Below are 144,179 nucleotides of genomic sequence, written 5' to 3'. Positions count from 1 at the left end.
TTAGCTGGAACTCCAGCCAACACCATGATAACTAGGACTCTCACTAGAGGTTGCAAAAGGAAACAATGGAGTTATCCTTTTTACCAGAGGAATTTTAAGCCACCATAAAAGTTCCAAGCACCCAACAATGCATTAATTTATGTGAGATTGAAATAAAGTTTTATGTTACATAAGCCACCTCAGATGAGGTATCTGTTGGTTGCATATGAAGACAGTTCTCACCTGCTGTAACTTTTTCAATCCATTTACTTCCAATCTGTTTCTGTTTTGCTTCCCTGTATCTGTTATGAGTATGTAGATGAAATCTATTTTTTTCATCCAATCTGTCAATCTTTTAACTCTTCTAATCCCTTTTAACTGGACAATCAGACTATACTGGTTGTGCTTACTAACTTATTGGAATTTACCTCTAACAATTTATTTATTGCTTTCTATCTGATTTTTATCATGATACTCTTTTAAAGTTTTCCTTTCTTTTTGCATCTTTGTTATTATAATCTACTTTTTCTCTCATTAAAATTTTAATTTCTCTACTAATTTTGAACATTTAATATGGTATAATATTTTGTTTATTTTGTCGATTACTCTAAACTTTTTACTTGTACATTAACTTAAACATCTAAATTTAAGCAATATTTTTATGATTCTTCTAGAAAATGTATGCTTTTTAAGACTGTAAATACTATTAACCTCCTTACAAAGCAAATGTTAATCTTATCACAGATCAAATTTTGTTCTTTATTTTTAAAACACTGTATTAGGCATTATTGTCATTACTGTATAATTTCAATGTATAAGTAATTTTACTTACAGGTTTAAAATTTTGCTTGTTCACCATTCATTCTTTTCAAATATAGCTTTATTGAGATATAATTTGCACACCATGTACTTCATCCATTTAAATGGATGGCACGATTCAATAGTGTTTAATATATTCATAGTTGTGTAGTCGTTCCTGAAATTTAATTTTAGGATATATTAATTCCTCCCCCTGCAATGAATTCAGGACCTATTAGAAGTCACATCACATTTTCCCCCATGAACTTTCCTGTTCTTAACATTACACACAAGTGGAATCATATAATATGTCATCTTTTATGATTAGTTTCTTTCATTAATCTTAATGTTCAGTGTTTCTCTCCCTTACATTACCAATTTTTTCCTCCTTTTAATCATTTCCCATCAGTATGCAAATATACTATAGTGTCTCCTACCTACAAAGTAAAGCTATATTGAGACTACGTCCTCAGACTCTCATGCCATATTTTTCTGCTCCTCTTCAAAGCAAAATTTCTCAACTAAATGTTCTCTTTTTGCTCACTTCTCATTCTCTTACTGCCCCACCATTTCTTGCCTCCCCTACTGCACTGAAAACATTCTTGTCAATGGCATTAATAAATTCCATTTTTCTAGATACACATGTGAAACTTCAGCCTCCATGATCCTTATTGTTATCAATCATGCCTTCATTTCTGAAATAACTTGTTTTTTGCTTAGTTCCTGGAATTATTCTGGTTTATCTCCATACTTTAGGGCATTATTTTATGGAATAAAATAGCATTTCTATAAGCAACAATGGCCCTTCAGATCAAAATCCCACATGATTGGCGCCCAGCACAAAACTTAAGTCTTAAGTTACTTGACTTGGCCATGTCAGGATTCTGTATCACAAAGCATTATTTTACTTCTCTAACTTCCACCTCTTGCCTTTTTCTCAATATTATTCATGTAACACATCAGACAGTAGGGTTTTAGGAGGCTAATAAATAATATGCCTTCCCAGTCTGAGTTCTGAAGCAATTTGAGTGAATATAAAAGATTAAGGGGATGAGACTCTCTGAGTGTATTTAGTGTCTCTACCAGTAAGTTTACAATACGGCTGAGACAAATTGAGAGCACATAATTTCTGTAGATAGGCAAGCTCACAGGGAAAGCTAACAGAAAGGATAAAACCATCCATGCCCTATCCCTGAATTGTTAATCATGCAATTGGCTTCATTCCATCATATTCTACTCAGGAAAGAGTCAGTACAGTGATAGGGAAAAGACACGCTCATTATGCTGATGGGTGGTCCCTACCTGTTGGTAAGCATCTTAAGTGAAAAATCTCCTACTCTTCGCATATGAGCAGATCTTGGACTTGAACTTTAACATGAAATAAAACTTCAGTGAATTTATAAGTAGCTTTAAAAAAATACCTTCTACCTGGTATTAATTGGAAATAAGCTATCTACCTTTTTTCCCAAGAAAACTAGAATATAAACCATAAAGCAGCATTTTAAACGTTTCTAGTAGTTTAGCAGCAGTCATTATTAAAGTCAAACAACCCCCTGCCTTTTTCTTAAACAGAAGTTCCTGAGCACTGTATAATACTTGCATAATGACATACAATCATGTGCACATCAGTCATTGCATGCTGTTATAATATGCTATCAGGATGGACTTGAGAACTATACACCCTGTCACTAACTGATCCCAAATTATTTTGCCTTTAACTTTCCACAGCACCATCAAGCTTTCCAGTATTATGTATTACTATCATTTCTAAATTCACATTTGATATGCTTCACAACAACAACAACAAAGCCCAAAAAACACAACCAGTCACAGCTTACTTTTAGTGCCAAAGTGATAGGTACTCTGGTCAAGATGACTTTAGTTTGAACATGTAATAATAACAAATGGGTAGTGAATTTGAAGACATAAGGGTTGGGAATCAAGTTCATGACATCCTTTATGGAATCTTTTTTTTTTAAATTTTTTTTTAAATTTATTTATGATAGTCACAGAGAGAGAAAGAGAGAGAGGCAGAGACATAGGCAGAGGGAGAAGCAGGCTCCATGCACCGGAAGCCCGATGTGGGATTCGATCCCGGGTCTCCAGGATCGCGCCCTGGGCCAAAGGCAGGTGCCAAACCGCTGCGCCACCCAGGGATCCCCCTTTATGGAATCTTTTAAGAAACCTCTCCCCTTACCTCCACTCTTTTGTCCTTCTTGTTCTTTTTTTTTGCTTTTCCACGTTTTTAGGCTATTTATTTAATAGTAGCCACATCTATTTAGAATTTACTGGGTAGTAAGTGCTATTCTGGGAAGTGGGTGTAGCTTGTCTTACATAATTCACACAACTGATGCAGTAGCTACAATATTATATACATTTCACTAATGAGGATACTAAGCTTAGCAAATAAACTTGGCTTGCCCAGGGTCACGTTGCAAATAACCTGCAGAGGCTGGGCTTGTATTCCTCTCTCCTACCCCTCCCTTACACCATCTCTCTACATCTAAGGTGCTTGAAGGTAAGTGCAAGGCTGCTCTGAGGGGAGAAGTCAAGAATGCAGCAAAAGATATTCTCAATAATCCAAGAGCATTCTCTTTGATGCAATACACTATGGCATAAAATGATGAAATGGACCCAGCCTTTGAGTTAATGAATTTATGAATATTCCTTACTCATGTCTGGTTGGTTGCTTGCTATTCCCATAGCTCAGTGACAGAACTTTGGAAATGTCTTGGTCTAATTAACACAATGAGATTTAAATGTTCATTAGTTAGGACAAATGTAGAAACTTCAATTTTTCCAAAGATGTTGCTCACCACATTGATAATTTAGTCCTGATAGTTCAGAAGCCAATATTGCTAATGACTAGACACTATGCTCAAGCATAGGCCCAAATATGGATAGGTTAACATGTGTCAACGAAATAAAAACACATATTTTTAGTGCAAATAGGTGCTAAGCACTCTCAGTTGCTCTACAGGGAATACCATATTTAATCCTCTTCACGGTTTATTGAGGCAGGTAATATTACTAACCACATTTCATAGATAAATATAGTATGCTCTAGGGAGGTTATGCAATTTGTCCACTCTAGTAAGATGGCACTTGATGATGCTTGTATTCAAATTGAGGATGCTGGATTCCCAGTCTTGTACATAATCACTGTATAAGACTACTTCTCAATATGCATGTGTGTATTCACATGTGCATATAAACAGTCTGCCAAAATAATAAGCACTTAGATTCAAACAATGTGCTTTTTGAGTTAAAAAAGATCAATCATTCAAATTGTGTAACCTGTCTACATTTGATAACTTCTTTTCTTTCATTTTTTTCATTTGATAACTTCTATGCCTTTGTTTTGCTCTCTGTGAATGAGCATAATCTTTATAATGCACAAAATTGTTTTAAGTGCCTTGTATGATTAAGAAGTCTAAAAGGTATAAATTAGAGTTTTGCAACCTCAATGCTACTGACATTAGGAACTGGAAAATTAGGGATCATAGAGGAAAGGAGAGAAAATGAGTGGGAAAAATCAGAGAGGGTGACAAAACATAAGAGACTCCTAACTCTGGGAAATGAACAAGGAGTAGTAGAAGGGGAAGTGGGCCGGGGGATGGGGTGAATGGATGACGGGCACTGAGAGGGGTACTTGATGGGATGAGCACTGGGTGTTATACTATACGTTGGCAAATCAAACTCCAATAAAAGAATATACGAGAAAAAAGAAAAAAAAAAGGAACTGGAAAATTATTTGTTGAGAGAATGGTCTGTGCATAGTAGGATGTTTCCAACATCCCTGGTTTATACTCACTGGATGCCAGGAGCACCTCCTCAGTTGTGACAATCAATAATGTTCTCAGGAATTGTCAAAATGACCCCTGGGGAGAAAAGTCATCCCAGGTTGAGAAATGGCTTAAGTATTAGAGATGTTCATCTTGAAATTCTCGATATATTTAGTTTCTGCTTATCTAGTGTTTATTTCTTTTTCTTTTTTTCTTTCTTAAAAAAAAAACATTAATGTCTTCCTCCTTTAGAACTATACTTTGAAAAATAAAAAAATAAAATAAAACTATACTATGGTCTTTCATGTCTCAGGAAAAGATTAGGAGAAATCTACCAAGACAAATAATTCTATAGAATATAAAAAGGAAAAATGACATAAGGTGAGTCATTAACAGGAAGGGAGAGAAGAGATGGTGCGGAAAGAGGGGAAGGCATGGGATAGAGGAGAGAAGAAAGGAGTGGAAAAAGTTAAGAAACCATAGGACAGAAGATGTCTGGCTCTTTATTTAAGAGGTTGGAACTATTAGAATCAAACAGAAAATTTTTAGAAAATTCCAGTGCAGAAAGGCTTACTTTGCCTTCCAGAATATAGCTTGGAAAATAAAAAGCCCCTTACAGATCCCCTGACTTCCTGATGGTTCCAGCAACATGCTAATTCTCAGGGAAGTACATCAGAAATGGTTGAGAAAGTGTTTGGTCGGGATCCCTGGGTGGTGCAGCGGTTTAGCGCCTGCCTTTGGCCCAGGGCACGATCCTGGAGACCCGGGATCGAATCCCACGCCGGGCTCCCGGTGCATGGAGCTTGCTTCTCCCTCTGCCTATGTCTCTGCATCTCTCTCTCTCTCTGTGACTATCATAAAAAATTTTAAAAAGAAAGAAAGTGTTTGGTATATAGTCTGCAATTTCCCGATAGCCATGCTTAGGGTCCAGATGTTCCAGCTTGTTCCTATGGGGGATATAGAATTTCTGGGAGAATTCATGGATCACAAAAATTATATAGGGAGGTTGCAGAGATGATTTTGGAGACTGGAGGTTATATTGGGGATAAGAGCCTTTAGTAGCAGACACCAAAACCACAGGAAAGACTTGGCCTGACTAGCCACTCCACACTGAAAATCAGGGACCCAGTGGACCAGTGCTTAGACTAGCAGTCTAAGGAGGATCTCCAGTGCCCCTTGCATCTCCACAAGAATGACTCCTGGAGATAAGACACATTACCCTAATGTAGAGGTTGAACTTTGAAATGCCTGGAAATTTCCTCAAAAAATATAAAATTTATCCCAAAAATATCATTTTGGGTCAGAAGATTCTGAATTGCCTATATTCTTCTGGTAGCTGAAAAAGGGCCTCAAGAGATCCCCTAAATTGGGATCAATAATCTAAAATAAACCAAAGATGCTTTTTAATTTTATTTCCCCACCTATAAATCAGACTATGTGAATATCTACTTTTAAAAAAAGCCTCCATGGGACCATTTGGCAGTTAGAATAAAGAGTTGGAAAGTAGAACTCTGATGCAAATTTCAATTTCCAGCAAATGCTGTTCATGACAAGTACAGGATGTGTGGGCTTTGGAACGAATGTACTGCTGCACAAAGGAAGCCGCTAAAAATGTAACCTTAGATTCTTAACATATTTTAGATAATATGATCTAAACTGTTTTACTATCTCACTACATCAATGTTCAGGAGTAGGAACCAGACGAAGCTTGACCATTCCAGGAGCATTGTTCATACACTGTGTATGTACCACTAAGTGATGGGCATGCAGCAGTGAGCAAGAAATACTGTTCCTCCCAGAAGCTCCCAATCCTAGATGCTGACTCTAGCAAAGTACAAACACATTATTACCTAGAAACCCACCAAGGTCATTATAAATGAGGAAATGCCAAGAAAGGAAAGTATTAGGCCCTATAGTCCTAAGGCTCGGACGCCCTGAGAGTATATCATTTAGGCTGAGACCTAGTGTATGCAAAATAGTGAGTCAAACAAAGGAAGTAGAAGGTGAAAGGTGGGGAAAGATAATTCAAAATCCCTGAGATGGCCCTTTGAATCAGAATTTTTGTATCCTTTGCATAAATACCTAGTAGTGCAATTGCTGGATCATAGGGTGATCCTATTTTTAACTTTTTGGAGAGCATCTATATTATTTTCCTGAGTGGCTGCACCAGCTTGCATTCCCACCAACAATATAGGAGGGTTCCCCTGTTTCTACATCCTTATTAACACCTGTTGTTTCCTGTGTTGTTAATTTTAGCCATTGTATACTGATCTGAAGGGACACATGCACCCTAACATTTATTAGCTGCATTATCAACAATAGCCAAATTATAGAAAGAGCCCAAATGTCCAACAACTGATGAGAAGATAAAGAAGTTGTGGCATTATATTATATATATATATATATATATATATATATATATATATATATACTATATATATAATGGAATGTTACTCAGCCATAAAAAGGAATGAAATCTTCCCATTTGCAACAACATGGATGGAGCTAAGAAGCATTATGCCAAGTGAAATAAGTCAGAGAAAGATAAATACCACATTATTTTACTCATGTAGAATTTAAGAAACAAAACAGATGAGCATAGAGAGAAAAAGAGAGAGAGAGAGAGAGAGAGGCAAATTAGCAAACAGATTGTTAACCATAGAGAACAAACTGAAGGTTGCTGGAGGGGAGATGGGTGGGAGCTGGGCTAGATGGGTTATGGGTATTAAGGAGGGCACTTGACGGGATGAGCACTGTGTGTTATATGTTGGCAAATTGAATTTACATTAAACATGTAAAAAAAAGGTTCAAAAATAAATAAAAAGTGCCCACACAGGGATGGAAACAATCAACAAAACTAAAAGGCAACCTACACAAAGGGAGAAGATGTTTTCAAAAGGCATATCTGAGGAAGGGTTAATATCCAAAATATATAAAGAACTTTTACAACTCAACATCCAAGAAATGAATAATCCTATTTAAAAATGGGCAGAAGACACAAATAGACATTTTTCCAAAGAAGACCTACAGATGGCCAACAGATCCATGAAAATATGCTTGGCATCACTGTCATCAGGGACTCAAATCAAAATGACAATGAGATACCACCTCACACCTGTCAGAATGGCTAAAATTAATAACACAGTAAACAACAGACATTGGCAAGGATGTGGAGAAAAGGAAACCCTTTTGCACTGTTGGTGGGAATGCAAACTCGTGCAGCCACTCAGGAAAACAGTGTGGTGTTTCTCAAGAAATTAAAAACAGAACTACCCTGCAATCCAGCAATTGCACTACTAGGTACTTACCCAAAGAATACAAAATTACTAATTCTAAGTAATACATGCACCCTAATGTTTATAGCCACGTTATCTGCAATAGCCAAAAGATGGAAACAGCCCAAGTGTCCATCAGCTGATGAATGGATAAAGAAGATGTAGTCTACATACACAATGGAATATTACTCAGCCATAAAAAGAATGAACTCTGTCATTTTCAATGATGTGGATGGAGTTAGAGTATTATGCTAAGCAAAATAAGTCCATCAGAGGAAAATAAACATCATATGATTTCACTCATATGTGTATTTAAGAAACTAAAGAAGCAAGCAAAGGGGGAAAAAGAGTGAGAGAGAAGGAAACCAAAAAACAGACTCTTAACTGTGAAAACACATTGCTGGTCACCAGAGGGTATGTGGTTGTGGGAGGTGGGTTAAATGGATGATGAGGATCAAGGAGGGTACTTGTGATGAGCACTGTGTTATATGGAAGTGTTGAATCATTATATAGTACACCTGAAACTAAGATTATACTGCATGTTAACTAACTGGAATTTAAATGAAAACTTAAAAACAATAAAGTAAGTTTAAGAAGTGAAATCCACCTGGGAATTGGTTGGGTGGCAGTGGCAGAGCTGAACTGGCAGTCAGTGGTGGTATGGGTGGGCTTGGGGAGGCACATCTGGCATGACACCAGTAATAAATAAAAATAGCAGAGAGAACAGTAGTCCTCCAGATGGGAAGTCCCAGAAAAAGAGGACAGAGCACATCCACACCCCATCATCTATAGAATCAAAGGCTTGTAAATTACTTCTGTTTCCTTCTGGGCTAAAAATTCTGACTTTAAATGTGATAAATCCAAGGGGGCCTGGGTGGCTCAGTTGGTTAAGCATCTGCCTTTGGCTCAGGTCATGGTCCCAGGGTCTTGGGATCAAACCCCATATTGGGCTCCCTGCTTATCAGGAAGTCTGCTTCTCCCTCTGCCCCTCCACCTGCTTGTTCTCCCTCTCTGTATCTCTCAAATAAATAGATTTTAAAAATCTTTTTAAAAAGTAATGAACCCAGGGGCACCTGGTGATTCAGTCAGTTAAGCATCTGCCTTGGGCTTAGGTCATGATCCCAGAGTTCTGGGCTGGAGACACACACCTGGCTTCCTGCTCAGTGGGGAGTCTATTTCTCCCTCTGCCCCTCCCCACCCTGCTCATGTCTTCTCTCTCCTTCTTTCTCCCTCTCTCTCTCTCAAATAAATAAAATCTTTGAAAAAAAATGTGATGAACCCATAATTGTGAAGTGCTAATGGATATTGAGAAACTGTGTATACACAGACAAGCAGAAGTTGTAGTTGGGGTGTTTGAGGTCAAAGGAAAAATCCTTACGCAGAAGTCAATAAAACAGAGGTTAAACTAAGAGTGGCACGTACAGATAAGTCTAAGATCTGACATAGAGGTAAGTTCATATCTCAAGTTTTTTGCACATTTTAAAATTTCTGATTGTACTTCCATCATACTTATTAGGAACAATACTTTCAGGGCAGTATTCCTCAAAGGATGATTTCCAGAACAGAGACATACAAAGCATCTAGGGATGTTTTGAATACTCATATCCCAAGGCACTATGCCAGAATTCTGATTCTTTAGGTCTGATTGTGCTTTTAACATGAAATTTGAGCAATTTGCCCAATGTTGAGGTATTTCCAAGACCACTTTTTGATATATAGCCCTTTAAGTAGACTGATCTAAAAATTCCAAACCATAGAAGAACACACATGTCCATCAACTGATGAATATGGATAAAGATGTGATATATACCATAATAGAATATTACTCAGCCATCAAAAAGAATGAAATCTTGCCATTTGCAATGACATAGATGGAGCTTGAGTGTGTTATGCTAAGAGAAGGAAGTCAGTCAGAGAAAGACAAATACCATATGATTTCACCCACATGTACAATTTAAGAAACAAAACAGAGAAACATAGGAGAAGGGGAAAGAAAGAGCAAGGGAAGCAAACCATAAGAGACTCTTAAAAACAGAGTAAACTGAGGATTGATACAGGGAGGTGGGTGGGTGCGGGCTGAATGGGTAATGGTTATTAAGGAGGGTACTTGTAGTAAGCACTAGGTGTCCTACGTAAGTGATAAATCTAAATTCTGCACCTAAGACCAATTTTACCATATGTATTAACTAATTAGAATGCAAATAAAAACTTGAATTAGGGACACCTGGTTGGTTAAGTGATCAGCTGTGTGTTTCATTCAGCTCAAGTCATGATCTCAGGGTCCTGAGATCAAGCCCCATCAGGTTCCGTGCTCAGCATGGAGTTTGCCCCTCCTGCTTGTGTTCTCTCTTTCTCTCTCTCAAATAAATAAATAAATTTTTAAAAATACTTGAAATTTAAAAAAATCTCAGACCTTACCCTTTAAACTCTTTAAGGACTCTTTTCTTTATATCTTTGGATATACATTTTATATCATTAATAGAGGGTGGCTCAAAATCAAGTATTTACCTTAGGGTCTTGCTCCTAAATCCCAGCTATCTTGACATTATTCTTGTGCATTTTAGCTAAATCACATTCCTTACAATCTAATTATAAGCAAGCACTGATAACTATAATGAGAGTCTCTACCCATTTATCCATATCCATCACTGTCTGGTTAGGAGAGTGTTACTAACTCCCAGCGGAATCATCTATCAACGTGTTTCTTTACTTTTCTTTCAGATAATCTGTAAGGCTGAATTATTTTCATCTAGGAGCAAATAATGAATCTACAGGACAAATGAGATCAAAAGAAGTTCTGCACCTGTACTTCTTTCCACAAATCTAATCTCAGTAGAAATAGACATAGTAATTAATAAATTTAGAATTAATTCAAAATAAATCTCAATATTAAATAAGCCATCTACTTCCTTGAAAGAAATCAGCTTGGTCTTAGAGTTAAAAACCCTCTGAGAAGAAAGGAATCTGCAATTTGCCGGTCCTATTCATATTCTCCCTCATTATTGTCTTCTACTCTCCCTTTTTGTTTCTTCCCTTATTGTCACTGTAGTTCACGTAGCATGTCATCATAAATGCCTCATTCATCCCTCATAGCAACATTACATCATTTGCAAGCAAACATTGTGGTTGAAGAAACCAAACCTCATAGGAGGCAAGTGTCTTTGCCAAGTTAATGCAGCTAGGGAAAGGCAGAAAAGATACTTAAAGCAAAGTCATTTGTTTCCAAATCCATTGTTCATATATCTTGTAAGCAGAATTTTAATCTTTTGGAAAATTTTACAATAAAAGTGAAATATCCAGTGACATGGTATAAAATCCAACTTCTTTGCTGGAAGAAGGAGTAGTGATGATTCTTGATGTCCAGGGAGAGGGTGAGGGTACTAGATTATACCCTTTCATAGCCCTGAATAATGTCAGATGATGTCAGATGATAGATGCTTCAGACTGAGTGGATTTGAAGATCACCCAAGGTTGGCACGATAAACAATGACCAACGTAAAGATGTAACCCAAATCACTGCCGCTGACAACTCCATAATTTTTCCCATGGCCTCCCAGCAAGACATCCTAAGTCAGTCATTACTCACTGTTCAGCTGTGTCAGAGGTGAATATGATTGTGCTTATGACCTCTGAAATCATCCAAGACTACTCAACTAGGGCATGTGTCTTCCATGAATGTTGATATAAATTCTAAACTCTTCTTATTATCAAGGAGAGATGCAAGTATCTCTGAGTTATCTGGAATACTTAAAAATAAAACAAAACTCAAAAATAATTCCCAAAAATGCCAGACATATGACTTATATAGCTCCTACTTACTGAATGTTCAACACCTATTAACAAATGCATGCAAAATACGTCCTTTATTTTTTAAAATATACTTTGTAGTCATTGATGCTGCCTCAGTTTTTATATAAAGCAATTAGAGATCAGAAAGTCTGATATACTCTCAAGTTTGAATAGCTGGTAATTGATAGTATTTGAGCCCAAGTCTGACTACAAAACTCATGTCTTTACCACCTTGCCATAATGCCTCTCAAAACAAGATAATTAAATCAGTCGGAACAAGGCCCATGACCTTGGGCAGAGAAGGGGTCAGTAAAATATACACTAGAAAGAAAAGATGGTTTATACTTACCTGTGACCCAGACCAAAGCACCAACACAAGGGCCATGATAAACTCTCCATCCAGAGAAAATATCCTTGGATTCTAGTACAGGGGTAAGGTTTGCACATTCTTTACTTGAAGAATGAGAATCAGATTCAAATTACCCAGGAAAGGCCAAGGAAGAATTAGAAAACAAGGTAAAGTTTCCCCATCAGTAAGTTTTGGGACCAGACCTGCAAATAGTCCTTAAGAAGAGAACTGGGAAAGGAAATCTTTGCCCTAGGTATGGGTGAGGCTGTCCACACAAGAGGAAGGTAGCCAAAGAATCTGTGTTAGTGGGCTTCTACGCATTCCCTCAAACTAGAGCCAGCCTGGAAAAATTGACCCTGGGAAGACAGCAAACACTTCTAACATCATGACAACGTGCAGGAAAAGAGCTTTTGCCACAACAACACATTGGCTGAGGGCTCAAAGCTGAAACCAAGCAGTGCCAAGCTTATGGATGACAGGCCTTTGGTTCATAAAATGAGCTAAGGTGAGTATGTTGGCAGTAGAGGGCACAGACAGGGAAGAAAAGACAAGCACCAATAACTAAAAATCAGGCAGGTGTTTTGATTTGGGTTTGACCAGAAACAGATCCTGAGATGAGAATCTGAGTATAGGGCATATATGTGTGTGATGTGAGTATGGAGGGATTCTAGGAAATACTGACCACAACTGGAAAAGTGAGATAGGGAATGGAAGCAGATCACTATCAGGTACATTATCAAGCAAGTTGCCTCTGTGACAATGGAAGCCTAACTGCACTGAAGAAATGTGGGATATGGTGTAGAATGTGCTTCCTATTTACCCCAATTAAGAAGGAAGCAAGCTGGGGTGTCTATATAGTAAGTCTCTGTGTGATAATGGTTGGGAACAGATCTTTATTATTTTTTAATTTTTTTGGGGGGGGAACAGATCTTTAAACATGAACTCTGCACATGCGGTTTGCCACTGCTTTCATGGCCAGATAAAATCCCCACAAGTATCCGGAATACATGGCCCTATGTTTTTACAGGTCAGTGCTTAAGGGAGGTAGGCAAGACATCATGAGCGTTTGCTACAGTGGATGCCTTTGATTCATTTCCATTATTCTGCTTATTCAGCAGAGTGGTATGGAGAAAATCTGTGGGCTTTGGAGTAAAAGAGACCTAACTTTGAATCCCAGTTTGGCCGTAACAACTTTGCAGCCAAACTTCTTCCAAAGAAGAATTAGTCTACATGATCCCCTAACTCAGTAATACCAGGGTCAACCTATATTCTCTATCATATGCACAGTTGATGCTATAAGGTCAGTATCCAATTACAGGCCAAGTCTATAGTAAGAGACAGGAACTGAAGACTATTGAGAGAAAAATGCCCCATTCTTCCCAACAAACTCCATGCTGCCTACTTTCCACGAAGATTTATTTCTTATTTAAAAAGCTAGAAAGATAACATGTACCGTATCAGGTTGCAGTGGAAATGAAGATTATGTATTTGTACACTGTACAAGGCTAGGCACATAGTATACATTCAAACGATGTTAGCTAGTATTGATTCATTTTGTTAATAATTCTTTAAATAATAATAAATATTTTGGGGATATGCCATGTTCCAGGAACCATGTTTGTGGAAACATGTAAGTTGAGGTTATGATCTTCCTCTCCAGGAACTTACTGTTCAAAATGTAGAGTTAAGGTAAACATACAATTTGGTGATATAGGAAGTGCTAAATTATTTGGCAGGAAGAAAGAACACATCCAGTTGAACAAACTATAGGAGGTACCCAAATGAGGAAATTTTAGGATGTTTTAGAAATTAAAATAGATTTCTTTATAAGCTCCAAGAGAACAGGGACCTAAGCATTCTTGTTAATTGCTATATCCCTGGTAGTTGGAACAGGACCAGACCTATAGTTCAATACTCAGTAAATATTTATCAGCTAAATGACTGTGAAGAGGATGGAAAGTGTTTTCTGGACAGAAGGAGGGACAGGAGCAAGAAGAGGAGGCAGATGAGAATAAGATGCAGAAGCAGATATTGAGGAGTGATCCAGGTGAGTGCAGCTTGGAATTTGTGCAGGTGAGATGTGAGGAGTAACCCTGGGGAGATAATAGGAGCAAGACTGGCAGAAAGCACTGAATGTGAGTCTGAGGTGCTTGGGTTTTATTTTGCAGACAAAGTGAAGCCATTGAAGGCTGCAAATAACCTGATAAAGATGGTGATTCAGGAAGCTGAATCTGGTGGTACAATGAAGAAGGAATTATATTAAGAAGGCACAAGGCAAGGAGTAGGTTATAGGTGATTCCAATTGTCCAGGCCCTGGTATGTCTGAGTAATTGCTGTTCATGTGGTTAGCTCCAAATTACCATAAGTACTGACTCCTGCAAGTTCATTCATTCTGACATCAAGGACAGAGAGGTAGGGATATTTATCTCTGGCTATAACCCCCACATGGGACAACCTGTGAATAAAGCAATCTGTTCACCCATATGGACCCCACAAATTTTATAAATATGAGTAAATTCACTCTCTACTTGGGTTTCATAAAATTAAATTTTGCAGAGATTCATCATGAAAATTATACTAATTGCAATTCCCCATTGTCAGGAGTGCTTATCAATTAAGTAGAAACACACATATACACGTACACACACACCCCCCAATGGCAATGGCAATGGCAATACAATTCTGTCTCCAAATTATCTAACCATTCTATATTCTGTATGGCACCTTTAAGCAGTAAAGCTACAATTAGCCTAACACTCAATAGCATAAACATGGTTAACTCTATAGGTCAGCCTCTGATCACTGGCTAGTTTTTAGTTAAAGAGAATAGATACGTACTATTTGAGATGGAAATCTCTCTCTCTCTCTCTCTCTTTCTCTCTCTCTCTCTGAGTAACTTTATTCCTGTCAAGCTGTCAAATATATCACAAATATATTTCTTTATAATCATTCTTTCAGTCATTTACCAAGTACGTGTTAAATGCCAGATCCTATAGTTGTGACAAATGTGATAAAATGATCAAGGTTATGAGGAAATAAATATGAATAAAACAAAATTTTTGTCTTTGAGGAATTCAGAGTCTATTGTGGCATGTTATCAAATGCTATGGAATGTGGGAAGGCTAAACCATAGCTGACTCTAGAATATCAGTATGAATTAAATGTCTGCTATGTATAAGATCTTGAGTGACTTACCATTATTTGTAAATAATTGGAAGATAAAGGTTAGTAATATTTCAAAATTTAGACATATTGATGAGTTTGCAAACTAAGGCAGTACTAATAGATATATTACTTTTACTTGCCACTCAACAGTGTTTTGAGTACTTAGTATATTCTAGGCACTAAGGTAGGTAATATGGATTTAATGGTAGTCAAAGCATGGTAGGCACCTTAAGTAGCTCATTACCTAAAGAAATATATCTTTCTGGCTAAACTGTACTGCACAAACAATTTCAAAATAGACTAAGGTTTATTTCTCAGTCATACTATATACACATTATAGTGCAGCCTCAAGTCTGCTTCCTATAGTTCTTCATATAGGGCAAAGCTGACAAGAAGGTGTCTATCACAGCTGCTCTTAAGGCAGGCAGCAGACAGATATTCCCAAAAGGGACACATATCACTTCTGTTCACATTTTATTGGCCAATGTGCATCTTGTAGTCACCATGACACCAAAAGAATGGGGAAAGAGAATTATCCCACAAGAAGAGTCATCATGGAGAAAGAAAGAAAGTCATCATGTAGGATATTTTGAAGTCAAAGTGTCTACCACAGAGAGGCCACTAGGACCATAAACCCTCCCAGAAATAATCTACCTGGTTCTCAAAGTATAATCAGTGTGGACATGCTTAATAGTTGGCAAAATCCTCACACTGGTTGTTTGGCCAAGACCTATTCCATAATAGGAAAGATCAAGTACAAACTCATGAAATTACCTCTACCCTCTAATGTCAAGAACAAAATAAAAAAGGGATCATTCACAAGTCAATGAGATTAGAAAAGTTTATTCTTGACTTTATAATTTTAGGTTGCATCTTTCTGGAGGTCCTGGTTCCCAGAGCAAGAAGAATTACACTAAGGATCATAATATTCTGCTGAACTTAAAATTTATGAACACGAGTCAAATCTTCTCTCAACACATCAGTTTCCACACCTTTGAATTAGTGACTATATCTTCTACTACTATCATCACTACCAACATCATCACTGTCATCACGACTATTACCACCACCACCATCTCCACCACCACCATCACCCCTACTCCTGTCACCACCAGCACCACCACCAGCACCACCAGCACCATCACTGCCACCTCCCCCATCATCACCATCAACATCAACCACCACCACCACCTCCACCACTACCACCACCATCACCCCTGCCATCAACAGCACCACATCACCACCATTGCCACCAACACTACCACTACAATCACTCCCACTCCTGCCACCACCATCACCACCGCCATTATCACCAACACCATCACCACCATCACAAACAGCACCATCACTATCACCTCTGCCATCATCATCGCCACCACCACAGTCAACAACAGCACCAACATGAGCATTACCACCAATATGTCACCATGATCACAACCGTCACTACAACCATCACAATCATCATCTCCACCACCACCACAATCACACCTATTATCACCCATATCACCACCCCTGGAAATGTCACCTTTTTCTAAAGACTTTTGGGTGTCTTATATGTATTCTTACTTCATTTAATGTAGGATAATCATATGAGGTAGGTACTATGGTTAGCCCCATTTTATAGCTAAGGTAAATGGGGATTAGTAATTTTTTTAATTGCTCAAGTTTGTATAGCCAATTACAAATAGAATTCTGAATTTATATCATGGGCAGCCCAGGTGGCTCAGCGGTTTAGTGCCACCTTCAGCCCAGGGTGTGATCCTGGAGACCCATGTCAGGCTCCCTGCATGGAGCCTACTTCTCCCTTTGCCTGTGCCTCTGCCTCTCTATCTCTCTTTCTCTGTGTCTCTCATGAATAAATAAAAAAATAAGATCTTAAAAAAAATAAATCCGAGAATTCTGATGTCAAAGCTAAAGAATCTAATCAGCATATAAATTGCCTCTAAATGATATTGGGCTTGTTAGAAAATGACTAACCTCTCTTTCTCCAGGATAGCAAAAATAAGACAATAATAACAACAAAGAGTGTTCTGCTTGTTTCACTACTATTGGGAAGTAGTGAAAAAAATCACAGGGTTTGGAACCAGAAGATTTTTTTTTTCTATTCTAGTTTCACTGCCAAATGACTGTGTGACCTTACAGAAATCTGTTAACCTCTCTGAGGTGTAGCTGTAAAATTGAGACAATAATACTAGATTGTCTTAACTGGTACTGGTGAGAAAGATCAAAAGGTACATGTGACATCATGGTGTGAACTCTAATTCCTGTAGAGGTGCAAATTACTATTATTTCTGCTTGATTTTTCTCTCTCTGCAAGGCTAGCCTTCCCTTACATCACAAAGACTTAGATTATGGTCTCTAGTCTATGGCTGGAGAGATATTTAGAATATTTACTACAAAGGATTATCATAAATATTTGAGGTTACCTGCCTTTTAATAATAGAACAATTACCATTTTTCATCCTGATGACTAGAAAAGAAGGCTGTGCTTGATTGGACAAGGACCCATGAGGGAGCAGGGCACCAGGGAACTTAGCAAATGTTTCTGATTCAATGAGAGGACAGGTGATGAGAGAGAAGTGAAAGCCTCTATTCATTTTAAAGAATTGTTTGTAAAGGGCGGTTTTCTGCCTCCTGGACTTCCAGCTCTTCAATTATTCAGGCCACAAATTGGCACTCCCTTTATCCCATCCAGAAAGAAAACAAAAGGGAAGATCTTGGAACACCACGGGACTACTTCTCATTGGGAGTTGAATGGGATAAGACTAACTAAGGTCCTACACCTTAGTTAGAGAGACCTCAGAAGATATCTTGCCTCGTGGGCATTCACAAAAGACTTCCAGCTGGAGAGGATCCTTTGGATATGTGTGACATTGGCTTTTCTGAATATGTGCTGTGCTGTCCACGCCCTCCAAGCAAATGTTTCCTTATTTGTAGAACTTCACTGAGGACGAACCACTGCTCTGGGCTTTGGAGAAAAATACTCACAAATTCCAAGAAGCTTGTCTTACCTCCTTTCTTGACATGAGAGCTGCTCATTCTCAAAAATACACAACCTTAAAAAAATAGAAACGACTCCTTTCTCTGGATACAACCTCATGTTTATTATTTTAAATGCAGTGAGGCATGGGATACTTCGAGATAGGAAGCAGTCAAAAAGTGTTCGCAATTTCTTTATTCAACACTCTGTGGAGCAATGCTCACTCTTTTCCTGCATTCAGCTGCTGCCTCTGGCAAAGAGGAAATTGTTCCAAATGTGGGAGTGGCACTAGGTCCTGGCCCGCCCTAACCTACTTGTACAAATTGGTGAACATTGAAGAGTTTGCCTGTTAGGCTCAGTCAAACTCCACAGGTTCAAATAAGCCACTGCTTACAAAAGGGAACATGTTCCCATCTCTTTTCTTTCCCCATATGGAGCAGAAATGAGGTGTCACGGAAACCTCTATTCATAAGCCTTTTACCTTTTTGAACACTAAGAGATAGATTTCTCTATATACTCTAATTGAAACAGGCAAATCTAATTTCTGGCACAGAGAGGATATTCATAGGCATGTTGCAAACTTTGCCTGTTATCTTCCCTTATTGCAAAGTGTATGATTTATCTTCTGGGCAATGGCACTCATATCTTAATATGAGTTATGTAAGAAAAATAGCCCACAGTCACAGAATATAAATTGTCTCTGTTTTCCCCAAACATAAAGAGAAAAAAAGTAACACGCCTTGCAAGAGTAGGTCCAACCTTATGTTCAAAGGGAAATTTAACTCAATTTCCTGTAATATTCCTCAAAAAAATACCAGTTCCTAGGGGCATTTGGTGGTGGTTAAATCTGGTGCTCCATCACCTCTGTCCAAAGGATCCTCCTCTTTAGGAAGAAGAGCTGTTTTTAAAATTTTGCCTGGTTGTTTTAACTAACCACTTATTTCAGCTGCCTGAATCTATACCTTTGGAGAAAGTTACAATCTTGTGTTACTCTTGGGTTTATTTTCAAGGTACAGCTATGAGTTTTAAAAAAAGGGACAGAATTTTGGGCTTTTAGGAACAACATGTATTAGGATTTAGTTAAAGTTAGAGTACGCTATTCTCAAGGCCCTGGATTGATAAAAGTCACTATGCACAGAGAACAATGCTTCTGTTCCCAAGAGTGGTGGTCATACGCGTGAATAAAACATTGCCTGCTTTTTTTTTTTTCTTGTTGTTTGTGGCTCCCTCTTCTGTTATCATGAGCTAAATCATCCCACAAGCATCTCAAAAACCTGCAAGAAAGTTTTGGTTGATCCTCATTTTTAAACACTTTCCTTACAAGAAGGGTTTTCCATAATACTTTCTTCTGTTTCCAAAAGCCTCCTTTTAATATATGACTGTTATAGTTACTGTTTTTGCAAATATATAATCTCTCTCCTTAGACTGTAAGCTTCCTGGGTGTGGGAATGATGTCATACACAGTTTAATGCTCCCTAGAGGGTCTAGAATGTTGCTTGACACTGAGTAGGTCCCTTAAAATAATTACTGAATAAATATTTTGAGAATGTGACACCAGATGATGAGACTAATGAGGCAAAGAAAGTGCCTGTAGGCGCCTTGTGGGCAGGGGGTCAACATCTCCCCCAGGTGTAGGGAGAAAGGTCTTGGGAATCAGACTTGGTTGTGAAGGAGAAAACATCCATGCTGCTGCATTCACTACACTATCTCTCATGTCCTGCCATTGGCTTGAATTTCTAACAGGCTGGAGAGAACATCTTTTTGGGTAACCCTGGGTCCCTGACACAGCATAATCCTGGCTTCCCCAGTGTGAGAAGAGGGTTGTCTTCTTAAGACATTAGTAGTACAAAGAGGCATTTTCTCCCACCAAGAATACACATGGTGGGAGAAATGCTATTTCCGAAGGCAAAACTGAGTGATATTAGAAGAATATTGGGTGCTGGAACACTAAAAATGAGAAATGTTTATTAAACCTCAGTTTGCTTCATAAATGGCGTATAGAAGGTACTCAGTGTGTATGTTTGTGAAGTGATAAATATATCACCAGGATTTCTTTGGAGTTATTTAAGCCCAGAGCTTGACTAAGCACGTTACTCCCAGTTTTGTGGGTGTATTTATGTGCCCATAAATAAGGTGTCACCCAGCCTCCCTAGACCCTGAGAGCAAATGATGTTATACTGCAGTTAAACACAGTTTTAGCCGGGTCAAATTCACACTATTCAGAGGGAAGCACAGCACATCTCACAGTATCCTCATGATTCTTTCTTCTCTCTTCCTTTCATTCTCCAGAGAGCCCGGAGCATGTGAGCCCCGTCCCTACTGATTCCCAACAGCACCGAGGTGGCTGTTCCTAGCTGAGGGCATGTCGCATCTTAGGTTTGCTGCTGCGACTCCAGTGGTTTTACTGTGTAGATTCTCTTCTGAGCCAAGTTGCTGAACCAAAAACCTGCACTCTCATTTATCCTTTTATTTTGAGCTCAGACCGCCCCTGTGCTTCCCAGTTGATAACCTAGTCCACTGGTGCTTTTACTCCTCCAGTGTCAAGACCAGTAAATAAAAGCAAATCAACTGCAAGAGGGAGGGGACAGCTCTGTCGTCAAAGGAAACTCTCAATAGTTGTAGGTCAGGTTTGGTTGCTCCCTAAGACTACCCTAAGTCTAAGCGTGCCTTTAATTGACCCTCTTTATCCTGGAATATTGTAGAGAGATATTTGATCCTCCCTTATATGAAAAGATATGCGCTCATGGCCAAAAAAAAAAAAAAATCATTCTATCCATAGCCCTGAATGATGAGGCAATATCTCAAGGTCTCCCATCTCATAAAGACTTGATTATGCTTCTTAACACTTCAGCCCACCCCCGTGCTCCATAAGCTGTTTTATTTCTAAATCGTTTTCCCATGTTATTTATCACCATGTAGGAAATAATTTACCTAATTATTATGTATATTATCTATTTTCCGTCTTCCTTTGCTAGAATATAAGTTACACAAAGGGAGGACTTTTTTTTTTTTTTTTTTTTTTAGACTAAGAAAGGCAATACTTTCTTTCATTCTTTGGGATATGTGTTTTATTTTTTCCCCCATTTTTTTCATTTTTTTAGGTTTTTAATTTTAATTCCAGTGTAGTTAGCTACTGGAATTAAAATTATTAGTTAGTAACTAATACAGTGTTGTATTTAGTCTCAGGTGTATAATCCAATGATTCAACAGTTCTGTACATGACTCAGTGCTCATCATGATAAATATATTCTTAATCCCCTTCACCTATTTCACCCGTCCCCTCTGGTGACCATCGGTTTGTTCTCTGTAATTAAGAGTCTGTTTCTCTTCTTTTTTCCCCCTTTGTTCATTTGTTCTGTTTCTTAAACTCCATGTATAGGTGAAATCATATGGTATTTGTCTTTCTCTGACTGACATATTTCACTTAGCATAATGTCCTCTAGCTCCATCCATGTTGTTGCGAATTTCATCCTTTTTTATGTTTGAATGATAGTCCAGTGTGTGTGTGCGTGTGTGTGTATCACATCTTCTTTATCCATTCATCTATTGATGAACATTCTGCTGCTCTCATAATTTGCTATCATAAATAATGCTGAAATAAACACACAGATGCATGTATCTTTCCACATTAGTGCTTTTGTATTTTTGGGGTAAATATTTGGTAGCGTAATTACTGGATTGTAGGGTACTTCTATTTTTACATTTTTGAGGAACCTCCAGTTTGTCACAGTGGCTGCGCAAGTTTGCATCCCTGCCAATAGTACATGAGGGTTTCTTTCTCTCCACATCTCCACCAACACTTGTGCTTTTTATTTTAGTCATTCTGACAGGTGTGAGAGGATATCTCGTGGTTTTGATTTGCATTTCCCTGATGATGAGTAATGTTGAGCATCTTTTCATAGGTCTATTGGCTATCTGGATGTCTTTCTAGGAGAAATGTCTGTTCATGTCTAATGCCTATTTTTAACTGGATTTTTTTGTGGTTTTGGTGTTGAGTTATATAAGTTCTTTACATATTTTGGACACTAACTCTTTATCAGATACATCATTTACAAATATCTTCTTCCATTTTGTAGGTTGCCTTTTAGTTTTGTTGACAGTTTCCTTTGATGTGCAGAAGCTTTTTATTTTGCTGTAGTCCTAATAGTTTATTTTTGCTTTTATTTCCCTTGCCTCAGGAGATATATCTAGAAAAATGTTGCTACAGACAATGTCAGACAAATTATTACTTATACTCTCTTCTCGGATTTTTATAGCTTTAGGTGTCACATTTAGATCTTTAATCCAGCTTGAGTTTATTTTTGTGTATGGTGTAAGAAAATGGTCCAGTTTCATTCTTTTGCATGTAACTGTCCAGTTTTCTCAACGCCATTTGATAAAAAGACTATCTTTTTCCTATTGCATGTTCTTGCCTCTTTTGTTGAAGATTAATTGACCATACAATCATGACTTTGTTTCTGGGCTTCCTAACCTGCTCGATTGATCTATGTGTCTATTTTTATGCCAGTGCCATACCGTTTTCATTACTACATCTTTGTAGTATAACTTGAAATCTGGAGTTATGATGCCTTCAGCTTTATTTTTCTTTTTCAAGATTATTTCAGGGATCCCTGGGTGGCGCAGCGGTTTGGCGCCTGCCTTTGGCCCAGGGCGCGATCCTGGAGACCCGGGATCGAATCCCACGTCGGGCTCCGGGTGCATGGAGCCTGCTTCTCCCTCTGCCTGTGTCTCTGCCTCTCTCTCTCTCTGTGACTATCATAAATAAATAAAAATTTTTAAAAAAGGGATTATTTCGGCAGGAAAGACTTTTATTTGTTTTATTTTTTTACATATTCCAAGCATATTTTGCAATACTAAATTTTTAATATGCATCTGTTAGGTGAATAAATAAGTGAATGACTTTGATTTACATAGTCTTCTTGATGTCTCCTCAGGGACAATCAACTTCTCCTGTGAAGACAGTATCAGTGTCAACTCTGGACTGGGCCGCAGTTTTCCTCTCCAAACCTCAGGTGCCAAACAGAAATCTGAATGGTTCAGTGATCCTTGGAGTAAATTCCTTCTCAGTGTGCCCCATTCACCCTGAGCCTGTTGGGAAGATCTCTGTATGTCCAAATCACCATTGTGGAAGTGGGTTGAGTTTTTTGCCACTGTCTGTACCACTCCCACAAGGACATTCCACTGTTGTTACATAAAACAATATATTAAAGCAGGCATTTGGAAGGAGAAGAGGGGCTGAAATGCATCTAAAGCTGAATTGTGTTTCCTTTAATAAGGAAAAACATCCATAATGAAAACCTTGGAATATCTGTTTCAAAGAATGAATTCATAGATGTCTGTGGGGAAAAAAAAATCTTATCTCCTCCCTAACCTCCTCCCTTGGCCCATAACTCAGCAATTTTCACCCTTATAGACCTATTACAAAGAACGTCAATGTCTGTCTGATAGGATGGGTCATTTAGGATTTGAAAAGAATACATGACAATTTGGGCCAAATGTAAGAAAAAAGAGTGTTACAGAATGATCCAGGCATCACATGGAGCTGTTGTGTAATGTGTTTATGATCACACAATGAGAGAGGAGGAAACAGATGATCAGTGGTGACAGAACTGGCCCGTGAAAAGGAAGAAAATCCAGGAAGGTGTGGTATCTCAGAAACCAAGTGGAAAAAATGTTTCGTATAGAAAGGACACTTACGAAGTCAAATGCAGCTGAGACATCTGACAGCCTCAGGACTAGAGCCAGAGAACTGGTGGGACAGAAATCTTTAGAGTTCTTTAGAGTACAATCACAGAAATTAGGCCATAAGTGCCTCATTGGTATGAGTAAGGAAAGAACAGTAGGAATAAAGTAACTGGATATTTAAAATATTGTTAGCAGTTTTGTTGTAAAAGGAAGCTGAAAATGAGTAGGACTCCAGCAAGATTTATTTTAAAATTTCTTTAAAGTTAGGGGCACCTGGGTGGCTTAGTCAGTTAAGCATCTGTCTTCATCTCAGGTCATGATCTTGGGATCCCTGCTCATTGAAGAGTCTGCTTATCCCTCTCTCTCTGCCCCTCTCCCTTGGCTCATGTGCTGACACAGTCTCTCTCTCTCTCTCTCTCTCTCTCTCTCTCTGTCTTGAATAAATAAATAAAATCCTTAAAAAAATTTCTTTAAAGACAAAAAAATAAAATAAAAAAGCAGAAAAAAGACAAAAGATATCACAGTATATTTGTATCCAGGAATAATTGATCCAGAAGAAAAAAAAAAAGAATTTGCTGTTTTGAAAGAAAAAGGGATAATCACAAATGCAGTGTCTGAGTGGGAAAAGCAGACAATATAGGGACATATCATCCTTGCAGTAGGAAGGAAGGCAGAGTATGCAGATACAAGGTATAGGTTTGGTGGAAGAAAGATGAAATAGTTCTTTTTAGATGGATCTGACTTTCTCATTGAAGTAAAAGTTCATGCTGAAAAAAAAAATTCATACCAAAAGTAAAGGCGGGTGAGCTTGTTGGCAGCTCGAAAATAAAGGAAGATGAGAAATAACTATTTGGTGATGTATATTCAGTAGAAAAATTTAAAGGTCACTTGAATAAGTCCCCAAACTTAGACAAACATCCACATCACCTGGAGAGTGCTCCACAAACATTCTTGGGCCCAACTTGTACTTAAAGAATTATGTTTATAATTATAGGACATAGGTCCGGAAAACATTCACTTTAAGAAAAGGTTATTCTCAAATAATTGTGATGATTCATTTGATTTGGAGACTGATGTTATCATAACATTGTAGCCCTACCTACAGAATATCTAGAGAGGTACCTTTACAATGAAAAGAAACAAATCCCCCATTTACAAAATACAGGAAATGACCATCCCATATTTTGAACTCTGCAAGACTTGTATTTGGATATTTTTCATGACACTCAACCCTGATTCACAGTATTTTCAGTTATATATCTATTTTTCTCAGTATTAGATACCAGTTTCACTTGAGTAATTTTATCTTATTTATTTATTTTTAAAGATTTTATTTATCTATTCATGAAAGACACAGAGAGAAGCAGAGACAGAAGCAGGCTCCATTCAGGGAGCCTGACATGAGACTGGATCCCCGGGACTCCAGGATCATGCCCTGGGCCGAAGGCAGGCGCTAAACCACTGAGCCACACAGGCATTCCCTCACTTGAGTAATTTTAATGTTAACACAGCGACTGGACATAGAAAGCACTTGATATAAGGAGTTATTTTCAGTAATTATGCTTGAGAACATAAAGACAGATGGGCTCAGAGAGTTTAGGTACCTTATTCACCATCAGGTAACTGGTGTAGAACGATGACTAGAATCCAAAATCCCTGATTCAAACTCTCTGGGTGAATCCCAAGGGGTCCTAAGTATGGAAGATGTAGCTCATACAGTTCTAGGATTACTGAAATCATGTACACAACCAAAACATTCAGAGAAATCTCCTTTCCATTCAATGCAACTAAGATTTAATGAGTTCCCAGTATTATGGACCTATTCCGTGAATAGGCATTTCATACTGGCTCTCAAGGCACTGACTCATACTTTAAAAATAAATCTTCATTACTTACCTCTTTCTCAGAATGTCTTCTCATCAAATTTTCCTGATCAGCTCCTGCTCATCAGTTAGCATGCCAGGCATGGTAATGTGATGATTTAGACTGCTATGTTCTCATTAGTACCAACAAGAGATAGGTAAATAAAGATCTTTCATTGACCTGTGAATCTGACTTAAAAAGTGACCTTGAACACTGTCCTCCCAGATCTTCAGCCTCTCTTAATGTGAAGATTCACATTTTCTGGCTGCTGACCCTTCAACTACAACTTGCTTTTAACCTGTTTTGTGATCATGAGCATTTACATAGATGCATCATTTCCAAATGAGCAGGAAGGAGTAGTCTGTTATCCAGTCATTTGATGCCCTTTACTTAGGAAATTTTGAAATGTGTTTTTCAGTAATTTCGATAGGGCTAATTAAATGCCCTCATATTCATTAGCTATACAGTGAGAACAGTAAAAGGAGCACTGGGTTTGCATTAAGGAAGCCTTTGTTCAAATGCTGGCTCCCACATCTGCTTGTTTTATGATCTTAATCATATTATTTCATAGCTCTACAGTTTGAGTTCCTCACCTGGAAATGAGCATATTGAGAAAACTCAAGCAGACAATTGAGAAGAAGGTCCCTAAGAATGGCTAGTACAAAGTAGTCATTAATAAATACAGGAGATGAACTTGAACCTCAGGTTTATCTCTCTATGCCTCCATTCTGTTTTACTTATATGTACATGTTTTAGGGCAATGCTCTATCAACATCATCACTTATCTTAATATATCTGATGGAAATAAAATACGTATAACAAATGACTTTCAAAAAATGTGTTTTAAATATAAGCTCTGAGTTGACCTGAAGACAAATGCCTACATTAAAGTATCAGTGCTACCCCTTGCCTTGGATGACATTTCTAGATGGAGCTCTAAGGCTCAGGTTCCCACATCTATAAATGGGTATAGCTATGCTCATTCTGCAAGGTTACTAAGGATGAACTACAATAAAATATGAGCTGGTTCTCAGAAATAATGCTATTTTCAAAGTTTTTTTTTTTTTTTAATCAATCTCATAGGTCATTCACATGCAAGGCAGAAATTTTGGAACCTCATGGTTATCAAAATGGTTGAATATTAAGCATGATAGCAGTAGCCACTATTACGTAGATGTAGCATGAGACAGTATATGAGGGAACCACTGATTCCTTGCTTAAGGCAGGGATTGACTTTTGTTATATTAGTAGGTTTTAAAATATTGCTGTTTATAGTGCGTCAGTATAATGACATGCTATTTAGCAACATACTTCATCATATACTTTTGTTTGTTTTATTAAAAATTTGACAATGTTTTTTCTTTTGGAAACTGAACAAAGTAAGTTTAAGTTGTATGTTCCTTCTATTGGCCCTTATTCATTTCTCAAAGCTTTGCTTTTCATTCTGACCACAGTCCCACAGAGGGGTCAGTACTTCTATGATCCTTTCTATGATAGAAGGAAAATCAAGAAGCCAACAAAGGACAAAAGAAATGTTTTGCAAATATTTCTCCCATGTACCCAGTCAACAATGCTGTGTATTACAATTTTCTTTTCTTAAAGATCCTCAGAACTTATTCATCTTATAGCTGAAAGTTTCTACCTCTTTACCAACTTTTCCATATTTTTCCAACTCCTCAACTTCTGATAAACTCTTTCTGTTTTCTGTTTCTATGATTTGGCTTTTTATTTAAATTCCACATGTAAATGATACCAAGCAGGATTTGTTTGTCTCCGACTGTCTTACTTCACTTAGCATAATGTTCAAACATTCCACCAATATTGTTGCAAACAGCAGGATTTCCTTCCTTTCTCACGGCTGAATATTATTCCATTGACTATATACACCACTTCTTTTTTTTATCCACTCATCCATTGATGGACACTTAGGTTGTTTCCGTGTCTTGGCTATTGCAAATCACTGAGTATCACTATTTAAAGTTCACGAAGACCCCTAATCTTACTTGCTATTCCAGCATTAGGGGTAGGAGTACTTGATCCAAATTAAGGATAACCTTCTGAAAAACAAAGATCTAGCAAGCCACAGCAGCAATTCTGATTGACTCCAAACTGTTGAAATCGAAACTTCATCTCTGTGCTACAGTCGGCTGCCCTCATGCCTCACAGGCTATAGTCAACCCACACAGCCATCACTATAAAAGCCCAGTACTTGGTTGAATCAATCCCATCTTCAAGAATCAAAATACAGGCTGGTGTTGGAAAAGACTTAGACTCTCACAGCAAATTACAGTGTTTAACTCAATCCTAAAGTAGCCCAAGAGGCTGAACGTTTGCTAAGTGAGAAACAAATCTACCATTCTTCTAATTGTTTCACCTCTGTGAGTCTACTCATAGCAATCAGCATTACCTTGAATTACCAGGACAGGACAAATACAAAAGAGGGCTTGACATTTTAGCAATCCTATAGGTGTAAGGGAATAGGTTATCAAAATTAAGTGCACATTTTATGATATTATGTACAAAATAAAACGTGGCTCCAAATAATACAAAATTGCTTCGTCATTGTTATCTTTTTTAATTATAACAGTGCCAGTACCACAGGTTCATTCTCTTTTATAAGAGGACATTATACTCTTGTTGCCTAAAAGCAGACCCTAGCCCACCATACGTACTCACAGGTAATAATGAATGAGAACATACAAACAGCAATTCTTCCTCTTGCATTTTTCCTCCCATATACAGAGAAGAATCTGTGCCCTACCAATTCTCAGGAAGACTTACTATCTTGTGCAGCTTGTTAAATTAATAGAAGGAGACCATTTCTTTAAGGAGAGGTTTCTTTAAGCCAAACATTACTACTCATGTGTTAGCATTTTTAGGAAAGGTATATGGAAAATTTAAAGACCAAGACAACTCTTTCAATATCCCTAGAAAAGAATATTACCTCTTCTAACCCTTAGGTGGCCCCTCTGTGTAGTCCAGAGTAAAGAGTGGCCACCTGGCATGAGTAAAAAGGGGGAAGGATGGTTTCCAGAAGTCATTGCATTGATATATAAAGTGTCACCTCTATAGGTTCAGTATTTGGGTGAAGTGCTGACTTTCACTGCATGGTATCATATTATTTAGAATGAGCATGAGCTCTTAGGAGCCCATTAGATCTGGACATGGACTTACATTCTGCACTGGTGAGTTAGAGGAGCCTAAGTGTTCTCCTCTGTAAACTGAAAGTGCGGCCTCTGTCTACCTCACATAGTTGCCATGTAGATTTAATGAACTCACTTATATTCTTGTTTTGTCAACCCAGCACTATCCCTTCTCTTCTGAGAAATGCTCTTTTGTCCAGCTTGTGATTGATCTGGATGCTCCCACATTTTTTCAAAAATCCTTGGCCATAATTAATTGAATCATGGTGGGGTCCTGACTGGGATATTTTGAACTGGAACTGAGAATGCAAACTAAGTTCTAGTCCATCGTGCTCTGTATACAAAACTATAAAATGGCAGTATGATGATGTCAGCAACCAAGCTTGTAGTCATTTGAAATCTGAGCCTCATTCATTCAAAAGCATTATTGGAAACACACAAATAAACCCCCCCAAAACCAAAACCAAAACCAAAACCAAAACCAAAACCAAAACCAAAAACATTATTGAAAGAGTTGACCATTGTCCTTGTTTCTACTTGCTGACCTCACACTCTTCTTTCAACTAACGTCAGTAAGGCCTTTGTCTCCACCTCTGCATTGTCTGTTCTTACCAAGGATGCATTGTCTTCCATCTTGCCAAATCAAATGGTTATCATTTTGTTTTTTAATCAGGTGACATTATAGCCACATTAGATATAATAATTTCTCCCTTTTCCTCAAAACATTTTTTGTGTAGTTACTTCCAGGACATCATCCTCTCCTATTTACAGACCATATTCCTGGTCACGTTTTCTCAGTCTCTCCTCTGGCTCTTTCTCAATTCCAGCACTGCTTGCAAGAGCGTCAGCATTGGATCTGGATGGCTCTAACCCCATTTCTGATCTCTCTCTTTCTGCATCACTCCTCAGATAATCTCACCAGCCCTGGGCTTTAAACATTACTCACATGCTGATGGTTCACTAATCCAGAGCCCCCAGCTTTGATCCCTTACTATAAGTCCAGACACAAATATCCAAATATCCACATGTCATCTCTATGTGGATGTCTAATGGACAACTCAAAGACCTGAATATCATGCATAATCCTCCCTCCCCACAAAAATCCATTCCCTAGTCTTCTTGTCTCAGTAAATAATACTAAATTGTTCATGCCAAAAAAATGGAGGTGTCGACTTTGATCCCGTTTTACAAGCCCCTCTTCTCCTCTTCTGTGACCATTTCCTAAGTCCCTTCTAGATATGTCCCATATAAGACCCATGGTCACAACTTCCAACTTCCACTTCCTATCTCTGAGGGCAAAACTCAACAAAAGGAATCCTTTCTGGGGACTTGAGCTGAAATCAGAAACTATTTCTCTAATACCGGATTTTAAAGATGCAATCAGAGCCACACTGGTCTTGTTAGGAGGTGTCTCTTCATGTGGCCTCTGGTCACATGTAGGTCCAAAGTAGTTACAAATGATGCCTCTGAACTAGCCTTCCAGAAAGAGTAATTGCTATCTTTGGGGCTCTAGACTGTGTGCTCTTTGAGACTGTCCTCATAATTAGATGTTCTCCAGTGTGAAAAGAAGAAGAGAAGCTAAGGCTAAGGAGAAGGCTAAGCTAAGGAGATGCTAAGAGGAGAGCTAAGGATCTCATATACTAAACAAACTTTTACTATTATCTCTTTTTATAAGTGTGGATCAAGGGCTAGGTTACAAGCAAGAATAAAAGAAGTACCTGTCTTTCACATTCTGATTTTGAGAGAGTAGGGCTAGTGGTTTCACTGTACCTTACTGTACCATGAGGGCCTAACAGAGATTGATACAGTTTGGCATCAATACCTAAAATATGAATGAACACCCTCAGAAAAGTGGTGGTGACAGGTGGTGAGTCTACTCTCAGGTCCTTATTATACACTGAGTGCGTCCCTCAAATTTTATATGCTGAAGTCCTAACAACCAGCGCCTGAGAATATGACTGTATTTGTAGATAGGGTCTTTAAAGGGGTAATTTAGTAAAATGTGGTCTTTAGGGTGGACTCTAATATGACTGGTGTCCTTGTAAGAGGTGATTACAACACAAACACACAGAGGGAAGACCATGGGAAGACATAGGGAGAAGAGGGACATCTACATGCCAAAGAGAGAGGCCACAGAAGAAACTCAAACTGCTGACACCTTGATCTTGGACATGTAGCTTCCAGAACTCTGGGAAAATAAAATGCTGTTATTTAAGCCCTATTGTCTGTGGTACTTTGTTTTGGCAACCCTAGAAAACTAGTACAGTCACTGTGATAGATGTCATATGCTCCAGAATTTTACAGACAACTGTACAGCAGGGGAGTTGCCCCCAATCAGTGCCAGGCCTCAAAGACCTGGCAGGATAGATGAAGCTTAGATGGGAGAGAGGACAGAGTCTATGCAAAAGAAATGCCCTGCCTGCTCTATAATCATCCTCCTCACACCAGAGCCCTGGAAAGAAGTCTAGGCAGGGACCTAAAGGCCTAGGTTTGAGGCTGACAATTGGTAGCCTGTGGTCAATGTCAGGACCATTGGTGTGTCTAAGCTTCAATCACCCCATTGGTAAAATGGAATTAACCATTTGGGCCTCACAGAATAACTCAAAGGGATGATGGACGGCAAATTACTTTGCTAACTCTGGCATGCTCTACACATGTGAGAGGTTACTCATATTCTTTTTACTCCTGTTTTCATTTAACAAAATCTAACCAGTGGCCCAGGACAAAACGCATTCAGCTGCACTGATGAATGCCACCTGCCTCTGCGATTGCCTTCTTCATTTGTTTCCATTTCAAACACCCTGTGAGCAGAGTAATTGAGTTTGAATTGCTTGGGGGATCCTCCCCCCTCACAGTTCCATGCAAGTAGAAGCTCACAGTTGCTAATGATTTATTATTTCGCCTCCTAAGTGTATTTGGTGCTTGTGCCCAGCACAGTAGCTACATGAGGGGAGCACACACGTGCCGTCACTTCCAATATGGACATGAATAAATCCAGGCTGGCCCTTCTGCCTCGATCATTTATGGAAGCGGTTCTTTCATCCTCTAAAACAGAAATGTTCTTATCTCACAGCCTCTCTCATGGGACCTGTGTTTAAATTAACTCAGTGTCCTTAAGTGCCCTGGCTTCCACTCAACCCTCAAGGTTTTCACTGCTGTAAGAAGGGAGAAGGACTGGGATTTTACAAGTGCAGAGATATTCTTGTGAATGGGAGTCCGCATATAAATAAAAACAGCTCACATTTTAGATTACTCATTATATGCTAAGCATTTTTACAAGTGTAGCCTTTTTAAGACTCACATAACCCAATGAGGTAAGAATTATTGTCTCTTTGTAGAGGTACAGTGGTTTTTAAATCATGACTGTGAATTTTTAGACTCTCCTTCCATGCTGACATGGGTTCTATATCTCCTCCCCTTAAATATGGGTGAGGGGACGCCTGGGTGGCTCAGCAGTTGAGCTTCTGCCTTTGGCTCAGGGTGTGATCCTGGGATCCAGGATCAAGTCCCACATCAGGCTCCCTGCAGGGAGCCTACTTCTCCCTCTGCCTATGTCTCTCTCTATGTTTTTAATGAATAAATAAATAAAATCTTAAATATATATATATATATATATATATATATGGGTGGGGCTGTGACTGTTTGGCCAGTAAACAACCGAAATGGTGCTCACCGGCTTCAGAAGTTTGATCATCAAGGCTGCATGGTGTCTGCCTCCAATCTCACTCTTGGAGTCCAGAATTTCCATATGAGATATCTGACCACTCTGAGGCCATCATGCTGGAGAGTCCGTGCCTTTCCTATGGCCTAGAGTTCCAAATGAGCCTAGTCTCCCAATCATGCCTGCCAAGGTGACAAACAGGTAAGCAACCTGTCTTGAATCCTCCAGACCAGCCCATCTGCCAATTGATTATCATCAAATGACCTCCACTGACACCTTGTAGAACAGAAGAGTCCACTCAGCTAATAACCTACTCAAATTTATGGCTCACAAAATTATACAAGATATCAAAATAAATGTTGATTTAAAACATTCAGGCTTGGGACATTTTGCACACAGTACTAAAGAACTCAAATACCAGTTGAAGAAGCTGAGGCAAAAAAGTGAAGAAATTTCCAAAGTCACTTTAATGAAGTTGAGGGTCTTGTATTGAACTCTGGAGAGTGTGACTCTAGAGTCTGACTTCTTAACTATACTGGCTTTTCACAGAAAATCATTAATGAATAATGAATAAGAGAAGGAGAAGAAGTGGATTCTGCTCAACAGAAGAAGTGTCTTCTAATGGAGCTGCCAAGAGTAAAGTAAGCTGAGCAGGTCAGCTTCTGCATTTAGAGAAACAGCTTTTTCATTTGTCATCAAATAAGGGACTTTAAGTATTTTTCCAACCTCTTATCAGCTGTGTGACCCTGAGCCAGGAACTCAACTCTAAACCTTCATCTTCTTGCTTGTAAAACGGAAGGATAATAACTATGAGATTCAAATGAGATCAGACGTAGTACAGAGTTCACACTCAATTTTAAATGCTGTGGGAATCCCCAGAGACAATTTCCCCCTCTCAGAGATCTTGGCAGTACTTGGGACACTTGTCAATGGCTGAAGAAATGCTTCTCTGTTATGACTGAGGTGGTTCTACTGGAAACTGCTAGGTAAAGAACAGGGATTCTGCTGCATATCTATAGTGCACAGGACAATACCCCCTTTGGTCCTCATCCCAACAAAGAATGACCTAGTCTGAAATGTCAATAGTTCTGTTGTTGAAAAACATCCTCATTAAAAGAATTGTGTAGCAGTGAAAATAGACAAGATCTCAAGATTCAATTGTATCTCTCAAAAATTCTGTTTTCTAGTTTGAACATGGTATGATTCTGACCTTCAACTATTCTATGATCTCTAGATTATAAGATCAAAGAGGTTTTAAATGTTATCATTCTCAGAAGCCACCATTCTAAATTTCTAAGATTCTATTTATTACTCTGAGGTACTTCAAATATAAGACTACTTTCCTAAGTTTCTAAGATGCTAAGATCTTAAGAGGCTTTAATCTTAGATTCTAAGGCATCTCGAGGTTAGGTTTCTAATAAGCTCTATTCCAAGAAACAACACTTCTATGATCCTACAATAACATAGTGCTGCAATTCTAAGACATTACTGTGCTGTAGGGTACATTTCTAGATTCGGTGTATTCAGAACAGAGAAACTCACTGTGCTAAAGGTGAAGGGCAAGGCTATATCCTTAAGCTTATATCCCCAAACTGTTTGTGATCTGTTTGAATAATCTGATAATGTCTGAGGGATGGAGATTCCCATTGAAATTTTTGTTTCAGTAGATGAAAGTTCAGTACCTACAATGCCGTAGAGTGTTACTGTCTCAATTTGGACTAAGTTGAACATTCTTTGATATGAAGAGGATACTAACATTTGTGTGCATTGCCTTGAAAAAGCATAATTTGTGGGATACAATGATAAAGTAACTTAAGTTTCTATCCCCTTGTCCCTTTATACTTATTCTATGAGGGTAGTTATGCTCTGCTCCTGGATTATATTTAGGACTAGTCTTATACTTTGGGTGGTGTATAAGCCACTAACATAGAGCTCATCAAGAAGCAGCTTGTCTGTTCCAGCAAAACAAGCCAAACTGCAAACTTCATTCACAGTTGCAGCTACTTCCCTTCCCTGGATCTGGCTCACCACCAGCTGGCTACCTGCACTCAAAGAGAGGTTCTTGGTGGGCTCCCTTTTCTTTCTCCATCTGGCTCTTTTGTTATTCCCTCTTGCTTTCAAGCTCATGATTTCAGACTCCTTCAAGGCTCAGGAATAGGGATGGGGGAGGAACAAGGTAGGAAATGTCTTACTTGGTTGAACTGTTGAGAGAGAACACAGGTCCTCCTTAGGGCTGGCACACGTTTAAGCAGAACTTCTCTTGGGAAATATCAGTGAATTCCTCAGATATGTTACCTTTTCTCTGCGGCTAGAGCTCTCCTCTGTGACTCCCCCAATATGAGACAATAGGTCTCTATTTCAGCTGTTTGGACAGAGCCCCTCTTAGCCATTAGCTCTATGTGATATGCATCTGGTTTCTTTCTACCCAAATCCATTCACCCTTCTGAAGAGATCTAAAACTTAGAGATCTCTTACACAGAGCCCACAGAGGTCCACAGGAGACCACGGTGCAACCTTTGTCTTTAGAAATGCCAAGAGTACAAGTCAGCCCCAGTGTAGCCACTTTCTTCTACTTAAAGCTGTGAGCCAGCCCTTGCTATTTAAATGTCTTAGGTCTGGATCAGACCCTACTTCACTCATGACCCCTCTCTCAGTGGTCTCTTCAAATTCCCTGTATCTCCTGAAGGGAAGGAGCAGGCTCTTCACCCCAGTGTTCTATGCTTGGTTGTAGGAAGAATGGGATGGGGATGGACTCATAGTAAATGAGAGGCTTTTTCCAAAATTTCTCATCTAATCTCCAATATTTTTTTTCCAGACATTCCAACATCTTTCATGGTCTATAGCAGTTATAAGTAAACTGTGGTCCTCCAGCCAAATACTGCTCATTACTTGTTTTTATAAATAAAGTTTTATTGCAACACAGCTATACACTCATTTTCATATTGTCTGTGGCTGCATTTGCAACCAAAATGAATAGATGCAAATGGTCCACCATATGGACCATATACCATTTTCTTGCTCTGTACAGAATAAAAGCCTGATGGATTCTGGGCTGGAGGCAAGGGCACAACACTGATTTTCTGCCACCTTCTTTTGCAAACATAGCACTGTCCTCTCCTGATTCTCCTTTGGAAGGTCACATCTGATATATTGAGACCTCTATGAAACTGAGACTACAATAATTTTACTTTAACCTTCTGTTATCTTGTTAACACTTAAACACCTACTCAAGCCAGGCACTGCATGGGATATCTACCTAAGTTATCATGTTTAATCCTTACAAGGACACCATGAAACAAGCAACATTGATCTCATACCAAAGAGGATATCCAACCTCAGAAAAGCTTAGTAACTTGCTTAAGAATAAACAGTTAATAACCAGAGAGGTGGAATCAAACTAGGTCTATCTGATTCCAGAGGAAATTCTCTTCCAAATGCCTCAGCTTTCTCCAGCTGCACTTTCCAGAGGCTATTTGGAAACTATGCTGTAAAACCCACCCTGTCATTACTGATGCTTCATTTCCCATCCCCGGAGAAGTATAGTACTATTACTATTAGCATTCCTGGAACATGGGATTTGGGCACACTGGAAGCACTCCTTTGTTTCAATAACATGAGAGTTATATACCCAATAATTTCCTTTCAAATCAGGGTTGAGCCGGATGCTGTCAGAGTCACTACTCTCCAGTGTGCTTTCCAGCTTTCGAATTCTTCATAGCAGCAATGTCCACAATAGCCAAACTGTGGAAGGAGCCTCGGTGTCCATCGAAAGATGAATGGATAAAGAAGATGTGGTTTATGTATACAATGGAATATTCCTCAGCCATTAGAAACGACAAATACCCACCATTTGCTTTGACATGGATGGAACTGGAGGGTATTATGCTGAGTGAAATAAGTCAGTCGGAGAAGGAAAAACATTATATGGTCTCATTCATTTGGGGAATATAAAAAATAGTGAAAGGGAATAAAGGGGAAAGGAGAAAAAATAAGTGGGAAATATCAGAAAGGGAGACAGAATATAAAGACTCCTAACTCTGGGAAACAAACTAGGGGTGGTGGAAGGGGAGGAGGGCGGGGGGTGGGGGTGACTGGGTGGCAGGCACTGAGGTGGACACTTGACGGGATGAGCAGTGGGTGTTATTCTGTATGTTGACAAATTGAACACCAATAAAAAATAAATTTATTAAAAAAAGAAAAAAAAGAATTCTTCATTATGAATCTCCTCCTAGGGAGACTGTCTTTTCCTGACTTCTGGTGGTGAGAAGTATCATCAAAAGAAGAAAAAAGTCCATAGAATCCCTAACTTACCTTTTATAAGAAGGAATGGAACCATTATGAAAAGAGTTTTTGCATAACCTGGACTATTCCCACCCCATCTCCCACTGTCCCAGTTTTTAGATGAGGAAAACACGACCTAGAGGAAGCAAAAAAATAAATAAATAACATGTCCAAAATGGCATGGTAATTGACTGTGGAGTTAAGAGAAACTACATTTCACACTCCAAGCCTAGTTTTCACTCTAACATGATGGGGACAAAAGGCAACCAAATTCTTTTTACTCTTTTCCATCTTTCCAAAAAAAATATTCTGTGTTCATCTAATAGGTACAAATGTCTTTTATTATAAGAAAAACAGGTGAAGAATCATGATTTCAGAAGCTAATAGAAGAGGTCAAATTTACTGAATGAAGAAGGTCACCAAGCCGCCCATGGAAGAACAGAATTAATCGAGAATGTATGGGAGAAGAAAGGAGTACACATGAGCACAACAGAATTCAGGAGAGTTTGAGGGGAGCAGGGAAAAGGCAGAAGAAATCTGGTCAGATTGTGAATGAGGATAATAACTACATTGTGTGTAGCATTTTGGCAAGCTAGATAGACTGCACTTAAGATTCTACCAAAAGACTTCTATTTCCATTGTATTAAGAGAGCTAGTAAATTTGTAATTACCTTTCACTTCTCTTTTAGGTGTCAGACTAGCATTTCTTTTCAATATGGCACACACTGAGTTTTGGGAGATGGCTCATTTTGTTCAAGACACTGTGATGTTCATTCAGTCCTCATCCTGGAGCTGTTTGTTCATGTATCGGTTCAAACCCTATGTGCTTCTTGAGGACCCAGCTGTCTTGCACAAATATCTCACTCATGTACTCAGGTGCAAGAGGATTCCTTGACCCCGGTGGCTGCAGGGTCCATGTTCTGTGTTCTCATCATGACTTCCATGGTGTATGGTATATAACAAGCCTTCAGGAAACATTTTCTCATGGAACTGAATTGAACTTTAATACCTGCCTCGAGTACTGGGGGGCCCAGGTGAATAAGTCAGGTTTTATCATTGGGTAGGTCACAATAAATTTTGGGAAGATAGACAAAAATATCTCAGAGTGGTCTGTGAGGAGAAGTAGAAGAAGTTGAGGGATAAGTGCAAGGAAGGTGCAGATGGAGGCTTCTCCTAGAGGCTGATCACACTCTTCGGCCTCATTGTACATATGGAAGAAGAAAGGTCACTCTGACTATCCCAGATAGAGGCTTGCTCTTAGAGAAAGAACAAAATTAAAATCCAAACCTCCCAGTCCCTATGTTAAGTACCCTGCACCAATTACTTCCCTTCCTTGACTATAGGAGGCTTTGACAAGCAACAAGTGTGGAACAGGCTGGGGGTTGATTATTCTATTGAATAGGCTCCAAATAAGTTGGATAAATGAAAGGCATGCTGCCTGCCTCTGAATCTAGCTAAGGAAATAAAGTGAAATTGTCAAATACAACATTTCAAATGAACTCCAGCTACTACCTTCAAAGACACTAGAGTCAAACCAATATATTAGGTTCATAGGAGCCATGCAAGGTGTTCTGTGTATATTAATTGGCAATATCACTCCTGAGTCCACGTTACATAGAGATATATTGAATCTTATTCCAATTCAACACACATTTGCTAAAGGCTGGTTCTTCATTTACTTACCCATTCATCACTCACCAGACAAATGTTTTGTGTGCCCAGACCAGGCTTGGTGCTACAGAGAGAGAGAACTAAGGGCAGAGCTAAACTAATATTGCCCTACCCTAAGAAAGCTCATAATCTCATGAATGACCCACACAGTGAATGATCACACAAGCAGTCGGTGAAGATATGATGAATGGAGGAAGGAAAAACACAGTGTGAAAAGAATGTATAATTAGGGGCTATCATCCAGTCTGAATGTCAGTAGATGCTTCCCTGAGGAAGTGGTATTTAGGAAAGATGTGAGGATGAGTTGGGAACCAGGCAACCAGGACGTGAGGTGGTTTCTCTAGTTTGGAAAATCATCTATGTCTTCTGTCACAGGGATGGTGGCTGGGTGTAGAGAGATGAAGAGTGACAATTAAGGCCCATGATGAACCACTTCAGTCAGAATGCTTTAAAGGCAAATATTAAAAATCTTGGACAAACTCAAGTGAGTATGAACAAAAAAGAGATTTATTATCTCATATGAGTGGAAATCCAGAGATTGGTAGCCTCGAGGAGCAGCACAGTCAGTGTATCCATAATATATACATAATCAAGACTCAGATTCCTCAGCCTCTCTGTCTCTCTCTTCTATTCTAACTCCACATTCTTCCTGAATCTGGTCCTGGTATCCCTTGTAATCACCAGAGGGCTTCCAGAAGGAATATGACTTATAGCAATGCTTTCTTATTCATACTCAGGAGGACAGCAAAGAAACTCCTCTGTCAGGCATAAACTGGTGGACCTATCTATCAGTTTTCTTGTGCTACTTAAGGCATACCCCCTGTGGCAGTCACAGGGGAACACCATCATGCACTGACTGGTAATGGAGCAATCAGAATCCAAAACTGAGCAGGGCATGAAGTCACCCTCTACCAGCAGGGAAAGAAGTAGGTTCTAGAGCAGGAGCAGAGCTCTAGTAAGAAAGAAGCAACAGGATGTGTGGAATAGATCCTGATTAACTACCGGCGGTGCACTCCACTGCTCTCTGTGAGCATAGAGAAAACTTGTGACCAGCTTGCATGTAAAATGTGAAGAGAGCATCATCACTGTTGGTTGTGAACACTGGGTTTTATCCCTGTTCCTTGGCCTACTAGCTGCAGTAGCCAGGTTAACAATTCAATATCTCATCCCCTGGGGAAAAGAATGAGAGTTGTACAGCACATTTTTGAGAATTGGATACAATAACGTAGAAAATGAATTTGATCTATGACAGATAATCCATGTATGTTCCTTCCTTATTCCTTGACCCTCCATCTGTCATGCCCCAGAGAATGGGGACACTTTAATTCTCACTGGTAAATGGAGAATTTATGAAGGCTTGGTGGTAAAGTTGGGTTTGAAAATTGGGGAGGAGAGGGCATGCAGAGGGCATATCTTGCATATAACATTGGAGACAGAATAGCATAACTTAACACTGGAGGATAGAAGGACAGCCAGGCTGCTGGGCATAGATCTGAGTGTGCATGGGGGTGGCTCTGAATGCATGGGCATGAGGTAAGAAATGTAAGGCAGAGAACATGTAGGTCTGGTCTGCTTATGGACAGCCCAGTGCTGACCTGAGAATCAGTCTTCATTGTGTGTCTTTTCTTAGCAATAATTCTCTCTCAGAAGGTTCCCTGGAGTCATACAAGAAAGCTGCAGCAGGCTAGAACCACCTGTTCACCCAAGTGCCTAGACACACAAAAATGGTGCCTAGACATCTTGAGATCCCACCATAGAGCTGGCATGTACTCAACCAAAGGAAATGGGGGCTAACTCAATAAAGACATATAAACTGGTTTCTCTGGTGTCAATATCCAGAATGGAAAGAGAGAGTCTTATTTTCTCTCATTTCAAAAATTCATAAGAGCAAACAACAAAGTTGTATGCTAGGACCTCTCTAAAGGGTGAATGTGTAAAAATGGAAAAGAATTCTAAAGACAATCTTTTGATAAAATCTGGAGGTCCTAGGAAGCTCTTGCATGAGGAGAAAGCTAAGGAAGGAAAGTAGAAATCTAATACTGCTTCCAGGGTTTGGTTTTGGAACACCCTGAGATATTTCCAGTATTATAAGTAAAATGAGAAACATGAAAAGCAAAATATAGCATGTTTGGGAAAAGGTAAGTGGCTCAAAGTTGCCGGAACATATGTTCTGAGAAGTGGTTGGCAGGAGATGAGGCTGCAGACATAGACAGGCATTAGGGAATAAATAGCCTGTTATCTCACACTAAGATGCTTGGACTTTATTTTAAAGGTAAAGCAGAATTAAACAATGCCTTTAAAGCAGGGACATGTTATGTATGTTTCTGAAAGAGTGCTCTGGGTACAGGAAAGGTAGATTGAGTGACAACAGACAGGGAAACTAGTGAGGAGCTGTCCATAAAGATACAAATGAGAAGCAATGAGACCCTGAAAGTAACAGCCAATAGGGAATGATCAGAGGAAGCTGGAGAAATGGAAATGACTGGAGAATGATGGGACTTGTCTGCCATCTTAAAGTGGTTTCTGTTTAAGTAGCGAGAAGCACCTGGTTGAAGCAGCCAGACTTTGATAGTTGGAAAAGGAACATCAATAGATCCCTCATTTTGTAGAAATGGTTTCAGTTTCAGGTGCTAGAAACAGAGTCTGGGCTCCATGTGGGCATCCTGGTAAGACTCTACTGCCTGGGTCTGAGAAAACATGAGGAACCAGAGACTCGGAAAGTTTAAGGTCTCTGAAAAGGATGGGAGATTCCTGTTTTGAGAGTTGGATCATACTGTGAGAAATCACTAGTGGGAGGGATTTCATATTGTTCATATTTTAAGCATTTGTTCTGCTGATAATACACTATTTGCACCTGCAATTCTGACACGTAGAATTCCTTGGTGTTATGGGCTGAACTGTGTCCCCCACAAAGGAGGACATATGCTGAAGCCCTGAGACCCAGGACCACAGAATACGACCGTGTTTGGAGAAAAATTCTTAAAAAAAATGGTAATTAAAGTTAAATGAGGTTACTGAGGTGGGCTTTAATCAAACATGGCAGGTGTCTTTATATAAAAGGACATTTGGACCCAGACACACACTAAGGGAAGACCTCATGAAGATATAAGAAGACCACCAAATGGAAGAAGCCAGAGAGAGAGAGGCTTCATAAGAAATCAACCTTGCCGGCACACTGATCTCAGACTTCTGGTCTTCAGAAATATGAGAAAATAAACTTCTGTTGTTTAAGTAGCTCATTCCATGGTATACGTGATGGTGGCCCTAGAAAACTAATATACTTGGTATAACCTTGTAGGAAACTCAGGTGAGATCATTCAAGCTGCTAAATGGGATGAGTGATGAGTGTTTGAATGGTGTTTTTTGGGGTCATCTGAGTCAAGGTATTTTTGTGCTATTTCAGTTTAGTCTATTACTATTTCAGTTCATGGTATCTCATTGTTATCTGAAAGATATTTTTAAGATAATCATGGGTTGAATTCCCATTGTAATCATCACAGTGTGATGCTCAGGGCACAGGAAGGTTTGGCTGTGCCAGAGGTGGTAAGCAGGATTCCCTTAACATCCTCTGACCTCCTCCTGCACGGACAACAGCCAACCCCGACCGGTCAACCAGAAACCTCACTAGTAAGCCAGGTTAACAGGAAAAACAGGAAACAGGAAAAACAGAAACCAAAGAAATAGCTTCTAGTACATGCTAATGCTCATCACTCATCCCCCATCCCCAACTCCAGTCTCTCTGATCCAGATAGCATTTGAGATTGAGAATATTTCTGGAGAGCTACCTTTACTAGTAGTGAAAATATTTTTTTTAAGATTTATTTGTTTATTTTAGAGTAAGGGAGAGACAGAGACAGAGACAGAGACAGAGACAGAGGAAGAGGGAGAGAGATTCCCAAGCAGACTCTTGCTAATCATGGAGCCAGATGCCAGGCTTGATCTCAGAACCCTGAGATCATGAAGAGCCAAAACCAAGAGCCACAAGCTTAGTTGACTGAGCCACCCAGGCACCTCTAGCAGTGAAATTTTTAAAGGACTTAATAGCCTACACCATAGGAGTGTGACTTGGAGAATCACAAGTGGGCTATATGGATGGGTCCTGGTGACAGCTAACCTAGGAGGAGCTTCCTTCCCTAATCATCACTTTATGGTTCTAGTCCCTTTTCCTTGAGACAAGTAGGTGCTCACTGGATTATACTCTGTCCTCATGTTGCAGTTAGACGATGTAAGACACATCTGATTGGGTATTAGGAATGGGACACTGAGGTGATAGACAGGGAAATAGCCAAAGCTGAGCTTAGTTAGTCTCAGTAAAGAGGCTGCTTTAGCAAAATGGAGTTTTCCATAAGTTCAGTGTCTATCGCCCACTGTTTTGAGGTATGGGGCCACAGCAGAGGGTAATTTTCCTTGCCTTTGTGTGCATGTACACCTGTCTCAGGACCTCAAAAGGAGGACAGTGATGGATAAGCCACATTTCGAATATCTTATGTCATGTTGCTTGGACAAAAAAAACGAAAATATTGTCATCATACTATTTTAGTTCTATTACCTTGAGTTCCCAATCTTGTCATCATTCCTGAGGAACAAGAAGCCATTGAAGGCATTTAGGTGTCACCAAAGGCAGAGGAATCCACTAATATTTTGCTCCAGGATCCCTCATTCATTCCATTAATTTACTTTACAAATATTTATCAGGTACTTATTTTATAGCATTGATATTAGCTCTAGAGATAGAATGAAAAAAATCAAAATCACTGCCTAGGTAAAATCATCTTCTAGTAGAAGAAAGAGGATAAGCAAACATGCTTATGTGTATAAGTTCTAAACAGAAAGAGATAAAACAGGATGCCGTTGGGGGCTGCTGTTGTATAGACTATAGGGAGAGGTGAGATTAAGTCCTCATTAAGATAATATTGACAAAGACTGACTAGAATGAGGGCACAAGGCATAATGACATTTGGGGAAGGAGGATTTTAGGCAGTAAAAAGGTCCTGAGGCAGAAATGTGTCTGACTTGGTGGGGGAATAGCAGTGTGGCTACAACAGATTCAGTGATACGGAAAGGGATAGTAAGTGAATTTGGAAAATTAGCAGAAACAGGTAGAGGGAGAACAGATCATAGAAGGACTTGAAGAGTATTCCTGTGCCTCTTGGTCAAAATTTCATCAAATGCTATTTTATTTATTTTTTATTTTTTATTTTTTTTATAAATTTATTTTTTTATTGGTGTTCAATTTGCCAACATATAGAATAACACCCAGTGCTCATCCCATCAAGTGCCCCCCTCAGTGCCCGTACTTTGGAGTTCCCAAATTTGTCCTCATTTCTGAGTAATGGGAAGCTGTGGGAGGTGTTAGAAGGGGGATTGACATTGTACTAACATGTCTCTTGATCTTGAGAAAGGCAGGAGGGCCTGGGTCAGGGGAGCAATTACAGAAATGGGCAGGTAAAGGTAAGGATGGTGCTCATGGGCCTCACTTAGAAAACCAGCACTAGGACTAGCAGGAAGGCAGCACAGGTGTCCACGATGGTTATGTTCACTGGCGAGGTTCAGGAATGTGGAAGATGTGGAAAAGGAGCTCTTTAGATTTGGTCTGTGTACTCCTTCTGATTTCTCAGTACATCCAGTTTATCCAGCACAGCTGTTCCCATAAACACTGCCACAAGGAGACAGCACTCAAAGCTGTAGAGAGATGCTTTCATGCATGAGCTATCACCAGATGTCGACCCTTTTGCAAATGCCCCGTCACTTAGCAGCAGCCACACTGGCTGCTCTGAACTTGGCAGGAAGCCATCTGCTCTGCCCAGAACCTGCCATGGTGCTTGGGCTTCATAGTGGCACCTGCAAGTTGGTGTCACATCGCTTTTGTGAGCAAGAGGCAAAAGAGCAAATAGAGTTCCTTTTAAGTTCCTTTGGATGTTCTCCTCATCCTAATCATAAACATGTATTTAGTGCTTGCTGTCTATCAGACACTGTGATAAATACTTGCAGAACCTTCCTTAATTCTTACCATATCCATGAGGTCTTACCATCTTCATATTCAGATGAGAAAACAAGGAGGCAGAGAAATGAAATACTTTGTCCAAGTTCACTCAGCTAGCTTGGGCTCATTGACCCGGAGGAAAACTAACCCCATTGCCATCCTGCCGTGACGGTAGACTAACAGCACACCTAAGGATCCCGGGTCCCTTTGTAGAGCAAAGTGCAGAGGACCTTGCACCACCTACTTCGGACCTTATGGTGAGTTCATTTCATGAGCTCACACATGCCATAGCAGGTGACTTTAAATTTTTTATTTAATCCTCACAGCAACTTGACTTTTGCAGATGAGGAAACAGAGCTCAGGGTCTGAGAGCCATCGGATAGCTGGGCAAGGGACCTAAATAGAGGAGTCTCTGAAGATTGAGCATTTGCTTCTGACCCTCATGCTGTCAAGATTCACTTCGAGCACAACCTATCCCAGAGCTTAGGCTTTCAGGGCACAGATTTGGTCTTTGAGCAAGCAGCCTAGCACAGTGCCATGAGATTGAAATAGAATGTGAACCATACACATACTTTCAATTTTTCAAGGAGCTGCATTTTAAAAAGTTTAATAAGTAGGTGAAATTAATTCAATAATATGTTGATGAAGGAAGCACTTGACATGACGGGCACCGGGTGATGTGTGGAAATGTCGAATCACGATACTGCATGCCCGAAACACTGTATGTTAACTATACTGGAATAGAAATTAAAAAGAAATGTAAGTAAATAAATAACATAATAGGCTCAAAATAGTATAATTTTGATATATATATATATATATATGTATTAAAGAGATAGGTCACATTCCTTTCTTACAAATGAAGTCTTTGAAACATGAACAGATGAAGGAACTAAGGAAAACAACGGGGAAGGAGAGAAGGCAGATAGGCACTTAATTTATTAGGGCCTCGTATTACTCTTGTGTATTGGTTCTCATGAGCTGAATTAATTATCAAGGATTTTTGTGTGATAATCAAACAACGTAAGTTGTAAACAGTAAAACACTATGCAAATCAGAGCTCCCTGCCTGCCTCTTCAATGCCACTGCTCAGTTCCCTATCCTGTGCTTAGAACGTGTTTGGTGCTGTTTCTCTCCTTCTGGCCTGAGCCTCTCCTTTCTGTCTGCTTTATTCACTCTGTGCAACTTCCTCTAGGACTTTTCCATGGTGCCCTGTTTACCTACATTTTGAGTTAGATACCACCTTTGATGTACTCATGGGATACCGTATGCCTGTGGTGCCAGCAGGCAGCCATCCCCTGCACTCTCACAGGGGTTTATGAGAATCTACAAGCCTGTCTTCTGACTTGGTGGTTAGTTCCTCAAGGGATGTAATGTCTTGTTCATTATAACACTAGCACTTTGCAAAATAACTGGCATCTAACTAAGTTTTGAATCAATAAAAGCAAAGTTGATTGAATAAGTGAGCACATGAGTGAATGAATAGTTTATATTTGCAGAACACAGAAGTTTTATTGTATTTTCATATACTTTCTAATGTCTAGTGTCTTAAGTAGAACAGGCACATAAATACACGGCAGGTTTTGTTTTACAGGGTGCTCTTTTGTTTGCTTGTTTTTTTTGGATGGCTTGTTATTTCTGTACTAAAGACCCATTTTCTCTACAGCTATATGGCCCAATCAGATTGTAGACAAGAATACTGTGCTTATCAAGAAAGGACAACAGGTGTTATTCTAGAGACATCCACTGCCTGAGCAAGAGCTGAGGCCTTAATTTACTCTGACAACTTCTTTTAAGTAGCCAAAGTGAATTGGAAACCTTCCCTTGAGACATCTATTGGAAAACACAGTTTGGATTAGTCTAATAACTGAATGTCAACTGACTTCCAAAACAAAGCAGTGAGGCATGCTTCCCTCTTTACAAATCAAGTAACCCAGAAAAGTACAGCCTCAGTAACCACTAATAAGGATTCTCAGAGGATTGAGGCCAGCAAGGGAATTGCTTTTACCCATAGGCTAAAGTCCAAAGACCTTACCTTAGCATCCACTGCCTTTAATAAATTAGCCCTGACTTCCCCAAACATTGAAAACACTTAGTGAAATCCCACAAGCATTTCTAAGGAAGTAGAGGGGAGAGGGCATTCTAGGTTGAGAGAAGAATTTAAATTAGGGCAGTAGAGTCAGTTAAGTTTAGCAAATCATTTATGTCCATAAGGTACTGGTGTGAGGGGAATTAATGATGAAACCGGGAAATAAAGGCCTGATTGTGAAATGTCTGAGTAAAAAGGTTGCTCTGAGCAAGGTGGTAGCAATGTGTTTTTCCTTATCCTTCCCCACTAAGCACCACTATGAACCCTAGAACTGGTGCAACAGACCAATTAAGGTGAATGCTCATATGTAGAAAGGAGGAAGGGATGCCTGGGTGGCTCAGCAGTTGAATGTTTTCCTTCAGCTCAGGGTATGATCCAGGGTCCTGGATCGAGTCCCACATCAGGCTCCTTGCAGGGAGCCTGTTTCTCCCTCTGCCTATGTCTATGCCTCTCTCTCTCTCTCTGTCTCTCGTAAATTAGGGTAAAAAAAGAAGTAGAAGGAAGGCAAGCAAGTGGTTAGGGCTCCAGGATTGGAGTAACAGGACAGTGGCCGGGGATCTTGTATGCTCCAAGAGAAGAAGGTCACCCAGATCTGACATTTACTAATCCATGACTTACCAAGGGGAGAGAGTGCAGGTAGGCTCAATCCATCCCTGGATCAGATGGGAGTGTCTCTGAATACACCAGGTACTCAGATGCCACCATAAAGAGGGTTTGGTTGGGAGCCCCAAGAATAATAAGAGAGCAAAGGACTACTCAAGTCTCTGAGACTTCCTTTTGCTGCCACAAGACTCTGAGGGGTTCAGGCAGAAGGCAAGAAAGACCCAGAAAGCAGGTGGCCATATCCAGGAAGCTCATTTTTTTGTCCCCACAGACTCTCCTTTCCCACTTAGATGCACCAAGAGAGCAGGTAGGTGGAGTTGGGCTCCAGTAGATGAATCTTTCCACACTCCTTGTCCGTGGAAGCTATCCCACAGCTGGATTTGGGTAACCCCTCCACACCTTCGGCTGCACTGACAGGACAGTGGGAGCCCTAGCAGCACCAAACCAAGCCGATGAAAATAACACCATTAAGATTGTGAGGATCACACACATTAAGCCAAAACCTGTGATCTAAACCTAAACTGAGTGACTGGCTGCTAAAATAAAAGGCTTTAATAAGACCTGAAGTATTCTAACATAACAAACAAAATACCCAGTACACAACTGAATATCATCTGTCACACCAACACCAAGAAAATCACAACTTCAGAGAAAAGACCATCAACTCTTGCCGAAGCAAGATGAACCAGATGTTGTAATTACATCATTGTGTGACAAGGATTTCAAAGCAGCCACTACAGAAAAATGCTTCAAAATTTGCCTACAAATCTCTTGAGACAAATGAAAAATTAGAAAGCCTCAACAAAGGAATGGAAGTTATGATTTTAAAAAAGAACCAAATGAAAATTAAGAAACTAAAAAATACAACAACAGAATTAAAAAAAAAATCTCATTGGATGAATTCAATAGCCAAGTAGGAATGACGTACTAATCAAGCATACATGTTATCAATTAATGGATGGACACGTAGGTCAATGGAATAACATTAAGATCGTAGGAATAGACCTGCACAAATGTGCTCAATTGATTTTTGACAAAGTGATAAGGTAATTTAATGGAGGAAAGATAACCTTTTAAACACATGGTGCTGGAGCATTGTGGCATCCACAGGGGGACAGAATTACCTTAACCCTCACACAGTACATAAAATTTAACTCAAAACTGACCATAGAATTAAATATAAAATCTAAAACTATAAAGCTTTAGACAAAAGAAGAATATCTCCAATACAACAGACAATTTCTTATAAAACTAAACATAAAGTTACCATATGACCAGGCAATTACAAGGCTGAAAATTTATCTCAGAGGAAGGAAAGTTTATGTATACACAAAAACCTGTATGTAAATATTCACAGTGGTCCTATTTGCAAGAGCCAAAATTTGGAATCAAATTGTCTGCCCTTCAACAGGTGAATGGTTGACAATCTGTGGTGCGTAATGTCACGCACTTAATACTACTTGTTTAAAAAAGTAATAAACAACTTGGACAAATCTCTAGGAAATTATGCTGTGTGAAAAGAGTCCATTCTAAAAGGTTACATTTCGTATTATTCCATTTATATCAAAATTTAGGTGACAACATTTTAGAAATGAAGAGCATTTTAGTGGTCAGGGTTTAGTGGCAGAGCCAAGTGGGGGTGGCCATGGTGTGGACATGGTGATAGTTACAGATGTGCAACATGAGAGATCCTTGTGGTGTTGAAACTATCTTGACTGTGGTGGTGGATACAGGAACCTACACGGTGATAAAATTGTATAGAATGTAACATACACACATGCATAAAATAGGACTGGGCAAATCAGAATGAGATCACAAAATTGTATCAACGTCAGTGTCCTGTGATATTTAATAAAAGTTTGCAAAATTTTGTTACTAGGAGAAACTGGGAAGACTATAAAAGGGTAAGCTATCTATAATTATTTCCATAAAACTTTCTATGAAAAATTCTTCTTGGTATAACTTGGGGGCTGACCTCGTACTGACTGAAGCCTTTAGATCTATAGGAAGTAACTAGAAGGAGTTCCTATGAGAGTGTGTGTCAGTTTCTGTTGGCTGACTTTAGGCAAGTATTATAAGAAAGTGATAAGCTTGGTCATTAATTGGCTTATTTGTAAAAGGAAAAAGACACAAGAGATAGTTTAGAAATTGGGGACCTAAAAAAAAAGAAATTTGGGACCTTGAAAATTTGGCAAAGTGGCTACTTCTACACTCTCAACCATAGGAAATGAGAGCGACAAAGCTGGGATTGACAAAGAAACATAAAGATTCAATCTTTTCACAAAAAGATTTCTACTACTACTGAAACTGAAACTACTATTTCAGCTTAGTTGTCTGAAACCAGAGCCTGACATAAAGTTTCATGTTTATGTGTCTTATTTGAATAAGAATGAAAGACTAGAGAAGTGTTGCAGGGAAAGAGGAAAAATCCAACTTAAGAATTTTGGCCACTCCAGTTTTATTTTTATTTATTTATTTATTTGTATTTTTAAATTTATTTATTTATTTATTTATTTATTTATTTATTTTTGGCCACTCCAGTTTTAAAGAATTTGGGTGTAATTGGAATAAAAAATGGAAGGAGTTTGGCTTCCACATATCTTTAGAGACCCAGAGTCCCCTAACTCACATTGGACTGTACTGTATTTACATTATCTGGCAAAGTGAAGGAATCCTGCAGGTATAATTAAAGTCTGTAACCTACTGACTTTAAATTGATTAAAAGGGACATTAACCTGGGTGGGCAGGACCTAATCACATGAATCCTTTATAAAAGTGTCTAAATGTTAGAGTCTTTAAGCAGCAGACTCTCTCCGTTGTTGGCTCTTAAGAAACAAGCTGCCACGAATTCTGTAGCCACAAGCAAGTGAAGTCAGCTAACAACCTGATGGAGATTGAAAACAGATCTTCTCCCGTTGAGTCTCCAGGTGAGGACCCAGCCTGGCTGGCACCTGGATTCCAGCCTTGGGAGACCCCGAGCAGAGGGTATAGTTGAGTCGTGTCAGGATTCTGACTTACAGATATTGTGAGATAATGATGCATATTAAGTTGCTAATTTGCAGTAGTTTGTTATGCAGCAGTAGGAAAGTAATAAAGTTACCTTGCATAACAGATCTTAATTACTTCTTAGCAAAAATACATCACTAGGGTCTTGTCCCAGCAAATACTTTTATTATTATTATTTTTTCTGAAATCAAAAAGGACAGTTTCTGTAGAAGAGAACTTATAGTAGGTAACATATTCATATTCACATCCTTGACTCTATCAATCCATTGCTGGTATTACCTTTGAGAGTCTTACTGCATCCACAGAACATTGGAGATATAATTAAATAAATAGTTTTTCTTTCTATCTACTAACACTGTTATTTTATTTTATTTTATTTATTTTATTTTATTTTATTTTATTTTATTTTATTTTATTTTATTTTATTTTATTTTTTCTGTTACTTATTTAAATCCATGTGAAGGGAGTGTTTGTCATGGTGCTGCTATAAGTGACAAATCCTCAAGTCTCAATGGCTTAGAAAAGAAAATCTATTTTCTTCTTTTGAAACATTCCAAAGATGGATATTCACCAGGAAACTGTCCTGTGTAACTGCCTCCATGCACGGATTCAGGATCCAATACCTTCCAACTTGCATTTCAGTGGTCTTCAACATATCACTTTAGAAATCACCCTCCTGCTCACCTCTTTATCAGCCAATGCATGGGTAAAAGAGAATGAAGAACCAAGCAGAGTAAGTGCCTGTCCACAAATCCATGTCCTAGCCCCAAGGATGTACCTCCATGCAAGGAACCTGACAAATACCGTTAAATCCAGGAGCAGCAATGATTGGAGGGGGAGGAAAGTGTGTTTGCTGGTTCAACTAACATTCTCTGGCAAAAAGAAGTTTCATTGCCACAAATAGAAAACCTTATCACTTCACAAATAGAAACTAAAGTAAAAGTCAATATAAGTCTTCATATCATCTGAAATCCCAAGGCCCAATCCTACTTTGATGGCAGAAAGCAAATCTAAATATTCTCTTTTTCTGGTTCTAGTTGCTCTGAGAGCTTTTTTTCTTCCAGTTTTATGTTTTGAATAAGTTGAAAAACTATATTTTAATTCGATTGTTGCCCACATGTCTAAGGATAAGTACGCGAGTCATCCTTCCCTCTCCCAATTTAAACCACTCTCCTACCACCCACAGTCTAGAGACACATATGGGAAAACATCAGTGTAGAGTAGTTCTCCACCTGGGCAACTACATCCCAGGTGCCATTTGACAACGTCTGGAGACATTTTTGGTTGTCATGAATGACTAGGGACAGCCTGCTACTGATGTCTCATGGGTGGAGTCCAGGGATGCTGCTCAATATATTATGATACACAGGACAGCCCCCCTCACAATAACAAAATTAACTGTCCCTAAATACCAGTAGTGCCAAGTTTGAGGAACCCGGTATAGAGTAAATAGAAATTGATTTGTAAATCCCTGCTATCATGTACTCACACAGGAAAAAAATCTTAAGCATATACTATGTGCCAGGTACTGTTTTATATTCAGTGGCACAAAAGAAAACAAGACAGAGGTTGCTTTCCCTCATGGCACCTATGTTCTGGCTTATTACGTATGTGACCCAGTTAACCTGTCTGAAAGTTAGGTTTCTCATTTATGAAGGAAGGGTCAATATAACTCACAGGGCACGTATGGAGTTTAAATGGGACAATGTATGTGTAACAGGATGTAAAAATGCTACTCTTCATGCTTCGTGGGGCATAAATTCAACAGATGTTACATTCCAAAGTGAATTGAAAGCAGAACACTCTGGAAAAAATAGATGGTTATAGGATTATCACAAGATGTGGATATAAAGTAATAGATGGAGTGGTGATCCAGGAGGATCCTGCAAGGGGACTTCTGGGAGGGGCCATGGGGCTCATGAGGCTGTGGAGGGGTGGGAGCCTGTAAAGAAGGCTTTAAGAGTACAGCTAGTTTTGAAGGTGCCCTCGCAGTTGAGATGGGGACACAAGGATGGGTACTTACTAAGCCTGAGGAAGCCAAAGTCATTGTGGGCTGCAAGGAGGGGGAACCACATTTGGAAAATGACTGCACGCCTGAGAGTGCACACAGGGAGCTTTGGAGCAAATGATAAAGGATGGGAACCTGGGGTCAATTTCCAAGGACTTCTACCCCAAAATAGCAGCCTTTCAGAGTAATGAAATGCAGCAGGAACGGGCTGTGGAGTTATCTGGGAGGGCAGAAGTCCAGGGGTGATTTGGAAGGAGACAAGCAAAGGAAGCCACATCATGGCAATTGCAGTGTCAAGAGTCCCAGTAGGGGAGCTTCCGAACTCACCAAGTCACTCACAAAAGAAAGGGCAGATTCTGATCATCTGCCAGATATGAAAATTTTAGGACAACACCAGATAACAACTTTCTTGTTCCCATTACCTAATCCTCTCTACCCCCTGCTTGGTGGGGTCAGAGAATTGTTTCATGAGTCTGGAGAAGGAGAAATTCCAAGTGGGGAAAAAAAAAAGTAAAAGAAAACGATTTTACCACCCTCTCTCTATATTTATATGAGTATCTGAAAGCCAATGGCACCTTGTAGAAGGCAGATTTAAAATGAAATCAAGTTCAGGAAGTTAGGATAAGAGAGGCAATAAGAAGGTCACACACCCACAATCCCAGTCAATAACAGAGCTTTCTCTGTCTAAATTGTGGCAGCGAGTATGTGCACGGGGCCAGGGGTGCTCCATTTCACATAGGGAGTCTCACCAACCGAGATCCACATCGTTATTACTATATCAACAAATGACTTCCCCAGGGTTTCTGAAGCACAGCAAGAGAGAGCTGGAGTGTGGCACATGAGCTTTTATAAACTGACCACTAGTGGCATAGATTGCCTCTCCCCATATCTTAATGCCCAGAATTCAACAACATGGTGGCAGACACAATTGCCCTGGAAGGTGGGAGTGCCGTCTTCCCCTGTGTCCAGGAGGCAAGCCCTGGATATGAGTGAGCACTGATCACTTTTCAACTTTCCAACTTATCATTCACTGCCCTGGACATTTTTGGTTGCTGTCAAGAATGACTGAACATGTTTTAAGCCTTGACCCAAAGAAGTCAAGGAAACTGAGTTTGTATCCAGGGCCAGAAGAAAGAGGGATTTTCATTAGATTTGACATGTCCTACACATTCAACTTTCTGGGAATCCAAGTAAAATAGGAATTACTCTGAGTTGCTCGTACTGGGATACCCCCTATTGCTTGCCTTCTTCCTTTTTGCCATGTACAACTAAAATTTCAATGCCTTTCTGATCTTGATATGAAAGAAAAAGGTATCCTATTCTATATCATTTTTAAGAGTCATTTCTTCAATGCCCACTATATTCCAGGCACTAAAACTTCTCTCTTTAGTTTTTCTTCACAACTCTCCAGGGAGTAGCTCCATGCTTCCCTAGTGCAGTCAATGCAGATCAGATGACTGCAGAGTGAAAGATATGCAAAATCATAATTTCCTTGATCAAAATTTTTACTGAGGTAGTGGACATATAAACTGTTGTTTTTATATTAGAACAAATGCAAGTGTATTTGTGGGTTTTTTAAGCTTTATTGAAGTATAGTTGATATGGAAAAAATTTGTACACTTAATGTATATAACTTGTTGAGTTTGGACATATGCATACAACCATGATACTATCATCACAACCAAGGAAATAAACATATCCATTACCTCCAAGAATGTCCTTGTGTCTTTTTCTGGGCTTTTTTTTTTTTTTTTTGGTAAGAATACTTAACATGAGATCTAAAAATTTTAAGTGTATATTGTTAACTATAGGTACTATGTTGTACAGCTGATCTCTAGAACTTAATCATCTTGTGTAACAGAAACTTTACATCCATTTAAAAACAATTTCCAACTTTCTCCTCCTCCAAGTACCCAGCAACCACCATTCTATTCTCTGCTTCTACAACTCTATTTTAAATATCTCATGTAAGTGGAAATATACAGTGTTGTCCTTCTGTGACTAGCTTATTTCACTTAGCATAATGTCCTCTAGGTTCATCCATGTTGCAATAAGTGGAAGAATTTATTATTTTAATGTTGAATAATATGTCAATGTATGTATAATATTCCACATTTTCTTTATCCACTCATCTGTTGATTGTGATTTGGGTTGTTTCAATATCTTGACTATTGTGAACAAAGTTAAAATAAACATGGGGGTGCAGATGTCTCTTCAAGATCCCAATTTAATTTCACTTGGATATATAACAGAAAGTGGGATTGCTGGATCATATGGTAGTTCTATTTTTAATTCTTTGAGGAACCATCATAGTGGCTGCAACCATTTTGTGCTCTACCAACAGTGTGAACAGATTCCAGTTTCTGCACATCCTCAACACTTTGTTATCTTTTTGTCTTGTTTTGTTTTGACACCAGCTATCCTAACAGGTGAAGTAGTAGCATATAGTAGTTTTGATCTATGTTTACCTGATAATTAGTGGATTTGAGAATCTATTAATTTACCTGTTGGCCATTTGTATATTTTATTTGCAGAAGTGTCCATTCAAGTATTTCGTCCATTTTAAAGTTGGGTTATTTGTTTTTTTGCTATGACTAGGAGATTCTTACATACGTCAGATATTAACCTTGTATTAGATGGATGGCTTGCATATATTTTCTCATATTGTTTCCTTCCCTGTGCATACAGAAGGTTTTCAGTTTGATACAGTCTCACTTTTCTATTTTTGGTTTTGTTGCCTGTGTTTTTGATGTCAGATCCAAAAAAAAAAAAAAATTCGCCAAAGCTAATATCAAGAACTTTTCTTTCTATATTTTCTTGGAGGGGTTTTATAGTTTTAAGTCTTATGGTTAGGTCTTTAATCCATTTTGAGTTGATTTTTATGTATGGTTTAATATAGGGGTCCTCTTTCATTCTTTTGTATGTGGTTAACCAATTTATTATATACACTTAAAAGAAAAAAAACCCTACCGATTCCTCACAAAATAAATAAATAAATAAATAACTGACAGAACTAATAAACAAACACAACAAAGTTTCAGGATATAAAATCAATGTACAAAAATAATTCACATTTCTATACCCTAACAATGAACAATCTAAAAAGGAAATTAAGAAAACAATCCATTTGTAATAGCATCAAAAAGAATAAAATATTTAGGAATAAATTTAACTGAGAAGGTTAAAAACTTGTACACTGACAATTACAAAGCACTGACAAAATAAATGAAAGTGGATATAAATAAATATGAAAACACCCTGTGGTCATGGATGGGAAGAATTAATATTTTTAAAATGAGCACATTATTCAAAATAATCTACAGATGCACTGCAATCACTATCAAACTCCCAATGACTTTTTTTTTTAACAGAAATAAAAAAATAAAGCCTAAAATTCAAATGAGACCACAAAAGATCTGGAATAGCTAGTGTAATATTGAGATTACAAAGCATTTAAAAAGACCCCATTTAATGGTTCAATGATATCACATGATGTGAAGGAACCAAAAAATTTAAACTTAAACTTTTGTTGTACATTGTAGATGTTTCCAGTTTTATTAGTCTAACTCCCACTGTGATAAATATGTCCTCTCACGTGAGATCATTTTATTAGGATTTTTGCTGAAAACAAAATTACTGAGTTAAATATTATCAGCATTAACAGCAATGACAGCAAAGAATAGTATTTTGTGAATATAAAATAAAATACAATAAATAGGCTGCCAAAAAGAGGTGGGGGGGGCAGGTGACTGGACTATGTAGTTTTATGTCCTGATTTGGGCTACCACTGGATATGTTATATAAGCAGACACCTAGGCAGCTTCCATGTTTTCCGGATGTTCCTCTTAAGATCAAGTGGGTGTGTGCAGCTTGTAGGAGGAATGTTGTTTTTTGTTCTCTTTTATTCACTTTTATTTCTGTACGAAAATGCCCAGTCTGTCCCCTTTTTCTACTTCCCCCTCCCTCTCCCCTCCCCTCTCCTGCCAGTCCCCTGTCCTCACCCTACCAGCAATCAGGAGCAAAGTGCTGTCCTCCCTAACTGCCCAGGTCTGCTGTGGGGCAGCTTTGTTCAGTCCGTCCCGCACCTAGTTTGTCTTAACTGAAGAAGTGGGACACTACCTTAGAAGGCCAGGTACAGACAAAACTCTATTCTTCAGGGTTTCAGGGAAATCTCCAAGTCAAGGCAGGAAATCTCACTGCATTAAATGGAGAAAGAAAATTTTTAGGGACTAGTTAAGAGACTGACTGAAGTAGGAACCACAAAATTCTGCTCTACAGAAATCTCAAAGATGGGAATCTCCACCGCTGTCCACATCGTCATGATGTGACAGTGAGCCGGCACTCACTGAGCTTCTCCTCTAGGCTAAGGGGAGGCTATCCACATCACTTCATGCAATCTTCTCAAAAAGCCTTTTGACATAGATATTAGTATCTTAGGCTATTCACACAATAAAACTGAGACCCTGGAAAGTTGAGCAAGCTTTTCAACGTTCAAATTCCCCCACATCATATTCATTCTGCTTCCTGGCCCTGCCTCATGAACCACCTTGGGTCAAAAGCTCCCAGACTAGATTCTGGAAACCCTCATTCCCCCCTACCTTCCCAAGGTAGCTCCTTCTACCATTTCTTTACCACACGTGAGTAATAATGTCTGGTTTATTCAATAGAATTCATGAAAGATTTTTCTTCCACATCACACAAAGCTGTTAATGTGAAAAACCCAAAGTAAAAGTATAATGATCATTAGTCCTGATTGTTTTAATTTTTTCTAAAATATGGCAATCTAAAAAATAAATGCTTAGAAAGATGGAAGCCATAAAAACAATACAAACCACTAAGAATAGTTCGAAGCTATATTTTCTAAACCAGTGCTTTAAGGGATATAAACTCAATGAAATTATCCTTAAAAAAAGATTATATGATCATGTAGCTTGGAAAACGGTCTGAGCTCAGAAGTTCATATTAGCATTCTGATGTTCATATTAGATTCTGAGATGTCTGGCAAAACTATAGTTAATTTGGCCTGACCTTGTTAATAAAAATAAAATAAGATGAAAATTGAGAGGGAGGCAAACCATAAGAGAAGCTGAACCCTAGGAAACAAACAAGGTTGCTGGAGGGGTGGTGGGGAGTGGGGTAACTGGGTGATGAGCATTAAGGAGGGCAGGTGATAAGATGAGCACAGGGTGTTATATGCAACTGATGAATCACAAAATTCTACCTCTGAAACTAATAGAAAAATTCCAAACTCATTTGGTCACAGAACCATCTTTTCTCTATAATGAATGCCTTTGGTAAAATATACTGTTTCATGTACTTCCTATGGAACCTTGTGGAAAATGCCAACATGGAGCTATTTCTTTATCCTTCTTTATTCTTCTCAGCCTCCTGTTCAGGAAATTCAAGTAAAACCTTCAAGACCTGCCATATCTACCCCACACCAAGAGAGCAAGGAGGCTTTGTAATATACGGAGCAGAAGTCCACATCTCGTCTCTGTCTTTTCCTTATTGCTTCTTTCTGTTCTATCTCATTTTAACTTCTCTGACTTCTCAGCTATGTAGTTGGGCTATTTTCCTTGGTTCAGTTCTTGGCCAAGACTTTTGGATTATATGAGGTGTGGATTCACCTTCTGAGCTGAGTGAGATGTCCCCCGAGACTTATCACCAGGTCTCTGAACTCTGAGCATCACGTACTGCCACATAAACCCTCCAACAATTCAGTAAGTCTTCACGGACAGCCCACACTGAACATACAGAGATGAATAGTACAGACATGTAAGTTCACACTTTCTGTTCATAAATTGACACTAGACAGACAGTAATCATTCTGTGATGGGAAGGACATGCTGAAGAAAAGGGCTTATAACCTAGACTTGGGGGTTAGGAGAAGATCCCAGGAGGCAATGGGACCTACTCTAACCTACAAAAGTGAATATAAATATTTAAGAGAAGGAGTGGTAAAGTGGAAACAGGATATAAGCATTCTAGAGAGATGGCATCCCATGGGCAAATGTTTGTACTAAGAGAGAGAAAGTGCTCTTAGAAGAAAAGAAATAAGCTCCTTTAACTGACTCTTGTAGTTTGAGGAGGTAACAGGTCACAAGGTTTCAGAGAACAGGATAGAAAAGGCGTGCCCAGGGTCGTCAACTTGGCTAGCCCAGCTTCCTGGGCCAGTCCTTACCTGAGGATGGGAAAGAGTCATCAGATTCCTGAGCTCTGTTCACCTGTGGCCATCAATGTCCATTCCCACAATTCAGAATCCTGTCTTTCTGTCCAGATTTCCAGCCAATTTAAGCAAACCCCAGGTGCATAGTAGGAGCTTCAGCCCGAGCACTCAGAATGGGAGGGAAATGTGAGATTGAGGCCAGAGTCATCAAAAATGTGAGATCTCTACAATAAACACTGCCCTGGGCTCATTGTCAGCCACCACCTCACCTGATCCTGTGGGTTATCTGTTAAAATTTCCAATTATAGTTGAGGCTATGGATGACAAGAGATATTAAATAACTCACCTAAGGATATACATGTTTTAAATCAGTTCGAATCTAAACACTGATCTCCTAAGACCCATCCTCTTTCTATCATGTTGCCTCGCTTCAGTGCATGTTTGTTTTCTGGTTGGCTTGTTAATACCAATAGTGATCACATAACAGCTTCTGACACTGATGAAGTATCTTCTTTGGACCAGGACTCTTATTAGATGTTTTGTATTCATGATCTCATTTAAACCTAATGAAAGCCTATGAAATAAATATCAGTATGTTTAGCTTGAAGATAAACCTATAGGTAAGAGAAGATAACTCTTCGAGGGAAATGGTTATTACATTAAGGAAGTAAGTTTTAAATTCAGGTTCTTCCAACTTCAAGTTATATGTTTTTTCCATAAACCTCACTACCTCTGAATTGAATAAATGAATGAATAGAGGAGATAAATGCAGGAATGAAAGCATGAGCCCTTGCACTTTTTTGAAATAAAATGCATGGAATTTTCTAATTGAGAAAGGTTTTTACCACTATTTTTTGAAAATGAAGAAAGTTCCCAGCAAACCTTTTTAGGGTGCTGTGTAACCACCTATGAGGGTCCATTACAGTCCAAGAGACACAGGTGCCAAAGGCTCCCACATCCATCATGGGTTTGTTTTATTTTATTTCAAAGTAGATAATGAGCATCCCATTTATTCTAGGCACTTTTGTTGATGACATACTAGCTTCCATAAAACCTGAAAAGTAAGATCAATTTTATGAGCAATTAAATGGGATCTATCCAGAGGTAATTAATTTTATGATGGAGGTTGAACAAGGTGATAGGAGAGCCTGTTTTAGATGCATTGATGATAGGGAGGAATAATGGCTCATCAGCTATGAAATAGTTCCAAATTACCTTGCTTTCGGGTCATTATTTATATTTTAAGTCTGCTGCCCTGTTTGCATCAAAGAAGGAGAGTATATTGTTATCCACAGAACTTTGGGGGAGTGATCCACATTTGTTCTTGTGAGTGTAATGGAAATCTGAACTGTCAGGATACTGGACTTTGCTTTCCTATAAGACAGATGTCCTTTGATCTACAGTTGAAGGAACAATGAGTCCATTTATCAGTAAACGGAGTCCGTACTATCTGAACCTGGGAAATTGATAGCAAAGACCTGAGAAACAGGTGTTTGAAGGTTATGGCCCTGGTAGAATTAACTAATCTATGCACTTATTTAACAAATATTTATTGAGAATATCCTCTATGTTAGGCACTATGCTAAATATTGGGCAAATAAAGTAAAATTAATATAATTAATGGGGAGCTTGTGAGTCTGTGATAGAAACCATGTTTCTTCTTGGGATGATTCAAAACATTCAAAAAATTGCTCTTTAATAGGCTTGACCACCTCAAAATCCAGTGATTACAAAACACATGAGTAATGTGTCTTGCCTCCAAGGTTATCGATACCACAAGCTTTTGTCCTTGGAATGGTGCCCCTGCTCCAAAGAGAGGCAAGTTTGATTGTGATCACCAGGGACAGAATAGCAGAATGAAAAATGCCAAAGGACATTCTGTTCTCCCTACTTTATCAAAGAATCCTCAGCCTTTTGTGTCTTCTTCATGAAGCTTCCTTTTCACATGAGCTTATGCAACACTATCTCCATCCTCCCTTCCTGTGTCACCAGGTCTGGGCAGAGCCTAGACTTCTGAGCCAAACTAATCCATCAAACTCTAGTTGTTCTAATATTAGCTATGATTTATGCAAGAAATTTCACCTTGATGACCCTCCCCACTGCCCCCTATAATGGACTCTATGGTTGCAGGTTTTGGGTAAGAAAACCGGGGATCCCAACTTGCTAAAGGAAAAACAAAGAAAGGTTTCACTGGGTTGCATAACTAAGAAGTCAAGTAGAAAATGGCTTCATGAACAACTGTGTTCATCTTCACGTACATTCAGATGATTTGATTTCACACCTTCTCCATCACTGCTTTGTCTTCTTTGGTTTTCTCCACCAGGGTTTTTCATATGGTATTCCCTGGTATTGCCACATGTACATTATCCCTATTGCCTAGAATCTCACAAGGAAAAATTCTCTCTCTTTTATCTGCTCTAAAAACGTTATTGGGATTCACTTTGAGTAGAACTCTTGGGTCTTGTATGCTACATCAAACCAACCATTCGAAGTGGTCACTTCCTGGCCATACACCCACCCCTAGAAATAAGGTATGAAATTAATTTTATAAGAATCCCATGAACATGGAGAAGGTTAATTATGGATTCTTCTTTCAAAAGATGGAAGCATAATTTACATGGTAGAAAATCACACAAAAAGCAGATTCCAGTGTTCTTTTTTTTTTCCCTGAAAATTGAGCATATGAACCTCATAAAGGTACTGGAAGAATTAGAATAGATGAGTGCAAAGTGTCTTACTCAGTGGGTGGCACAGAGTAGATGTTTAAAAAGTCCATTATCTTTCCTTTCCATAAAAATGAAATGCTTTATTTCATGCTTTCTTGTCTTTCCAAATAGGTGATAGAGGTTTTCTGGTGAGGTGTCTACTTATGTTCATAGCTTTGTCCAAATCACCCAGTCTGGTGACTTGCACTGAGCGTTAGATGTGTATTTTTAAAGCAAGGGTTTACGAAATCACAGACTAGAATTTGCAGAAATGACTGGGGAGATTTCCTGGATAAGATCACTCATGTTTATATAGTTGACTTAACTGGTCCTCTTAGTGGCCACATAAAGGTCCAAGAAGAAAGATTCTGCTTGAGCCCTACTCAATAGGAAGCTTCAGCTCCAATGGTAGGAATTGGAGAAAAGAGATTCAAAAGTCATCTGTGACCCTAGCAAAAGTCATACATGTTGTAGTAGCTTCCCTGAAGGCTTGAAAAACAAAAGTTGTAATGAACAATCACATAGCCATATGTTCTTTGAGCTAGCCAAAGAAGGGTTTGTGCTGGAAACACATCTAGCTGCAACCTATATAAATATGCCATTCAAGCAGAGCAGTCTGTGGGTAGGATAAAAGAAAAAGCCATCTGGCTCTCTAGGACGGACCTACCTGGACTTTGAGATATGTTTTCATGGTCTGGGACTGTAATCTAATTTCCTGGCTTCAGGATCTCCTAAAAAACTAATAATCATTTTGTTTCTGGTAATTGTGTTACAGTTGGCCAATGCCTCTTGTTCAGTCTTAAATGCAATTGCACATATTTTTTAAAAAATATTTGTTTATTTATTCATGAGAGACAGAGAAAGACAGAGACATAGGTATAAGGAGAAGCAGGCTCCTCATAGGGAGCCCAACGTGGGACTTAATCCCAAGACCCCGGGATCATGACCTGGGCCAAAGGCAGATGCTCAACCACTGAGCCACTCAGGTGCCCCTACACAGAAATTTTTATGCCAGATGATTCCACAATCTACCGTGTAACCTAACTAACTCCACATTACAAAAATGGTCTCTGAAGATGATGATGATGAAGATCTGGATACCATGAATAAAAGCCTGCAGCCTGACTTAATCTGCCTTTCCCAAAAGACAGAACAACACAAAGTTATGGCAGCTTTCTGCTCTTGGGTGCCCTGGCCTGAAACTACCTAGGCTGTTGGTGAACCACTTCATTCTTCCAACCTCCTAGATAAATATTGATGTCTAGTCATAGTATTACTGGAAACCTCTGACAGCAACAGATAACAGAGCAAACTCCTACTTCCTTGAGATTTTCTCCGAATCTCCTAACACAAGCTCAAATCCTATAACAAGCCCCTCCAAGCCTCCTCTAACTGGAAGTCCTCAGGGTTCCTTGTGGTGTGTGGTATCCCTTTTCTCAGCAACTCACAAATACAGCATTGTTAGACCACGATGTATTTTCGGCTAAAGACATAACTCCTTGACTTAGCACTCAGTAGATGGTAGCTATTATGGGGAGTTATGAATATGTAGAATATGATGGATTACATGAATGGAAGCTACTTCCAGAGGTCGGTGCTCCACTCTCACGGACACCTATATTTACCAATTCTCACCTTAGCAGTGTCTGTGGTATCTCTAGGATAACTTTTGGGTTTATTCTGTGTTTTTCTAGATTAACTTATGTTGACATAACCTAATTTTAGTGGAGAGTGAGAATAGTTTCCACAAATGAAAACAACAGAACTCAAAAAAAAACAAAAAAAATCCCTGGCCTCAGAAAAGAATCCTTCAGCAGATGGGAGACAGAGATGCTGCCTCTCTCTGGCTTTGTACCCCCGTTTTGTAGGTTATGTGAGGTAGTGTTAAGATGATACCTACCACATGAAAGGGAGTCTGTGAATGGTGAGAACAGACTAGCCCATATATCCTAGAAAGCAAGCCATACCTTGAAAATCAGATTGAGTTTTTGTGTGCGTATGTGATTTTTTGTTGTTGTTGTTGTTAACACCAAGCCTTTATAAACTCTCATTAAAATGTGCCAGCCTTGTTTCTACTATACACGTGATTCTGTTGAATGTTCATCCTTGGTGCAGAGGATCAAAGAAGCAACACTGCTGTCCCCCACCTGAGGCCACTGTGGAAGTAGAGGCAGTCAGAAGCTAGAGACTACATAATCATGTCTCTCAGGGACAACTTCAAGGATGTTGTATTTAATTGTAAGAGAGGTGGCAATTCCTTCAGTGTGTGCCTTTGTAGGTGTTAAGTGAGTTTTACCCTGAGCCCAGTAACTACTTTTCCTAGAGTAATTTGCAGGGAAAACCTGTGGCCTGATGAATTCACAGCCAGACAGCCAAAAAAGGAGCCAGTGGTTGGAGGAAAACAGAGGGTTTAACATAAAGCACTCAATAATCCCAGACCCTGTACACCCAATCCAGTTTCCATCTGCCTCCCCCATCTTTGGACACTTAAATACCCTCTATTCTTCTAAAAATGGATATGCCTTTCTGCAAGCATTTTTGTCAGTTCTTTTCTGTGCTAATCTCCCTGCCTGTCACGCATAGGTAGCAAGTCATTGCAGAGTTATGATCTGTAAGTCCAGAAATATATAATGCAATTTGAGCAAAGAAAATACTGAGAACTGTTTGCTACTTACTGGGCAGGATTATGGTGTGCATGAGGGGTTTGAAATATTTAGATGTCTCAGAACTACAGGTGAGGATTCATCAAGGTCAGTGTGGCTTTTCTCCTACAGATTTTAGTGAAGCAAGCCATAGAGTGTCACTAGGAGGTGACTGTTTTGGCAGGATATTATAATCAGTAGCTCTGTTGTCTCTGCTGCCAGCTGAAATAATTTTATATCTTTTATTAGCCATGTATCTGTAGATGTGGTGAGTCAAAGGTTGCTAAGGGAACACTAGGGTGGATATGCAAAGTATATGAAATCAGTCTGAGCTTGTGCTATTCAGTAGGCTTTTTTTTTTTTCACTTTCTATGTGCTATTGCTTATGTTTGGGCCTGTGGGACACATAAGTGACATGTTTATCACATGATCAACCCTGAAGAGTCACAGCTGGTAAATCCTGTGGGTGGCCATTCTTCCTCATTCCCTCCATCCTTACCACTTTGTACATCCATTCTGTCTCACAGTCTGGCAGTTTTTCCTTCACAATGCCTTCTCCTTTCTGTCTATCCTTGCTCAAATCTAAAATTAATCACAAATTCAACCACCTTCCTCTCCAAAGCCAACACCCTGATTTTGGCTTTCTGGAGAACAGAAAAGTCTTCCAGGTGGAGAACAGAAAAGTCTTCTAGAGAACAGAAGAGTCTTCTATGCAGTCTTTCTGCTACTACTCTCACTTCATTCTCCACATAGTAGCCAGATCCAGTTCAATTTCAGAATAGTTTAACTCAAGCCATGTCACAAGTATCTTCATAGGAGAAGGTGTGCAACCCTTTCTAGGGGCACACAATATGTCTTGCATATGATTAAAAGTTAGAAATTTGTGAAAAGAGGGAACCCTGGGTGGCGCAGCAGTTTAGCGCCTGCCTTTGGCCCAGGGCGCGATCCTGGAGACCCAGGATCGAATCCCACGTCGGGCTCCCAGTGCATGGAGCCTGCTTCTCTCTCCGCCTCTCTCTCTCTCTGTGTGGCTATCATAAATAAATAATAATAATAAAAAGAAATTTGTGAAAAGAGCAAGAAAATATGATTCATGATCAAGAGGAAAGTAGCCCTGATTTTGGTCCTAATGTTGGAATTAACACCTTCTGATTTCAAAATAAGTATGAATAATATATTTAAAAATCTAGTGAGAAAAAGTGGCAAGTATGAACACATGGAGAATCTCAGCAGAGGCAAAACTAATAAAACAATTAAATGAAACGCTGGAAATGAAAAATATTATATTATTTCAAGGGCTTCAAATCAGTATGGACACATCAAAGAAAAGAATCACTGAACATGAAGACAGGTCAGTAGACATTACCTAACATAAAACACAAACAGAAAAGGGGATGAAAGAGAAAAGATCTTCAATTCCCTAGACCTTTGGTACAGAATTAATGATATAACATGTAATTGGGGTACCAGAAGAAAAGAGGGAAAGAATTAGAGGGTTTCCATTTCTTTTCCAATGTTTCTGGAAGACATCAACCCACAGAACCCAGAAGCTCAGTGAATCACAAGCAAGATTACAAAGGAAATCACATGTACATATTTGACGTCAAATTGCAAATTAGAGTGCTGAAAGGTAAAGCAAGTCAACTAGAATTATTTATATAGTACAATTACTCTTCAAAAAATGAAAAATAAATATATCTTCAGATAGATAAAGGTAAGAAATTTTGCCTACAACTGATCTAAACTAAAAGAATATTTAAAGATACCATATAAAAGGCAGATCACTAGGAAGGAAAGAAAAAGTAACAAAAGAGTCAGTATGCCTTTTTATTATACACACACACACATACACACACACACACACACACACACATGTCACATGTGTATTTATGTAATTTCCTTAAAGATTGGTGGCTTTTTAAGGTTAGTATAATAGCAATGTTAGTCTCTGGCATAAAACACTCAACACACAGGTAGGAGGAGGACCAAGACCAGGGTCCAGTACCTAGAATGCAAAGCTAGGGAGGCAGTCACCTTCAGGTCATATGTATCCCACACTCCCACTCCTCTCATCCCTGTCCTAGGTAAGAGAGGTAAAATGGAAGGAAGTACACTATTAAAAGAATCTTAAGTTTTCCTGAGGTACTGTAATTTTACTTGAAGTATTCATGTTGCAGTATCTAGAGCAACTAGTAAAATGCACAAGACCTGTAACAAATAATTCAATGAGGTAAAATGGAATCCTAATGGATAATTCAAAACCAGAAGAAAAGGGAAGCAGAGGAACAAAAGGTAAATGGGATAAGTAGGAAAAAATTAACAATTATGGTAGAATTAAGCCCAAATGTATAAATATTTATATAAAAAATAAAGAGACTAAAAAATCCATTTAAAAGACAGAATTTGTAAAATTGGACACAAAGCAAGACCCAGTTGCAAGTTATTAATAAGAAACTTCAGGATGTGTCTGACAGGTTGATAATGAAAGGATAGAAAAATATATGTTGAAAAAAACACTGAGTGAAAAAGATGGTGTGACTATATTAATCAAAATGTATGTCAAATAAAAGGATGACTAATTGATGCATTTAACAATGCTTAAAGATTATATTAACCAAGAGGGCAAAACTACTGTTACATGTATTAAACTAATAATAGAGTTTTGAAAAGTTTTACAGAGCAAAAATTGACAGAACTAGAGGGACATAAAGACAAATCTACAATCAAAGAGAGGGATTTTAACATCTCTCTTTTAGTAATTGAGAGAACATCTAAAAAGATTAACAAAATCAAAGCTTATAGTGTTTTACTAAATCAGTATGTGAAAGAGGTATTAATAACTGTAAATGCTTGCAGTAAAAAAGAAGAATGCTGTGTCAGAGTTATCTAAGATTATAATTTAGGAAACACATGCATACAAAAACAAATTCAATTCAAAGTAGAACAAAGGAAGCAATCAAAACAGAGAGAAAAAATGACATAAAATTAGATATAAGCAGAAAAAAATCAACAGTTTTGATTATTTGAAGTATAAATGAAATCAATAAAAAAATATAAGGCTGATAAATAAAAAAGAGCAAGAAATCAGAAAATATCTAAGTGACCTGTGAAAAGACCAAGAGAAAACCTGAACTTGGTAAACAGATGCACATCTCAGTGTGCAGCTCCAAGTCAAAAATGGAAGCTGGCTGCATTACAGCCTCACTCGGGGGTGGTCTCGTAAAACAGTGATATTAAAAATCTTCCCAGTGGGTAGGGCTTTAGGCAGTACACCATGTTATCCACTTTATATGGAAGGAGAAGTGACCCAAGGTTAGAATATATATAAGTGCACTGGCAGTGCTGAGTGGCCTGGACATCTGGGCAATGGCTTGGATGGGAAGGATTACAAAATCAAAAAGATAAGAGGCTGTGGGTGAACATATATGGATGGATACATTGGGGTGGGCATGAAGTGCAAAGACCTTGTATCACACATTAATGCTCAACAGACAGCATCAACCATAGAAAAGGGCCTAAGTAGATAAACTAATTTGGATAGTTGACAATAGCCAACTTCTGTCAGTAGCCATGCAAATGATAGCATGTAGGGCACCTTAATTAAATATCTACAGTGGCAAAAAAGTGGGAGCTACACTATTGGCCCAAGAGCATGGACTTCCATCCTCAAGGATGTTCTCGCTGTTCCCACTGCCAACAACCAATCTGTTAGAAACAGTGACTGAAGCTGAGCTCTGAATATGGCACCATTTCTTAGAGAGACTAAATAATCTTCATTTCTGGTTTACCCTACTTGGCTATCCAGAAAGGGCTAGTGGTTCATTCTCAAAGGAATAGGCATGTATTCTGTGTATGAATTTGTCTTTCCTGTGCAGAGGGCCTCAGCCACTACCAGTATTCATGTTCTTGAGTATTCAAGCCACCCACAATTGTACCTTGCATAAAGTCAGAACAGGGGACTCACATTTTAATGATAGAGGTATGGGAATGAGCCATTGATCACAGGACCCAGTGTGATATTACATGCTGCATTACACAGAAGCTGCTGGCTTGATAGAGCTCTGGCACAGCTTGCTGAAGGCACAGCCAAAGCATCAAATCAGAAGTAATACTCTGTGGGAACAGAACGCCATCCTCCAAAATGTAGCACATGCTCTGCATCACAGACCTCTGCATATTGCTGTGTTTTCAACAGGAAAGATACGTAGGCTCAGGAATAAAGTAATGGAAGCAAGTCTGACCTCACTTATCATCTTTTCCAGTGACCACTGAGGGAATGTGTGCTGCCCCTCCCTGCAGTCCTAGGATCCTGAGTGAGAGGTCTCAGATCTCAAAGGAGCACACCTTTACCAGGGTTGCAGCAGGAGCCTTACTGAACTAAAAGTCATGGCTGCCATCTGGTTCCTGGATGCCTTTTGCTCACAGATGTGTAGGCAAGGAAAGGAGTCACCATGGTGGCAACAGTAATTGACTTTGGTCATGTTTTAGTGACTTAAAACAATACATATTCAACTTCTTGAAGAACCTCCATACTGTTTTCCAGAGTGGCTGCACCAGCTTGCATTCCCACCAACAGTTAAGAGGATTCCCCTTTCTCTGCATCCTCACCAACATCTGTCATTTCCTAACTTCTTAATTTGAACCATTATGACTGGTGCGTCATGGTTATCTCTTTGTGGTTTTGATTTGAATTTCCCTGATGCTGAGTGATGTTGAGCATTTTTTCATATGTTTGTTGGCAATTTACATGTCTTTTTTGGAGAAATGTCCGTTCATGTCCTCTGTCCATTTCTTGATTGGATTATAAATTATTTGGTATAGAGTTTGCTAAGTTCTTTATAGATCTTGGATACTAGCCCTTTATCTGATATATCATTTGCAAATGTCTTCTCCTGTTTCCTTTGCTGTGCAGAAGCTTTTTATCTTAAAGAAGTCCCAATAGTTCATTTTTGCCTTTGGTCCCCTTGCTTTTGGAGATGTGTCTAGTAAGAAGTTGCTGCAGCTGAGATTACAAAGGTTTCTGCCTGTGGTCTCATCTAGGATTTTGATGGATTCTTGTCTCACATTTAGGTCTTTCACTGATTTTGAGTCTACTTTTGTGTATGGTGTGAGGAAATGGTCCAGTTTCATTCTTCTGCAGGTGGCTGTTCAATTTTCCAGCCCCATTTATTGAAGAGAGTTTTTTCCATTGTATATTCTTTCCTGTTTTGTTGAAAATTAGTTGGCCATAGGGTTGAGGGCCCATTTCTGGGTTCTCTATTCTGTTCTGTTGATCTATGTGTCTGTTTTTGTGCCAGTACCATACTATCTAGATGATCACAGCTTTGTAGTACAAGCTTGAAGTCCAGAATTGTGATGCCACCAGTTTTGGTTTTCTTTTTCAATGTTCCTATGGATATTCAGGGTCTTTTCTGGTTCCATACAAATCTTAGGATTATTTGTTCCAAGTCTGTGAAATAAGTTGATGGTATTTTGATAGGGATTGCTGCCCTATGACCCAGCAATTCACTACTGGGTATTTACCCCAAAGATACTAATGTAGTGATCTGAAAGGGCACCTGCATGCAAGTGTCATAGCAATGTCCACAAGAGCCAAGCTATGGAAAGAGTCCAGATGTCCATTGACAGATGAACAGATAAAGATGAACATATCTATATCTATGATATAGATAGATAGATGATAGATAGATAGATAGATAGATAAATAGATAGAGTGTGATACATATATGTGATATATATAGTGTGATATATATCAGATAACAGATAGAGAAGATAGAGAACAGATGACAGATAAAGAAGATGTGATATATATTCATACATATATATATATGAATCTACTCAGCTATCAATAAATGAAATCATACCATTAGCAACAATGTGGATGGAACTAGACAATATTATACTAAGAAAAATAAGACAATCAGATAAAGACAATTATCGTATGATCTCACTCATATGTGGAATTTAAGAAACAAAATAGAGGATCATAGAGGAAAAGAGGAAAAACTAAAACAAGATGAAATCAGAGAGGGAGACAAATCATAAGAGATTCTTCTTACTCATAGGAAACAAACAGAGGATTTCTGGAGGGGAAGTAGGTGGGGGAATGGGATAACTGGGTAATTAAGGTGGTGCATGTGATGTCATGACCACCAGGTACTATATAAGACTGATAGATCACTGACCTCTACCTCTGAAACCAAAACTACATTATATGCTAATTAATTGCATCCAGATAAAATAAAAAGGAATATGTGAGAAGATTGTAATAGAAATGAGTAGGTAAATTCTTTTTTTTTTTTTTTTAATTTTTATTTATTTATGATAGTCACACACAGAGAGAGAGAGGCAGAGACACAGGCAGAGGGAGAAGCAGGCTCCATGCACCGGGAGCCTGATGTGGGATTCGATCCCGGGTCTCCAGGATCGCGCCCTGGGCCAAAGGCAGGCGCCAAACCTCTGCGCCACCCAGGGATCCCGAGTAGGTAAATTCTAAACAAATCCAGCAATACTGGAATATCTGAAGGAAATTGATCATAATTATTCTTGGATATGCTAAAAAATAAATAGTTATCCATATATTTAAAAAAATAACAATATGTACTTACTCTCTTACCATTTGCTATGTCATCTGACACAGGTCTTACCATGATAAAATCAAGATATCAGACTAGGTTGCATTCCTTTCTAAAGGCTCTAGGGGATGAATCTACTTCCTTGCCTTTTAGAGGTCACCTACATTCCTTGGCTTACAGTGCCCTCCTCCATCTTTAAAGCCAGCAGCGCTGTGTCTCTCCGATGATTCTCCAGTATTCACATCTCTCTCTTGTTCTAAGATCAGCAGGGAAGGTCATTCAGTTTTAAGGTCCCAGAGTTTGACCCAGCTAGGCAATCTAGAATAATCTATCATTTCAAGGTTCTTAATTCAATCACATCTATAAAGTCTCTTCTGCCACGTTAGGAAACATACAGATTCCAAGGACTAATGGTGAACATCTAGAAGGGGGGCTACTATTCTGCTGACCACAGAATCCAACAATCTCCCAATTGTTTTAGAATATATATATATATATATATATATATCACAAAACAATGGCTTTTTTTTTTTTTCAAACATTGGCTTTTAAAGTAACTTTAGATCTAATAAATGAAGGACTTGGGAACTTGAGAACCTCCCAAAACTCTACAAAGTGTTTCCTTCACTGGTATCTATGGACTTTTCATTGCAGGTGGGAAGACAGTGGTAAACTTTCTCCCCAGATTCTTTGAGTTGAGAACCACTGCTTTAAATCCATTTTCATCAGGGTGCCTGAGTGGGTCAATCAGTTAAGCATCCCACTCTTGATTTATGTTTGGGTCATGATCTCAGGGTCATGGAATCAAGCCCTTAGTCGGGCTCCATGCTCAGTGGGGAGTTGGCTCTCCCTCTTCCTGTGCCCTTCCCCCACTTGCATGCACAAACACACACTTTCTCTCTCAAACAAATAAATAAATAAACCTTTGAAATGAGTGAATAAATCCATTTTCATCCTTGGTAAATGATTCAAATGATATTTCACAATAATTAGAGGACAGTAAGTCATCTTCCCATGAGAAACTCAGCTTCAAAGATATTCCATAAATGTGGATAAGGGCTGTGCTAGAAGACAGGCACTTATACAGCTAACATTATGTCTTTATAGCCAATATTTATTGGCTGCTCACAGAGATCCGGTAGTGACTGTACTTAGCATTTTACATAGATTGGTTAACCTTGATCTTTTGAACAACCCTGTGAGATATTCACCATAATTGTTCCAAATTTAAATATGAAAAATGAGAGTTAAAAAGGTTAAGTAATTTTCCTAAGGTTACATAACTGGGGTTTATTCAGGCAGTCTGATTCCAGAGCCCACACTTAGCACAATACCACTGCTTCTAGAATTTTCTTGATCGCAGGAACATACTAGCATTGTGTAAAAATAAACACGCAGACATATTTATTTCCTACTCAATGCCTGCTTCACCAAAACCTTCACAGCAGGTGTCTGGAGTTTTTTTCTTTGTTTTGTTTTTAATTTTTAAGTTTCTCTGAGAAGAGCTGAAATTAAGTCAGACATCTCTCGTATGGTTGCACTGTTTGTTTAGATCTTGAAATCATTCCATCATATTTGGTAAGCAATGCCCATGGGTATTCCCCATCAAAACATCCTACTTCCCTGCACCCTCTAATTTTCCCAGAGTCAAGTAAGTAACAGTTAAATACCTGGTTCAGCAGGGCACCTCCAGATCCAGCTCCACTGATACCACTAATATCTACCAGTGACCACACTCTACCAGGTGAGTCTGATGATGAGGCAAGTTTAGGAAGCCATTAGCAAGTTCAAGGAAGGTATTCAAGTATGTGCAGTTTTTGAAGGTAACATCAAATAGATCCAGCTGCAAATTCCAGTTTCTCTATCAACTTAGCTAACCTGAATGAGGTTCCTCATGATTTGGAGATTGCATCCTCATCTGTGAAAAACAAGGCAACAAGACTGCAGGGTTGTCATGAGCATTGGATGAGCTAATTATGTAAAAATGCTATATTAAGTTGAAAACACTGCAATTATAAAGAGTTCTTATTTCTATTCTTAAAGAGGGAACACAAAGAAATATCCACCCAATGAGATAAAGGTATGAATACAATTCTCCTTCAAAGACCATCCTATACTACCAAGTATCCTCTTGTAGCAAGTAAAAGACTCTGTCACCAGAATTTCTGGGTCTTTCAGCTGAAGCCACTCTTTTTATTATTATTATTATTTTAATAATAAATTTATTTTTTATTGGTGTTCAATTTGCCAACATACAGAATAACACCCAGTGCTCATCCCGTCAAGTGCCCCCCTCAATGCCCACCACCCAGTCACCCCCAACCCCTGCCCTCCTCCCCTTCCACCACCCCTAGTTCGTTTCCCAAAGTTAGGAGTTTTCCATGTTCTGTCTCCCTTTCTGATATTTCCTACCCATTTCTTCTTCCTTCCCCTCTATTCCCTTTCACTATTATTTATATTCCCCAAATGAATGAGACCATATAATGTTTGTCTTTCTCCGGTTGACTTATTTCACTCAGTATAATACCCTCCAGTTCCATCCATGTCGAAGCAAATGGTGGGTATTTGTCATTTCTAATGGCTGAGTAACATTCCATTGTATACATAAACCACATAGAAGCCACTCTTGTTTTGGAAATGAACCAACTTCAATTCCATGCCCAATGGAAGAAGTCTCATGTCTATATACTTAGAGCACCTTGAGCAGGTGGCTGCTTATCTTTAAGGTCCTGCATAGTTCCAAGCAAATAATGGATTATCAGAAATGCTTATGGAAGAAATTTCTTTTTTTTTAATATTTTATTTATTTATTCATGATAGAGAGAGAGAGAGGCAGAGACACAGGCAGAGGGAGGAGCAGGCTCCATGCAGGGAGCCTGATGCAGGACTCTATCCCAGGACTCCAGGACCACGCCCTGGGCCAAAGGCAGGAGCTGAAACACTGAGCTACCCAGGGATCCCCATATGGAAGAAATTTCTATTTAGTCACTATAATCTAGTGAATAGCCCAATATATTTCCTGCATTTGCATTTACTCTCACACTGCTATCTTTGCCAGGTCTCACAGTGACACTGTGAGTTAGGCAGGGACAATACTATGTTTAATACCTTCACACAAGGAATCATCGACATAAATGTATTCCTGCGAGGAGTCAAGCATTGTGCTACTAAGGGTTTGAGGATGCAAATTACTGATAGGTAGATAAGTAGGTAGGTAGATAGATGGATAGGTAGATGCATACATACATATGTGTAAGTGTTCGTGTACACTCATGCACTTACATATGTGTAAGTGTTCATGTACACTCAAACACCAAACCATATATGTGTTTGTCTGCATATACCTCTATCTCTATCTATCAATCATTATTAAACAGTTACCCTTCTAAATCACAAAGCAAATGGCATGAGTAGATTCCCACCCAACTGTCAACTATTTGATTTATCAGGTTAGTGCTCTTTCCTCACACCATAAGTGCACTAGAAAGTGCTAAGGCAATAGTTATCTCCTTGATAAATAGTAAATTTAAAAAGTGTTGTTCCTTGGGTGTTATATCCCAATACAGGTACTAGAGCCTGAGGGAGAAATTTTAAAATGGTGGACATGGATAAAATGGCAGGTGGTTCCACTGGGGAGGCAAAATAGCTCTTTTCCCAAGGGGCTAAAAATGATAGCCCATTCTTCCCACATCATTGACTCAAAAGACTATAATGAAACTATAATGATCCATCATGTCAAGGAATATTACTGTTTAGGGAGTACTTGATCCATGAGCTGTTGGCACAGTGTGCTATGAGGAACTATTAAGGTACAGCTTGCCAATGTGCACAATATTTGGGGAGCCACAGCTCTGAAAGGATCAGCTTTTGCCAGTTAACTCTGAGGGCTCCATTCCTGGGACACAAAATTAAAGCTAAAGTTGAAGAGGTTTTTCAGATAAGTCACTACAATATTTTTTCACTAAGAGAGACAGAGACGGAGACAGAGAGACAGAAAGATAGAGAGATAGAAAGAGAGGAAATAACAATTCTATTGAATGAATGAAAAAAAAAAACAAAAGGATATACACTGACCTGTATCATTAAATCAAGTCAATCAGTCCACAGGTGATCATTAGGCATCCAGGGTGAGTGGGATATGAAGTGATGTATGGAAAGAATATCACCAGCCCTTGTATGGATTGCATGTTTACATCCTTCCAAAATTTGTATGTTGAGATCCTAGCTTCCAATGTGATGGTTTTAGGATGTGAGGTGTTTGGGAGGTGATTAAGTCATGAGGGTGGAGCCGTCATGGATGGCATTAGTGCCCTTAGAAAACGGACCTCAAAACTGTTTCTCTGATCTTCCCACCATGTGAGGATACAATGAGAAGTTGACCATCTGTGCCCTGTAAGTCACCAACTCACCCAAACCTGACCATGCTGCATCTCAGATTTCCAACCCCCAGATTCAGAAACACCCTCTTCCCTCAGAAAAGATTATCTACTAAATTAGATTAAATTTGTCTATAGAATTCAGGTACTCGAAATTGGAAAGTTTCCCTCCTATGCCCTACTTTGAATTTATATAGACACACATTTGAAAAAGTTGTTATGCTCATGTTTCTTCTTCCTGGCCTCCCAGATACACCTGACCTTCTTTCTTCAGGTTTTCATCAGCAATACTTCACTGAGATGGCTTTTGCAACACCAGTGATATTTTCCATCTTGCCATATCTCATCAGAATCTCCTCTCCCTTTCACTTGACCCACTGCAGCTTCTCATACAAGTGTGGTCACTCTGCTTCTTCAAGCACTTTGAGCACTTGATTTCAGATCAGCAAGCACCCTGGTTGTCTGTCTATCTCACAGGGCACTCTTCCTCTGTCTTTTTTTCTGGATTCTTTTCCTCTCTCCAACATCTAAACAGTAGAAACCCCCAGAGATCAGTCCTTGGACTCTTCTGCTCTCTCTTGACATCACTCCCTTGATGATCCTACTCAAGTATGGCCTTTGAATACCAAGCACACATTGCTGAGAGTCAGCTTATTTCTCTAGTGTACTACTTTCTGGTGTTTCTATGGCTGCATATGTCACCCAGGCTTGCCAGGCAACAATCTAAGAATGATCATTGTTCCCGATATTTATTTACATCCCACATAAAATCTACCAATAAGACCTTCCACTTATGCTTTTTAAACATTCAATTAAAACAAAGGAAAGAAAGAACTGTTCATTACTCCCATGGCCTGCCACCATGGCCCAAGGTGCCTTCAGTTCCCACCTGTTTCAATGTCATAGCCTCTAGATTGTCTCCTTGCTGTTACTTACCCTCTCTAGCCAAGTTCCAAAGCGTTCTTTGAAATTATAAATCTCCCCATGTCATTTTGCTGCTTGGAATATATACTATTAGAATAAAATTTAAAATTCATAAAATACATTATAGAGTCTGACATCATCCTACATGATCTTGCCTTGCCTATCTCCTCTGACCCACTTCCCACTACTATACCTCCTCACTACACTGCTGCCACAGAGGCTGTCTTGTTTCGATTAAAAATTGTCAAGTCTGTTCCTACCCCAGGGCCTTTCTCCTTGTCCTCCCTTCCACTTAGAATATTTTTTTGTATGGCTTGCTTTCTCAGCTCACAGGTTTCCAGAGAAATTTGGAGTCCTCAGAGAAGCCTCCTCTGGCCACTCTAACTAAGACTGCTTTCTACCTGCCCCCTGTTCCTTCTCACCATCACTAGTCTTCTAGCCACCACTATGGTTTCTTTTCTTTTACAATCATCTCTATCCAAAGTTATATTATTTATTGATCAGTTGATATAATAGTTTATAATAGTGTATTACTTCTACCCACAACTTCAATAGGAATGTAAGCTCCAAGGGGGAAAGTCCCTTTGTCTGTTTTTGTTCTATATTATGTTCCATGTGCTTAGAACTATTTATATCATATTCTTATATCCTATGTATGGGATTTATATATAAGATAGACTTTTAGACACAGATATAGACATTCACATATATGTGTGTACATAAACATACATATATAAATACAGTAGATTTAGATTGAGATTCATATTCTTATTAAGTAAATGAGTGAATAAGTAACCCCACAGACACTGAATGTGTAGAAGTGAATAAGTTGAGCTATCACCACAGTGTGTTGCCTTGCCTGACCACTCTGGGTAATTGGAACAGCTCCAGGATGTCAGTCAAGAATTCTCTGGGCTGCAGCTAACAAGGAGCAGACCTCTATCCAACAACAAGACCTTTTGGAATCAGGTCTCAGTGGGCCCTTCTGAAATAACACAGATACAGTGCAATAAAAACAGCCTGCAGAAACAGCATTTATAACTCTCTTTACAACTGAAGTCTATCACAGGAAATGCCGAGAAAACAACATATAAATAAAAATGAATTCTCAGATTTATCTGCTGAGGCTGTAACAACCTAATAAGGTTTCCCCAGCAAAAGCAGGGCAGGCATGGAAAATAAAAAGCACCCTCAATTTCTCCTTTTTTGGCCCACATATAAAGGCAATTCCTCCTTGTTTCCAGCTAGAGCCTTTTCTCATCATAAGTGTGATAACTAAGTGGCTCTAACTACACAAGTGGTTTTAATTACCTTTGATGGAGGTAAGAAGGAAGGAACCATATTTCTGCATGGCCAATTCTCAGTGGTGCATAGTATACACAAGCCCACCTGGTTCCCAGGTTCTTCTACAACCCCTATTCCCACTATGATACTAATGTATCATCACCAAAGGCTTACCCATCAAAATCTCCAAAATCTCAAAAGAAGAAATCTCTGTGTGTGTATGTGTGTGTATATATACTGCTCAGGCAAGAAAAAGTCAAAAAAAAAAAAAAAAAAAACAACTCTAGTTACTAAGGTAGTCAGCTCATTTTCTGACACATTAGCCTTAACTACATGCCCTAGATTTAATAGCCAGATTTCAGTCTCCTTCTCTGTGCTGGAGTTTCCAGACCCCCAGTGCCCTCAAGATACATACACCTTACCATTCTAGGCATGATTTGTATATTCCTAATGGTTCCCTGGATCTCCTTTTGTCATTCACCCTCAGTATCCAATATGACCTAGGACTTGTGGTCTTTGTGCCCTGCTTTACTTTGAATCCACTATGCCTCAACTCATTAAGAGAGTTGCAGGCCCAGAGTAGGAATATCCCAAGATACAGCCCTAAAAACAGTAGGTCTTTATAAGCCACTAGTTAATCTGGAAAGGAACAGAAGCTAGGGTCACAAGAGTTAAGGAGGCTACAGTGATGGTACAGCAGCAGTAGATGCTATTTTGAAAATTAGTTTAGGAGAAAATAGAAAAAAGTTGAGGAAGAACACCCAAGGCCTTGGGACATACCCCCTGAGTCTGTTAGGACTAGGGAAAAGGCAGGAGGTACTAGAGTCATAAAGGAGGCAACAGACAGGTGAAGAATGAAGACAGATGGTTGCATAGTCACTCACCAAACTAACTGTTCCCTGTGACCTGTGATATGCTGAGGATGATACTGGGCTCCAGTAATAGAACACAGCACCAGCGATCTCAAGAACAGAGTGAAGTTGAAGTGGTAAGTAATAAGAAAACTGACAGTTTTAATATTGTTATATCTCATAAGACTTTTATCATGCACAGTACTGCTTAGGATTTCTATTCAATATAATACTGAGCTGGCATGAGGATTCTCTTTCTCCAAGACAAAATAAATAGAATGCGGGATAAAGCCACACCAGAATGTATTATTTTTTATATGTAAAGTAAGATTAATCCAATAAAGGAATGAAGAGCAAACACATTGGAAAGGAGATAACAAAACTAGAGGACTTTTGGGAGAGTCGGGACCAAATATCAAATTCTATGCCTGGGGACAGCTCTGTAACATCAGAAAAGGTCATGAAGTCCAGGCCACGGTCCCCATGTGTGCCAGAGCTATCTGCCAGTGAATGAAAGCATCAATAGCCAGGCTTTATGTGAAATAGGGAACAAAAATTCTACCCACTGGCCCAGGAGAATATCAAGAAAGCATATACCTGATTTGACTAAAACTCAGGCCTTCCCTGTAAAAGTGCATGGCCTACATAGATTCGTATTTCAAAACTCATTTAAGATTGATGGAAATAATACTCTCTCAACTTTCTGAAGCAGATAGACACCAATCTGTCTAAATGGATACTCTACAACCAGTGGTCCAGATAATTCTCCAACATGTTTAACACCTACTGAGAGCTCACAGTCAGAAATTATAACCCACAAGAGGACAACACCTAGGAGGGAGTTATCAGAAATACAAATAGGAGGGATTACAGATACTGTATTTATTTAGTTAACAAATGTTTATTGAGCATCTACTACATGCAAAGCACTATTTTAGGCATTGGGTTATATCAGCAAATAAAATAGGCAAAAATCATTACCATCATGAAATTTATATTGCAGTAAGAAAGATACTTGAAAATAAGCATCCAGGTAAGAATGTACAGCTAATGAATTACCTATAAATTACATGGTTCTTCCAAAGAGCCCAGGGAGTCACCTCAGACTCAAAAAGTCAGAGTTGCACAAATTCTTCACAGTCTTTTATTCATTTCTTAAGATGAAACATTATAACATGGTAATATTTATCATTCAGGTACAGTTCAGTTCTAATGATATAGTCCTGCACTTGGATTTGTGTTTGGTTGTTTCTTCTGTGCCTATCACCAAATATCTCTTGCATGTGGGACTGAAGTATATACAGGGATTAAAGTGCCAGCTAAAGAATCAGCTAATCTGGGTTTGAATCTCAACTCCACTTACTAGCTGAAGGACCTCAGGAAAGTTGCTTAAACCCAACAATTTCCACATTTTTCAAAAGATACTATCACTAGGATGTAATTCAAGAGGCAGTTATCATTTATCTATATAATGCATTTAGCAGTGTTTGGCATATAGTAAGTGCTCAATAATTATCAACTATTATTATGCAATTTTGATGCCAGATAAAATCTACCCTCAGTAAACATTGATGCTTCCTGATTCTTCATTCAAAAGATGAGATTCTTTTCTAATCCTGGGAGGTGCCATCACTTAAGTGCTTAAATTTTTACAACTCTAGTGAAAGGTGTCCCTCTCTTTTCACAGATAGACAGCCTTAGAAAGAGAGGAATGCATTTGCGAAATTGAAAAGGGTTAGCAGGGATCACTCCAGAACTGGAGTAAGTGAAAGCTATTCAATAAATTTTGACCAACATGTTAACTGTGGTACAGAAGAAAATTTTTCAGACATGTGATTTGGGATGACTTAGGAATAAAGCTCCTTTGAAATGTACATCCATTCTGTCCTCTAATACCTCCCAAAGGTTGATTAACTCACTAAGCTGGGTTTTATGAGAAAGCCCCTGTGATATCTGTGGGTGAAGTCATGCTGAAAATGACAGAGTGTGGCATTAAGGGCAGTTAATCTTACCTTGTGGCTGTCTGATGTCGGTAGAATCTGATCTGCTAAGATGTGTTACCCATACCCACTGAAGTCATCAGAGGCAAATATGTAAGCCTTTACTTTGGGGGCAAAGATGTTATTGATGACGAGGATGATAATACTGCTGTGTTAATTACTGTATGTGAATACTCTATGTGAATTCTCCATAAACTATTTTGAAGTATACCTAACAGTATCTTCATTTTACAGTTTGAAAAACTTTGAGTCAGAGAGGTTAAGTCACATTATTAACTGGATAATCAAGATTCCAACTCAAGCAGTCTGATTTCAAAATTTATGTATGGAATCTGCTGTAAAATAATCAAATCAAGGAAGTCTGTAAGTAGATTTTCTCCGTGTTACTCTTCTTCAGTCAAAAAAAATGATATTAAGTATAAGGAGAACAAACTCAACCATATTTATAAATATTATAAAAAATAGGTTTTAATAATAAGGTGCTTCCACATGAAAAATTGCTCTGTGATTCTGATACTTCTGTGGTATATTATTTATCTATCCTGCATGCTTGGTTTCACAAACACTTTCCACAATGCTCACATGTCCCTAATAAAACAATGTGGCACTTGCATTATGGGCTCTCCATAAATTAGTTTGACAGCTAGTAAAAATCATGTTAAGAAAAAGAAAAATCTCAGCTTCGAAAGTGTGATAGGCATTTATTTAGACATTTGACAATAACATTTAAGCATCTGGAGTACACACCCTGATTATAGTTTACAATTGTTTGGCCAGCTGTCATATTCTATTGCCAATGGGTGTTATCTAGACACGTATCTTAATCATTCCTGAGCTTTGTGGAAAGATTCCAAGAACAACATTCCTGTCTGGATTCTGTCAGACAAGATGTAGAATCTTTGAATGTCATGGATGAAAGAAATACAAGTGATACTTTAGTACAACGACTTTCTTTTACAATGAATAAACTATAGCCCAGAGAGACAACATGAACCATTTAAGCCCACTGTATTAGTCAGGATAAGGCAAGGTTATGATGCAGCAACAAGCAATCTCCTTTAAAAAAATACTCCATTTTTATGCTACATGACCCAAACTATAATTAACTGAGTATACAGATCATCAGAGCCCCTCCTCCCACATGGGCTTACATTGTCATCAAAGTAGGACTAGCACAACACAAATTGTACTCTAGGTCTTCCAGTTTCTTCTATGAAGAGATGCTTATCTCTTCTGCTTCATTTTGTTCACTAAAATAAGTCATGTGCTTAACTTCTAGGGGAGAAGGGAAGTGTAAACCTGCCAAGTACTCAAAAGGAAAAACTCAGATATATTTTTGAATTGGCATAAATACCATAAATACTATAATCCACGGTAACTGTGACCACAAAGGTGACATTTCCATAGGATTCAGTGGAAGGCCTGACTTCATCAGAGGTTAAAACCAAGAAAGATACTCTTTGGCAGACCTAAAGGTCAGTGACAGAGGTGACAGGTAATACTGGAAGTCAGATGGAGCACTGGCATGCAGTCCTGAGAATCTCTCCAGTACTGGGGCAAAGTACTTTTGCTAATTCAGTACATGTGGATAGCTCAGGAAACAGATGATCCTATAGACAGAGAAGACCACGTTAGAAAGAGAATAACACCAAGCGATGTAAAGATTGGGAACTAAATCAAATTCCACTGTTGTCAGTTGATCACCAGCAAAGATAAAACCCAAATAAGGATAGAAAATATTCAAAACAGTAATTAGAGTATTTGACAGCATGCGGGGAGAGTGTTGGCTCAGGAGTTAGACACAGCGGGAATCCACTACCACCCCTGGCCAGGGCAAGGGGTCAATGTTACAGAACCTGATGGGAGTCAGGGGAACAATTTCCTCATGGGAGCTGTAGCCTTAGATACAAGTACATAGCTTGTACCCAAACTCAGGTGTAGCAGGGACAGAACAGCATGGTGTCTTTTACTCCAATCTTTTGCTGGTGCCTGTCACCAGCAAGAGGAAACCAGAAAGATTTCCCAGAGGATGTGGTCCCCAAGGCAACCTTTGGGACATTATATAAAGTAAGGGAAGATGGAGAAATGGATGTACTGAGCAAATGGAGAATAACTGAGCAAAAGACTTGAGATTCTTGAGCAACATGGCTAATGTCATAGAGCCATGCAGAGGTTGAGCTTGTCAGCAGAGGCATAGCAGGCTTCCAAAGCTGGGCTCTTCCCTAAATATGACATTTGCCTGGTTGGATCTCTATAATGCCAATCACTCATTTTGCATAGAATCCAAAGGGGAGAAACGGATTTCAATAGGCCTGTAGTTCACAGAGCCAAGCCAAGGGTCCAGGCCCTCTTGGGATCAGCCTTACTCTTTACATTATGGCATTTCTCATGGCTTCCATCTCTTTACCACTTGCCATTCCTGTACTTTAAACTTCAGGCACATTTAGTGACTTGCTGTACCATTAACACCTTGCAACTCAAGTGGTGGTCCATGGACCAGCTGCACCAGCATCACCACAGAGCTTAAGAGTGCAGTCTCAGCCTCTATTCCCAAATCCAAATCTACATCAAATCAAAATCCCCAGACTCCTGTGTATACAAGAAATATGAGCAGCACTTCCCTAACATACCCCGTCTTCTCTGAGCCTGAGACTTCGTACAGCATGTACCCTCCTTATCTTTGGATGTTGTAGCTTATGTAGCATAGGTTTTAATCTGTCCACAAACAATTTTTAAAAGGGATTTCCCTCTCCGAACGGTGGAATGCTAATTATATGTCTGGTTCCCTACCTCATGGGAGCCCAGTGATTCAGCCTGGCCTAAGTGAACAAATTGTAGAGTCCAGAGATTAACTTTGAAGACGGTGATTCTAACTAACTGCCCTGAATGAGTGAATACCTGAGAGTGAGAGAATGAGGATGTGGCATGGAAAGGACCAATCAGCATCCCTTTCTGGAGAACTGACATAAGCCCTGACAAAACAGTCATCCATACAAGGACTATGAACATCTACATCCGCTTAGGGTCTTCCATTTGGGGAATAAGAAGGAAACTCAGAGAAAAACAAGAAAATGAAAGATATGTGTGAGAACCAAAGAATTGCAGACATTGTCTAAACCCGGGTCCCACACCGGTCTGGACAGTCCCTCAAGCCCCTCACTTGTGGCAGACAATAAATTCATGTTTGTGCTTGAGCTTGTTCCTCTTGGTATCTCTACCTAGAATCTGAATGATTTCCAATTACTCCTTCTGGGTATTTTATATTCTTATTTACCTTTCTGGACAGAACTTAAGTATCACATTCTCTTGGCAGCTTTTCATGACACTTATTTCTCAAGCAGAGATAAGTGTCCCATCTCTTTGCCAACATAATCTTCTGGGCATGTCTCTGCCAAGACATTTATCACACTGTATGACCACAGCCCTCCCCGGTGTTTCCCATGGGGTCATAGTGAGGACCAAGGGCAAGGACCATGACTATCTTTTGCACCATGGAAACAAAAGCATGTTGGAAAGTGTCTAGCACATAATAGGCACTTGGTCCATATACTTTGAATAAAAATTCATTGGAAATAATTCTCCCACATTCTACATATACACAGGATGCATATTAAGTCATTGTGAAATTTCCAAATTAGTAGTATTTCAGCAAAATTGGACAAATTCTCCTGGGCAGGTCCAGTAATAATAAAGGAACAATGTAATCACCACTCTTTTCAGCTTCATTAAGTAGGGAATTGGAGGTAAAACTGAGAAGGCTGACAGCACTTGGGAATTTGATACATGTCTTTTAAAGAACTTAAAAAGAACAATTACGAAGACAGGGTTCCGTAGTTAAAATGGATCTTAATTGAATCAGTCTGGAAAGAGAAGCCTGAATTAGATTTAAAAGGGATAGTTTAAGGGATTCTTCATAATTAGGTAAGTTAATTCAAAACATTCACAGTCTAATAGTTTCATCCACTCCTGGACTGGATTGAGAGGAAAGAGAACACACTAGGAAGAAGTTCCTCTATAAAATCTAGGTTGTGTATTTTGGTCTCCTTCCCTTGATGAACTTGGACCAGAAGTGGTTCGAGGAAGAGGGTGTCTCACACTGAAGATCAGGAAATGCAAAATCTAAGGAGGATTAACATGAGCTATTTCCCAAAAACAAAAACCAATTAAAACATCTAAAGTCATATTAACAAACCTAAATAAAGCCTAAAATGCAGATGGAAGCTCAATTATCTTCCCTAACCTACAATGAACACAGAATATGTTTATGTACATCTAGAAATACCCAGAAGATACTTGCCATCATCAATTAATGGGGGATTAGGGCATTAGGTAACGTGAAGTTACCTGGCATCAGTGAAGAAGAGAGGATGATGTGGGATTCCCCAAAATGGAAGCCATCTTGACCCATACTGTGTTTGCACAAGATACTAAGAGAATGGATGAATGCCTACTGTGAGTATATCTTTGTGAGATGCTGGAAGGTTCAGAAATAAGTATGACTACCTTAATCTATTCCATTGTGTGAATTTTATTGTCTTTCCCCACAGCTTCAAGAAATGAAATTGAGTATAACTAATTTCCTAAGGTTTTGTGCATATACCAAGATGAGTCACAAATAGCCCTTGCACTGTAGAAGTGTATGAACACATAGAGACACTAGAATGTAAAGCTTATCAGACAAGAGTAGCATGGGACTTCTAAACAATGTAAAATTGGTAAAGAGATTAATTGCATCCAAGGATATGGGACAAGATTGGGTAATCCCTTTTTACCAGCCTGTAAATTTAGGCAGCATTTTAATAGTAAGCAAAACAAAGGAAAGGGACCTCCAGCTAAAGAAACCAGCGCAAAAACTCTTCGATAAAGATATGTGTACATTTGTGCAGAACATTTTGACTAGAGCAGACGTTATATCTGATTCTGTTACCACGACTTCTACACACAACTATCTCCACTATGATTAATTCTTTCATATAATTTACCTTATATTATTATGCTATTATATTATATTATATTATATATATAAACTACGTATTATTATATAAATATATAATTATATCCAATATATAGTTAAATTACACATTATGTATTTTTATAATTATAGTTATGCAATATAATATATAATTAAATATAGGTAGTTTTATATATTATATTATTATGTGGATTTTATTCTTTTCCATATGATGATATTGAAACTTAAGCCAGTGAGCCAGAAATGGCAGAGTCAAAGCTAGAAGTTTTCCACTCCCAAATCTGATAATTTTTGCCAATCTACAAACCAGTGAAAAGGGGGCGATAATGAATGAGAAGGCCAAAAGAGTAATTAAAACCACATCATGTAACATCTTTAATGTTCCTCTAACGAGTTTAGAATGTGGAATACAGTTAATAGTCATTATTTCACTATTATTTTAATATTTTGAGCAGGGACTATTAACTTCAATTCAGTTGCAAGTCTACATATGCAAAGATAACTTTATTTTTTTAAGATTTTATTTATTTATTTATTTATTTATTTATTTATTTATTTATTTATTTATGAGAAAAATGTAGAGAGAGAGGCAGAGGCATAGGCAGAGGGACAAACAGGCTCCTCGAGGGGAGTCTGATGCAGGACTCAATCCTAGGACTCCGGGATCACCACCTGAGCCAAAGGCAGAGGCTCAACCACTGAACCACCCAGGTATCCCTCAAACATAACTTTAGATCAGATGTTATTTTTATCCAAGTGTTTATTGGTGACACACCAATCTCTAAAGGAGTTCAAACTACTCCCTTCCCTCCTCTATCCTTCCTTCACCTGCCCAACTAAAGAAGCCCTGGTATGTGTGTGGTGAACAGCCTTCAAGATGGCCCTCGATCATCCCTGTGTTTGTGACCTTGTATAATATCTTCCCTTCTTGCCTATGGGTTGAAATTTTCTGATTAGGTTTTAAGGATTGTGGCACTTTCTTTCACTCTTAAAGATCTCTTTCCCTGAAAGAAGCCAGCTGCCATGCCATGTGGGAGTCTGTGGAGGGGCCCATATGGTGAGTGATCAAGGCCCACAAACAGCCGTGTAAGTGAGCTTAGAAGTGGACACTCTTCACTAAATCAAGACCTTAAATGAGACCACAGCTTTCTTGACAGATTGAATGAAACCTCACGAGAGACTTTGAGACAGAGCTACTCAATTAAGTTAAGCCCAAAGTCCTGACCCATGTTACATGTGAAATCATCAATACTTGCTCTATGAAGCTGATAAGTTTGGGGGCAATTTGTTACACAGCAATAAATAACTAATACAAATTTTGAAGCCTTAATCTTCAAGAATATATAAGTTGACCATTAGGGATGGTCAGTATTTCACTATAATGACTATTCTGGTCAGAATTTTTACTGGTCAGTATTTGTCTTGTTCATTTGTCCTAAAAGAAACATGGTTCCATGTGAAGAGAGCAAGATTCAGCATGGTTAGGGCAAGACTCAGAGATCATTTCCAAATTCTAAAATGCATGTTCTGAAGTGCACCAAAGCTTAAAATCCATAGACTTATGAAAATTCTTTAGCCTTTGGGATAGTGAGAGCTAGTCTCATTCCTAGCCTCAACACATGCTGGCCATATGATATAGAACATGTTACTTAAGTACTCCAAACCTAATTCCCTAGATATATAAATGAGAACTCTATCACCCTCTCAAAGTTATAAAAAGGATGACTTAAGACTACCAGAGATAAGAGGTCTAGTGCTTGGCACATAATAAGCACTTAACAGGGGGTGCCTGGGTAGCGCAGTTGGTTAAGTGTCTGTCTTTAGCTCAGGCCATGATCCTTGGGTCTGGAATTGGGCCCCATGACAGGCTCCCTGATCAGTTGGGAGTCTACTTTCCTTTCTGCCCCCCCCCCACACTTTTGTTTTCTCTCTCTCTCTCTCCCTCTCTCAAATAAGTTAAGTAAAATCTTTAAAAAATATATCCAACAAAATTACATTTTCTCCTTGGCTAGTAGAGTTTGACCTCAAACAAAGACTATAAATACTTGATGCTCAATTTTACTGTGTCTACTTGACTGGGCCAGGGATCCCCAGTACCTGATAAAGCTTTATTTCTGGGTGTGTCCATGAGGGTGTTTCCAGAGGAGATGAACATTTGAACTGGTGAGTGGAGCAAAGAAGACAATCCTCTCAGTGTAGACATCTCCCAATCCTTGGAGGGTCCAAATAAAACAAAAAAGAAGAGGAAGGGCAAATCCACTCTCCACACTCTTTGCTTGAACTGAGACATCCATCTTCTTCTGCTCTTGGCACTGAAAACAGCCCTCCTGATTCTCACACTTACTGACTGAGATTAGGATGCTAACAATTGGCCCCCATTTCTCAGGCCCTCAGACCAAGCCTGAATTACACCACTAGCTTTCCTGGTTTTCCAACTTGCAGATGGCAGATGGTGAGACTTCTTGGCCTCCATAACTGTGTGACCCAATTTCTATCATATCATATATCATATATCATATATCATATCATATCATATCACATCACATCATATCATATCTAACTAGCTATCATCTATTATCTATTGGTTCTGTTTCTCTAGAGAACCCTGGCTAATACAGTATGTTACGATTCACAAGGGCAACACCACTAGAGTGGAAGGCTTGAAGGAATAGAAGGTTACTGTCATCTTTCTCAAGGACTGGAAAAACTATCACCTGATGTTTTTCTCTTTTAAGTCAAAAAGTATAGAGCAATTAGAAAAGTAGGATTGAGTTAAGTTTGGCCACCCAAATCCTCAGAAATAATATAATAATATTATTAGTGATAATAAGAAAGTTTTTTTCAGCTGAGTAGATGCTAAAAGTTTCGCAAGATTTATATATATGTATGAATACACATATATGCATAGGTACACATAAATGTGTATATACACATACATATATAAACAGCCACATGTGGCCCTAAAACCAAACTAGAGAGTGAATATGTTGCATTGCCCAAAGATGTATGTTTTTTCCTTTAAATACACAGAAGCTACCTGCCTAGTGAGCTGTCTGCATGCATTTTTCACCCTGGAACCAGGGCACCAACAAGTTCTAACAGACATTGTGGAATTATAGTCAGACAAAGACATATGTCACCTGATAGTTCCCATTCCACACTGCACAGAGCACCCAGAGCAGAAACCCTTTGTCCTTGCCTCTCATGGTTGGCATGAAATGTCAACCTCCTCCCTGCTCAGTTCTAAGGGATCCTTCCTGCCAGCTCCATGCCCTATGCTGTTCCTGCCTCTTTCCTGCTACTTCTTCCTCCTTGCTGCAGTTAACTAATTGCACTCAAGGTGCCATGTGACCTTCAGTTTTCCTCCACTTAGGAGCATGCAAGTAACAATAAGTGGCTATTGAAAACCAAAGATGTGAATTTGATTGGGGAAGTCAGGAATTTAGTTAAATGTCAAGGCTAGTTTTTAACTAAGATTTACCTATGTTCTTTCCTGTTCTCTACTTTTTACTGCATGAATGATCTTGAACATGTCTCTTTACCTCATGAAGCCTCCAAATTCATGAGGTTATCCAGGAGATTAAAGGATAATGCCTATGTAAAACACTGGTACATGGTAAGAACTCTTTAAATGTTAATTCCTATTACTGTTGCATTTTTTATTATATTTAGTTTTACATATAAATCAATATTCTAATATATTTCCATGGTGTTATGGAAATAATTGGATGAGAAAATCTATGTATTATAGCTATGATAGGGCCAGATACATTGTAGAAGCTCAATGAAAGGTTTTTTTTTTATATCATTTCTTTTCTTCTGAAAAAATCTTCTTTTATCTTCTGAAATCTTCCAAAATGTAGAAAGATATGTCAATGATAGAAGAATAGAAGTGTCTGGTTCAGGAATCCATTATCAGCCACCTCAAAGAATTCCAAAAAGATATTGCTATCCTAGCAACCTTAATACAGTCTTCAATTTCTTCACAGGGACCATGGCAGTGCCCTGCTCTTGCTGACATTTTCTGAGAGTCCCAGTTTCCTCCACATTCAAGAATATTACCCAACTTCTGTTTATGAGCACAAGAACCAAAAGAAAAAAGAAAATGGAAACATTTTTTTTTTAAAGCAGGAGAATTTGCTCAGAGTTTCTAGTATCCCAATCTTACTTGGAACAAAATATGCTGAGATTATATATTCATTCAACAAATCTTATTGTGACAAAGACCAGTACCTATCCACCAAAGATTTGTATTTCCCTTCCATGATATGGAGGTGTTACTGGGATGTAGCTGCTTAGACAGGATCTACAATTGCTAACTCCTGTTGCAGGGGGAAACTTGTAATTGAGTCTGGTCAATAACAGGAGCAATTTATATCACTTCCTGGCTTGATTCCACTCAATATCCTCCCAGATAATCCTCTATTCTCCTACTAGCTCATTCACTTGTCAGACGGATATTGAAAATCAGTGTAATCTTGAAAACCAAAATTTTAAGATGTCATATCCTCCACTGGTGCTACCATCACCACCATCACCAAAGTACCATTTGCATGATCCAGTAATAGGCCCATGACTAATACTGGTCCTCTGAGTGACATACCTTGGAATTTGCTGGAAATGTTGAAAAAGAGGAAAGAGGAACTTTTTTTTTTTTTTTTCCTTTCTGACTATTCAACTTTAGGATACAGACTAAGATCTATTTGTGGGCATATTTCTATTATGTTAGGCCAGCTTGCCCAAGAACAAAGCTAATGTCTAAAAAGTCAGGACTGAGAGATGAACAGAGACAGTCACTCTATAATGGACTTTTCAGTCATGAACTATTTTCTCCCTTTAAACAGTCTATTTCACATGCACCCTGGAGAATTCTGGCAAATATAATCTTACCTAACTGTTATGTTTATTCACAATTCCATATACTGCAATATTTTTTCTTGCACTATGTCAGATATACAGCATAGTCATGTGGATAGAACACAGGTTTTTTGCTTTGTCTTTTAATAGCTGTGTGACCACGGATAAGTTCCCTAATGTACCTAGCTCAAGTGTGCCAATAGTAAATGTATGAACAACAATATAAGGATGTACAGAGTTCCTGGGATGAAGCATTGAGATTGCTGGATTCAAGTCCTCATACAGTGGGATGAGTTAACACCATAACAGAGATGCCCCTCTTGCATTTTATTATAAATTATGTATATAAGAAATTCTTTAAAAAGCGAAATATATCAGTAAACACAAAATTCAAAAGAGGAAGGGAGACTACCAGGCCCTAGAAACCAGTCCTATAGGCTGATTAACTGATCTTGAAGTCTTTTGAACTGGAAATGCACATGAAATTGAAGTGTTAGGAGCTGGATGCAGAGATGTGAACCCCATAAAAGAAAGATTTGTTATTTTGCTGGGAAATCCAGAGATTTTAAAATGATTTTTCTATGTAAATCCCAGACCTGGAAAAAATGAATGTTTGTTTCCTAACCTAAATGAGAGACCACAGAAACACTCTTCACTAGGCAAGGAAAAAGGGAGCAAAATTTGTCTCCAGCAGAACTCTGGTTGAGAATAAAAAATAAATAAGGTCACTCATGAAAAATTGTTAAGAACTCAAACCTACATGGAGGCTAGTTTTACTCTATCTGAATTTCTCAGGAATTGAAATTTATTTTTAAAAGATTTATTTATTTATTTGAGAGGGAGAGAGAGAAAGAATGAGCAGGAGGGGCAGAGGGAGAGAGAATCTCAAGCAGACGACATGCAGTGTGGAGCGACATGGGGCTTAATCTCATGACCCTGAGATCATGACCTGAGTTGAAATGAAGAATCAGACACTTAACCAATTGTGTCACTCAGTCACCCATCTCAGTAATCTTTAAACCAAGATATTAACAAATTAACTTTTCCCAAAACCAGAACTCCCTTGGAACTTCCAGGGGAAGGTAAGTCAAAATTTTTCCAAGGTGGGACGCCTGGGTGGCTCAGCTGTGAGCAGCTGCCTTAGTCAGGGTGTGATCCCAGGGTCCACAATAGAGTCCTGCATCGTCTGTAAGAGGCCTGCTTCTCCCTCTGCCTATGCTTCTTCCTCTGTCTGTGTTTCTCATAAATAAATAAATAAAATCTTAAAAAAATTTTTTTCCAAGGTAACACTTCCAAAATCTAAGGTTTTGCCATCAACATCCACAAGAAAATTCCCTTATGAGAATATTATCTCTGATATCCATATTTGGATACTAGCTTCCTTTTAATATAGTCAAGACAAATACTAATTAAGTGAATGCAGAAAGCATTAATATGGATAAAGGTGACCTTTATAAATGATAAAATGAATAATTCACCAGAAAGATATTATAATCCTGGACCTATGAGTCCTTAAAAACATAGATGCTAAAAGTAAAAGCAAAAATGACATTCAATTAATTAAGGAATGCTCAATGAAATATTTTAACATATTTTTGTAAAAAATTATGAATCAAGCAGACAAAAAATACTAAGGATACAGAAGAGAGATTGACAAATGTTTTCTGTAAAAACATTTCTGTAAATAATTTAAGATTTGCGCTGGCCACATACAGTCTGTATAATGTATTCTCTCCATGTCCCTCTCTCTTTCCCCCTCTCTTTCATATACAAAATCCTTTAAAGATGTAAAAACCATTCTGAACTCATAAGCCACACAGAACAAGCTGGAGCTCTGGGCTGGATTTGGCCAATGGACCAGTTTGCAAAACCTTGATCTAGAAGATAAGAAAACAAGTAACAGGCTTAATCTAATGGATATTTCTTCAGTCCTGCACCAAACAATCATTCATAGGTTATCATCCATTCATTCTTTTTGAGCAAATATGAAAAATTTGTAACAATTGATCACATTATGATCTGTAAAGTAAGCCTCAATCAATACAAATGAAATCCAATATCATAAAAACACTATCTCATACCATAATGCCATAGTATTAGAAATTAATATAGGGCACCTGGGTGGCTCAGTCAGTTGAGCATCAGACTCTTGATTTTTGGCTCAGGTCAGGTCAACCCTGATTTTTCTCAGGGTTGTGAAATCAAGCACTGCGCTAAACTCTGTGCTCAACTCAGAGTCTGCTTGAGATTCCCTCTACCTCTGCCCCTCTCCACCCTCCCTGGCTCAAGTGCTCTCTCTCTCTTTTCCTCCTCTAAACAAATTAATATAAAAGAAAGACCAAACGTGCAAACATTTAGAAATTTGAAAACAAAACTTCTAGCCTCTGACAAAGCCTGTGTGGGGAGGAACAGTGGGACTGTTGATGAATGTCAGTGGTTCAGCTGGCAGCATGTACTCAGTCACCTGAGAGGGCCTTTGTTAACCACCTCAGCCCAGTCTCCTTGGGCTTCTTGCTTTCAGGAAGGCAGATAGTTGGAGCAATCCACATGGTTCTCCAAATGACTGCATTCTGCAGTGCTCTCTTCTTTCCACCTGTAGTTCTTAACCACTTAACTTTGTGCAATGCTCTTTTTTTTTTAACATGTTAAGTGCATTCTTAATAATCATGAAACAATGGATGGTGTAAACAATTTGGTATAGATGATACAAAAATGACATTATGTTTAAACTTAATTTAGAACAAAATGAATCTTTAAAAACCCCAATCTTCTAAGTTATGTGTTGAAAAAGACATCATAATAGAAATTTCAAAGTATTTCAAATTGAATGAATATGTGAACACTACTTTAAAACAAAAATGTACACTTAAATGCAAATATTGGAATGGAAGTAAGATCAAAATAATTACTTTAATTACATTAATAACATCTTATTGAGTATGTTAAAAGTTTTTCTTTAAAAGCAGGAACCAGGGATGTCTGGGTGGCTCAGTGGTTGAGCCTCTGCCTTCAGCTCAGGTCGTGATCCTGAGGTCCTGAATTGAGTTCCACATCGGGCTCCCCACAGGGAGCCTGCTTCTCCCTTTACCTATGTCACTGCCTCTTTCTGTGTGTCTCTTATGAATAAATAAACTAAAATCTTAAAAAAAGAAAAGAAAAGAAAAGAAAACTGAAGTCAGGAACGAGCACAAAATATTTACTCTTAGGTTACTGGAGATGCCTGTCAGGAGAGTAAGACTACAAACAGGAAGAAAAAATACTATAAGGACCAAAAAGGAAAAAATCAAGTTGGCACTACGATAAATAGCAAAAATTATGATAATACATAGAAAAATTATAATATGCAAATTATTAGAATTGATAAGATCAAGATTGCTAAAAATAGGATCACAATAAAATACGAATAATGTTCTAAACATGAGGAATAATTGATTAAAATAAATTATTCGTGTGAACAGAGTAGGCACACAAAAAGATCTAAATTATTAAAATAGATTTCATGCTTTGAAAGAAGACAGTCAATATTGTGAAGGTGTTGAGACTACTGCCAATTAGCTTTTAATCAAAACCAGTGTGGTTTCGTGTAACATAACAAGCTAATACGTGAAGTTATGCAGAAAGATGCAAATCCAAAAACAGCCACATCAAACTGTAAGATGGAGGGGAAGGGAAGGAAGTGCAGCTTACTGAAACTTAAATACATTATAAAGATAGAGAAATAACAATGAGACTGGAGTAGCATTAGAAAAAATAAATTAAAAGAGGAACACAATAAGAAACATGGTAAAGAATCTAGAAAAATAAAGTGTGTGTGTGTGTATTTGAGACAATCTGATATATGATATATGACAAAGATGACATTACAATGGTGCAGGATATATTGTCATCTAAAATTGTCACATGAAAAAATAGATGAAATCTTTATCTCATATTAAACTCACACATATAGATGGGTTTGGACAAGAATTGGGATGTAGATACAGACATGATATGAATATATACATAGATAGCAGGTGGGAAAAGATCAAAAAAGAAGAAACAGATTCTAAACACAAAAATTCCTTTTAGTCAACAGCATTTGGTCAAATGTATGATATAAAAACAAAAAAGATAAAACTTAAAATATAGTTTGACAAAGCTACATTAATTAAAATGAAACAATTCTCTGTGACAATTTATGAAGGCAAAAATTAGAATACTAGAAAAATTAAAATATCAAAAATTAACAGGAGAGGTGCCTGGGTGGCTCAATCAGTTAAATGTCTGACTCTTGGTTCCAGCTCAGGTCATGATCTCAGGGTCATGAGATGCAGCCCCGCATTGAACTCTGTGCTCAATGTCTGCTTGAAATTCTCTCTCACCCTCTCCTTCCCCCTCATCCTCTCTCCCCTTGCTTGTGAGCTCCCCATCTGTCTCTATTTCTAAAATAAATAAATAAAATCTCTAAAAAAAATTAAGAAGTAAAAAATGAGAAGATTCCTAACCTTTCTAATAGTTAAAAAATGTAAATTAAAACAACTTAGACTTATCATTTCTCAACTAATGGGGAAAATTTTAAAAATTAATAATAAAAATATTGACTTTGATGTAGGAAAACAGATTGGAATTCTGATAACAAGGAAATTTGGGATGAATGTACGGGAGGGATAACAAAGTGTGAAGTTCTTAGTATCCACATTTTAATGTCCATCAGGGAGCATTTACCATGAGAGAAGATCCAGACAGTAACAAAAGGGCCCAGCCAGCTCATATCAGCTAGCCTCTGTCACCAGCCACCCAGAAGCTGCCATAGTAGGCACATGGATGAAATGTCCTCAGTGGCACAATGAACACTATTCAGGAGTCCAATGGCAAAGATTCATTCACCAAGATTTATCTGTTCCTGCTACCAAATGTCAAACCTATGAGCAGCAGAAACTAACACTAAAGTTTCAAGAGACCAATTTCTCAAAGAGACCCTGAAGCCACTGTTGACAATTGGACACACTGGGCCCCAGTATCCTGACAGAACCAGCAGTTTGCTCTCACAGAAATAGACATACACTCCAGGTACAGATTTGCTTTCCTTCCCCAACCATAGGGTCTTACCATGACTCCTCAATGGATTATGGAACATTTCATTCACACTAAAAGGGTCCCACATAATATCATGTGAATCCAGGGAATCTATCTTGCATAAAAGACATTGGAAGAATGGGTCAAATGACCGTGGAATCCTCTAGCTGTATCATATCACACCACCTGCAAACTTCTGACTTGACAGGCTGTTGAACTAGCCTGCTGAAGCACAACTGAAGACAATGGTTTGGAGATACTTCTTTGAGAGGGTAGATCCAGTCTATGTTTTGAACCAAAATCTTTACATGGCACTGTGTCCCCAGTAGGAAGGAAATATATGCTCAGGGAATCTAGACGTGTACCCAGTACTCATAGAAACCCACAGAGGACATTTGTGCTTCCCTTCCATGCAGGTATGGGTTTTTCAAGTTAGATGTTCTGATCCCCAAATATATGTTGAGAAGGACATCTAGCAGATGTGGGGTGGACCACGTTCTATATGGAGGTGCTCTGTCTCCTAGCCCAGTTGGAATTGCTGCTGGTGGCAGGGAATGCAGCCCAGAAATAGCCAAGGATAACTTTCTCATATTTAACTACAATATCTGTTATCTTGCCTCTTCGATATTTGTATTTTTCAAATGTAATCTGGAAAATTTATATGGGATTAAATACTATTTTACGACATTTGTACTTCACCATATATTGTACATATTTCTGAATATGATTAAATATTCTACAATATAACATATGTGGCTATATGAAATTCTAGAAACTGAAAATCATATGCATTTCTTTTATTCTGATACTTATTTTAATTGCATTTCCCTTCTCTGTACAGAGCAAGTCATAAAGTCTTCTTATACAAAAGGACAAGCAGGAATTCCCAGGATATACTGAGAGAGGTACATCCATTAAAACCTTATCTCAACTCAGGTCATGGAGTATTGTTACAAATTTAGAGATGAGACCTGCAAGACAGAGTAAACCTATTACACTGTTTACAAATATTATTCAGAACTTTCCTGACTTAGGAATTTATTAATTTACATTTAATTTAATTTCTTTATGTAAGAGAGAAAGAGAAGAGCACGAGCAGCAGGAGGGGCAGAGGGACAAGCAGACTCCTTGCTGAGTGGGGAGCTTGACCTGGGGCTTGATCTCAGGACCCCAAGATCATGACCTGAGCTGAAGACAGACACTTAGCTGACTAAGCCACTGGGGCACCCCTGACTTAGAAATTTAAATACTACCTTATATTCTTGAATCACACTCCTTTAGTCTCAGGGAAAGTGGGCGAGAGAAGATGGGACTTTCCTGAAGCCAATCTCCAGTGACCCATTTCCCCGTCTTAATTATTAGTCATAAAAGCAACTGCATTGTATGAAAAAAAATAATAAAATGTATGTAATTCTGTTTTTAATTTATACCTGCAGCGAATTATGATTGTGCCTAAGAGCCTATGCCAGCCACCAAGGCACAACAGAAGGAGAGTGATGATGTGTATCCAAGACTAGACCTCGCTGGGGCTGTCCATGGAAGACACAGATGAACCCTGAGAAGGGGAAGAATGGTGGCTTGCACATCATCAAGGAGCAACTACCAGGACTTTTAAAAATATATGTATCCTGTGACTTTTCATATTTTTGCTTCTATTCTTGTTTTGGTTTGCTTCTCCGACCCATAACACGTAACTGACATGCCTGGGTCAGTGACTGTGATCATGGCACTAATGACAGTGAAAGAGAAGATCCCCTGGGAGCCTTCAGGGAGCACCGAGGTTCCTCTTCTTCCAGGTCCAGTCTCCTGGAACAATGAGACAAGCAGGTCAGTGGTGGGGGACCAGGCTTCCCCACAGAGCTGACTCACTCTCGGCTAGGCCATCTGAAATGTAGACAGCATGCATGTGTCTTTAGGGAGAACCTCTGAAGGTGATAGGACAATCATATGCACCACCTACAAAAATGGAAACTATAGAAATCAAGAAATCATAAACAAGCTTTATGGCAAAGCGATAAATATCCTGTGGTCCCAAAAGACATTAGCACAAATCTTAAATATGACCTTAATAGCAATTAAGTGTGGCTAAATTGTTTGATCTTTTCAAGCTTCAGTTTCCTCTCTTATGTGTGGAGAAAAGGGTGCCTATCTCTCCGGGTATCTGTGAGGATGACATAGGATAACGCATACCAAGCACCTACTGGTATATAAGACAGTTTTGGTGTTTGGTTTGTCAGAGTTTTAAATCAGTGAGTTCTTTCATGTACACAGAACAAGAAAAGGCACTTTAAAACTATTTCTTGGGCTGCCCAGGTGACTCAATGGTTTGGTGCTGCCTTCAGCCCAGGGCGTGATCCTGAAGACCTAGGATCGAGTCCCACATTGGGCTCCCTGCATGGAGCCTGCTTCTCCCTCTGCCTGTGTCTCTGACTCTCTCTCTCTCTCTCTCTCATGAATAAATAAAATCTAAAAAAAAAAAAAAAACCTATTTCTTAACACATTCCTCACAAGTTGTGGGGGCATGATTTTACTCACTATGTATAAAAAACAGGCTAAAGAAACCTTGTTATTTGGCCAACGTTGCATCATTGGCAAGGTGCTGAAACTTGGCCTGTCTTCTGAGTCCAATTTAGAAAGTACCTGAGTCATCACACTGGACGAACCCATAGCACATGGACCAGAGCTGCTGCTTCAGCTAATCTGGACAATCTAAGCAACAACATGACCAATGCCAGCAGTACGGGCTAACTTGTGCTCAGTTGTTCTTCCTTGAGATTTCTGAAAGATAAGAAGAGTTAAAAACAGCACTGAACCCCTATGGGAGGATCACATTCTGCTCAATAAAACACCAACAAACTTGTGCTTAAACAGATAGTCAACAAATATTTACTAGTACCTTCAACATATCACCTAAGCAAACAAATATTGAGTATGAATGTTCCCCATATATACCCAAGTTTTCATATAATAAGTACTCATCTATATAGACTTTAATAAATTTTAGGTCAAATCTTTGTTGTTAAAGAGTAGGATGTAAGAAGCACCTAAATGTGGGTCACACGCTATCTACCTATTTCTCATCACTGACGACTGACAGTGCTCTCTGAGTGGCAAAGGCAAATCTATATAATTTCAACACTGATATTATATTTATTTATACTATGCATCAATTAGATAAAATGCTAGTTTTTTAAAAAATATATTTTACTTATTTGAGAGAGAGAAGAGAGAGCACAAGCAGGGGGAGCAGTAGAGGGAGAGGGAGAAACCGGCTCCCCACTAAGCAGGGAGCCCGATGCAGGGTTCGATCCCAGGAACCTGGGATCATGACCTGAGTCGAAGGCGGATGCTTAACTGGCTGAGCCACCCAGGCACCCAAAATGCTAGTTTTTGAGAGTTCATTTTCTTGAAAAATGATCTCTCTTTGCAGCTAATACATATTTTGCTACAAAAATTTAAAGATATATGTGTGAGGAAACAGGAATAATTTCTAAATTATATACTGACTATGTGTTTATATGGAAAGATACTGGGAGAATTATTTATCACAAAGGAGTACATTTTTTCCACGTATACTATTAAAAATATACACTGAAAATACAAGAACAAGGATAAAATATGTGTTTGTATATATGCATGCACTTATAATGTTTCAATTATTCAATAAATAAAGTGTGTCCACTCTAGGCAGGAGCTAGGTGTGGGATGTGGAGATGAACATACACAGTCCTTGCCCTCAAGGAGCTCACTCTTAGGTAATGGCCCAAGATGTAAGCTACTTGAAGTATTATCCCAGAGTGTAAATATGCTGAGACACCTCATGAGACCAAGTTTCTTTCCCAAGAGTCTCTTAGTGGTCTTAGACCAGCTTATGCAGCTCTTGTGAGGTCAAACAGCTCATCAGGGCAAAAGCCTTCCCACAGTCTGCAAGGGTTAAACCAGAGAGTCAAAAGAACAGTCTTCTCTCAAGAGAGATCATTTGCAAGATGTTTGGGGGGAAATCATCAAAATTTTAAGAAAAACCAGACAATAACTGTCCTTTACGAAAGAGATGAGGAATGGGGTGAATCAGCTTAGGATGGGGACATTATTTTGTTATCAGCCTTCTGTTTACAAACAATCCCAGCAAAGAAGAACAGAAGCAACTTTTCTTGTTTGTCTTAGACTTCTCCTTGGCTTTCTTCTTCCACTGAACAATCCAAACACCAACACACACACCCTTTGCATCATAGATGTTGTCCTCAGGCATGAGAAGCCTGCAGTGACATAATACAGTTTCCCTACAGTTGTGTTGGCTAACGATCTTCAGGTATGAAGGCAGCTTAGTGCAGGAGGCAGCTTGAGAAAACCTCTCAGAGAGAGGGAAGAGTGCTAAGGCACAAGCTCGGGCCGGTTGTTACATGTGCGGGTGTCACGAGGACTGACGTTGAATGGGTTGTTCTATAAAAGAGAAAATCTTTGCTGAACTGAAACTAATCCCTTAATCCCTTCCATTTGTACATCAATTTACAGTTCTCCGAGCTCTTTTCCAACCATTATCATATTTAATCTTCACAAATGCCAGGAAAGAACATAGGACATGGATTAATCGGTCCTTTTAATGTAAAAGGGAGAGGAAGTGATTTGGCCAAGGTCACAAAGACAAGGAGGGACAGAGAGGCTGAAACTTGGTTGTCTTTCACTTTTTGTCAGAGACCTCCTCCTCCTCCGCTTCCTCCTCCTCCTCTTTCTCTTCCTTCTCCTCCTCTTCCTTTTCCTCCTCCTCCTCCTTTTCCTCTTCCTCCTCTTCTTCCTCCTCCTCTTCCTTTTCCTCCTCCTCTTCCTCCTCCTCATCCTTTTCCTCCTCCTCCTTCTCCTCCTCTTCCTCCTCCTCATCCTTTTCCTCCTCCTCCTTCTCCTCCTCTTCATCCTTCTCTTCATCTTCCTCTTCCTTCTCCTCTTCCTCCTCCTTCTCCTTCTTCTTTTGACTATTTTTAAGCCTGGAGGTAGATAATAACGTGCACCATGGGAAAAAAAGAAGAAAACAAATGAGAGCCTTATGTTTTGTGCCAATCTGTCATACCAGGTAAAAACTGACTCCTCCTAATACCCGGCCTAGTCTCCTACACTCCATCAGAAGGCGCTTCAAATGTGGTTCAAGGACCACTGCCAGCACAAAACGGTTTCTGCTCCACCGTGAGATAAGCGGCTTATGCGTGCATGCAGCCAACTGTCTCAGAGCTCACTCTTTCAGGTGACCTGTTTTTCGCAGCAAGGTTCTGTCTGGCAAGAGCAGTGCCTGACCGTGCATGCTTGTACAAACGTGCATTCCCATCATGACCCTGCACAAGCAGTTGAAGGATAAACCCTGTGAGTATCATGGCTCACAACTGATAAACCTAGTTGTGAAATTAATGAAATTAATGAAACTCCTAGTGTGGGACTTCAGAGTAGACTTTCTCCATGATAACCAGTTGGGTTCCATTGGAGAACTTTGAAATCGGTGAGCTTCCTGATGCCCATTACTTTCCCCACCTTCCTGCCCCCTCTGCTGGAATAAGCACTCTTTTCTCCAACCATAGGCTTTGAGCCCTTGCTTCTTGGTGGTTGTGGGCTGGCTATAAGCTCGTGAGGTTTAGAGATCTAGCAAAAGGCACTTACAGGAGAGAAGGCTAAGGGTCATGACAGAGGCATGCACAAGGCACTCTGCAGAGACCAGTCAGGGGCCCCTGCACTAGAGTGAGGGAAAGTCTTCAGGAAAGATGCCAGAGAAGAAATGATGACTGTACAGAGCCCAGTTAGTGCTGGGAAAGTACCAGGTAGAGAGTGGGCGAAAGTGAATATCCCATAGAAGAAATAGCGCAGGAAAAATAACGAAGGAGAGAGCTTGCAGAACTACAGGCATGCTGTTATCCAACAGGGTGAGAGGCATAGCATAAGTGGGAGGAGCCTGGCCATCAAGGATCATCAAGGACATATTTTGCCAGAGTAAGAGGCTTAGTTTTTATCCTGTGGGCAGTGGGAAGCCATTGAAGCCATTTATGCAGGGATAGGAAGAATAAGGTCAAAATGTCTAAAGAATGTCACTCTGGAAACAAGATATTTGGAGCCTGTTACTGAAAGCAAGGAAATTAGTTGACAGATTTTTGCAGCAACCCAGGAGGGCAGGGATGGCTGAGGCAGGGAAAGTGGAGGTTTAGAAAAGAAAACTGGGATTTTCACAAGGTTGAGCCTGATAATTAATGATAACGTTGGAGTGGAAGTTGTTGGGAGAGAGAAACATCAAGGGCAATGGAGTTCTTGGTTTGTACAAAATGCTAACGTACTGGTTCCCAGCCAGCGCACATTTTTCTCCATAATGAAGCAGGCTGTATGTGGAAGTCAGAACCCACCTGTCCCTGTCCCTTGACCTCTGTCCAGCACTAGCCAAATTCTGTACAGTAACCAAATTGGGCCAGGGCCACAGCCCATCACTCAGGACACTCTACATGTTCACAACCTGCTCATCTGTAGATCGGCGGTCCAGAGCAACTTCCCGGTCCTTGCCACATCTCATACTCCTCCTCTCATCCTGCTACCTCAGACCTGGGAGTTGTTTCTGTTCTCCTTGTCTTTTAATTCTGCATCTCCTCAGTGACCCTGAGTGGGGTAACCTGGCTCTTCTTACTGCTTTGACTTGTCTTAGATAAGATGCCTAGCCTAAGAAGCAGTCGGGATCCAGGCATGCCTGAGCCTAGCCTATCAGCTGGCCTCCTGGTTTTGACTGAGTGGCTCTGACTAGAGGTCCACACAGTTTTAATGACCCAAATGGCCTTGTGCTTGGTATATTCTCCCTAAGACTGTAGGATGGCTATTTATCTTTGAGACTGCCTAGCTCAGAGGAAAGGTTTTGAGGCCTGATCTGTCCAGTTGCCGCAGCACATCCTACCATTCACACCCACCACTGCACTCAGTGGGTGAAGAGAGATGGACAGCTCACGGTGTATGTCAGACCCCAGTGGGGATGAGGCACCAGAAAGGTGGAATAATAAAGTCTGGATAGCACTTTGTCTCATTGGATCCTCATAACAAAAGTGGTCTGTTCACATGAACAGATATGTATTGTATCCATACTATGTAACAGATGCTCTAGAAGGAATTGGAGATTCAGGGGGCAGAAAAGAAGAAAAACTTTCCTTTTGGCTGTGAAGATAAGGTTTTAGTGGAGAAGAGATGGATATGAGCAAACAAAAAAATGTGGTTAGCTGTAAGCTCTATGAAGAGACTAAAACATTATAAAGAGATGGTGGGAGATAGAGGCTAATTCTGGGTGGGTGGTTAAGGAAGGCCTCTCTGAGCAGCTGAGCTTTGAGCTGAGATAGGAATGTAGGGAAGAGTCAGCCCTACTCTCTGAGAAGGCTGGTAGGAAAAGCATTTTAGCCAGAGGAAACAGCTGGTGCAGATACTCCAAGGTGAGAGCTGGAGTAGCTAAATGCAAGGATCCCACAGCAAATTTGTCTTGGACATCCATGTAAAAACTAGAGCTTTTTTCTAAAATTCTATTCTGGAAGAATATTGTTGCTTCTTAATTTCCCAGTAGATACGTCTTTTTATTCTTTAGAGAAACACTTTGGCACATGAGAAAGAGCACAGGCTTTGGGGGAAGACATAATTAGGTTTGAATATCAATTCCATCTCTCTTTATTTCTATCAGCTTAGTTAAAGTATTTAGAATCTCTCAGCCTCAGTTTACTCACCTGTGTATTAAGAAGGAAAAGCCTGACTTTACATATTTGGAGAGAGACCCAAACAAGATAAAGCATTTTTTAACACTTAGTTAATTTTCTGAGAGGTAATGTGCACTTAATAAATATTAGTTCTTCCCTCTCCTCATTAAAGAGGCTTAAAACTATTATAAACAAGAGCATTATTGGTATTATTAAGTTCATAACCCTCCTGCTTTCATTTAAAGGAAATCCTTTTTATTAGCATAAAGGAATACGAATAGAAATGTGAACATCACAATATTTGTAAGTTCTACTAAATATATTTAGTGTGGTATGTGGGTAGTCAGTTAAGCTACACCAATTTTAATGGGCCTTGAGGATGAACAATACCAACAAACAGAAAAGAGAAAACATTGGGGTTAGTCCAGGGCAAATTGGTCTAGTTAGCATTCCATTTCCCTGATCTAAAGAAACAATGAAAAGGACGTGCCATTTCTGGGATGATTGCTATGTGCCTTGAGTTTCATGTGTTAAACCTCTAATTCCTAAAATAATCTGAAAGTTAGGTATTTTTATTGGAACTCTAGCGATTGCAAATGACAGAGTCTCAATTTGAACTTACAAAAGAGATGGTTTTGTGAAGTGCTAACTGTGAAGTACAAGGTTGGGACCAGAATCAGGCAGGGCTGGATTCAGAAGTTCAAATGAGGTTTTGAATTTTGTTTTAACTTTTGCTTTCCCTTTCAATATCCCTGCCTTTCATCCTCCTGCGTTGACTTTATCATTAGGCAAGCTCTTCCCAGGAGAAGAAACATCATTGCTGGAGTCCCAAGATCCTATGACTCATGATCCAAAATTAAAGAAATTTTTCTTTCCCAGTGTCCATAGACCAGCCTTAGGGAGGATACCCATTGGCCCTACTTGGAACAAGTTTTTTTTATTTTAACACTTTCTCATGATCAAGGTGATGAGCTCAAATGCCCATCCTGTAATGATGTCAAGGATGATGTTTAAGGACTGATGGGAAATAGGACCATGATTGACAGAGCTATCAGGACTAAATGGATTTGGTAGGAGTGTTGTCAAAAGAAGGATGTTAAATAGATAGATATACACTCCATACTAGCTTGCACTCTCAATTTGCATGTAAGAAAACAGAGGGTTGGGTATATAAATCAACAGATAAACACAATCTTGCCCAAATCACACAGCTGATCAATGGCAGAACAGAGATTTAAAATAATGACCGATTCTGAAGTCTGAGATCTTTCCAGTATGTCACCTGCTTTTCTAACCCTCCATTAATGCAACAGGTACCGCCAACAAATACTTCAACAAGGAGACCTAGATTACTGTTTTCCATTTGCAGTGTCTAATTTCTAAGGGATTTTTCATGCACCGTTTCCTCTCTGTTTTGGCCTATTTTTGTTATATGTATATTAGGTTATTTTAACATGTGGCTTCTTTATGCTATTTCATATTTTTCAAATGCAATCTACTAAACAATAAACTTACCAGAAAAAGAAGAGTTCATTGGAAAGGACTTAGGCCGTGGACAGCTGAACTCCATAAGTCTTGGATTTTGACTAGTGCTTATTTTCCAGTGAAATCCACAGGGCTGTGCAGAATGCCAGAGAAAAATGAAGGCGATACATTGTGAGGGTGTCCAAATTGTGCTCAACAGAGCCACAGGCCTCCAGTGCTCCCCAGGGGCCCTGGGAGCAGCCAAAAGGAGGCCAAGAGCTAGGACGGCTCAAGCATCCCCCACACCCATCCAGCTCTATCCACATCATTGAAAATGTGAGGTTCACCACTTTAATAGAAGAGCTTGCAGCCTCACTCACTGGTCTGATGGCGGAGCATGGCCATTGACACCATCTCCAGGACCCGATGGTTGGGGTGGTTGTTTTGGTGAGTTGTCTATTAAGGGTCAGACATGGCCCTCCTCTTTTTAGGTATTGTACTTCAAAATACTCCCCACAAGTAAGCACAAGCATTTCAGAGGTTTATTACTCACACAGGCATAGGCCAAGTGGTCAGAACCCCAGAAGGAACTCAAGATTTTCATTAAATTGCCCAGAATCAGCAGAAAAATAGATTAGTAAACTTGCTGGCTGTACTCTTTGGGCTCAACAAACAGACTTTGGGCTCAGGGGCACTAGCTCCACTGTAACCCATCAATCCTCACCAGATGACTGGTAATTTATAACCAATCACTTTTCTTTGTGTAACTGTGTGGCTTCTGCCTTTGTCAGGGAGAGTCTTCACTGAAGCTGCTCTTGTTCATACTTACCTATATTGAGGAAAAACCCAAAGCTTTAAAATAATGATTTCTGATTATTTTTTTAATAATAAATTTATTTTTTATTGGTGTTCAATTTGCCAACATACAGAATAACATCCAGTGCTCACCCCATCAAGTGCCCCCCTCAGTGCCCGCCACCCAGTCACCTCCACTCCCCGCCCTCCTCCCCTTCCACCACCCCTAGTTCGTTTCCCAGAGTTAGGAGTCTTTATGTTCTGTCTCCCTTTCTGATATTTCCTACCTATTTCTTCTCCCTTCCCTTCTATTCCCTTTCACTATTATTTATATTCCCCAAATGAATGAGAACATAAAATGTTTGTCCAGCCTTATTAAAAAGAAGAGAGAGAAGACTCAAATTAATAAAATCATGAAGAGAAAGGAGAGATCACTACCAACACCAAGGAAATACAAACGATTTTAAAAACATATTATGAACAGCTATACACCAATAAATTACGCAATCTAGAAGAAATGGACACATTTCTGGAAAGCCACAAACTACCAAAACTGGAACAGGAAGAAATAGAAAACCTGAACAGGCCAATAACCAGGGAGGTAATTGAAGCAGTCATCAAATACCTCCCAAGACACAGAAGTCCAGGGCCAGATGGCTTCCCAGGGGAATTCCATCAAACATTTAAAGAAGAAATCATACCTATTCTACTAAAGCTGTTTGGAAAGATAGAAAGAGATGGAGTACTTCCAAATTCGTTCTATGAGGCCAGCATCACCTTAATTCCAAAATCAGACAAAGACCCCACCAAAAAGGAGAATTACAGACCAATATCCCTGATGAACATGGATGCAAAAATTCTCAACAAGATACTAGCCAATAGGATCCAACAATACATTAAGAAAATTATTCACCATGACCAAGTAAGATTTATCCCCGGGACACAAGGCTGGTTCAACACTCGTAAAACAATCAATGTGATTCATCGTATCGGCAAGAGAAAAACCAAGAAACATATGATCCTCTCATTAGATGCAGAGAAAACATTTGACAAAATACAGCATCCATTCCTGATCAATACTCTTCAGAGTGTAGGGATAGAGGGAACATTCCTCAACATCTTAAAAGCCATCTATGAAAAGCCCACAGCAAATACCATTCTCAAAGGGGAAGCACTGGGAGCCTTTCCCCTAAGATCAGGAACAAGACAGGGATGTCCACTCTCACCACTGCTATTCAACATAGTACTGGAAGTCCTAGCCTCAGCAATCAAACAACAAAAAGACATGATTTCTGATTATTATTTACAGTTGAGTACTCATTGTCCTTTTTATTGTTTTTCTCCCTTGCATTAATGTTTTTACCATTTTAACACATCACACTGAAGAGTCTTAGGTGTATCTTATTTATCTCTTCCAGTGGTATATGGATGTGTCTATGCACTCAGCAAACAGTTGTTCAGCGGGGATTTTAAACCACATCCTGTGTAACATACCAGACTTGTAAATCGAATAAACACATCTAATACCAAGTGCTGACAATACAGTGGAGGTGGTGAGAGGAGGATGGACTCACAAATACAAAATGATAACACAAGGGTGCAAATGCACTCAGAAAGAGAAGATATTTGCAAATGACATATCAGATAAAGGGCTAGTTTCCAAGATCTATAAAGAACTTATTAAACTCAACACCAAAGAAACAAACAATCCAATCATGAAATGGGCAAAAGACATGAACAGAAATCTCACAGAGGAAGACATAGACATGGCCAACACGCACATGAGAAAATGCTCTGCATCACTTGCCATCAGGGAAATACAAATCAAAACCACAATGAGATACCACCTCACACCAGTGAGAATGGGGAAAATTAACAAGGCAGGAAACAAATGTTGGAGAGGATGCGGAGAAAAGGGAACCCTCATACACTGTTGGTGGGAATGTGAACTGGTGCAGCCACTCTGGAAAACTGTGTGGAGGTTCCTCAAAGAGTTAAAAATAGACCTGCCCTACGACCCAGCAATTGCACTGCTGGGGATTTACCCCAAAGATACAGATGCAGTGAAATGCCGGGACACCTGCACCCCGATGTTTCTAGCAGCAATGGCCACGATAGCCAAACTGTGGAAGGAGCCTCGGTGTCCAATGAAAGATGAATGGATAAAGAAGATGTGGTTTATGTATACAATGGAATATTCCTCAGCTATTAGAAATGACAAATACCCACCATTTGCTTCAACGTGGATGGAACTGGAGGGTATTATGCTGAGTGAAGTAAGTCAGTCGGAGAAGGACAAACATTATATGTTCTCATTCATTTGGGGACTATAAATAATAGTGAAAGGGAATATAAGGGAAGGGGGAAGAAATGTGTGGGAAATATCAGAAAGGGAGACAGAACGTAAAGACTACTAACTCTGGGAAACGAACTAGGGGTGTTGGAAGGGGAGGAGGGCGGGGGGTGGGAGTGAATGGGTGACGGGCACTGGGGGTTATTCTGTATGTTAGTAAATTGAACACCAATAAAAAAAAAAAAAAAACCTTAGAAGAAGAAATGCAAAAAAAAAAAAAAAAAAAAAAGAAAGAGGCATGTGCAAGGAATGAATAAGCACAGAGAAGATGCTCATGACCCAGCCCAAAGGGGAGGGAGGTTTGGAGCAGACTTCCACAAAAGGGGATCGTTTCTTTTTTATCCATTCTTCCTTGTATTATATATGAAGAGTGGGCTAAAATCTAGCTATAAATGTTTGTTTAAACAATACCAACTGCCAACTGAGGGCAAACACCTCTAGGCACCATTGGATAATGATTTAGGTACCAAGTACCTATGGTACCATTAGAAAGTCTTACGAAAATTTGACAAAAATGGTGTCTAATGATCAGAGATGATTTCCAACTCAGCTGACCCCATATTCACTTCTCTTACCTTTGAGAATGTTGCTCAAGACATCTTTAGACCTACATACCTTTTCTCTTAGGCATGCTATCTCCCCATGAAGGCACCTTTTTCCAACACAGGCAAATTTCAATAGGGAAAAAAAAAGAGATGTGAAACAATATGACTTTAGGAACTTCCAGATTCTAGGAATCCATTGGCTTTGTGGTCTCTAGACTAGATGGTTCCAGAGAAGGAATCACATGTGAAGGTGTCCAGTTAGGCATTTTGCTCATACCTTCAAGAGAATGATAAATGTGCTGTTTTTTTGTGCTTTTGTTGCTGTTGTTGTTGTTGTTTGTTTTCCAGAGCAAGAGATGCAAAGCACAGAGTCCTGGTTCAGGTCCATTGGGTGCTGACATTTAAGAGCATTGTTTTGGGTATCAACAAAAGTGGTCTATATATACAATGGAATATTACTCAGCCATCAGAAAAGATGAATACCCATCATTTCCTTTGACGTGGATGGAACTGGAGGGTATTATGCTGAGTGAAATATGTCAATCAGAGAAGGACAATCATCATATGGTTTCACTCATATGTGGAATATAAGAAATAGGGAAAGGGAAAGGAGGGGAACTGAGTGGGAAAAATTAGAGAGGGAGACAAACCGTGAGAGACTCCTAACTCTGGGAAATGAACAAAGGGTTGAGAAAAGGGAAGTGGGTATGGGTATGGGGTAGCTGGGCAATGGGCACTGAGGAGGGCACTTGAGGGGATGAGCACTGGGTGGTACACTATATGTTGGCAAATTGAATTTAAATTAAAAAAATGTAAAAAACAAAAGAGAAGTTGACACTCTCGTTCTGTCAATCACTGTGTGAACTTCACCACACTACTTCACCTGTCTCATCCCTACTTTCCACATCCCTAAAATGAATACTGTGGGGGTATCTATCTCATAGTGAGAGAGAGAGTGCAAGGTGAGAAGAGCTTTGGCCAATAGTTGTGTTTTTTTAGTATTTATAAACACTCATCTGAATTCTGACAATTTACCTTTAGAGCAAGTTAGGTATGGCTAGTGTTTGGAAAATGAGAGGAGACTTTCATGACCAAAAAGTGAGGGCAGCCTCAACAAGAGAAGGAAGGGCATTAATTCCAACTGGAATGTATTTGATGAGAAGTGAGGGATGGTGAATTGGATCAAATGCTGATTTAGGTGATGCATTCTACAAATAGCCTTGTTTCAGGGAACAACTTTTGCCTCTCTACCATTATCAAATACTGGGCAGAGCATTTGGGGTGACAAAGGGTAAACTGATGCCTTAAGGGAAGAGATTGTGTTTATCCATTATTATCTGTCAGGTAATAGGTGGTCAATAAATATGCTTTGAATGAATGGACTAGAAAAGGCTTCAGTGTGACTCTTATGATTTATAGAAAACAGATGTGTGAGTATAAGGCGGTGTACAAAGTGGTGACTGCTCTTGAGTTTGTTACAAATGAGGAGAGATAGAATAATACCAAAAGTGTGATGGGCCAAAAGGAAGAAGGACTCGTCACCTGCACAAACTTGGCTAAGTGCACCAGGCATCAAGGCTTCGAGGTGGGCACTATGCTTCTGTATGGAGGTGTGCCAACATCCTGGTCTATAACATGAGGAAAGTGGTTCTACAGATATCCCTCAGTTTGGGGATATGCCCACAAACTTTTTTTCAACTAAAAAGTGGTTTTCAAGTGTGCATTGTTGTTGAGAGTTCAGCTCTGGGAGTTCACTAAACAGAGAAAAAGAACTTCCAGGTGGAACAAAGAACAGACATGGCCTTGACATAGGAACCCCAAATTACCTGATTCTGATGCTATTACATCTTATCTATTGAACCATCATATAGCATTTATGAATGTTTCCAAAGAGAAATAAGAAAAATGTACTAATTGAATAAAAGCTGGATGTTTTAAAATGTCATTCAAATGACTTTAGAAAACATGCTCAGCTAATTAGCTATTATGAACAGGTATCTATGGAAACAGCTGTATATCAGTACTCAAAATAGACAATCATTTAACCATTTCACAGAGAATAAGAAAACAAAAGCAAGGCTAGTTCAGTGATTTGTGGGTGTGTGTGTTTGTGTGTGAGACACATAGTAGGAGAAAAATGCAGAATTTTTTGAAAGGAAGAAATAACAATAAAATAAAAAAGACCCAGGGTGGGGGGTGAGGGAGTAGAATAGAAACAAGCATTCTGCATATCTGGAGACCATGCCCACTTTATGCACATTAGCAGCAATACATTTTATACCCTTAATGGGATGATAATTTGTAATAATATTCAACATGTATTATAATACAAAATGCATTGAGCGGCACTTACGTTGTCTGAGGACACAGAGATGAACTCAACTTCTACTCTTGAGAAGCACACAGCATGGGATATCCACAGGAAGATTTAACAGGAGAGAGACATGTGGGAAGCATTCTGGGAACATAGATAAGGGCATTATAAATCTGGTTTTCGGAATGAGGCATCAGCGAGAACCACAGGGAGAGGTGGCTTCTGAGCACGGCCTAAAGCCAGACAGGTATGCATGCAAGCGGCGAGGATAAGACATGGTACCAGCAACATCCATGGCCCCGAATTATATACACGGTGTGCTGGAAAGGGGAAGGAAAAAAAAGCAGTGAACTCAGAGATTTTTCTGAGACTTTGAACACATTACAAATGTATCCTAATTTAAGCCTTGTAACAATCCTATATTGGGTACGATAACTTTACCCAAGTTTCACAAATGAGAAAACAGATGCTCTGAGGTACTAGGTTACTTGCCCATGACTGCCCTGCTAAGAGTCAGGATTTGAACTACCTGACTTATGATGTTCTAGAAAATCTCATGGCCAAGCTCAAAAAGAATCCAGTGCCGCCAACCTGCCCCCAACATGCATCTATTAATAATGTAAATTACAAGTCTACCATGGTGCTATAAAACATAAATTAGGAAGTAAAACAAGAGGTGAAAAACAGCATTTTATGTTTTACAGAACCTCTGAATATATTCAACTACTTCTCCAATCAGCATAACCCTGCATGAAATGACTGGGTAACTATGGTACCATAATGTTTTAAGATGGTAAAGACACACGCATGCACATATATACACCTAAATACACATATGGACACTAACATACTCATTATCACTTAGAGAGGCCTATGCTTTATAACTACGTTCCAAAGTGCTTTAAAACATATACATGTAGAGGGACACCTGGCTGGCTCAGTGGTTGAGCGTCTCAGGGCGTGATCCCGGAGTCCTGGGATCGAGTCCCACATCGGGCTCCCAGCAAGGAGCCTGCTTCTCTCTCTGCCTCTCTCTCTCTGTCTTTCATGAATAAATAAATAAAATCTTTAAAAAAAAAGTCTACACGTAGATGTGAATTGTTGTTTAGTCAAAAAACAAACTGTGACATTAATGAACATATTTAATAATTAGAATTAATATGAATTAAAAAGCGGAGAAAAATTAAGCACTGTTAATGAAACACATTGGTACAAATTACAATCCTGCTGTCAAGAAGAGGAATAACTAAGTCAGAACTGCCAAATACATTGATCCAAGCTACATATAAAGGGAATATGATCTGATTTGGGACTTCATCTCTTTTAGTTCCTACCCTAAGGCTGTTGTCTTGGCAATTCCTTCAGAACTCTGAGCCACAGATTCTTTATCTATAAAACAAAGATAATAATTATTTATCAATGTTCTTGGATTTCTATGACTTTCCTATGATTTTCCAGGCACTGTCTTAAGTGCTTTATATATATTTACAGCCTTTTAATTCTCACAGCATGCTCAGCTAATTAACTCATTAACAAGGCAGATATAACCTCCATTTTGCAGATAAGGAAACTGAGGCACAGAGAGATTAAGTGATTAGAGCTTCTTCACACCTTATGCAGATTTATCAAGGAGTCCATTTATGCACAAATCCTAATAAACTGAAAAGAAGATTCCCAAGGCAGATCTCTGGGTAGAGAAAGAAGATAGGAAGGAAGACAATGAAGGACAAGATAGAGAAGAGGAGGCAAAGGGAGAAGAAAAACTTAAAAGTTCATCCTTCTGTTTTATACATAGTGATTCCACAAGTCTGAATGTTAGGCTGTGCTCACAGGGTAGCTACCACCTGGCACCATACAGCACTATTACGATACCAGTGACTATATTCTGTGTGCCGTACCTTCCATCCCTGTGACTTCTTCATTCCCTTAGTGGAAGCATGTATTTTCCACTCCCCTTCACTGCTTCTCTTGCCCTAGTTCAAGAGTTCAATCTTTTAAAATAATTTTGAGATGAAATCATGGCCAAGTATACACTCAAGAATCTCCATGTTCGGTGACAAGTTGCATTGACTTCCTGGTGTTTTCACAAAATTCAAGAACACAGAATGCAAAATTAGAGACAATGTCATTTAAATTCTCAACCACCATTATGCTCATTATGGTTACAGTACAAAACACCATTAGCCTGTGTCTCCAGACCACACCTGACAGTGAATAAAGTCAGGGTCAAAACGATAATGCCTGAATGGAACTCTTGTGGATCTGTCCTCACATGGAAGTTTGTCATCTCTCCTACATTGCCAGAATTTCCCGAAAAAAAAAGTTTCACTTATACCTTCAGGCACCGACCTTGAGTGGCCACTTGGTGCCAACTATTTTCTTCTCATTCCTGCCTTAGCTGTTCTCCTTCATCGGCTCCGATGCTCCCAAGTCCATCATCAAAGAGCCAGAGCTTCCGAATGCCTTTAAATCACTCCCTCTGGCTTCCAGGGCTCCAGCTCCTCTAGGTTTGGTCCTCCTTTGGCCTTTGGAGTGCTGACCATGGCCATTCCCAGCAGGATCCCCAGGAAACAGGCACCAGGATATACCTCGGCCCCCCAGAGAAGCCTCCTTCAGACCGCCAGCTTTCTTTGAGCTCCTCCAGTATTTGGTACATAATGGTATCACTCAGCCATCAGAGCATTCTTGTAAGAAAGAGATATTAGTCCTATTTTAAAAATAAGGATAATGAAAAGAAAGGAGATATTGTTCCTCGAGTCACACAGTGTGAACTGGCAGCAAACTGACATCAAATCTGTTCCATTATGCATGACTTAATGTTTATTAACTGGAATAGAATTATTTCTCACTTGGTCTTCCACAGAAGTAGAGGATAAACTTCCAGGAGTCCCTCATTTTTTGGTGCTAATTATCCATTCTACACCCAAAACACCAGCATAGAACCAAACAATCTGGTTAATCTTATTCATGTAGCTAAATCCCATTCAACCTTTAGGCTTACTTAAACATGACACACCTGGGGAGCCCTTTCATGACCTTTCCCCTACTTTAAGATCTCTGGTTATATAGTCCTATGACTTCTTGTGTGTCTTCTATCATGGCACTCATGGTATTTAATTTTCAGTATCATTGACTAAAGGAAGAGACTGTCTGCCTCATCTATAGCTTCACCCCCACTGCTCAATACCTATTTCAGTGCTTGGCTCTAAGCACGCATAGGATATATACCAATGTAAGACAGAAGTAACTGAATTTTGATGCATATAATAATCATTCTGTGAGTTTATTAAAAATGTAGGTGTGTCAGATTCAGTGTATCTATGATGGGCCCTAGGTATTTGAATTGGATCAAGCACTTTTTAAATTTTGATGTGCAAAGATATTTTGCAGATTCCATTGAGTGAATTAATGTTTGGGTGCAAGTGTAGATAAATAAAAATGAATAAATACATCAATTATCCATTAATTAATAAATGGACAAATAAATATATTACCAAGATGAGACTAGATCTGAGATTGGGTTGATTCCATTAAGATTCATCCTGCTTTTCTACGGGTCTAGTCTGAACAGGCAGCAAGACTCCCCTTGACATCTCTTTAAACACAAATGCTCAGGGATGAAATAGTTCTCTGATAATCATCATTATATTTTATACGCCCCACCAACACTCCAAATGAAGCCTTTGTGCTAAATCTTTGTAGAAACAAACAATTGGGAACTAGGAAAAGTCTTAATCAACTTGAAAGTAAACACTAGGTTTCCATTTAAATAACTATCATCTCCCCAAACGCAAACTTCTCAAGACCAACACTGAATAAATGCAGAAAACACATCTATTAGCTGAAAATGAATAAAACAGTATTTATGAAATGAGTAATTTGAATTTGATTAATGTTTATAAATGTGTTTACATATGAATTGAATATTAACCTATAGCTTGAAAGGGTTTAATTAGCCTTGGAATATTGTTTTGGAGCACAATGAAAAATAACCAATTCACAAAGGGAAAGGCAAAGGATATCTGCATGCACAAATGAGGTCAATTAATTAAGCAATTTGCATATGTTTGAATGGTTATTTTCAGGGCATTTTTTTGACATTTGGCTCTTCTTATTCCCATATTGTGTCTTTAGTGTTCTATTTATACAACACATCAATCACTCAGCCGCTCTGAGTGCATTATGATCTGCTCAGGTGCAACTCTGGAGGCCACAGTCTTCCTGGGAACTAGTCATTCCTGCACAAAAGACACAAAAACTTGCCCAAATGAGCTCTAGAATGATAAACAGGGAAATCAAGTTTAAACTAAACCAATGCATTTGAATAGAACCATAAAATATTGGTATCCAGCAATCAGAATATAGTAAAAGCTCAGTAATTATTTATTTAATGAGTGAATAGGTGAATAAAAACTATCATGGATTTCAAGAACTATCCAACAGTGCTTTTAAAATAATCATTGCAATGATATAATTTCAAACCTTTTTTTATCCACACCCTCGACCTTGCTTTGGGCCTTCTATATTTTGCATTTACTCATCTCTCAGGAAAATGTTGTGAAGTCTTACTATATTCCAGTTGCTTTTTTAAAAAAAAGTGTGTATTCCATATGCTATTACAAATGAATTGTTTTGACCCTCCAGTTTTGAAAATTCTCATGTGGGATCCTCTACCCTCCCCAGTACCAAAGCAATATTATTGAGGCTCCTAATGCAAAGTCAAACAGCTAGTTAATCAAATAATAACATATGCAATAAAATAAATAAAATAAACAGGCATTGCATAATAGATATGCAATAAAAATAAAATAAAAATATATTGCATAATAGATATGCAATAAAATGAAAGTATATTGCATAATAGATATGCAATAAAGCCTAACCTTTACCTCCTGCCACCAAATATATAGAGGCCATTGTTAATCAGATATCCAAGCACTAGAAGTGGGGCAGAGGAAGGAATAAGAATATCATCAAGAAATAACTCATTTCTTACAAGTTTTACAATGTATCCAATTGTGCTATTACACATATTATTCAATATCAATTTGTGAAAGAAGTATGAAAGAGGGGATCTCTGGGTGGCACAGCGGTTTGGTGCCTGCCTTTGGCCCAGGGCGCTATCCTGGAGACTCGGGATCAAATCCCACCTCGGGCTCCTGGTGCATGGAGCCTGCTTCTCCCTCTGCCTATGTCTCTGCCTCTCTCTCTCTCTCTCTCTCTCTGTGTGTGTGACTATCATAAATAAATAAAAATTTTTTAAAAAAGTATGAAAGATATTACTCTCCTGATTTGACATGGGAGGGAATGTGTTCTTTTTAACGTAGTAAAATATCTAAAGCATTATCACTAACTCTGATTTCCAAGGTTTCTCAGGCTTTTTTTTTAAGATTTTATTTATTTATTCATGAGAGACACAAGAGAGAGAGAGACAGAGACAGGCAGAGGGAGAAGTAGGCTCTGTGCAGGGAAACTGATGTGGGACTGGATCCTGGGACTCTAGAATCATGCCCTGGGCCGAAGGCAGGTGCCGAACCGTTGAGCCACCCAGGTGTCCCTGTTTCTCAGATTTTTAAAGCCAGAAAATGAGACAGATTTTTTTTTTCTGCATTGAAAAAATAAAAATTTATGTAATCAGAGAGGGGTTAGCATCTTGTGTTGCTGTGTGAGTACCTCCTGTAAGGCATGACTGTAAGGACACTAGAAAGTGTTCTGTTCACCATCCACAAAAGGTTTCCCAAAATTTTTGAAAAATACCTTAAAGTATTTAACTATGAACAGGGCCTCTCTTTCCACAGATATAAACAACAAGGAGGAAGACAATAATAGTGAAAGGGAATAGGTAAGGGAGAAGAAATGGGTAGGAAATATCAGAAAGGGAGACAAAACATAAAGACTCCTAACTCTGGGAAATGAACTAGGGGTGGTGGAAGGGGAGGAGGGCAGGGGGTGGGGGTGAATGGGTGATGGGCACTGAGGGGGGCACTTGACGGGATGAGCACTGGGTGTTATTCTGTATGTTGGCAAATTGAACACCAATAAAAAATAAATTTATTATTAAAAAAAGGAAAAAAAAGAGCTAGGATTATTAAAGCTAGCAATTAAAATTACACATGTAAGAGGAAGAGAATATCCTGTCTTTCTAGTTTTCCTGGTTAGTTGGAAGTTTAAATGGAGCCTGATAGAAATAAAGTATGCAAATGAGGTCCTTAGGGGGCTTGTCTTTGAAAGAAAAAATAATTCATGGGAGACATTCTGTTGTACTAAACTCAACCTTTGCCAACTCTCCAACTTCACCAAGATCTACCTGGATCAAGTTAATCTTTCTAATTATTTGGCATAAGAGACTGCACTGGGTGACTTGGAGGTATGAGCGCAGTGTGAAGAGCACTGAGATTAGAGGAGCATTATATTGTTAAAAAGAGCAGCAGTCAATGTATTAAGAGCATGCTATTTATCAGGCATTGTATCAGGTCCATGGAAATACACTATCTAACCAAATTGTCCCAATTAATTCTCGAAGGAATCAATTATCCCAACTTTTATTTATTTCGCAACTAAAGTTCATGGAACATTTGTATTTACCCAGTTTCCCCTAAGCAATAAGCTGCAGAGCCAAGACTGGTTCAAATGTGCCTGGACCCAAATCCCAGATTCTCACTTTTGATTCCATTACCTGCTTTCTGTAGGAGGACCCACTCATACAGCCCACTGAGTACCATGAGTTCTGGTAAACAAAGTCCCAGGAGAATAGATTGCTCTTGCCAAATATTAAGATATCACCTGAAACTAAATCCTATATCCCCTTTTACATTCAGGTCAGAGAATTCACAGACTCCTTTCAGAGCAACCATTTCCCAGGAACTGGAATGGTAAGCTTCGTCCCATCTCACCCCACCCACTGAAACACACACATATTTCCCCTTAGCTATAGTCTTGATTTCTCATTTCCCCCCCTTCTTTCCTAATCTATGAAGGCAAAATACCACAGCATAGCAGGCTTAGGTTCTGGAATCAGGTGGATGAGGAGGGCTCTGATATGGCTGAAAGGCTGGTTAATTGTGGGATTTTGAGCAAGACGATCTTTCTCAATCCTAATCCTCTTTCATTAAAGAGGGAAAATAATTCTTAAACTAAAGCCTTGTGAGTGTGAAGTGTCATCTAGTTTGCAAATCGAGCCATTATTACTCTCCTCTTTGCTTCAATAAAATTCAGCAAAGACTAAGGACATATTATATCAGATGATGACCATGGTAGGACTAGACATTTATATTAGACTAAGTACCTTCCAGTCAAGCCACTAACCCCAAGACAGAATAACTGCCTGGTTTACTCTGTAGTGCATTCCTTCTCAGTCTCTGATTTCTTAGGTTTGTACTTATCTTCTGTTCCTGCCTCCTACAGCCCCAAGAACCTAAGGCTTTATGCTTCCCTCTTTATCCTGCCTTGAATTATTTCCTGGATTCTAATTTCTTATTGTGTCTGTGCTTATACTAGTCTCCAGTTACCAAGGAAAACAGCTATACTTTATCCATCCTATTGCAGAGCAAGATATCCTAGCACTAGCTCTTTGGAAGGAGATGCATCCATTTGCACAAAAAAAGAAGACATCTAAAGAGTCCAGGCCTAGCTTTTGAGGATTCTGATGAATAAAACACTAATATTTATATTCAATGAAGGAAAGTGTATTAAATTTTCATGCCTTCATTGGCCTCTTAAGGATGTCTACCACATGAGCTTTCCTTAGAAATAACTGCCAAAACAAGTGTTGTCATCCCATGGCTAGTTGGGATTCCCTCATTGCCCAGTTCCACAAAAAAAGCTCACAGGTCTTTTTTATTTTATTTTATTTTATTTTATTTTATTTTATTTTATTTTATTTTTTGGGGGGTACAGTATACTTTATTGATGGTACATGACAAGGTAGGGCTCCCCAGGCCCCTCCCCTTCCTGGGGGTCTAGGATGTAAATTGGAGGTCAGGAGATTCTCAGTGTTTTGGGGGATTAAGTTGGGGCAGGGACTCCCCAGCAGCTGAGAGCCTCTCTCTTCCTCTTGTTCTTGCTGGGGCTGGTGGTCCAGGAGGCTCTTACTCCTTGGAGGCCATGTGGACCATGAGGTCCACCACCCGGTTGCTGTAGCCGAATTCATTGTCATACCAGGAAATGAGCTTGACGAAGTGGTCATTGAGGGCAATGCCAGCCCCGGAGTCGAAGGTGGAAGAGTGGGTGGGGTGTCACTGTTGAAGTCACAGGAGACAACCTGGTCCTCAGTGTAGCCCAGGATGCCCTTGAGGGGGCCCTCCGATGCCTGTTTCACTACCATCTTGATGTCGTCATATTTCAGCTTTCTCCAGGCGGCAGGTCAGATCCACAACTGACACATTGGGGGTGGGGACATAGAAGGCCATGCCAGTGAGCTTCCCGTTCAGCTCAGGGATGACCTTGACCACACCCTTGGCAGCGCCAGTGGAAGCAGGGATGATATTCTGGGCAGCCCCTCCGTCAGGCCACAGCTTCCCAGAGGGGCCATCCACGGTCTTCTGGGTGGCAGTGATGGCATGGACGGTGGTCATGAGGCCCTCCACAATGCTGAAGTGGTCATGGATGACTTTGGCTAGAGGAGCCAAGCAGTTGGTGGTGTAGGAGGCATTGCTGACAATCTTGAAGGAGTTGTCCTACTTCTCGTAGCTCAAGCCCATCACAAACATGGGGGCATCAGCAGAAGGAGCAGAGATGATGAACCTCTTGACCCCACCCTTCAAGTGAGCCCCAGCCTTCTCCATGGTGGTGAAGACCCCAGTGGACTCCACAACATACTCAGCACCAGCATCACCCTATTTGATGTTGGCAGGATCCCGCTCCTGGAAGATGGAGATGGACTTCCCGTTGATGACAAGTTGCCTGTTCTCAGCCTTGACCGTGCTGTGGGTAGAATCCTACTGGAACATGTACACCATGTAGTTGAGATCAATGAAGGGGTCATTGATGGCGACAATATCCACTTTGCCAGGGTTAAAAGCAGCCCTGGTGACCAGGCGCCCAATATGGCCAAATCGGTTCACTCCGACCTTCACCATCGTGTCTAGGGGACACGGCTGGCCCTGCACCAGAAGATGCGGCTGTCTGTCCAATGGGGAGGAGCAGAGAGCTGCTCACAGGTCTTTAATAGCAAATGCTGTAATTTGCGTCCCTACCTTGTTTGGATTGTTCTTATTCTTTCTGTCTACCTGTCTACCTAGTTTACACTCTTTCTTTCAAAGAGAGAACAGGAGGTAGAAAGAAAACCAGTATCTGAGCATCTGATACACAGGCACCGTGGTTTCAAAGAACCACCTTTCTAAAGTCTTCAGAATCAGCCAATCTCTTTCACTCGGCTCTGTTGATTCATTAATGCTGACAAACGTCAACCAAAAAGCTCATATATTCTGAAAATAAATCCCAAGTGAAGTTGTACTACCTCTGCAACTGAAACTGCCTAAAATTTTGACTAAATCAATTTAACTGAAGTTTGGTCATTTGAAGAGGAAACATATTTGCTGAAGTCAAAATCTGAGCAACTGTAAGAAAAGGGCATTAACAAGTCCACATTTAATTTAAGATTCAGGGTAAATTGTAAATTTGTGTCCATTTTGATCAACCTTTACTTATTTATTATTTATGGTAGGAGTTCTCATAAGAAACGAATTCCTATGGACCAAGTATAGCTTCTAGATATTATATTGTCAAAAAACCAGAGATGTTAGCCTTTTAATTCAATCAGCAAATTGAATGGCAGATACTAATAAAGTTTATTAAAAGGATTAGGTTTATTAAATTTTATTATAACTTAAAGTTTGTTAGTCATTAACATAAAAAGGTTAATTAAAATAAAGCATGCTCAGATTTGATAAGAAAAATCATAAATCAGATATAGATGAATTATGAAATCCTTAATTACATAAACCTAGTTAGCTTGTGGTTTTTAGTTATACATATTTTACTCATTCATTCATTCATTCATTCACATGCTAATGAAATACCTAGTATGTTCTCAGTTTCATGGGAAGGGTTATGCAGGATACAGAGATAGAAGCTCACAGTCCTTGTACTCAAGGAATTCCCATGGAGTGAGAAAATGATCCTTGTGTCATACCATGGCACCAGACATGTGACTCTGTAGCTCCAGAGGAACCTTTGTTAGCTTATCCATGTAGTGGTGGCAGCTTCTGTCCGGAAGGACCTGTTATATAAGGAGTGGGAACAACGTATGCACGAAGAACACTGCTGTAAACCAGTCAGCTATGGAAATGGGGAACGCATATATTACGTATACATATACCATGTTTGATCTAGTATATATGCACACATACATTTATATAATCTGTCAAGTCCAACAGTCAACTCTGGAGTCCACTGTACTAAATCCTTACTTACGAGAAAGAGAAATGAGTTCTGAGAAGGAAGGGGGTATTTCTCACGATTTGAGGAGGAGCTTCTCAAGGTGGCTGGTAGTCATACTGTTTCCTTGTACTTTCCTTCTACCCAGTTTAATTTGTCTCTTGAATGGCGGCACCCTGTTTTGGAGGAGTGATCGTCTTCCCTTCCCTTCTTGCCAGATGCAGCTTGTGCATCATGGCAGGAAACATTAAGGGTATGCTAGGTTTTGAACACGTGTTGGCTCAAAACCCAGAGGCTCCCAATCAGAGCATTTCCCTGGGATTTTTCAAAATGGAATGAGGCCAAAATAGAGGCAACTTAGTTTGGCAGGTGCTCGGTTTCCTGCCCCGCCTTCAGAGAGAAGCAGACCATAGCCCAGCTGCAAGGCAGAATCAGAAGGCATCAAAGGGAAGAAAAGCACTGCCATTCATTGGGTTTCTGGTTTAGGTTACTAACACCATTTAGCTACATCATTGATTTCCAGATTTTAATTAATTGATCCAAAATAATTATATTTGTGCCTAATACATTTGTAGTTACTTTCTGCCATATGTTTTCTAAAAAAAAAAAAAAAAAAAAAAAGGCATGGATTTGAGTTTTTTTTTTTTTAAAGATTTTATTTATTTATTGATGAGATAGAGAGAGAGAGAGGCAGAGATACAGGCAGAGAGAGAAGCAGACTCCATGCAGGGAGCCCAACATGGGACTTGATCCCAGGTCTCCAGGATCAGGCCCTGGGCTGAAGGCAGCGCTAAACCACTGAGCCACCTGGGCTGCCCATGGATATGAGTTTTTAAAAAATTTCTGCAGCGTCTCCCTTCGGCTCAGGTCATGATCCCAGGATCCTGAGATCCAGCCCCACATGGGGGCTCCATGCTCAACAGGGAGTCCGCTTCTCCCTCCCCCTGCTCTTGGACGCTTGCTCACTCTCTCTCTCTTTCCCTCTCAAATAAATAAGTAAAATCTTAAAAAAAAAAAAACCTGCTTATATGCCCAGTTGAAATATCAAATTTATTTTATTTTAAATTTTAAATAAATTTGCTCTTTTGAAGACATTCATAATACCTACTGTGGGCAGTACTCTTCTAGGGGCTGGGAATAGGGTGGAAAATTAGAACAGATTCAGCTCCTAGTGAGGAATATAAGAATGGTGAAAAATAGATGCATTATATTTTAATAGTACAATAAATAGTCAGGAATACCCGGGAAGGATCCTGGAGGAAGTGACACCAGAATTGGGGTTTCTTGGTGTCCCTTCTGACTCTAAATTGTATTATCCCCTAATCCTCGAAGGAGGACAAATGTCAAACACTTCATATCCCATGGTGCTTACTTAAGGGAATAAAGAGTGGTTTTCAGTTTCCTTTGCCTTCTTCTTACCTTCAAAGCTTGCAGGTTCTTTCAACAGACACGCTTCACATTTAACTTGATTTTCTCCAATTTTCTCAGTTTGCAAAATGGCCACCCTCTGCTGATAGAGCAATCTCTTCACTGATTACCAGAGGACAAGAATTATACCTGCAGCTTGGAAGCTATCTTCAGAGATAAATGGAGCGACACCATCCTCACTCTGCTGTCTTTGAGGTTCACCTCAATTTCTGGAATATATCCAGTGCGGTTGCTAGGAGTTAACTGATGAAAATTATTCCCCCTCACTGGCTTTCTTACAGTTTCAGGGATAGGAGCTGGATGGATCAAATCATCAAATATTTCTCGGGACAGTGAGACTAGTTAGACTGAAAGAAAGGCAGACGTTACACTTCATCACATACTTAAAGCTGAGTGTAATATGCCATGGTTCAAAATTTTTAATTGATCCTAAAGTAGATTACAGATAACTAAGACTAAACCACTAGTGTTCATTCAGTTGCCGGGTGCTCAAAATACCCAACTTCTCACAATTTAAACTTGAGTGTCTCCTACCTATTCTAACTTCCTTCTGTAAGTTTCCCTTCAAGAAACCTTGAAGGACTTTCCCCAAAAATGGGTACAGAATGGACAGAGAGGTAGGGCGATTTCGTACTGTTTTAGTACCTATTTTAAGCCAAACTCTGTGCCTAGTACTTTTATAAGAATCTCCTATTATCATGAAAAGCACTTTTCCCCTTAGATATCATCCCAGTCACACAGATGAAGGAAACAGTTCTTCGGCCAATTGCTCAGGTCACCTAAGTATGATGAGGTACAGGTTACATTGGGGTCTATCGAGCATCCAAAACTATACCCTTGATTCCCAGTACACGGGCTGAAGTGTCACATATATTTGCTTTCCATGATTTAGCATTTAATCTTGACTACATGATTTATCTCTAATTCACGTGCATTACCTTTATATCCCCCACAGAAACTGAAGTGTCTAGAAAGCATCCTGTCTTCCTTGATACAGTAAGCCAGGCCATGATGAGTGGTTATTATTACACGGTGTGATGGAGTAAGGAGAGCAGAAACCAATCAGGAAATGATTCTGGAAGACAGCCACCCCTACTGGATGACAAAACTCACATCTGACGGAATGCAGAGCATAAAACAACTATGATTCTTACGATGTTCTGGGAGAGCTTTGTCTTTAAATCTTTTTTTTTTCTTGTCATGTTATGGAACATATTGCATTTCGTTGTAATATAGCTTTTTTCAAAAATTTTCTGAACCCGTGTCAATAGACTTCATCATTTCAATCAATAGGATTGTATGAATATTTTATACTCACCCAAATTCATACTAATAGTCAGCAAGGAAGTCTGAGAGCTATAAATATTGGCCATATTTGTGTCCAGTTTGTTCCTTTTCACTGTTAGAAAAGATTGAATAATTCCACACAGTTGTCAGTTCGTAGTCTTTCCCAGAAAACACATGTGTCTGAGTTCAGTATCTCAGCTCAACTCCGTGTCAGGGACATGAACTTGGGCAAATTATCTCCCCTCTCTAAATGTGGATTTCTTCATCCAAAAGATGGGGTGGTAACACCACCCTTTAAGAGTTTTTCTGACTGTTAGTAACATGAAATCTCTTATTATCACATCTGATGCATGTTCTATGAATCTTAGCTGCATCTGAAACTCTTGGTGGCAGGAGGGATTGGGTTTTCTGCTCATTTGGAATCTACCTCTAAGCTCATCACTCTGTGTTCAGGCCTACCCTCAGTGCCCCAGCATGTAAGGACTCAGAGTAGTTTTTAGCTCACATTTAGTGAGAAGTAGCAAAGTGGTGATTGGTTTCCTATGATGACACACACACACCTACCCACGTGCACACCACATATTACACAAATAGTTTTTTAGCTCCTTCCATGTGCAAAGTCCTATAGGCAATAAAAAGATAAATCAGCTATGCATCCTGTTGCCTAGCACTTAAAGTCAAGCAGGAGAGATAAGAGACATAAATCACTGGAACCTAAGGCTGAAATCGAGAGGAATAGCTACAATTCATTGGACCTCCACTGTGCACCTGGTATTTTTCACTTGGCATTTCTGTTTCAGAAATCAAACTTTCTGTTTCCTAAGGGGAACACTTTTTCTTCCCTTTCCTACATCCCTATCATGGCCAAAGAAAAATGACTCTTCTCTGACCCTTGAATACTCTCAGAAGTACCGAGGAAGATGCTGAAGTATCAGAAAGGATGCTGCAGTATTGAGGAGTGTGCTGAAGTACTGGGGGACATGGTGAAGTACTGGAAAGGATGCCAAAGTCCTGGGGGTAGCTGAAGTACTAGAGGACATTCTTAAGTACTGGAAAGGATGCTAAGTGCTGGGTGGTATGATGAAGTACGAGAGAGGACACTGAAGTACTGGGAAGGATGCGGAAGTACTGTGGTGTGTGAGGAAGTACTGTGGAGGTTACAAAATACTAAGGAGCATGCTGAAGTACTGGGAAGGATGCTGAAGGACTGGAGAGGATACCAAAATACTGAGGAGTATGCTGAAGTACTGGGTGGTATGCTGAAGTACTGGGAAGGAAACAAAAGTACTGGGGAGGATGCTGAAATACTGGGAAGGATACCAAATACTGGAGAGAGTGCTCAAGTACTGGGAGCAGTGCTTCCACTCTCCAGTCCCTTTCTCCCCACTTCCCTACAAGACAAAAAAGTGTCTTGTCCATTGGACCAAGTTACCATTGGCTGCCTCAGAAAATAAGACAAAGTCCACCATGCAGGTCTTCTTCGCCTTGAGGGCCTATGAGGAAGAGGACGCATTCTCGCACCTGCCACAGGAACCCTCATGGCTCAAGGCTCAGGGTCGGCCTCCAGCTGTCCCTCTTCCTCTCTGTGAGGGTCTACTTGTGTCTGAGACTTTCATCCTAGCAGGAAAATCATACGAATGATTCTGTGTTCCTACCATGTTTGCTGTGTGTATTCTGATGTCATCATGGCTTGGAAGAAGACCTTGGGGACAGCTGCGTGGGCCCGTAGCTGCAGACACCGTCAATGTGTTAAGCATTTACAGAGTGCCAGGAGCACAGGGTGCTCATAGTCACCCTCTGAAGTGACTCATAAGAATTCTCAGTGCCCGGTTCATTTCTCTGGGTGCAGAGTGGAAAGGTGCAGTGGGGGGGATTAATGAAGTAAGATTCATAAACGGATGTGCAGAGACACTAGCAAGAAGAGGGGCATGCAGGAAGGGATGAAGAAGAGTGGAAACTAGACTTCTGTGTTTGTAAACCATCGCTATAAAATAAGGCTTATTGCTGCCCAATCTTTTGCTTCTCTGCAGACCTGTGACATTTTCTTAAAAGCTATTTTTTAAAAAGATTTTATTCATTTATTCATGAGCGACAGAAAGAGAGAGAGAGAGAGAGAGAGAGAGAGAGGCAGAGACACAGGCAGAGGGAGAAGTAGGCTCCATGCACCGGGAGCCCGACACGGAACTAGATCCCAGGTCTCCAGGATCATGCCCTGGGCTAAAGGCGGCGCTAAACCGCTGAGCCACCCGGGCTGCCCAGACCTGTGACATTTTCTAAGTGAAGTTCAATTCCACTAAATACTTAAGCATTTTCTGTGCACCTACAGCTACATTTTATTTTATTTTATTTATTATTATTTTTATTATTATTATTATTATTTTATTTTATTTTTTATTTTTTATTTTTTATTTTATTTTTTTACCTTCAGCATTTTATATCGCCATGTGGGCAATGCAGATAGTAGGGGAAAGAACCCTTGCATGGTCTTTGGAAAGAATACTTCAGAGCCAGAGAGTTTGAGTTTGATTTGCAACTTTGTAATCTGCAGCTGCATCACCTTGAAAAGGTTAATTTATGTTTCTGAATCTTGCTTTCCTCTGTTAAGTGAAGCAACAGGGTATTCTGAAGGTCCCTTGTGCTCACCCACAACAGTATGCACCAGAGAATTAGCACCAGACCAGAGCTGGTGGTCAATAAATGGTAACTATGAAGATAATAAGCTCCTGGGGCAGAGTGGGTGCTCAACCCTCTCCCTCCATCTCTTGGGATGCTTGGGAGAAATCAGAATTGATGGGTTTGCCGCTTGGCTTTGAATATGTAAGGTAAATATAGGAACGGAGATCAGGTAATAAAAACTCAGTTTTTGAGTAACTCTATAGTTTACTGAAAAATCCTACCCCTGTTATCTTGATCCCCATCACAATTTTATGAGATCAGTACATAGGATATAGCATATTTTTTATTGTTATTTTCAGGGGCTCAGAGAGTAGAAGGGCATTTCCTGGGATCACCGTTTTAAAGGGGGCAGAGTCAGGAGCTAATTAATTCCATGATTCTTACCCAAAAGGCCAACTCATGCAAGCCAACTGGATGTTGCAGTTATACCTGTCCTGCTGCTCGGTGTTTAGATACCCTAATGCCAAGAACTTGGAAAACAGCGTGGAGAGCGGTCTCTAAAGCATTGGGCTTGTCAGACACTCTGGATCTTCCTTAGCTGACTTTGTAGGATCAGTCACTTACTCTGTGCCTGAGGTCTGGGTAGGAGACAGGAGACCGTGTGGCTGACAACATTAGCTCTTGACATGAGCGGTAAGAGACCTTCCCAGAGCCCCAGGGACGTGCCTCCCGGCCAGCTGGGTAGACCAGGCCTGAGGCCTGAGAATAGCAGCCTTCTCCTCACACAGCGGCTGTGAGAGCATGGCCCTGCCAGCTCACGCTTCATTAACTGCACTTCTATTTTTGAATTCTGTTTTGTTTCCATTTGGCTTCAGAATGGAATCTCACCCCGAGGTCAGAGGCACTTGTGTCCTCAGCAGCCAGAAACCCATGTGTCTTAGCGTGGCGAACACTTCTTTCGGGGCCCCTCCACCAACGTGTACTCACCTGGGTTTCCTAATGGAAGAGGGGATGACAATGGGTTTTTCTAAACATTCTTGGGCCATGATGCTGTATGTCTTCCCTCCTTCCTGCCTTTCTTTCTCCCTTCTTTGCATTTTTTTTACCCTTTTTTTCACTTGTTTTTATTTAGTGAATATTAACTCTATCCCATCTACACCACCACGTGCTGAAGCAAAAAGGTAAGGGGGACTTAACCTTTTGTTTTGAGTCCCCAGGTACCTCAAAACCATTATCACACAGCGTAAGCCTGTGTGAAGCACAGAGGTGCTCAGCATGTTACATAGATACTCAGAAAAGGGAAGTCTCCACTGTCATCATGGAATCCAGGAGGAAGGGAGGACAGCAAGGCGTCCTGTCCAGATGGTGCAGGTATAGGTAGGTCTTCAGCTGAAGAGCTGAGGCATTAGCTTATTGCTGGTGGGTTTATGGGGAAAATGAGTGTCAACAGGCATGGGTGATTTTGGTGGCAGTGTGAGCAGAGGATTGGCATGGGGGTGAGATAGGAGAGGGGGTCCTACAGACACTGGGATGAGGTGAGTTGATAAGGATGGGTGGACCAGAGCACGGTTATTTCCCTTAGAGTCGTTGGACCCTGGAAAGGCTACCTTATTCCCCACACCGTTAGATACAATTCAAAAGAAATACCATATAAAACAAAATGGGAAACATACATGGTGACATTAATATAGGTTTCTAGATTTCTTTCCTGAAATCGTTTTGTACAACTTGATTGAAGACAACGTTTTCTCCTTTTCTGAGTTCTGCTTGTAGTCTCCTACGCGTGTGGGACAGGAGGCCCATGCAGGGGACTCACAGGTGACAATTCCCAATGTCACAGCCTGCCATTGGCATCCAACGCCTCCCTCTGGGGACCTCTGAATGCAGGAGGCTGTTGGAGGCTGTTGGAGGCTCATGGTATGGCTGCTGGGTGAGCCTGGCATCTCAGCTGCAAGGAACACCTGTGACATCTGTGCAGGAGCATATGCCCCACATGAGTGAGCCGGGCCCGCTTGGTTCTGTCGCTAGCCCTTGTCACAAATCTGAGTGCTAGCTCACTCCTACCTCTTGAAATAATTCCTTTTGCTTCATAGAATTTTTAGAAAAAGCAGGGTAACAGAGATAATTTGGGGAGGGTAGCTAAAGAGGGCACAGCAGGTGGAAGGGGAGGGAGAACAAGAGAGCCACAGCTTCCCTCCTAGGGGACCTGCGTGCATCACAATAAATCAAGGAGCAGGTGCTTGTTCTTTGTAATTGTCTCTACATCTCTCCTGACTTGGAGAATAGGGCTGTAACCTGGAAGTCCAGCTTCTCTAAGTACTGCCCAGACTGAGTTTCTGGATTTCATTAGAGGATTTGAGATCAAGGAAACAACCCCCCCTTGAGCCCCCCATCTACATCCACTACCCTAAACACACCCGCCCTTCTCCACACTAACCACGTCGAGGGCCAAGGGGGATTCAGATCACACAGGCATCCACAAGGTAAGTCCTCAGGTGGGAGCAATATATCTCTTCTGTCCTGAGACCAGGACCTGTCATTTATTCTCAAGTCATATGGAGACGAGAGCCCCTCATTTATTAGAAATCCAGAATCAGATCTGTGTGTTGCAATCTCTCTCTCTCTCTCTCTCTCTCTCTCTCTCTTCATCCCCCATTATCCTCTCATTTCTAAGACTGTTCTCTAGCAGTGCAGACTTGTTTGCCATGCTCTTTCCTGCCTCTGTGGTTATAAAGGCCCTCTCCTTCTTTGTCATAGCTAACACCCATTTGTTCTTTAAATCAGAGATACCACTTCCCTCCAGGAAGCTCCCTCTGACCCTCCTCAGGCTGGGTGAGCTGCTTTTGCAATGAATCTTGACAGCACTTTGCTGTCTGTACTGTAAATGCTATGCAACTCCTGCAAAAATCTCAATGCGTCTGGTTCTACTGTTAGAACATGGCAATTGCCATTTCTTCTCAAGGGAGAAATTCTTGATTTTAATATGTCATTGATGATAATATACATTGCTGTTTTGTGACAACTGTTTTGTTGATTAAAAAAAAAAATCCCTACTTGGGGCCCCTGGGTGGCTCAGTTGGTTCAACCCCTCTGCCTTCGGCTCAGGTCATGATCTCAGGGTCCTGGGATTGAGCCCCGCATTGGGCTCCTGGCTCAGCGGGGAGTCTGCTTCTCCCTCTGCCCTTCTCCCCTGCTTGTTCTCTCTCTTTCTCTCTTTCTCTCACTATCTCCCTCTCTCAAGTGAATCAATAAAATCTTAAAAAAAAAAAAACTCTACTTGTAAGGAATAGAAATGTTGATTATAAAACACATTCCCATTTCATAATGTGAGACATAAAACAATGTGAAACTTTATATTGAATAAATATGATTTATTTGTGAGACCCTGCATTCTTAGCACCTGGCACACAGTAGGGATGGTAGAGACTGTTAATGCTCATGGAAATCCAGCTGCTCTTCTTCATTTCCCAGCCCCACCCCCAACCACCAAAATCACACAGCCAGTGACATCTTGTGACTGCCCTTGCAGGGTGACATAAGCAGACATGATGTGCCACTTCTGGTAAGAGGCAGTGGAGAGCTTCTTTTATTTTCCCCACCTTCTCATTCATGAGTTTGGAAATGAAGGGCCCTGAGGCGGTGGAGTTGCTGGTTAGGTCTGAGTCTCTACTTCACCACACCCAATCTGCAGGAGACCAAAATAAGCATTTGCTGTGTAATCCACTGAGGCTTTCTGGCTTCTTCTTGCTCTTGGGGTTGTCACTAGATCACAGTCTATCTTAACTTCATTAATGTAATAGGTCAACATAAGTGCTTTATAAATGATTGCTTGAGTCCTAAAATTAGAATATCAATTGCCATCAGTTGTCCTCAGACAAATGAGTAAGCGGATATGATTTAGTTTTATAGGCTGACAAGTGCTGTGTGAATGTGAGGGACTCCTTTCATGCACACAGCTGCTGAAGGCTATTCCACTGTCTATTTTAATACCCACAACTCCAGATGATGCCATCTCCCCGTATAGGTGAGGAGCCCAAGCTTCAAAGAGTTTGAGAGTCTGTGCAACTAGCTAAGTGGCAGGGTCCAGATCCCCAGCTCCTCCTTCAATGAGAAGTCCAGACTGATCTCCAACTCGTCTGCCACAAAAGAGGAGGCTTCCATGGCACTGTCATTGCTTTGGGTCATCAGGGGTGTCAGCTTTGTGCACAGGAAGGGAAGCTCACACATGAAGCGAGTTTGCAGATCAAAATGTCCCCTTTGTGTAGCAGGTTTTGATGGTGGAGCTTTTCCTATGAAAGCTGCGTGCCCCACAGGGCCTGATAGACCCCTCTCTCTCTCTGGGGAGAGCCCCAAGTTCTCAGCAGAAGTCACTCAAGTAGTGCAGAAGCTGCTATCACCGGACTGCTGTCAGGGGCCTCCATGAGGGCACTGGGAGCAAGTGACTCAGCAAAGGCACCCACCTATAAATCAGTGGATGGGGCCAAGTGGGGGACATCTGTGGGCGGGGGGGGGGCAATCTGACCTGCAGGTGTTCTATGAGCTGAAACCTGTGTACACAGGATGAGCCTGCTTCGACACTACAGGAGCAGCCCCTGGGTGCCCTTCATGGATTTCTGCCTGGGTCCTCATGGCATTGATTTGAAATGATAAATGACCAATTAACAAATATTTGTCTAGTGATCACCCTGACCCAAGCTCTAGGCTAGGACCTGAGTTAGAAGGCTGAACACTTCTTCAGAACAAGACACACATGCTCCTGACCCCGAGGATGCTTCAGACCTAAGAAAAAACAAACACTAAACTAATAATTACACCAAATATGAAAGTCATGAGGTTCAGAGAGTCAGAGTTGAGTAGTTCAGAATTACAGTTTCTGAGTTAGCCTGCCTTCCTCAGACCCCATCCCAGCCCCCATCAGCTGCTTTGCTGTGTGTGTCTGAACCTCACAGGCTTTGTCTGTGAAATGGAGATAACACAACCATTTACTCTATAATGCTGCTGTGAAGAGTGGGGTGATGACTCATGGACACTGCCCCAAAGTGACTACTACATAGTAAGCCTTCAGGAAATGTTAGCTATTAATCATATTGTTACTATCACCAAGAAACTCGAGGAGAGACACTGGTGCATCCCAGAGTAATCCCAGTTAGTGTAGTCAGGAAAGTCTTCCAGGGAAATGGCATTTAAAGTAAGATCTGGAGAAAGGCTGGGGGTAAGCCAGAGGGAGAGCTCTGGAAATGTCTCCCAGGGCACTCCCAGAGCAGGAACAATTTCAGACACCAAAACATAGGTACAGATGAAAGTACATCAGTGTGGCCAAAGCCTGAAGGCTATGTAGAGAGCACAGGGGCACGTCGGTGGGGTCAAGGGTGTGCAAAGAATGCGAAGATCAGTTATGGATGTCAGAACGTATCCTAAGTGCAAGGTGAGTCCCTAAAAGGCTGTACACTTGCTTTACCTGGTTGGGATCTGATCTCGGAGGCTGCTTATTCCTGATTTGAAGGGTTTTGTCTTTCATGCACTCCCTTAGTAAGTAGAATGTCTCCAAAACACATCCCCACCTTCTACTGAGGCCCATTTCTCTGCCACCATGAACCTCGCACAAGCCCTGTCTGCTGTTCTCCAAATTTCCCACTTTCCCTCCCACTTTCCCTCCCACCACTCTGGACCCCCAGCAGCTTAATACTCCACACTCAGCAACCACAGTCATCTCCTAAAGCACAATCAGATTATGTCATCCCCTGCTTAAAACTGTCCAATCGTTTTCCCTTTTACTTAGGAGAAAACCTCTGAGATCCTTACCGCGCTCTACATAGTCCTACATCAACTAGGGTCTCCTTTTTAAATCATTTCGGCTTCAATTCGAAAACCTGCTTTTCAGGAGACTTTTTCTGACAACTCTAAGTAAAGCATCTCTGTATCTTCCCTTCCCACCAAAAACAATTAGTAATAATAATAATAATAATAATAATAATAATAATAATATCATTGCTCTTTATACATAATTCCTGCTATAATTTTAAGAGATTTTACCAGTACCTCAACATATCTCCTATATTCATTGGTTCATGTGCTTATGTTTGTTTTCATTCTCTAGGAGATAAATTCTATTGGGCAGGCATTTTGTCTGTCTAATCTGCCACTATGTCCTCAGCACGTGGGAGCATTTATGACACACGTTAGAGAGGAAATTTTGGTTTTGATGCCAACTGAGTATTTCTTCCAATTTTTCTAGTCAACATTCATGTTCCCAAGTCAGCTTGTTCATCTTTACACTAAATTTTAACCTCTATGCACCAAAATATTACTAGACATTGAAGCTATGATCATTCCAAATCCTAGACCCTTAGATCTGGATTCATCTGGCTGTTACCACTGCTACTGCTCATCACCATCACTATCACCATCATCATCATTATTGTCATCATCATCACCATCATCACCATCATCGTCACCATCATCACCACCATCATCATCAATCTTCATCACCACAATAGACAATATCATCATATACTAATTGCTACCTTTATCAAACACACTTCAGGTGCCAGACACTCTGATACTTTTTCGTTTAATCCTGACATTTAGCACAGATTGACACCATTTTCTTTATGTTCAGCTGGAGAGGGAGGCTAAGAACACAGAAAGTTCAAATGACTTGTTCAAAATCACAGGGGATTTTGAAGGGGAGAGTACTTCAAGTCCAAGTGTGCCTGAGTCCAAATTTGGTGCTTTCCACAAGGCTATTCTACCCGCCTCCCATTTTATTCCAGATCCTCCCATCCCTGGAGCATTGACTGGGTCCCCAGGACTCCAGTTTATCACCACACTTTGGCTTTTTTAAAAGGCATTTCATCCCACTCTTTCCTTCTTCAAGTTCTGTGCCTTGGAATTGACTTGATGCCTGTGATCTCAGCCACCCTGGGCAGTGTCCTCATGCCTCTTATCATGAAGCCCTGAAGCCATTCATTACAGTTCTCATCCCAAGTGGGGACACATGAGAATATGTTTGTATCACTGGATTGGTGAGATGAAGTGATTAAGACAAACTCACTGAAGGACTCTTAGTGTCTACATTTGATCTTTTGTTGTCTACACTAAGTGCTTACTGTCTTAATTTTAATGCAAAAGATTGAGCCCAGATAATCCAATGTCTTGATGTGCACATCAAGCCCAGCCAGTGACTGGCAGGACTCTGTTTGCCAATTCCTTTGCAAAGATTCTTTAATAGAAATTAAGAGATCTTCTTGAAATGAGTGTGATGGGATGGAGCTTTCTGCTCTCATCATGTTAACCACATTAGAGCCCAGCATAATAAGCCATACTTCTAGAATTACACAAGAAGCTGAAGAGCTGCAGATTTGAGTTAAATCTTTGACATCTCAAGAAAAAAAAAAATAGTCAGGAAACATGCCTCACATTTTCTCTCCCTTGTCAGACAAATTGGTTTTCTGTTGATCTTGTTTTTGAAATATCTTGCAATTCAAGCTATTAGAGAGAGAAAACACTTATTTGTCATCACTTTCCTGAGATGCTTAGATGTGCACTGTCAAGGATGATTTTTCAGACATAATCCAGCCATGTGAGGATTGCTATTTGTGTTAATTAGTATGTGACAGCTCAGATTTCTCCAGAGGGCCTACTAATTCTGGTGGCTTATTTAAAGCAGGGAGCAATGAATCTATTGCGCAGTAGGTGGGGTAAAGGCCTAACATTTCATCTGTCAGACCTCTTGTCCTAAGTGGTTTCATGTTTATCTCATATATGGCCAAGTGTGTTTGCATCTGGTCAGGCTCCTTTCTTAAGGCCCATAGAGGGCAGCCCCGGTGGCTTAGCGGTTTAGCACTGCCTTCAGCCCAGGGCGTGATCCTGGAGACCCAGGATTGAGTCCCATGTCGGGCTCCCTGCATGGAGCCTGTTTCTCTCTCTGCCTGTCTCTCTGTCTCTCTCTCTCTCTCTGTCTCTAATAAATAAGTAAAATCTTAAAAAAAAAAAAAAAGGCCCATAGAGGCTATCTCTTATCTACAATTTTTAAATCCAAAATTCTAAAAATTGATGGGACACCTGGGTGGTTCAGCAGTTGAACATCTGCCTTTGGCTCAGGGCGTGATCCCCAAGTCCTGGAATCGAGTCCCACATTGGGCTCCCTGCATGGAGTCGGCTTCTCCCTCTGCCTATGTCTCTGCCTCTCTCTCTCTGTGTGTCTATCATGAATAAGTAAATAAAATCTTTTTTAAAAATTCTAAAAATTGATAGTTTTTTCTACTTATTTGTCAGTAAAATGCTACCTGACTTGACATAAGGCTCCATATAGTCTTTATGTATCCCAATAGTATGAATAGCTTTGGGGTTCACTGCAAAAATATTCGTTTATTTGTTTGTCCTTCACCCCACTCAAGACATAGGTTTTTTAAAAGAAGGGAAGAAAAAGAAAGAAAGAAAGAAAGAAAGAAAGAAAGAAAGAAAGAAAGAAAGAAAGAAAGAAAGAAAGAAAGAAAGAAAAAGAAAGAAAGAAAGAAAGAAAGAAAGAAAGAAAGAAAGAAAGAAAGAAAGAAAGAAAAGGAAAGAAAGAAAGAGAAAGGAAAGGAAAGAAAGGAAAGGAAAGGAAAGGAAAGGAAAGAAAGAAAGGAAGGAAGGGTGGGAGGAGAATTCTAGAGCATACCAATTCCTAAGGCTTCCAGATATGTGATTGGAAAATTGAGTCTACACTGATGACACTGCATGGATGTACATGTAGTTGTTATCAGTATTAACCTTGAGTTCAATGGGTAGGTTAATAATTGCCAAGTTGAGTTAAAAAAAAACAAAAAACAAAAAACAAAAAAACCTTGCCTTTGCTCCCTATGAAACCTCCTCCCCTCCCCTTCAACACAGAAGATCTCCTCTGTTCCCCACCACAAAAAGATCTCACCATATGCCAAATCACAAATTCACTCCTCTATGATGCCTTCCTTAGTTCCCAGATATAATAATCTACTCTGTTCTCCAGGAGAGCATTGTAGCTACCTTTATCATATTTGAACTTGGAATTATAATTAATTGCATGCCTGCCCTACTCTACTATAGAGCTACTCATTCACTGATTCATTCATTCATTTATTCATGCTATTATTCAAATTTTAATGCTAGACTTGATGCTAAGTACTTTTATGTATTTTTGATTAATCATTGCAAAAATCTTTAACATACTTATTAATGCCCCCATTTTTTTTTTAAAGAAAAACTGTAAACAGGCTCAGGAAGTTTAGGCAACTGTTTAAGGACATATAGCTAGTGAGTTGTAGAGTTAGAATTTGAATCTAGATCTTTATAACTCCAAAGTCATGTTTTGTGGATATTCTACAGTGTTTGGGGGACATATCATCTTATTTGTTTTGGTCACACTATAGCACACTATTGAAGTAGTTTTAAATAGATATATTGTTCATTTTATTCCCCTTTTAGGTGACCCAGAGCACCTCCTAACTCTGCCTGATAAAGTTAAGGAATTATGTCTTGGCCTTAGATTTTTGACCTACTGTCTCCACTATAGATCTTATTTGTTGGTTTCCTTTTTTCATGCATGCTCCAAAAGAAAAGATGCTATCTAAAATCCCTGCCGCTTAAACACAAGAGAACATATTATTTTTAGTTGGAGGGCTCTCTTTATAACTGGCTGTTACAACAATCAGCTGAAAGTAGGGCCGCAGACCTGCTGAGCCAGTCGCTTACATCTGCTCCCCCACTCCCACCTCTGATGCTGCAGCACAGTAACTGTGAATCCGTGGTCTGCTCTCCAGATGCAGTCAAGAAAGTGAATCTGAAGCTGGGCTACATTCCTGGAAATGACACACTAATCTATGGCCCCTGGCTTCAGTTAATCTGACCTAATTCTTTGTGTGGGTACTTCCAAAAGTTCTTTTGAAATTTTCTTCCTTTTTTTTGGCTCAGCATTATATAATGTGACTCATCCTTGCTGATATGTGTAGTGGTGATTTATTCTGCTTCACTGCATGGCATTCCAATGTAAAAGTATACCGTGATTAATTCATTCATTTTATGGCCAGGGTGTTATCAGTGTACTCCCATTCCTTCAACCACCTATCTATTTATTTATTCAACAAATATTTATTGAGGACCTATGTGTGCTAAACACTGTTCTAGGAGTTTTAGAAACAGCAGCAAAGCAATGGAGCAGTGGCCCCATGGAGCTCACATTCTAGAGTAAACAAACAAACAAAAACAAACATGATACACAGTATGTCACGTGCGGAGAAAAATAAAGCAGAGGATAAGGATTATTGGGACTGTGATGTGATGAGCACCGGGTGTTACACGCAACTGATGAATTACTGAACTCTACATCTGACACTAATTATGTACTGACTATATGTTGGCTAATTCAATTTAAATTCTTAAAAAGGATTATTGAGGTTGAAAAATGTAGATATTTTATATAACATAGTAGGGAACTCCTCATTGATATAGTGACCCTTTGTGTAGAGACATAAATCAGTTGCTCTCAGGAGAAAAGGATTCCAAACAGACTACAAAAGCCTTAAGTAAGTGGAGTTTGGGTATGTCCAAGGCATTGGGGAGTGGGCCATGGTGCCTGCATGAGGGTAATTGAGGGAGAGGGAGAAGCTGAGTTGAGAAATAAGGTTACAAGGAAGCTAGTCATTTAAGACCCTGAAAGCCAAGGGAAAGATTTTGCTTCTGTTCTAACTGGAATGGGAAGTCCTTGGGGAGATGTGATCAGAAGAGTGGCATGATCTGAATTACTATGTATTAAATCACTCTGACTGCTGTGTTGAATGTGGACATTCAAAGAGCCAGGGATGAATCAAGGAGCCTGGTTGGGAGTATACTGTGAAAATAAAATTCAGGGATGATGGTGACTTGTATTAGTGCAGTGAGAAGGAATCTAATTATATAAATATCGTAGTATATTGATGTAGTGGGGGGGGGTTGGTGTTTCATACCTTCCTGCACTTATGCTGACACTGACTTTGGGCTTGACAGATGATTTATTTTGGCCAATAGGATGTAGCAAATTGAAGTAAATAGGAGATTGAAAAACTGCTGATGTACTTCTGCTCTCTTTTCACCATGATATCAATATGCCCGGACCAGCCTGAGGGATGTGAGACATGTGGAGTAGAAATGAGTCTTCAAGCCAAAGCAACCAATGCTAGCTACCAGCCAACCACAGTCACAAGAGGAAGCACCAAGCAATGTCCCACTGTATGAACTCAGGGAATGTTCATTCCTTTCCCTCCTTCTGTTGAGTAAGTGGGTTTTTGCAGCTAAGCCTTCTGTTATCAGTACAACCCCCAATTTAAAAAATAAAATAAAATAAGCCTCATGGAGAGAAGAGGAAAGATGAAGGGAACATATTCATTGCATTCACAACTTTTTTTATCTGATCATCAGAATCTATGTTTTGAGAGGGAGTGAATATGTCTGAACCAGGCCATCCATATTCCCCAACCTCACCTCAGTCAATTTAAAAACCTTACTTGGTATGAAAAGGCAATATTCCAAAAATAACGCAAAAGCTAGAAATGCTTTGACTGGGACAAATGTCTGCATATAGGTGGTCCCAGAAGCACACCCTAGACAGAGAGTTGAGTGCAATCCATTTACATGACAAGAGTTTCCAGGATGTTCCATGAATGGATGGGGGGAATCCAGGCAAGGATGGAAGGCACACAATGCATCACACACTAAGCAAGCCACTGCTGCAGACAAATGGTGGTCTGTACCATTGAGGATTGAGAAACCCACTACTGAGTGGAGTATCCTACTCAAAGACAAGAAAGCCAAGGTGTATATGCACTACTTCTGCCCAACACAGGTTGTGTCTTGTACTCAGGGTAGTTGGTCTTTGGAATTCTGGCTGCCTCTACCCTGTCTTGAGGGAGACTCATGCTCTGGCTGGCAAAGGCCTCAGCCTAAGAATCTCAGGTACTTGCAGAAGAAAGGCATTAGGTTAAGGAAATGGTGAGTGGCAGGGACCAGACAGCTAACAGTTGCCACAATAAATAAATGAGATGGCATTTGAATTTAAGATAGCAGGACGGAAGATACAGCCAATTTCACCACAGTTACATTGTATATATTATTACCAAAACACAGATAATAATGATAAAAAAGACGATACATAAGTGTAGGTGGGAGAAAGAACAGTTATTGAACTGGAGAACATGACAATCCATAGGATCAAGCTTCCCTGAAGCTTTTTTTTTTTTTTTTAATGCAAAAACAAAAACAAAAACCAATCTGCAGTGCAATGCTTTTTTTGCAGTGAGAGCATGAGGCCAAATGACCCCTCTAGTTTCCTGTGTGAAGAGCTTCTGAAATGTCAAATAAGCTAAACAAGATTTGCTTTGTGTGGGTATAGGAAGAAGGTACTAAAAAGGATCTATAAATCAAAGTCCATCATTTTTTTATTCATTATATTTGTTTTTAATATCATGTATTTCATTGCAAGTTTATCCTATATTGTTTTTCATAATGGTTTTAATAGCCCAGTTATTAGTGTCATGTTCCCCTGAATTCAGATCCTACACTCACTCAGTAACTCCTGAGCTTGGATAGTTTGCACATTCACCTTCCTGGACTCAAAAGTCCCTCATGAAGATTATCCAAGTTCTATTTTCCGGTGAGAAAAAGAGCTTTTTCCCCTCTTTTCTATTTTTTTCTATTTTTATTTTTCTATGTTTTAACTCTCATTAAAAACACATAAATAAAACGCACCATCTTCCCCATTTTTCAGTGCATGGTTCAGTTCAGTAGTGCTAAGTGCATTCACGCTGTTGTGCAACCGTCACCACCAGCCATCTGCAGAAACTGTTCATTTGCAGAATTGAAACTCTGTACCTTTCGATAATTACACTACAGGGGCACCTGGGTAGCTCGGTTGGTCAGGTGTCTGACTTGGGCTCAGGTCATGATCCCAGGGTCTTGGGATCGAGCCCCATGTCAGGCTCCCTGCTCAGCCTGCTGAGGAGTCTGCTTCTCCCTCTGCTTCTGCCACTGGCCCTGCTCTTGCATTCTCTCACTCTCTCTTGTAAATAAATAAAATATTTTAAAAAATATCTATGGTCATTACCAAGGCTTTGAGAATGCAGTTTCTCATTTGCTGTGGGCATGACCATAAAAAAATTTTCTCATTAGGTTTTCTTCTTTTTTTGCTAGTTTGCTAGCATTCAGCCTATTGGGAACATTTTTATCAACCCCATTCTGTTTCCACTGCCTAGATCAGCACTGTCCAGTATAAATGTAACACAGGCCGTAATGTGATTTGGTAGTAGCTATATTTCAAATTCTCATCTGACTGTACATGGCTAGTTTATTGAACAGTGCATGCCTAGATCTCCACTCTTGCAGGTGTCTTTTGCTTAATCCTTCTGTTGTTAACAACCATGCAACTTACAATATAATAAGCCTAACAGAAGGAGGGATCATCTTTGGAAATGGAATCTTTTATTATGTTCCTGCTACATAGGACAGTGACAGCTGTGGATTGAACAAAAGTTTGTTTTAAAAGTACTATTTTGAAGACCATAGCTCTGGCTTTGGCGGAACTACGGGGATTGGTGGCAGAAGGAATCACATGTCAAATATCTTAAATAAAAATTTATTGACTTAAAAAAATATACCATATTTTCCCTCCCTCCAGACCATGGCGACCACCATTCTACTTTTTGTCTCCATAAATTTAACAACTCTAGATATCTCATGTAAGTAGAATTGTTATTGTATAATATTTGCTTTTGGTGACTGGCTTGTCTCACTTTGCGTAATTTCCACAAGGTTCGTCTACATGCTAGCAAGTATCAGAATCTCCTCCCTTTTTAAGGCTGAATAGCATTCCATTGAAGCAATAAACCACATTTTGTGTATTCCTCCACCTATCAGTGGACACCTGGCTTGCTTCCACCTCTGGCTGTTGTGAATAATGTTGCTGTGAACACAGGTGTTCAGGCCCTCATTTTTCCCCACAGGGAGCCAGAGTCTCAATGATCCAGATTTAATTTACTTGTTCATTCAAATGGCAGGACTTGGGCTCTGATCCAGGTTGCCTAAGTTGAACGATCAAGCAATATGATTTTACTGCATACTTCCTGCGGTCAGGCCCTCTGAGAGCTGCTGGAGGTAAAGAGGCGAGTAAGATAGACACAGCCCTTGCCCTCTTCATGTTTGCATTCTGCTGAGGTAGAGGCAATAAACTGATGGACAAAGTTATAGATAATGATATGTTCTATGGAGAGAAGATGACAAGGTTTTTGGAGAGAGTCACTGGTGAGCAAGAGCCTCTCCAAGGGCTTGGGACTGAGTAGAGGCCCAAAGGATAAGAAGGAAGCAGGCAGGAGAGAAGTCAGAGAAAGAGCCTTCAGGGGAGAAGGGGTAGAAGGGAGGCCCTTGAGCTGGAGCGGGTCTGGCCTACTGAGAAGCACACATGTGAGCCACGTGTCTGGAGAATATTAAGCAAGGAAAGAATATGACTTGAGGATGAAGAGGCAGGCAGGTGCTAAGTCATGCTGGAGCTGCACTGAGGATTTTATTCTAGGTGCACCAGGAAGCATTTGAAGGTATTTGAGCATCAGGGGGCTATAACCTGATTAAGGTTACTGTCCTGACTCTATCTACGACACTATTTTTATAATAATCATTAGCTTTGACTGCGTGCTTGCTATATGTCAAGTATTGGGTTAAGCTTATAGTAGCTTATTAACTCTTATAACACTTTTAAAAATCTACTATTGTCTGAGACACAGAGAGGTTAGCAATTTGCCCAAAGTCACACATTAGTAGAGATGAAATTCAAACCTTTGAAATTTGACTTCAGTGACTATCCTTTTAGTGAAGACCAAGTCCATGAAATATTTTGATACCCATCTATTTGGATTTGGTTTTCCATTTGTTTATTCTCTGAAGGCCTAGTGCACAGGGCTTTCTTGACAGTGAAGACTCACTGCCATCCTGTAGTAGTAGAAGGTTTTCCAGTGAGCGCGGTGCTTTCACATTTGGCTATTACTGTGTTCAATCCTCTCAACAGCCTTTTGAAGTAACAGATGTGGAACAGCTCTCACAGTGCTATAAGTCTAGGGGCAGAGGGAACACCTCCTTCCACACCTGACACTTCCTCTGGGTACAGGCAGACCTTCAGGTGTCACACCACTGAGTTCTCTTCCCTGTGTCTCCTTCACTGCTCTTCTGAGAAAGCCTAGAGACGTATGATTAGCACTCACAGAAAGAGAACCTGGAGCCTGCCTGACTCGTGCATTTTCTCTTCTCTCCTTGGGAGCTGGCTGCTGACACATAACTGGAGGCCTTGAAGACTCTTGGACCTGCAGAAAACTTGGCAACAGAGTCTGAGGGAACACTCCCCCATCCAGGAATCTGGTGACCAGGGAGTGAGCCTGGCTCATTCCTAGGATCTGGGTTAGAAGCCTACCTGTCTGGCTCCATAAGCTGAGTCCTGCAGCCTCCCTTCTCCTGATGGTAAGGGGGATATCTTGGCACTCCTATCCCAGTCTAGATTCATTTTCTCATTCCTCAGCTACTTTAGAACTCAGACAGAAAAGAGACACATGATATTTACTGCCCTCCCCCAACACTAGACAACCAACACTAGATTTATAATAAGAACTCCCTAACTAATTTTGGGCCACTTCTACTTTGCAAGGAGGTCCAGGGACCCCCGTGGAGTCACACAACTCATCAGTGGCAATTGAGATTCAAGCTGGTCCATAAATCTGTCCTTGGTGCCCCAAAGATTTATGAACCAATGAATTAGTAGAAACATGGAAAGCACCTGGTGTATCAGAGCCCATGGGTTCCTGCCGTAACAGTGCACATCTCAGGAGGGTTTCTCAGACATGGAGCCCTCCCCACTAAATCCCAAGAGTTTTCAGCAAGACAGTGGCACCTCCAACTATGCCTCCAATAAGCTGGGTGTCTAACTCTGGAAATACAGCTCCTCTGGTGACTCTAGCCAAGAGCCGTAATAGCTTCGGGCATCACTAGCCATGTGCCGAATCTGCTATCAATAATTCAAGTAGCTGGAAAAGCTGAGTATCTGTGGTTTTGCAAAAACACTGCTCATGCTACTGCTCCCAGCACTTCAGCCCTCCATGGTCTTGGGGCAACGGCTTACTTGTCAGGTAGGAAGCAGACACACTAAACCAGGAATGGTATTTGCTCTCCTGCAAGAACTAAGGAAAAATAAAGACCCCCAAGGGTAGATTACATCAGATCATGCTCTAGCATTATCCAAAGGTCAGAAGGTGGAGCCAAATGTCAAATGCTGGGAGGAAAGGCCGCTGTTCTGATGTGCAGGTCTGTCTCCCCTAGGACCTATGGTGCTGCTAGACCCTTCATTACTGGAGGAAGGTCACAGTCTTAGGAAAACCTTCTTTGCTCTTGACACTGGAATCTGGCATCATAAGCAAAGGCAGTCTAATCAGGCCAGTTGGAGGCCTTCTTTCACTGCTTTTCTCTTCTTCTCTTTTATAACAGAAGAAATAGGAAAGAAGTCCCACTTTTTAAATTAATCATTGGATATTGGTTAAAATAAATGCTCTCGCCATTAATAATAAGTGAGTGTCTAAAATGTTGTCTGATTTTTTAAAAAGGCTTGTATGTTATACTCTTGAAGATTGTTCAAGAGCGAACTACTGGGATTTTTTTCTGCAGTGGTGGAAATACAATAAAAAAGTTGAGAAGTTTCAAGACACTGTGAACCATGACTTCAGCACTTTATCTTGTAGAATTCAAGGTCATTGCAGGTTACAAGGAATAAAGTATTATGACATGAACTATGCTGAAGAGAGACAGTTGGATGCCAGTCCAAACACATGTACACGTTATTGTTTTATTTTCATCATTGCAGAAATAGACTATCATTACAACTCTATAATCTTTGGCTTCACTTTATTCTTCCAATAAAAATTTACAAAATGTAATCAAACAACATTTTATACATTTATTATTACATTTCTTATTCAAGTAGCCAGAGAAGCTCAGTACCTGATATTTTGCAAAAACAATGCTCATGCTATTGCTCCCAGCGTTTCAGCTCTCCATGGTCTTGCTCTGAGGATGTCCAACGTGGAAGCATAAGGGGATGGGGGAGAGATTTTGGAAGATGAGCCAGAAAAGGGTTTGCAGCCAAGCAGTGTCTGGGATTTCAGGTGTCTTTACTCACGCAGCTGGACTAGAATACCTGGGGCTTCTTACGCCTCTCTCTCTCTCTCCATATCTCTTAATCTTTCTTATCTCTACAGAATGGTTAAGCTATTTGTCCATTTGGCCTTCCCTAATCTGCCCTTGGGAGTCACATGGTGTCACTTTTGCCACCTACCCTAGCCCAGGAAACCGCAAAGCCTGTTCAAGCGGCAGAGCAAATTTTCTGCCTTTTATGGAAATTGTGATGAGGAATGCCTGGTTATGTTCTACGTGCTTACTGACTACCTTCCATGTCCAGATGCTACATATAACCCTGTAAGTTACTTTTTATTTTTTAAAAATATTTTATTTATTCATGAGAGACACACACACACAGAGTGGCAGAGACAGAGGCAGAGAGAGAAACAGGATCCATGCAGGGAGCCCGATGCAGTACTCGATCCCGGGTCTCCAGGATCAGGCCCTGGGACAAAGACAACGCTAAACCACTGAGCCACCTGGGCTGCCCGTAAGTTCCTTTTTAATTCTCCTAATAGTCTCATTGCAAAGATAGGTTACCCATTTTACAGAGGAAAATTGAAGTGCAAAGCAGTTAGGTAACTTCACAGAGCTAGGAAATGATAAATCTAGGACTCAAAACAAGACTCATGTCCTGTATCCCTCCCACCCAACCATACCTACTGTACTGTGGGCTCTCAAGCCATATCTGGTCAATGAATGAATGAATGAATGAATGAACATTGGATTTCAAATCCATAAACACTCTGTGCTGCTGAACACAATTTAAACATCACAAACTTCTCTACTAGGGTCTAGACTCTATTTTTATACTTCCAAATGCTAATCTAGATCATTGATTTATTCATTCATTCATACAAGTTTATCTCCAGCATGAATCTATCTTAGAGTTGCTATGATTCAGATACTTTTCCAGGTGCTAAGGAAAAGCAATGGACAAGCCCAGTGGTCACTGTCATCACAGAATTTACATTGCAGAAATAAGGACAACACTTGAGATAATGACTTCAACGATTAATGAATCATAGTTGTGACAAATATAACAAAGGGTTGTCTTAGGGTTGTGATGTAGAATTGCTCTCCCCAAACAATGATACTGTTAGAAGGAGCTTCGCTATTAGAAAGACAAAATGGTGCCTCCAACCGACCTGACTGGACCACCTTTGTTTATAATGCCAGATTCCAATCAGATGAGGTTCACAAGATCCCTCTGGGCATAAAGGTTTGCAATGGTGCCTGTGGGTGTCTGTTCTGTGATAATTTCATTATCAGATTGTGGTTATAGTGTGGTGTTCAGTCTACTTGATTATTGGTTAAAGCGTAAATGCTGAACTTTGGCACTAGTGCCATTTGGGTAGGGTAATTCTTTGTTGTGGAGACTTCCCTGGGCATTGGAGGAAGCTTAGGACACCGTAGGCCACCCTGGACACCTATATACCAGTAGTACCATCCTCCATTTGTGACAATCAAAAATGTCCCCATCTACTGTTATATGTCCACAGCAGACTAAAGTGTTAGCAGTCAAGAACTACAGGGTTAAAAGCAAACAGACACTGATGCAAGCCCAAAGACCTCTGTTTCCTAGTTGTAAGGGCTTGGAGA

At 39.7% G+C, this 144,179-nt stretch overlaps 1 non-coding gene and 1 pseudogene across 1 annotated transcript; one reads left to right on the top strand and one right to left on the bottom strand.

Moving 5' to 3' along the window:
- Window positions 1-44,006: 44,006 nt before the first annotated feature.
- LOC144283001 (glyceraldehyde-3-phosphate dehydrogenase pseudogene) lies at window positions 44,007-118,753 on the bottom strand (annotated as a pseudogene).
- A 19,714-nt stretch (window positions 118,754-138,467) lies between these two features.
- Window positions 138,468-138,594, top strand: LOC144283845 (small nucleolar RNA SNORA32). Its single transcript, XR_013352367.1, has one exon. It is a non-coding gene; the product is annotated as a small nucleolar RNA SNORA32 (small nucleolar RNA).
- The last annotated feature ends 5,585 nt before the right edge of the window (window positions 138,595-144,179 follow it).

Source organism: Canis aureus, chromosome 14 (assembly GCF_053574225.1).
Source record: "Canis aureus isolate CA01 chromosome 14, VMU_Caureus_v.1.0, whole genome shotgun sequence".
Lineage (NCBI taxonomy): Eukaryota > Metazoa > Chordata > Mammalia > Carnivora > Canidae > Canis > Canis aureus.
The sequence above is the reverse complement of the archived record's forward strand: the minus strand, read 5'-3'. Positions and strand labels throughout refer to the sequence as shown.